The 115939-nt window shown below is 39.4% G+C and overlaps 1 protein-coding gene across 7 annotated transcripts; it reads right to left on the reverse strand.

The window, feature by feature from the left end:
• Positions 1-11652: 11652 nt before the first annotated feature.
• LOC100663010 (caspase-8-like) lies at positions 11653-103848 on the reverse strand. Of its 7 annotated transcripts, XM_023542383.2 has the most exons (11): positions 103535-103847; positions 98289-98496; positions 89248-89368; positions 62705-63033; positions 29471-29576; positions 28581-28719; positions 27956-28000; positions 18912-26704; positions 16113-16224; positions 13579-13771; positions 11653-12531 (listed from the first exon to the last, which is right to left on the reverse strand). In XM_023542383.2, the coding sequence occupies exons 4-8, from the start codon at positions 63007-63009 to the stop codon at positions 26631-26633; spliced, it is 669 nt and encodes a 222-aa protein (XP_023398151.2). In that variant the 5' UTR covers positions 63010-63033; positions 89248-89368; positions 98289-98496; positions 103535-103847; the 3' UTR covers positions 11653-12531; positions 13579-13771; positions 16113-16224; positions 18912-26630. The 7 variants fall into 7 exon arrangements, with proteins under 7 accessions (XP_023398151.2, XP_023398153.2, XP_023398147.2 ...); XM_023542385.2 differs by lacking the exon at positions 89248-89368 and having other exon boundaries at positions 103535-103848; XM_023542379.2 differs by lacking the exons at positions 89248-89368; positions 98289-98496; positions 103535-103847 and adding an exon at positions 88669-88804 and having other exon boundaries at positions 18912-18999; positions 26620-26704.
• Between the last annotated feature and the right edge of the window lie 12091 nt (positions 103849-115939).

The raw sequence follows: 115939 nt of genomic DNA on the forward strand, positions 1-115939 counted from the left end.
AGCTCTTGCCGTTTGTCAGGCATTCACCCTAGGCTCTCCTGGTCTTAGGGCTTTTTACTAATGAAGATGAATAATTACCACTTTTTTTTAACAGGTAAGTCATGAATCTCAAGTTGGTTAAATTCTAATTGTGATTGCAAGGATCATTATTAATTCACTTTATCTAAACCATTTCGTGCCCTCATCTTGAGACATACACCTGTTGAATTATTTACATCGAAATGCATAATGTACATGGTCTTTAGTTCCAGGGACAGGGAAGATCCAGTGGTGTGGCAGGAGCAGCAGTGGCGTGGGGGTTGGCTCCCACCCAATTTAAAGTGAGGACAGCTTGATTTGACTTAACCTCCCAGTGGCTTCCACCCTTCATATTTTCAGCTCCCACCTGAAGACCTGCTCCAGAGACCCATGTCTGCTAATTTGCTTTGAGACCTTTTGATCTATAAATCTCCCTGAGGAAGCCAAGAAGGCCTAAACCTCACCTTAGCTCACTGTAACACCTCCTTCCCGTTCATCTGGATTTGAACTACAGGATACTATTCAAAGATCAACATCAGCAGTGAAACAAAAATCCTCTGATCCTGCATGTTTGTTTGCTTGCTGCTTTCAAATTAAGTGCCTGTAACTAATTCGAGGGCCAGGGTGGCCTGATTTGTGGATTAGATTGGGCCCCCCTACCTACTTTCACTCTCTAGCCATTGGCCTTGTCTGCTGCCAGAGAATGGTGAGGGAAGGGGAGAAAAATTACATTCAAATCAATCTATTTCATTTCCTGTTGGGCCTGTAAAAATGCTTGGAGGGAGAGACCTAAAGAGTGGTCTAAAATAAAGTTTATATCAGCAGTGATTTTAATTTTTTGATTTCTTTTGTTGTGAAATCATCACGCAGTAATGGGCATATAGAAGAGTTTACAATCACTGACCTCAGCCTACATATTCTGCAACGTGTTAATTGCTAAGCCCCGCCCCCTCTACTTCCCAAACGAAACTGCTGCAGATAAGAATTCATACTACTGAGCTAGAAAGGAGGAAATTTAGATAATTGTTCAGCTGTGATGGCAATATTCATGTCACCAGCCTAGGTTTTCCAATCTTTTCTTGAAGGTTGAGCACAGATGAGCTGACGGTCCTCAGTGTTTTTGCTTCATAATATACCCATTTAGTCTAAGAAATGGGGTACTTCAAACCCAAGGGCAAGTGTCAAGAGTCACTTTTAATGATTTTCCCTACTTTGTCTCATTCCAGAGCCCTGGTGGTGCAGTGGTTAAGAGCTCGGATGCTAATCAAAAGTTCTGCTCTGTCCTGTAGGGTTGTTATGGGTTGGAACCGACTCGATGGCAGCGGATTTGGTTTTATCTCATTCTGTCCTGTCTTAGTCTGGATCCTCTAGAGGAGCAAAACCAGAGAAGACTATGTAGAAAGAGAAATTTACTTTAAGGAAATGGCTGACATGATTGTGGGGCTGGCAAGTCCCAAATTTGTGGGTCAGGCAACAGGCTAAAGACCTCTGCTGGCTCACAAGGTTTCAGGGGCTGATGAATCTAAAATCTGCAGGTCAGGCAGCAGGCCAGAGATTTCTGCAGGCTTATGTTCCAAGAACCAAAGTTCAGGTGATGAGAAGAGTTCAGGGCTGAGAAAGAGAGCTTTGTGAGAATATCACTTATATACTGGAGGCAGGACATACTCCCAAGGGAACTCCTCTTTCAACTGATAGGCTGCTCACATCAGACCACAAAATGAAAGGTGATTACATAGTGTCAACCAAACCACTGATAACCATAGCCTAGCCAAGCAGACACATAACATTAACCATCACACATCCTCCATGGTAACTACTTCTTCTAAGGCAGGCAGGGCAGGTGTCATGGAGACATTTAGGAAATCAAAGCTCAGAAAGGCGGAATACTCCCAAACTCATTCTATGAAGCCAGCAAAACCCCGATCCCAAACACAGGCAAAGACACCAAAAAAAAAAAAAAATTTAGAGACCAATATCTCTCATGAATATAGGTGCAAAAATTCTCAACAAAACTCTAGCCAATAGAATTCAGCATCATATCAAATAACTAATACACCACAACCCAAGAGGCATTCATACCAGGTATGCAAGGATGTTCAACATTAGAAAATTAATCAGTGTAATCCGTAACATAGATACAATGAAAGAAAAGAATCACATGATCATCTCAGTCGACACTGAAAAGGCATTTGATAAAGTTCAACACCCATTCCTGACAAAAGCTCTCAATAAAATAGGAATAGAAGGGAAATTCCTCAATATAATAAAGGGCATCTATACAAAACCAACAGCCAACATCATTCTCAACAGAAAGAGGCTGAAAGCATTCCCCCTGAGAATGGGAACAAGATAAGGATGCCCTTTATTATCACCCCTATTTAACATTGTGCTGGAGGTCGTAGCTAGAGCAATAAGGAAGAAAAAGAAATAAAGAACATTCAAATTGGAAAGGAAGAAGTAAAACTATCCCTGTTCCCAGACGATATGATCCTGTCGTTGTTGTTAGGTGCCGTCAAGTCAGTTCTGACTCATAGCGACCCTATGCACAACAGAACGAAACACTGCCTGGTCCTGCATCATCCTTACAATCGTCGTTACCCTTGAGCTCATTGTTGCAGCCACTGTGTCAATCCATCTCGTTGCGGTCTTCCTCTTTTCCGCTGACCCTGTACTCTGCCAAGCATGATGTCCTTCTCCAGGGACTGATCCCTCCTGAAAACATGTCCAAAGTATGTAAGATGCAGTCTCGCCATCCTTGCTTCTAAGGAGCATTCTGGTCATACTTCTTCCAAGACAGATTTGTTCGTTCTTTTGGCAGTCCATGGTATATTCAATATTCTTTGCCAACACCACAGTTCAAAGGCATCAATTCTTCTTCGGTCTTCCTTATTCATTGTCCAGCTTTCACATGCATATGATGCGACTGAAAATACCATGGCTTGGGTCAGGTGCACCTTAGTCTTCAAAGTGACATCTTTGCTTTTCAACACTTTAAAGAGGTCCTTTGCAGCAGATTTACCCAATGCAATGTGTCTCTTGATTTCTTGACTGTTGCTTCCATGGCTATTGATTGTGGATCCAAGTAAAATGAAATCCTTGACAACTTCAATCTTTTCTCTGTTTATCATGTTTTTGCTCATTGGTCCAGTTGTGAGGATTTTTGTTTTCTTTATGTTGAGGTGCAATCCATACTGAAGGTCGTGGTCTTTTATCTTATTAGTAAGTGCTTCAAGTCCTCTTCACTTTCAGCAAGCAAGGTTGTGTCTCTGCATAACGCAGGTTGTTAATTAGTCTTTCTCCAATCCTGATGCCCCGTTCTTCTTCATATAATCCAGCTTCTCGGATTATTTGCTCAGTACATGGATTGAATAGGTATGGTGAAAGAATACAACCCCGATGCACACCTTTCCTGATTTTAAACCAATCAGTATGCCCTGTTCTGTCCAAACAACTGCCTCTTGATCTATGTAAAGGTTCCTCAGGAGCACAATTAAGTGTTCTGGAATTCCCATTCTTCACAATGTTATTCGTAATTTGTTATGATCCACACAGTCGAATACCTTTGTATAGTAAATAAAACACAGGTAAACATCCTTCTAGTATTCTCTGCTTTCAGCCAGGATCCATCTGACATCAGCAATGACATCTCTGGTTCCACGCCCTCTTCTGAAACTGGCCTGAATTTCTGGCAGTTCCCTGTCGATACACTGCTGCAACTGTTTTTGAATGATCTTCAGCAAAATTTTGCTTGCGTGTGATATTAATGATATTGTTCTACAATTTCCACATTGGATCACCTTTCTTGGGAATAGGCATAAATATGGATCTCTTCCAGTCAGTTGGCCAGGAAACTATCTTCCATATTTCTTGGCATAGACGAGTGAGCACCTCCAACGTTGCATTTGTTTGTTGAAACATCTCAATTGATATTCCATCAATTCCTGGAGCCTTGTTTTTTGCCAATGCCTTCAGAGCAGCTTGGACTTCTAACTTCAGTACCATCAGTTCTTGATCATATGCCACCTCTTGAAATGATTGAACATCAACTAATCCTTTTCGGTATAATGACTCTGTGTATTCCTTCCATCTTCTTTTAATGCTTCCTGCGTCGTTTGATGTTTTTCCCACAGAATCCTTCACTATTGCAACTCAAGGCTTGCATTTTTTCTTCAATTCTTTCAGCTTGAGAGCGTGTTCTTCCCTTTGGTTTTCCATCTTCAGCTCTTTGCACAAGTCATTATAATACTTTACTTTGTCTTCTCAAGAAGCCCTTTGAAATCTTCTGTTCAGTTCTTTTACTTCATCAATTCTTCCTTTTGCTTTAGCTGCTCGACGTTCAAGAGCAAGTTTCAGAGTGTCCTCTGACATTCATCTTGGTCTTTTCTTTCTTTCCTGTCTTTTCAATGACCTCTTGCTTTCTTCATAAATGATGTCCTTGATGTCATTCCACAACTCACCTGGTCTTCGGTCACTAGTGTTCAATGCGTCTGGTGAGGTCCGTGTGTATAGTCACCATTTATGTTGGTGAAAGAAGGTATTTGCAATGAAGAAGTCATTGGTCTTGCAAAATTCTATCATTCGATTTCTGGCATTGTTTCTATCACCAAGGCCATATTTTCCAACTACTGGTCCTTCTTCTTTGTTTCCAACTTTCTCATTCCAATTGCCAGTAATTATCGATGTATCTTGATTGCATGTTCGATCAATTTCAGACTGTAGCAGCTGATAAAAATCTTCTATTTCTTCATCTTTGGCCCTAGTGGTTGGTGCGTAAATTTGAATAATAGTCGTATCAACTGGTCTTCCTTGTAGGCGTATGGATATTATCCTATCACTGACAGCATTGTACTTCAGGATAGATCTTGAAACGTTCTTTTTGACAAAGAATGCAACACCATTCCTCTTCAAGTTGTCATTCCCAGCATAGAAGACTATATGATTGTCCAATTCAAAATAGCCAATACCAGTCCATTTTAGCCCACTAATGTCTAGGATTAGACAGCACTGGTTTTTTTGTTTTGTTTTGTTTAATGCCTAGGATACCAATGTTTATGCATTCCATTTCATTTTTGATGATTTCCAATTTTCCTGGATTCATACTTTGTACATTCCATGTTCCGATTATTATGGATGTTTGCAGCTGTTTTTTCTCATTTTGAGTCGTGCCACATCAGCAAATGAAGGTCCCAAAAGCTTTACTCCATCCACGTCATTAAGGTCGACTCTACTTTGGGGAGGCAATCATCCCCAGTCATCTTTTGAGTGCCTTCCAACCTGTCGGGCTCATCTTCCAGCAGTATATCAGGCAATGTTCCACTGCTATTCATAAGGTTTTCAGTGGCTAATGCTTTTGAGAAGTAGACTGCCGGGTCCTTCTTCCTAGTCTGTCTTAGTCTGGAAGCTCAGCTGAAACCTGTCCTCCATGGGTGACTCTGCTGGTATCTGAATACAGGTAGCATAGCTTCCAGCATCACAGCAACATGCAAGCCCCCACAGCATGACACACTGACAGACACGTGGGGGGATATGATCCTATACATAGAAAATCCCAAGGATTTCACAAAAAAGCTGCTGGAACTAATAGAAAGATTCAGCAATGACTCAGGATATAAGATCACCATACAAAAATCAGTTGGATTCCTATATAACAACAAAGAGAACTCCAAAATACCTTTTACGATAGCCCCCCAAAAGATGAGATACTTAGGAATAAATTTAACCAGGGACATGAAAGCCAGTACAAAGAAAATTACAAAACTCTACAACAAGAAACCAAAAAAGACCTATAAAAATGGAAAAACATACCATGCTCATGGATAGGAAGACTCAACATTGCAAAAATGTCAATACTACCCAAAGCAATCTAGAGATATAACAAAATCCCAATCCAAATTCCAACCAAAATTCTTTACTGAGATGGAAAAACTAATCACCAACTTTATGTGGATAGGAAAGAGGCCCTGGATAAGTAAAGCATTATTGAAGAAAAAGAACAAAGTAGGAGGCCTCATACTACCTGATCTCTGAACCTGCTATACAGGTATGGTAGTCAAAACTGCCTGGTACTGGTACAATGACAGACACATAGACCAATGGAACAGAATCAAGAACCCGGGTGTAAATCCACCTACCTATGGTTTTTTTTATGGTAAGCTGATCTTTGACAAAGTACCGAAGTCCATTAAATGGGGAAAAGACAGTCTTTTTAACAAATGGTGCTGGCAAAACTGGATGTCCATCTCTAAAAAAATGAAAGAGGACCCATACCTCACACCATGCACAAAAACTAACTCAAAATGGATCAGACCGAAATACAAAACCTAAAACAATAAACTCCTTCAGTACGGATTCCACCTCAAGATAAAGAAAACAAAAATCTTCACAACTGGACCAATGAGCAACATCACGATAAACGGAGAAAAGGTTGAAGTTGTCAAGGATTTCATTTTACTCAGATCCACCAGCAACAGCCATGGAAGCAACAGTCAAGAAATCAAAAGACACATTGCATTGGGTAAATCTGCTGAAAAGGACCTCTTTAAAGTGTTGAAAAGCAAAGCTATCACTTTGAAGACTAAGGTGCGCCTGACCCAAGCCATGGCATTTTCAGTCACATCATATGCATGTGAAATCTGGACAAAGAATAAGGAAGACCGAAGAAGAATTGATGCCTTTGAATTGTGGTGTTGGCAAAGAATATTGAATATACCATGGACTGCCAAAAGAACGAACAAATCTGTCTTGGAAGAAGTACAACCAGAATGCTCCTTAGAAGCAAGGATGGCGAGACTGCATTTTACATACTTTGGACATGTTTTCAGGAGGGATCAGTCCCTGGAGAAGGACGTTGTGCTTGGCAGAGTACAGGATCAGCGGAAAAGAGGAAGACCCTCAATGAGATGGACTGACACAGTGGCTGCAACAATGAGCTCAAGCATAACAACACTTGTAAGGATGGCTCAGGACCAGGCAGTGTTTCGTTTTGTTGTCCATAGGGTCACTATGAGTCAGAACTAACTCGAAGGCACCTAACAAAAGCAACAACAAAGACAATAAAGATCATCAAAGAAACATAGGGACAATGCTAGGTGCCTTAATACATGGGATAAATACAATACAGACCATAATTAACAATGCACAAACGCCAGAAGATAAACTAGATAATAGGGAGCTCCAAAAAATTAAACGTTTATGCTCATCGAAAGCCTTCACCAGAAGAGTAAAAAGAGAACCTAGACTAGGAAAAATTTTTGACTACCCCTGACATATTCAACAAGAGTCTAATCTCTAAAATCTATAGAATACATCAACACCTCAAGAACAAAAAGACAAATAATTCAATTAAAAAACAGGCAAAAGATATGAACAGACACTTCACCAAAGAAGACATTCAGACAACTAACAGACACATGAGGAAATGCTCATGATCACTATCCATTAGAGAAATGCAAATCAAAACTACAATGAGACACCATCTCACCCCGGCACTAATTAAAAAAAAAAAAAGTAATAGCAAATGTTGGAGGGGTTGCGGGGAGATTGGAATTCTTTTGCACTGATAGTGGGAATGCAAAATGGTACAGCCACTATGGCGCTTCCTTAAAAGGCTAGAAATGGAAATACATGTGATCCAGAAATCCCACTATAAGGAATATATCCTAGAGAATAAGAGCTTTCTTATGAATAGACATATACACACCAATGTTCATTGCAGCAATATTCACAATAGCAAAAAGATGGAAACAACGTAAGTGACCATCAGTAGATGAACGGATAAACAAATTATGGTACATACACACAGTGCAATACTACGCAAGATGAAGAACAATGATGAATTCACGGAACATTTCACAACGTGGATGAATTTGGAGGACATTATGCTGAATGAAATAAACAATCACAAAAGGATAAATATTGTATGAAACCACTATTATAAAAACCAAAGGAAAGGTTTACACACAGAAAAAAAAAACCTTTGATGGTTACGAGGGAGGAGAAAAATGAGGAGGGGAAATTGCTAACTAGATTGTAGACAAGTGTTAACTTTGGTGAAGGGAAAGACAACACACAATATAGGGGAAGTCAGCACAACTTGACCTGGGCAAAGTCAGAGAAGCTTCGTAGACACACCCAAACACCTTGAGGGACCAAGTTTCTGGGGTCGAGGACTGGGATCATGGTCTCAGGAGACATCTAGGTCAATTGGCATAACAGTTCATAAAGAAAATGTTCTACATTCTACTTTGGTAAGTAGTACCTGGAGTCTTAAAAGCTTTCAAGTGGCCATCTAAGATACATCTATCATCCCCATCCCATTCGGAGCAAGGGAATGAAAAAAGCCAAAGACACAAGGAAAATATTAGTCCAAAGGACTAAAAGACCACATGAACAACACCCTCTGCCAGCCTGAGCCCAAAAGAACTAGATGGTGTCCAGCTACCACCACCAACAGCTCTGACAAGGATCACAACAGAGGTCTCTGACAGAATGGGAGAAAAATGTAGAGCAAAATTCAAATTCACAAAAAAAGACCAAATACTGGTCTGACAGAGACTGGAGGAACCCACTAGACTATGGCCCCTGGATACCCTGCTAACTCAGAACTGAAGCCACTCCCCAAGGCCATCTTTCAGCCAACTTTAGGCAGGCCTATAAAACAAACAATAGTACAGGTGAGGGACATGCTTCTTAGTTCAATCAAGTATATGAGACCAAAATGGACAACACCTGCCCAAAAGCACGACAAAGAGCAGGAAGGGACAGGAAAACTAGACAAATGGACATGGGGAACCCAGGCTGTAAAGGGAAAAGGGGAGAGTGTGACACATTTTGGGGATTGCAACCAATGTGATGAAGCAATTTGTATATAAATTTTCGAATGAGAAACTAATTCACACTGTAAACTTTCACCTAAAGCACAATAACATTAAAAAAAGAAAAAACAAAAAAACCCAGAGGTTTGATAATTTACTAGAAGGACTCACAGAACTCACTGAAAGCTGCTATACTGTTTACTGTATGGAAAGGATACAGACTAAAGTCAGCCAAGGAAAGAGACACATAGGGCAGAGTGTGGGGGGTCCAAATGTGGAGCTTCCAGTTGTCCTCTCCCCATGGAGACATGGACAACATTAACTCCTCCTCGTAACAGTATATGACCACACACACAGAGTATTGTCAACTAGAGAAGCTCACCTGAGCCTTGGTGTTCAGAGTATTGTTGGGGCTACATGGTCAACTGCCCTTGTGGCTGACCTCAGTTGACAGCCCCTCCAGTGACTGGGCTGGTACCATATGACTCAAAGCTCCAACCGTAAATCACATTGTTAGACTTTTGGAGTAGCCCAAGGCCCCTGCCCCCCTCCCCCCTACCCCAGGTAAACAAAGACACTCTTATCAGGCAGTACAGTCCAAGGGCATAGAGATTACCTCTCAACAGTGAAGGCCAAAGGCCAAATGTCTTTTGGGGCAAGATCAGATTTTTTTTCTACTCACCTACATAGATTGGGGTGCTTGAAAGAAGGTAAGACTAGCATCTCACTCGCTGGCCACAGACTTGATGAACTGCAGGAGCTCAGAGGACCTTTACGGTGAGACCACTAAAGTGGAATGCTTTGAAAAAGCTCTTAGAAGAGCCTCCTTTGCGCCCCCTGATGTTTGAGGGCCTGTGTGAACATGGAACTGGTGCCTGCACCCCACTTGGAGCATGCAGAAGATTAGAAAGTTGTTGATGTCCCTGCTGCTCAGCAGAGGGAAGACGGGATGAAAACGGGATACAATTTGGGATTTTCTTGTGGGACAAAATGAATACCTGCAGAAGGTTACCTGGCTCAAAACATCTTGATGGGACCCCGCCCAAAAGAGCCTCTTTCTAGGACTTGATGGTGTGGGGGTCACCACTTGGGCTAGGAGCTCAGCTGTGATGGGCAGAATTCTATACTGACTCTCTGGGACTCCTGCTGAGAAGCATTTGAATTACCCTCACATCTGTGCTGTTTGCAAGTACCAGCATTTGGATGGCCACCATGACAGTGGACAGCAATTACCAAAAGGGATCAACAGAAGAGCAGAGAGGTTTTTGTCTGATCACCTTGGCCAACTAGAAGTCTACCGATACAATTCACCTCCACCCACATTGCCAGCTCCAATCTTGTGGTCTTCAGACCTCTCTTCATGTCTTGAATGGTAATTCTTATTTCCCTTCCAGGACAAGCAGGTAAACCACTGGCCTATGTCTTTCACAAATTTTCCTCCTCACCGTTCTGACAGATTCTTCAAGTATAAGCATCGTTTACAGGTTCTCAGACACACCTGGTCTCCTTTCACCTTCTGGTATCACTCAGAATGGAGCCCTGGTGATGCAGTGGCTAAAGCCCTCAGCTGCCAACTGAAATACGGGTGGTTCAAACCCACCAGGAGCTCGGTGGGAGAAAGATATGGAAATCTGCTTCCAAGAAGATTTACCACCTTGGAAACCCTATGGGACAGTTCTATTCTGTCCTATAGAGTTGCTATGAGGCTATGAATCAGAATCCACTCAATGGCAATGGGTTCAATGGGTGGGTGTCACTCAATCTCCTTGATTTGTTTGCTCCAGTTTATTCCCTTTACCACATGATCTCATTTGGTGAGAGGAAACTCTGACAAAATTGTGATTTGGAATTATTTTTTCTCAGACAGGTGGGAGTCTCCCTGCAGGGGAGCTGGGTTCAAACAGGAGATGCCTTGACCCTGGTCCTCCTCACAGACCACAGCTTCTAGCTGGGGCTCCCCTGTGGGGTCTTTCTGGTTGGTGCCTTCCTTTCTTCCCAATATCCCAGCACCTTCACCAAACCTTTCTCATCAAATAGAAGCAGCCATAGAAAAAAAAATTGGAAGGAAATATCAAACAGCAAAATGCTACCAATGGTCACCACAATCAAAAAAAAAAATGTTACCAATGATAACCTCAAGATGATAAGTTTATAGTTAATTACTGTTTTTTTCTGTTTTATTATCTATATTTAATACTAATATTTACCTATATTTTCTAATTTATTCCATACATTTTAATATACTTTTGTTGATAACCTAAATATATTTTACAGTTACTAAACATATCTATATTTTATAGTTTTCTTCAGTTAATAAACTTCTTTTTGTAATAAAATATGTTAATAAGAAGATTTAAAGTAAAGGTGAAAATTTTCATCACCACCTAGTTTTTGGCATCCTTGCTTAAAGAACAAAGTGTCTTATTTAAGGCTATGGGCAAGTCATCATCATGTTTTATTTATGTTCATAGGCCCCTGGAATGACATGAGTTCATTTTGAAACTGTTAGTTTCATATGTGTTGATACTAGCACGTGGACATGGTTTGTGCTGGGACACAAAATCAGGAACCAAAGTCTTCAAACATCTGTGATCTGTACTCACTTGACCTCTGCTGAAGCAACACTGCACAGCATCAATACATTATAGTCACTGGTAGAGAAGATTCAGGAAGATCTCCTTTTCTCACATATCAGATTCCTCGTCACAGTTCCACCCACAAAATTCAAACTGGATCAGTTACCAAATATTAAAATCTGCATCAATATCCCAAGTAACATCCCTCTGATATATCTAACAGAAACTCTAGAAGAGCTTGAGTATTTTTTCCATTCAGTAAATATTTATTGAATATCGAGCATCTACTATTTACTAGACATTCTGCTAAATGCTAAGGACAGAATTGCCGTGAAGTTATAGTCTGATTTCATAAAAATAAACTCAGAAAATATTTATTAACATTAAAATTCGTCTTTGAGTAGAATATGTACTATTAATCAACCAGAAAAAAAAGTCTCCAATAACAGAAAAATTCAGTACTACTACTATAGAAAACAAAAAACAAAACCCAGTGCCATCGAGTCGATTCTGACTCATAGCAACTCTATAGGACAGAGCAGAACTACCCCGTAGAGTTTCTAAGGAGCGCCTGGTGGATTCGAACTGCTGTCCCTTTGGTTAGCAGCCGTAGCACTTAACCATTATGCCACCAGGGTTTCCCTATAGAAAACAGTATCTCCAAATGCCACTTCATAGTGCTTTTCATGGTGTCACAAGGTATACTGGGACCTCAACAGTGGGGCAGAAGGTAAAACAGGTAATGGACTGGGAGATGCCTGGGTGGCTGACCAGGTTGAAAGCCATCATGGCTTCAAACCATCATGTCCAAAAGGGAAAAGCTCAAGTCCAGCTTGGGCAGCATCCAACCCAAGCTCAACATCCATGCCCAGTCCCCAGAAAGAGTCATTTCCTCTTGGTGAAAGATCGTGGATTTGCTCTACATGGGTATGTTGTAGTACAAGGAACCACCACGTCTATCTGGTATGTCCCCAGAATTTTTCCAGTATATCCAAGTGTCAGGATTCAGCAGAGGAAGCAATCCTGGCCCCTGTAGCCCTTCTTGTTGGCTTTTCATATGACTCTGAGCACTTGATTGGCTGTTACATTTCTGTGATGCTCCACTTCAATCCTTGTTATGATTTCTGGGGACAGGAACATAATGGGGGAAATAGATCAGCATTAATCAGAATCAAAAAGACAAACAAAAACAAAGGTTGACAAGAAAGTGGAAACATTGGAGTTTTAATACAATGTTTGTAGAAATGAAAAAATGATATAGCCACTGTTTGAAAAACAGTCTGGCAGTTTCTCAAAACGTTGAATGTAAAGTTACCATATGACCCAGTAATTTCACTCTTAGGAATTTACACAAAAGAAATGCAGAAATATAACCACACAAAAAATTGCATACAAATGTTCATGGGAGAATCGTTCGTAATAACCAAGAAGTGGAAACCACCTATACGTTCATCAGCTGTCATATTGAAAGACAAATTGTGGTACATCCATGCAATGCAAGATTAGTCAACATAAAAAAAAAAAAAAGTACTGATACATGCTACAACATGGATGAACCTCAAAAATATGCTGTTAAAGAAATCATATACAAAACCACATATTGTATGATTTCATTTCTATGAAAGGTCATTAAAAAAATCTACAAAGACCAAATTTTTAATAAAGTTTATTTAGATCTGGGGGTGCGAATAAGAGTAACTACAAGTGGGTATGAGGTTCCTTTTTAGAGTGATGGAAGAGTTCTAAAATTAGATTGTGGAGATGGTTGCACAACTCTACAAATATGCTAAAAATTATTCAATTGTACACTTAAAACAAATGAATTCTAGTGTATGTATCTCAGTAAGGCTGTTTAAAGAAAAATGAATAGAGCCTCAGAAACCTGTGAGACAACAAGAAGTGTAACAACCCATATGTAATGGGAAGGTAGGAAAAAGAGGGCATAAAAATATTTGGAAAATAATGGCTAAAAAATTCCAAGATTTCCTTAAAAAAAAAAAACAACTAACCTACAGATAAAAGAAGCTCAGAAAACTCCAAGTAGAATAAACAAAAAAAGATCCACATCTAAACCTAAAAATTGCAGAAAGCCATAGTGAGGATATGGTAAAAACAGCACAAGAAAAACAACTCATCACATACAGGGTAGTAAAAATATGATTAACACTTACTTCTTAGCTGAAACAATCTGAGCTCACACGAACATGGAATGTTACATTTTTGGTCTGTCAATTCTATATCAAGCCAAACTCTAGAATTCTGGAATTCTATATCCAACCAAACTGTATTTCAAAAATGAAGGTGAAATGAAGACATTCCCAGATAAACCGCTGAAAGGAAATAGAACCAGGTGGTAACCTGAATCTAGAGAAAGAAATGAAGAGCACAAGAAATGTTAATATGTAGGTAAATATAAAAGATTATATAAATATTATTTTTTCTTAATTTCTTTTTTAAAGCATAAGACTGTATAGAGCAGTATTTATAACTATTTTTGGGGGTTTATAATATATACACATAAAATATACATGACAGTAATAGCACAAAGAACGAGAGAGGAAATGAACCTATATTGGAGTAAAGTTGCTATATTTGACTGAGATTAAGTCAGTATTAACTGAAGTGAATTGCGATAATTTAAGATGTGTACTTTAATCACTATCAATCACTAAGAAAGTAACTCAAGAAAATAATTAAAAAATCAATGGATACCACTTTGCACACCCTAGGATGGCTGTTATTAAAAAAAAAAAAAAGGAAAATGAAAATAACAAGTGTTGGCATAGATGTGGAGAAATTGGACCCCTCATACACTGCTAATGGGAACATAAAACAGAGAGCTGCTGTGGTATATATACTTATGCACAATGGAGTATTATTCAACTATAGAGAGAAACGAAGTCCTGATACATGCCACCAAATGGATTAGCCTTGAAAAAACATTATCCTAAGTTAAATAAGCCAGACACAGAAGACAAATGTTGTATGATCCCATTTATATGAAATATCTAGAATGGGCAAATCCATTGAGACAAAGATTAGTGGTTACCAAGGAATGAGAGAAAAGGGAAATAGGGAGTTAAAAAGAAAAGTGTGGGTTGACCTATTTTTCATGCTGTGTCATCTAAACTGAGTACCTTTTGAACATTTATTTATATCCTTAAGAAAAAAGAAAATCATTGGCTAAGGATAGATTGAGCTCTGTATAACAAAAACTTGCAACAGTATCCATTTAATAAATACCCTCAGCCTGAAATGGAGGGAATGAAGTGTTACAATAAAAATAATTGTTCAGCACAAAATAAAATAAAGAAAAAAAGAATAGAGGAAAAAGACATGAGACACATGGAAAATAGCAAAATGTCATGTATAAATCAAACCATATCCATAATTACATTAAATGAGAATAGGCCCAAATTTCCAATCAAAAAGCAAATATTATCAGAAAGGATAAAAAGCAAGATACAACTACACATTTTTTATGAGATGCACTTCAGATTCGAATAGGTTCAAATAATGGAAAAAGATACATCATAGACCAAAACCACAGAGAGATGGAGTTGCTAAATTCATATTTACCAAAACGGAATTTCACGGAATACATATTATAGAGATGACAAGCCTCAAAATACAAACCGAGAGAATTGAAGAGATAAATAGCTAAGTCAACAATAATAGTTGGGAGTTTTGGTAACTCACTCTCAATAATTGATGGAACTAATAGAAAGCCAGTAAGGATAGAGGTGATAGAGACAACATTATTAACCAACTTAACCCAAATGACATTTACAGAACACGCCACTCATCAACAGCAGAATGCTCACTACATAAACTTTTAGACTGGCCAAAGGGAGGGAGGAAGACAGAGAGAGAGAGCACACAAATTACCAAATCAAGAATGAAACATCACTACCAACCGTAGAGAAATAAGATTACCAGAGGTTATAATAAAGAGATACACGTCATCAAATTAGAAAACTTACATGAAATGGCAAATTCCTAAAATGACAAACTACAAAACCATAAATTGCCACAAGTGGCAAATCTGAATAGACCTACAGCAAAGAAATTGAATTATAAATTTAGTCTTTCCACAAAGAGATGCCTTGGTCCAGATAGCTTCACTGATGAATTTTTTTCAAACATTTAAAGAAGAAATAATACCAATTCAATACAAATTCTTACTGCTAATAGAGGAAGAAGAAATAATTCACAACTCATTTTATGAGGCCATTATTAACCTGATACCAAAGTTAGACAAAGCTATCAAAAGAAAATAAAACTACATTCCAACATACCTCATTAACATGGGTGCAAAAATCCTTAACACAAAATAGCAAACTGAATATAGCAACATATATAACAGGTTATCCATCAGGACCAAATGTATTTTATCCCAGGAATTCTAAGTTGGTTTAACATCTGAAAATTAATTAATGTAATACCCTACATTAATAGAATAAGGCACAAAAATCATATGACTATCCCAATGCATGAGAAAAAATCATTTGACAGAATCCAACATCCATTCATGATTTCAAAACAAATCATCAAACTAAGAAGAATTAATGCCTCTGAATTACAGTTTTGGCAAAGAATATTGAATATACCATGGACTGCCAGAAGAAAGAACATGCCTGTCTTGGAAGAAGTATAGCTGGAATGCTCATTAGAAGCAAGGATGATGAGTCTTCGTCTTACATACCTTGGACGTGTTATCAGGAGGCACCAGTCCCTGGAAAAGGACATCATGCTTGGTAAAGTAGAGGGTCAGCGAAAAAGAGGAAGATCCTCAATGAGATGGACTGGCACAGTGGCTGCAACAATGGGCACAAGCATAACAATAATTGTAAGGATGGCGCAGTACAAGGCAGTGTTTTGTTCTGTTGTACATAGGGTCGCTATCATTTGGAACTGACTTGACGGCACCTAACAACAACAACAGTAGAAGGAAACTTTCTCAGCCTAATCAAGAACATCTGTCAATAAAAACTATAGCTAACACTAGATTTAATGGTGAAAGACTTAGTGTTTTACCTCTAAGATTGGGATCAAATTAAAAAATGACCACTCTCAATACTGTTATTCAAAATTGTACTGAAGATTCTAGCCAGTTCAATAAGCCAAGAAAAAAAAAAGACATTAAATTATGTACACTGGAGAGAAAGAAATAAAACTTTCTCTATTGTAGATAACATGATCCCGTATGTTGAAAATTCTAAGGAATCTATTTTTTAATATGGTTCTATAATCATAAACAAGTTTCCAGGATATAAGATTAATATTAAAAAATAAATTCTATTCCACGTACAAGCAACAAAAATCTGAAAATAAAATTTAAAAAATTTTGATGACATATTGAAATTTCAATCCAAATAGCATAAATAGGAATAAAATACTTAGGAATAAATTTAACAAGAGAAGTGCAATTCCTGTAAAAGTAAAACTATAAAACATTCATGAGAGAAATTAAAAATGATCTAAATAAATGGAAAGATACTACATGTTCATTGAGTAGAAGACCCAATATTTATAAAATGGCAAATTTCTCCAAATTGCTCTACAAAGTCAATACAATCCCTATCAAATGATAGCACGTTTCTTTGTAGGAATTGACAAGCTGATCTTAAAATTCTCATGGAATTGCAAAAGACCTAGAAGGGTCAAAACAATTTTGGAAAAGAAGAACAAAGTTGGGGGCTTGCACTACCAGTTTTTAAAATTTTATGTAAAACTACAATAGTAAAGACAGTGTGGTATTGGCATAAGGATAGACACACAAATCAATGGAATAAAACGGAAAGCTCAGAAATAAATGCTTTCATTTATAGTCAATTGATTTTTTGACAAATGTGTTCAGCCAACTCAACGGGACAAAGGATAATTGCTTGTTTTTAACAACTTCTAAGACAAGTGGATATTAACATGCAAAAAAAAAAAAAAAAGACTTTAGACTCTTAATTCACTTTGTACACAAAAATTGACTCAAAATGTATTTACAGACATAAATCTAAGAGCTAAAACTATAAAACTTTTAGAAGAAAATACAGGAGAAAATCTTTGTGATCTATGGTTAAAGAAGAATTTCTTATATATGATACCAAAAGCATGATACATAAAAGAAAATTTTTATATATTGGACTTTAATAAAACCTAAGAATTTCTCCTCTTCCAAAGACATTACTAAGAAAGTGAAAAGACAAGTTGAAGACTGGAATAAAATATTTGCAAATCACATATCTGAAAAGAATTTGTATTTATAATATATAAATTATTCTTACAACTTAGTTATGAAAAATAAACAACTGAATTAAAACATGGGCAAATATTTGAGATATTTCACCAAAGAAAACTTATAAAAAGGCTAATAGCACATGAAAAGATGCTCAATATCATTAGTCATTTGAAAAATATCAGTTAAAACCACAATAAAACACTATGAGTTGGAATCAACTTGACCGCAACGGTTTTTTTTTTTTTTTTTTTTTTACCCACAGCTACTTAGCTGCTGTCGAGTCAAACCCCCCTACTCATGGGCACCCAGTGCACAATGGGATCAGATTGTTATGATCCATAGGGTTTTCATTGGCTGATTTTTTGGAAATAGATCTCCAGGTCTTTCTTCCACGTCTGTCTTAGCTTGGAAGCTCTGCGAAGACCTGTTCAGCATCAGAACAACATGCAACCCTCCACTGACAGACGGGTGATGGCTGCACATAAGGTGTGTTGGCTGGTAATTGAACTTGGGTCTCTCACATGGAAGGCGAAAATTCTACCACTGAAGCACCACTGACCTCACACACTACTAAAATGGCTATAATAAAAAATACTGACAATACCAAGTTCTGGTAAGGATGCAGAGAAACTAGAACACTTGTACATTGCTGGTGAGAATATAAAATGGTACAGACACTTGAGCAAACAGCTTGGCACTTCCTTGAAGAGTTAAACATGTACTTCCCATATGACTCAGTCCACTCCTAGGTATCTACTTCCCTCCCACCCCAAAATGAAAACATAGACTTGTACGTGAGGGCTCATAGCATTATCGTAGCTAATAGTCCCAAACTGGAAATAATCCAAATGTCCAATACCTGATGAATGGATACACAAAATGGAACACTGTTCAGTAATATAAAGGAACAAAGTACTCATACATGTTACAACATAGATGAACTTTAAAAACATGCTCTGTGAAAAAGCCAGTCACTTAAGACTATATATTGTATGATTCCCCTTATTTCAAATTTTTAGAAGAGACAAATCTATAGATAAAGAAAGCAGAATCCCTGGTTGCCTGGTCTGGGGAAAATTACAGTGGGGACTGATTGCAAACAGGAACGAAGGAACTGTTTGGTGTGATGGCGGTGTTCTAAAACAGGATGTGGTTAAGGTTGCACAATTCTATAAATTTGCTAAAAATCAGTGAACCGTATACTTAAAATGGGTGAATTTTATGGTTTGGAAATTATACCTCAGTGAAGCTGTTTTGTTTTACTTTTACCTCTGCTTAATTCTTCTCAGTCTTTGATTTTCTTCAAAAGGCTCTTATTGATTTGGTTTTGTTTTCCCAGGATAATCCTCTTCTCCAACTCCATGAAAATATTTTGCAAGTTACGTGAGGAGGAGAAACAGAATACGAGAAAATTGCATTAGATAACTTTTCTCTGTAGGCAGAAATTTTCACCTCTTCTCATCTATTCCAAGATAATCCCCTTTCAGAAGAAGGCAATAAACATTAGTCAGCAAACTTTTCTGTCAAGGGCACATAGTACATATTTTAGGCTTTGTGACAATATGGTCTCTGTTACAACTGTTCGATTCTGTTGTTGTAGTGGGAAAGCAGTCAGACAACCTGTAAACAAATAGGCATGATTTTGTTGCAATAAAACCTAATTTACAAAAGTAGGTGGCAGGCAGGTCATAATTTGGCTCAGGTCATAATTTGCTGAGGCTACCCACAGGAAACCCTGGTGGCATAGTGGTTAAGTGCTATGGCTGCTAACCTAAATCTGCCAGGTGCTCCTTGGAAACTCTATGGGGCAGTTCTACTCTGTCCTATAATATCACTATGAGTCAGAATTGACTCGACGGCACAGGGTTGGGTTTTTTTGAGGGGAAGGGGGTTACCCATCACAGGCTTGTAAAACCCTCTGCTTCCTAGATTTTTCCTCTCCTAGAAAAAAAAAACCAAAACCAAACCCACTGCAGCTGAGTCGATTCTGACTCATTGTGAGCCTACAGGACAGAGCAGAACTGCCCCATAGAGTTCCCAAGCAGTGCCTAGCGGATTCCAACTGCCGACCTCTTGGCTAGCAGCTGTAGTAGCACTTAACCCCTACGCCACCAGGGTTTCCTCTCTCAGAAAAAGCTATTATAATTTCAAAATTTAACCCAGTTAAACGCTTCAAGGATAATTCTACATTACAAATGAACTATAAGTATTTACACTGATATGTCTGCAAAGATCTTTCTAGCATCCGATTATAGTTTATTTTATAATTATTCAGCTTCACAAAAGAAAGTTTATTTTCTAGCTGTTATTTCTAAGAGTCTTGATTTTATGCACTGGATAAACAAACTGAACTCCACCAGTATTAGAAAATAAAACTTGTACCAACCAGGTCTTTATCTTACCTTTCCCTGTGTCATTATGAAATAATAACTTTTATATATGGAGGCTGTTGTTCATCTCCTCTTATTGGAACTGAGACCTCTAGACCCACAGAGCATAGGGTCGCAGGGATAGGAAGCAAAAATTCTGCTAGTGGGTCATTAGGGGTAACAGTGAGTGGTACCACTTTCTTTTCCACTGCTTGATTCCTGGGCCCATGAATCCTGGCTACGGAAGAAGCAGCACTATATGTTGGGATGCTGGTTTACAGTACGTATAGCCTGCTAGAGAACACTGTCCCAACCATACTAGGTACTGCTACCTGGCTGGTGCTGTACCTGTGTCTTTAGAAGGCATTCCGTCATTTTATCAAGCCATCTGCTTCAGGATGGTGGGGAATGTGGCAAGACCAGTGAATTCCATGAGCATGGGCCTACTGGTGCCCTTCATTTGCTGTGAAGTGAGTTCCTTGATCCAAAGTAATGCTGTGTGGGATACCATGATGGTTGATGAGGCATTCTGTAAGTCCATGAATGGTAGCTTTGGCAGAAGCATTGCATGCAGGGAAGGTAAATCCATATCCAGAGTAAGTATCTATCCCAGTGAGAACAAAACGCAGCCTTTTCCGTGATGGAAGCAGTCCAACATACCAATTTGCCACCTGGTTACTGGCTGATTGCCCAGGGGAATGGTGTCATATTGGGGACCCACTGTTCGTCTCTACTGTTGGCAGATTGGGCACTCAGCAGTGGCTGTAGCCAACTAGACACTTAACATTAACCATCACAGAGTCTTAGAAAATAATAGATTAGGAAACCTCTCCCAGGGAGCAGAACTGGGTCCTAAGCCAGCAATATTTTCTGTCTTTAGAATAGGGGGGATAGGAGACACCTATCCAGCTGAATTTCAGAATTATTACAGATCAGTGAATACTATACGTGTTTTGTTTTTCCTCTTTTTGAAAGGGCATGTCTGGGGACAGACAACTTGTCTCTTTAGGGCACAAGTCTCTGAAATAAGAGAAACATACCTGAGCAACTGCACCCAAGGAACCTCATCTGCATCTAGACTTGATTTACATGATGAGATTCTCAGCTTAAAGCCAAAGTCATAATTCTACAAGACTTTTGATGGAGGAGATGAATACTGTATTTGTATGCAAATAATGTGCACATGTGCACTTTCTACATTTGTTTGCCAATCACGCCTTCCCCCATGAGGTTTTCTTGTAAGTGTGCTACGCTAATTTTTTTCACAGCAACATGTAAGAAAATTAGCATAGGATGCTTACAAAAATACCTCTGGGGGGAGGGCTTTGTTGGCAAACAAACATAGAAGGTGCACATTATTTGCATAAAAATATGGTAGATGTCAACAAAGAAAATCTTATACTATGTCTTAGTCATCTAGTGCTGCTATAACAGAAATACCACAAGTGGATAGCTTTAAAAAAGAGATATTTATTTCCTCACGGTAAAGTAGGCTAAAACTCCAAATTCAGGCTGTCAGCTCCAGGAGAAGGCATTCTCTCTCTGTCGGCCTTCTCTGCACAGGGACTCTGGGTCCAAAGGAAGCACTCTGCTCTGGTCACTGCTCCTTTCTTGGTGGTATGAGATCCTTGTCTCTCAGCTTGCTTCTCTCTTTTATATCTCAAGAGATTGCCTCAAAACATGATCCAATCTCGTAGATTGAGTCCTGTTTCATTAACACAACTGCCGCCCATCCTCCCTCATTAACATCATAGAGGCAGGATTTACAATGTATAGGAAAATCACACAATATAAGGAATCATGGCCCAGCCAAATTGATACATTTCTCGGGGAACAAAATTCAATCAATAACACTCTGTTAATGAAAGAAGAATATTTTTATTGAGGAATAATAACAGCTATAGCTGGGCAACACTAGGTAAAAATACAAAGTGCTCCATTGTTCAAGTAGAAAGATGCGTCTACATACGTAGAGAACAATGGCAAGGTGAGGGAGGTTAATGATTGTTCATAAATAAGATTATAAATAAAATCAGCTTCAGCTTGAAGTCCTCTGAAATGTAAAGGTAGGCCACTTGGTTCAGCCAGTTTAGTCATACTTGATCATAGAATTGTCATCAGCTATTCATGGTTGTCCCCCATGCATCTGTCAGTTTGTCATACTGTGGAGGCTTGTATTTTGCTGTGATACTGGAAGTTATGCCACTGGTATTCAAACATCAGCAGAGTCACTGCTGGTAGGCAGGATTCAGCAGAGCTTCCAGGCTAAGACTAGGAAGAAGGACCTGTTGGTCTACTTCCAAAAAAATTAGCCAGTGGAAACCTTATGAATAGCAGTGGAACATCATCTGATATAATGCCAGAAGATGAGCCCCTCAGATTAGAAAGCACTCGAAAGACCACTGGGGAAGACCACTTCCTCAGAGTAGAGTTGATCTTAATGACGTGGCTGGCATTAAGTTTTCAGGAGCTTCGTTTGCTGATGTGGCATGACTCAAAATGAGAAGAAACAGCTGCAAACATCCATTGGACACGTTATTAGGAGGGACCAGTCCCTGGAGAAGGACATCATGCTTGGTAACGTAGAGCGTCAGCAAAAAAAAGGAGGACCCTCCACAAGATTGATTGACACAGTCGTCGCAACAATGGGCTCAAGCATAACAATGATCGTGAGGATGGCCCAGGACCCAGCAGTGTTTCGTTCTGTTGTACATAGGGTTGCTATGAGTCGGAATCAACTCGACAGCACCTAACAACAACAACAACATTCATGATTGTAGTTGGTTCCAAGAGCCAGTTGTTTACACATTTTTCCCAAATAGTTTACATCCTGACTGGTTGGTTAGTTATGAACACATTATTCCCGAGAACAGTCGTTTGCATCTTGACACACTCTTCCTTAAATGGTTTCCATACTGACCTTTCGTTTCCTGAGAATGAATGTTGGCCCCATCATTCTTAGTCTGACATGAATACCTCCAGTTTGAACCTTTTCCGTTTACATAGGTTTTGCATGTGAAGGGATTTGAATTGGTGGGGCCAGAGTACAGCCTCTCAAATTGCTCTAAAGTTAGCTTCCAAAGATAGCTGCTACAATTCTTCCTGTCATGTGTGTCCCTCTGTAATGTGACTCTCACTCTTCCCATCAAACTGTGGATTTTTTCTCCTTTTAACTTTGGGAAATTGGGAAAAGTCCCTGTGACTTTCTTTGACCAATAACATGCAGTGGAAGTAGCATGCAACTGTAGAGGTTAGGCTTCAAAATATCTTGCAGGTGGATCTTGGCTGAAAGCAGAGAATACCAGAAAGATGTTTACCTGTGTTTTATTGACTAAGCAAAGGCATTTGGCTGTGTGGATCATAACAAATTACGGATAACGTTGCAAAGAATGGGAATTCCAGAGCACTTAATGGCGCTCATGAGGAACTAGTACGTAGACCAAGAGGCAGTCGTTCAACAGAACGAGGGGCTACTGCATGGCTTACAATCAGGAAAGGTGTGTGTCAGGGTTGTATCCTTTCACCATACATGTTCAATCCCTATGCTGAGCAAATAACCCGAGAAGCTGGACTGTGTGAAGAAGAACAAGGCATCAGGATTGGAGGAAGACTCACTAACGACCTGCATTATGCAGATGACACAACCTCACTTGCTGAGTGTGAAGAGGATTTGAAGCACTTACTGACGAAGATTAAAGACTATAGCCTTCAGTATGGATTGCATGTTAACATAAAGAAAACAAAAACCCTCACAACTGGACCAATAACCAACATCATGATAAATGGAGAAAATACTGAAGTTGTCAAGGAATTCATTTTACTTGAATCCACAATCAACACCCATGGAAGCAGTAATCAAGAAATCAAATGATGTATTGTATTGGGCAAATCTGTAGCAAAAGACCTCTTTAAAGTTTCAAACGCAAAGACCACTTTGAGGGCTAAAGTGCACCTGACTCAAGCCATGGTATTTTCAGTCGCCTCCTGTGCATGTGAAAGCTGGAGAAGGAATAAGGAAGACCGAAGAAGAATTGACACTTTTGACTTATGGTCTTGGCAAAGAACATTCAATATACCATGGACTGCCAGAAGGACAAACAAATCTGTCTCGGAAGAAGAACAACCAGAATGCTCCTTAGAAGTGAGGATGGTGAGATGTCACCACACATACTTTGGACATCTTATCAGGAAGGAACAGTTCCTGGAGAAGAACATCATGCTTGGTAAAGTAGAGGGTCAGTGAAAAAGAGGAAGACCCTCAACCAGATGAATTGACACTGTAACAATGGCCTCAAATATAGCAATGATTGTGAGGATGCAGTGTTTTGTTCTGTTGTACATAGTGTTGCTACGAGTTGAAACCGACCCCATGGCACCTAACAACAACCCTGTGACTTTCTTTGACCAATAGAATGCAATGCAAGTAACATACAACTTTAGATGTTAGGCCTCGAAACATCTTATAGATTCCAATTTTTGCTGTCTTGAAGCCTTGAGCCAGCATGTAAAGACCTTTGGTGATCCTTCTAGGGAGACCATGTGGAGAGAAAGAGAGGCCCTGGCAGTTAAAAAACCAAGAGGAGAGAGAGGCCTCAGAGGATAAAAGACCACAAGGAGAAAGTGCTCCATCATTCCTGCTATTCCTGCTGAGGGACAAGACAAATGAGTGATATCATCTTGGTTTCTCCAGTCTATACACTTGAGTGGGCCCAGGCAACAATGAGTGGAGCAGAGACAAATCATCTAAATTGAGCCAGGCCAGCCAGCAATACAATCATGAGCAATAAGTAACATGATCGTTGCTTTACAGCACTATGTTTTGGGTAGTTATTATGCAACAATGGGTGAACCTAGCTGGAAATATGGAAAACAAAGACTTATTACAGGGCTTACATTTAAACAAACAGTTTATGCACATTCAGAGGTTGGGCTCTAAATCTGACTATAAAGCAAGGGAGCTTTGCTACTGTTTCCACCACAATTTAACTTTCCCCTCTTTAGTGGTTCCCTAGAGGAATTTTATGCACCTACACTCCCCACATCAGGATCGCTCAAGATATGTGCCCCAACCCTGAAGGCTCCAGCTGTGCTGTTGTGTTAGGTGCCATCAAGTCAGTTCCATATTCATAGTGACGCTACGTACAACAGGACAAAACCCTGCCCGGTCCTGTGCCATCCTCATAATCATTGTTATGTTTGAGCATAGTTCCAGCTATAGTTAATTACATTCCTATGGGTACTTTGAACTCAGTACTGCTGTTGGTCTTGTTACGCTGCGTTATAATTATTTATTCTTGTATCTGCTTCCCTTATAAGCAATGCACTCTTCAAAGTAGATACTGGACAAGATTTATTAACATGTTCCCACCCTACCCCATCTCTGCCTCTATGCAGCCACCACCACTTATCATCTTTACTCATTCTTTTCTCCTCCTGTGCCATCTTTTGCCAGCCAGTTCCTCCAATGCTGAGTTGGGAGAATGATGAGGGGAGAGAGAGACAGGATGAAAGAGAAGGATGGAAAAGGAAAAGGACACTTGCTTACTAGGTCATTTTAGGGGCTTCCCTATTTATAGAAAATTAAATAATGAGAAAAATGGAGAAATAAAGAAGAGAAAGAAAAAGGAGGAGGAAAGAAAGAAGAGAAAGAGGTTCTTGCCTCCAGAGAAGTTAAGTAGAATTAAATGAATAAAGAACTAAAATAGATAGGAAAGAGAGACCCAAATGCTGTGTGGGTTCTTACTGGAAAGAATCTTGAGGCTAAGTGGTTGTTACTGAGAGGTGAGATTTGAAATACATGATTAGACAGAAAGGGGAACTGTAAGAAATGACCTGTGGTTTATGAATTAGATGGTCTATACTAATCTTCGAGAGACACAAAATGGAATTTCCTCTTAATTATGTTTGTCTTCTGGATGTATCTTAAGGCTACTCAAACTTAATTACTCTTCTACATTTAGCACAAATTGCCCACCTACATCCAATACTGATTAACATATCAATACTTAATAATAATTACTGAATGAATGAAGAGTGGGTAAATTAATCTTCTCGTACTGTTTTTTGGCCACCCCAACTTCAGGGCTCCACAGTCCTGAAATCTCTTGATCTCTTGTTGACCTCAGCAAATCAGTGATGTTTTAGGCTAACAGTTGAGTAGGCACTCTTAGCAAATAGCATTGTTGTCTCAAAGCTTCCTAAAGATTCTCTTTTAGCTTAAGTTTCAGAATTCAGCATGTTGATCGGTGAGAGATGCTTCTTTGTTAGCGGTCCTGGAAACTCTACAGATAACAGTATCTGATTGGGTGACCTGTCTTTGATGTTTGATCTAATCGCACATGAGAATGCTTTTTGAATACCAAGTCAAAAGTTGACTGGAGTAAATTTAAGGCTTGTTTGTAACTTTGGGCAACACTGGGAGGTTTTTCTTTCTGCCTGCTCACCAATTCTAACAGTTTCCCTGCAAAGACGCTCCCCATTTAGGCCATCAGAACCTCTGCAAGGACTGCCCAGCCCCTTGATTTATCTGGTAGCTACCCAAACTAAATCATGATATACATAGATTATGCCATTTAAGGACAGGGAGGAAATTGGAGACTTCAACGCACCTGTGAAACTTTCATTTTTCCTGAAGAGAGGCCATTCTAGTCCTAACAAAAGGACATGCCCGATAGTGGTCGAGAAGTCCCACAACTAAAACCAATGAAAAAAGACATTATTCAGAGTGAGATTTGGTAAGGTTTATGCATTTGTAGGGGCCCTGGTGTCACAGTGGTTAAGCGCTCAGTTGCTAACTGAAATGTCAGCAGTTCGAACCCATCAACTGCTCCACAGAAAAAAGATGTGGCAGTCTGCTTCCATAAAGATTTACAGTCTTGGAAATCCTATGGAGAAATTCTCTTCTATCCCGTATGGTTGCTTTTGGGTTGCTACAAGTCGGAATGATGGCATTGGGTTTTTTTTTTTTTTTTAATATGCATTAGTGAAGAAGCTCTGGTGGTGCAATGGTTAAAGTGCTGCTTAGCCAAAATGTCAACGGTTAGAAACCATCAGTGGCTCCGAGGGAGAAAAGACCAGTCAATCTGCTCCCCTGAGGATCACAACCTAGGAAACCCTATAAAGCAGTTCTACTCTGTCCTATAGGTTTGCTATGAGTCAGAATTGACTCGACAGCACACAACAACATGCATTTGTGAATAAGAAATGACACATTTGGAAAATTGTAACTTACGTCTTCAGAAAGACTCAGTGGACTTGGTGTGTTTTCACTTATTTACTTGTAGACCTATGAAGTCAAAGTCCTTTTTGTCTAGTTTCCAGAGGAATATTATTCCCACAACCCAACACTACTATGCTTTTATTCACGTGGCCAGAGTGTAAGAAATGCCTTAATAAATCCTTTAGCAGGCACTATTTTTTTATCATTATAAATTAGTGATTCAAAAGAAAAAATAATGTTTGTTCCACTCCCACTCTCTCAGAAATTTGGAGTTCAGACAGTCTGGAGATGGAGAGAACACCTTAAAAAGGGTGGAGAGGAAGAGGTTTATGTAAAATAAAGCCAAAGTAGGAAATATACTATGAAGTATATAGTATGATTCCCAAATTGTTTTATACGCGCAACAGTGAGGAAAAGTACAAAAATAATAATATTGCCTGTAGGGTAAAAGGATTACTAGTGGTTTTTATTTTGGTTGTTATACTTTTTTCTATTTTTGTATTTTCTACAGTGAATGTACATTACTTTCTAAAAAAGAAAAAATTTGCTACTGATTAATATTTTGAAAGATTTCTTTCTCCATTCTCTGGCCAAGTTTACTAGGGTAGAAAAATGATAGACAGGACTGAAAACTGTGTCTTATTTGGCTGGAGTGTGAGGATAAGATGCAGGCCAATGGAGGAGATGCTCAAGATCAGGAGAAGAGAGGAGGTGCCTGTACTCACCAAAAAGCCAGGACAATTGCTCACCCATAGTTAAGGGCCTTTGACCTGAAATGCAGAGGAAACTGGTTTTGCTTTGACAAAAAAAGGTCTGAAAAGTACATTGAGCAAGCTGTCTAATGAGTTAACACAAGCAACAATGGGCAGAATAAATGCAGATGAGCCCCAATTTTTCATTTTAACTTCATGTAAATGAAAGTGGAGTTAGCAAATCTCAAGGCCAGGAAGGGAAAATGCTGCCATTGATGCAATTTTCCAACCTGTTTGCTTCAGGTTGCTAGAAGTGTCGATTTTGACATCTATAACGCCCTCCTTCAATAAAGATGATGACTAAAAGTGGCTACTGAGCTTTTATTCTGTTATTAGTATAGCAGGTCCATCAAAGTATGAATGTGGAAGGTCATGAAGGGGAGCAATGAGAATAATAAAAAGTAATAAAATAATAAAGGTTGTTCCATGTATTACATTTAGAATTTTTTCTGAACTTCCTTTAGGGCTCATTCTTTCCTCTATATTGAAAGCAATACAATAGAAACAACAAAAACATTTTAGTTAGAGACATTGTGGCATAAATTAATTTTTCAATTGTGAAAAAAATTCCAAATAACAGACATTGGGATATTCCCACCTCTGTCTTGGTCTTCATAGTCTTTGATTTTCTTCAGTAGGTTCTCATCAATTAATCTGCATACACTTTTCAGGGTTTCTAGGTATTTTTCCCCGAGGATACCTTTCTTCTCCATCTCTATGAATGTATCTAGCAATGACTGAGAGCAGAAAAATATAGTGAGAAGCGTGGATGAAGCCATCTTGATTTGAGAGAGGGATTTTTCATTTTCTTCCACCTTTTCCAATCCAAGAGCCTCTCCTCTTTTCCTAACTTGATGCTCCAAAGACAGAAAAATATGTCCTAGGTGAAGGACAGATCCTTGGGTACCTCTGTGCTTTCTGACTTTGGCTCAGAAAGAACTAAGTAAGTGGATAAGAGAAAACCATCTCAGATTTTACTCCATTCTTTGGGCTGAAGCAGTTCGTGAACTGGCTTTACATGATGACTGAAACTGTCTGAACTGCAAGACTGAGGCCTCAAAAGCCTTGTCATGGTGACAGTGCTGGGTGTGTCTTACACTATTGACATTGCCTCTGGCTCTGGCTACAATGACCTGGGTCCACTCTTGCATTGCCTAACTCGTAGGCAAAAGTGCGGATGTCTGAGACACACAGCTGTGTTCCTTAACTCTGATTGTCTCCACAGTGGTCTGTGCAAAGTCTAAAAACTAGCCTTTATGTTCTTTCTTCTGTCTGTGACTTGTTTATGATAATTTAGAGTGGCACTTGACAGTTTACGAAGGAATTGTACCTCAACTCATGTGATCAATGACAGGCTTCTTTTAAAACCATTAGGTCCTAGCTAAAAATGTGAGAATCCATGTTTCCTCCATTTTTAAATTCCCACCACCCGACCAACTCCCACAAATTACTCTGATTTTTAAAACTTGGTGGAGTAACAGGTCTTACCGAGTCATAATCCATATTACATTTGAGATAATTCTGGCCCAAAATAAACTTGAACGAATTAAAGTCTTTTTTCGTTACATCTTCTGATATCTGAAAAAGCATAAGCCTGTAACGGGAAATAAAACGTTCTTAAAATGCTTTTCAAAATAATCTCTCGGAGGTTGGGGCCAAGATGGCCGACTAGGTAGATGCTACCTCGGATCCCTCTTGCAACAAAGACTCAGAAAAACAAGTGAATCGATCACATACATGACAATCTACGAACCCTGAACAAGAAACACAGATTTAAAGAGTTGACCTGAGTGACAGAGACAGAGAACGAACAACTACGGGGAAGCAGTGACTGTTTTCGGAGCCTGAAGCCAACGTCCCAGTCAGGTAACCTTGGCGCCGGGCTTAGGGCTGGGAGCAGGGGAGCTGAGCACGACATCTGTGACGGCGCAAACACAGGGCACAGCCCTACCCCCCTGAACTGACCCCGGGAGGGGGCCCAGCCGGTCTACGTGGGTGGCATGGCCACGCGGCTGGTGGGAGGAGAAGTCCCCGGGAGGCAGTGACTGGTTTTGGAGCCGGGAGTGCAGCGTCCCAGCCGGGGAACCTTGGCGCCGGGCTTTGGACTGGGCACAGGGGAGCTGAACGTGGCATCCGGCCACGGCACAAACACGGGGCACAGCCCTACCCCCCGAAATGACCCCGGGAGGGGGCCCAGCTGGTCTGCGTAGGCGGTGCGGCGACGCAGCTGGCAGGACGAGAAGTCCCCAGGACACAGCAACTGATTTTGGAGCCGGGAGTGCAGTGTCCCAGCAGGGGAACCTTGACACTGGGCTTTGGACTGGCAGCGGAGGATCTGACCGCAGCTTCAGCGGGCCAGACCCTCAGGGACAATCTCCACACAGCCAGCATACATAGGCTACACGCCCCTCAGGAATCTCAGATAAAATAGTCATCCCAAGCAAGATAAGCAACTTTGGCTATATACCGGGGTGCTACTCTCTGCTGTTTTTCTGAAACCTCCCCTCCCCTTCCCAGGTGGCTTCATTAACATTGGAATATCCTGAGCCAGAGGGAGAACGGCTCCAGCTCCGCAGCTTTGCTTTTCCCTTTTTTTTTTTTTTTTTGGTCTTTTCCTAACCCATTCTTCCAGCCTGAGAGAAGCAACCACAAAAAACCGAGGGACCAAAAATCATTCCCTAATTGGACTAAAAACACAGAACCAGCTCCAGCCAAGTATATATGATCCAAATCTCGGGCTTTCATCCTTACAGGGAACAAGGGGGTTTTTATAATGCAAAGGCAGTTCTGAAAGGGATCTGACTGCATTTTTTCAGTGGATTTACTGGAAAAACAAGTTTCCCAGGTCCGATATCTCTGCTTATTCAACAGAGCCCTAACTGACCCACAACAGGGAACTGAGGGCTGAAGCTCCCCCCAGACCATCTATCCTCTTGCCTTAGGGGTCTAAGGAGGGTGACACCTACCAATCAGTAGAGGTACTTGCATTGGGGGCCTAAGGTACAGCTACAGAGCCCACCCACCAAGATGCTATAGGAATAGAGACACACCTACCTCACTGACACTTGGGGGAAGCCTGTCAGCATCCTGCCTCCCCTGGAGTGTGAACCCCAGCTGCTAATAGAATCTGGTGCACACAACTATCACCACTACTTCTCGAGGTGGATAGGTGTTAGGGTATAGCACACACTTGATGACCCAAAATCAGATTCTACTCAAGAATAGTGAATAGACTCAGGCATATATATCTGGCAACAGCCCAAACTAGCTGGTAATAGGTCGTAAGTAAGTCAAGGGCTACAACAAACAAGACAGCACAATCTAGTAGCCCATCCACATATATTGAAAGAAAACAAATCAAGATAACACTCAGTGAGCAAATATAGAATAAATCACTACTATATCTTTTTTTTGATGGCTCGGAGACAGCAGTCGATATCAAACCACATAAAGAAGCAGACCATGACAGCTTCTACAACCCCCCAAACAAAAGAATCAAAATCTTTCCCAAATGAAGATACAATCCTGGAATTATCAGATACAGACTATAAAAAACTAATTTACAGAATGCTTCAAGACATCAGGGATGACCTCAGAAATGAAATAAGGCAATCTGCAGAAAAAGCCAAGGAACACACTGATAAAACAGTTGAAGAACTCAAAAAGATTATTTAAGAACGTAGTGGAAAAATTAATAAGTTGCAAGAGTCCATAGAGAGACAGCATGCAGAAATCCAAAAGATTAACAATAAAATTACAGAATTAGACAACGCAGTAGGAAGTCAGAGGAGCAGACTTGAGCAATTAGAATGCAGACTGGGACATCTGGAGGACCAGGGAATTAACACCAACATAGCTGAAAAAAAATCAGATAAAAGAATTAAAAAAAAATGAAGAAACCCTAAGAATCATGTGGGACTCTATCAAGAAGGATAACTTGCGTGCGATTGGAGTCCCAGAACAGGGAGGGAGGACAGAAAACACAGAGAGAATAGTTGAAGATCTGCTGACAGAAAACTTCCCTGACATCATGAAAGACGAAAGGATATCTATCCAAGATGCTCATCGAACCCCATTTAAGATTGATCCAAAAAGAAAAACACCAAGACATATTATCATCAAACTTGCCAAAACCAAAGATAAAGAGAAAATTTTAAAAGCAGCCAGGGATAAAAGAAAGGTCTCCTTCAAGGGAGAATCAATAAGAATAAGTTCAGACTACTCAGCAGAAACCATGCAGGCAAGAAGGCAATGGGATGACATACACAGAGCACCGAAGGAGAAAAACTGCCAGCCAAGGATCATATATCCAGCAAAACTCTCTCTGAAATATGAAGGCGAAATTAAGCTACTTACAGATAAACACAAGCTTAGAGAATTTTCAAAAACCAAACCAAAGCTACAAGAAATACTAAAGGATATTGTTTGGTCAGAAAACCAATAATATCAGATACCAGCACAACACAAGGTCACAGAACAGAACATCCTGATATCAACTCAAACAGGGAAATCACAAAAACAAATTAAGATTAATTAAAAAAAAATGCTCAAAACAGGGAATCATTGAAGTCAATATGTAAAAGATCACAATAATCAAAAAGAGGGACTAAATACAGGTGGCATAGAACTGCCATATGGAGAGGGATACAAGGCGATATAGGACAATACAAGTTAGGTTTTTTACTTAGAAAAATAGGGGTAAATATTAAGGTAACCACAAAGAGGTATAACAACTCCATAACTCAAAATAAAAGCCAAGAAAAACATCACGACTCAACAAACATAAAGTCAAATACTATGAAAATGAGGAACACACAATTTACAAAGAAAAACGTCTCAGCACAAAAAAGTAGGTGGAAAAATGAAATTGCCAACAACACACATAAAAAGGCATCAAAATGACAACACTAAACACTTATTTATCTATAATTACGCTGAATGTAAATGGACTAAATGCACCAATAAAGAGACAGACAGTCTCGGACTGGATAAAGAAACACGATCCGTCTATATGCTGCCTACAAGAGACACACCTTAGACTTAGAGACACAAACAAACTAAAACTCAAAGGATGGAAAAAAATATATCAAGCAAACAAAAAGCAAAAAAGAGCAGGAATAGCAATATTAATTTCTGACAAAATAGACTTTAAAGTTAAATCCACCACAAAGGATAAAGAAGGACACTACATAATGATAAAAGGGACAATTGATCAGGAAGATATAACCATATTAAATATTTATGCACCCAATGACAGGGCTTCAAGATACATAAATCAAATTTTAACAGAACTGAAAAGTGAGATAGACGCCTCCACAATTATAGTAGGAGACTTCAACACACCACTTTCGGAGAAAGACAGGACATCCAGTAAGCAGCTCAATAGAGACACGGAAGACCTAATTACAACAATCAACCAACTCGACCTCATTGACTTATACAGAACTCTCCGCCCAACTGCTGCAAAGTATACTTTTTTTTCTAGTGCACATGGAACATTCTCTAGAATAGACCACATATTAGGTCATAAAACAAACCTTTGCAGAATCCAAAACATTGAAATATTACAAAGCATCTTCTCAGACCACAAGGCAATAAAAGTAGAAATCAATAACAGAAAAACTAGGGAAAAGAAATCAAATACTTGGAAACTGAACAATACCCTCCTGAAAAAAGACTGGGTTATAGAAGACATTAAGGAGGGAATAAGGAAATTCATAGAATGCAACGAGAATGAAAATACTTCCTATCAAAACCTCTGGGACACAGCAAAAGCAGTGCTCAGAGGCCAATTTATATCAATAAATGCACACATACGAAAAGAAGAAAGAGCCAAAATCAGAGAACTGTCCCTACAACTTGAACAAATAGAAAGTGAGCAACAAAAGAATCCATCAGGCACCAGAAGAAAACAAATAATAAAAATTAGAGCTGAACTAAATGAATTAGAGAACAGAAAAACAATTGAAAGAATTAACAAAGCCAAAAGCTGGTTCTTTGAAAAAATTAACAAAATTGATAAACCATTGGCCAGACTGACTAAAGAAATACAGGAAAGGAAACAAATAACCCGAATAAGAAACGAGAAGGGCCACATCACAGGAGACCCAACTGAAATTAAAAGAATCATATCAGATTATTACGAAAAACTGTACTCTAACAAATTTGCAAACCTAGAAGAAATGGATGAATTCCTGGAAAAACACTACCTACCTAAACTAACACAATCAGAAGTAGAACAACTAAATAGACCCATAACAAAAAAAGAGATTGAAACAGTAATCAAAAAACTCCCCCCCAAAAAAAGCCCTGGCCCGGATGGCTATACTGCAGAGTTCTACCAAACTTTCAGAGAAGAGATAACACCACTACTACTAAAGGAATTTAAAGCATAGAAAATGACAGAATACTACCCAACTCATTCTATGAAGCCACCATCTCCCTGATACCAAAACCGGGTAAAGACATTACAAAAAAAGAAAATTACAGACCTATATCCTTCATGAACGTAGATGCAAAAATCCTCAGCAAAAGTCTAGCCAATAGAATTCAACAACATATCAAAAAAATAATTCACCACGACCAAGTGGGATTTATACCAGGTACGCAAGGCAGGTTTAATATTAGAAAAACCATTAATGTAATCCACCATATAGATAAAACAAAAGACAAAAACCACATGATCTTATCAATCGATGCAAAAAAGGCATTTGAGGAAGTCCAACACCCATTTATGATAAAAACTCTCACCAAAATACGAATTGAAGGAAAATTCCTCAACATAATAAAGGGCATCTATCCAAAGCCAACAGCCAACATCACTCTAAATGGAGAGAGTCTGAAAGCATTTCCCTTGAGAACGGGAACCAGACAAGGATGCCCTTTATCATCGCTCTTATTCAACATTGTGCTAGAAGCCCTAGCCAGAGCAATTAGGCTAGACAAAGAAATAAAGGGCATCCAGATTGGCAAAGGGGAAGAAAAATTATCTCTATTTGCAGATGACATGATCTTATATGCAGAAAACCCCAAGGAATCCTCCAGAAAACTACTGAAACTAATAGAAGAGTTTGGCAGAGTCTCAGGTTATAAGATAAACATACAAAAATCCCTTGGATTCCTCTACATCAACAAAAAGAACATCGAAGAGGAAATCACCAAACCAATACCATTCACAGTAGCCCCCAAGAAGATAAAATACTTAGGAATAAATCTTACCAAGGATGTAAAAGACCTGTACAAAGAAAACTACAAAGCTCCACTACAAGAAATTAAAAAGGACATACTTAAGTGGAAAAACATACCTTGCTCATGGATAGGAAGACTTAACATAGTAAAAATGTCTATTCTACCAAAAGCCATCTATACATACAATGCACTTCCGATCCAAATTCCAATGTCATTTTTTAAGGTGATAGAGAAACAAATCACCAACTTCATATGAAAGGGAAAGAAGCCTCGGATAAGCAAAGGAGTACTGAAAAAGAAGAAGAAAGTGGGAGGCCTCACTCTACCTGATTTCAGAACCTATTATACAGCCACAGTAGTCAAAACAGCCTGGTACTGGTACAAAAACAGACACATAGACCAGTGGAACAGAATTGAGAACCCAGATACAAATCCATCCACATATGAGCAGCTGATATTTGACAAAGGCCCAGTGTCAGTTAATTGGGGAAAAGATAGTCTTTTTAACAAATGGTGCTGGTATAACTGGATATCCATTTGCAAAAAAATGAAACAGGACCCATACCTCACACCATGCACAAAAACTAACTCCAAGTGGATCAAAGACCTAAACATAAAGACTAAAACGATAAAGATCATAGAAGAAAAAATAGGGACAATGTTAGGAGCCCTAATACAAGGCATAAACAGAATACAAAACATTACCAAAAATGAAGAAGAGAAACCCGATAACTGGGAGCTCCTAAAAATCAAACACCTATGCTCATCTAAAGACTTCACCAAAAGAGTAAAAAGACCACCTACAGACTGGGAAAGAATTTTCAGCTATGACATCTCCGACCAGCACCTGATCTCTAAAATCTATATGATTCTGTCAAAACTCAACCACAAAAAGACAAACAACCCAATCAAGAAGTGGGCAAACGATATGAACACGCACTTCACTAAAGAAGATATTCAGGCAGCTAACAGATACATGAGAGAATGCTCCCGATCATTAGCCATTAGAGAAATGCAAATTAAAACTACGATGAGATTCCATCTCACTCCAACAAGGCTGGCATTAATCCAAAAAACACAAAATAATAAATGGTGGAGAGGCTGTGGAGAGATTGGAACTCTTATACACTGCTGGTGGGAATGTCAAATGGTACAACCACTTTGGAAATCTATCTGGCGTTATCTTAAAAAGTTAGAAATAGAACTACCATATAACCCAGAAATCCCACTCCTCGGAATATACCCTAGAGAAATAAGAGCCTTCACACAAACAGATATATGCACACCCATGTTTATTGCAGCTCTGTTTACAATAGCAAAAAGCTGGAAGCAACCAAGGTGTCCATCAACGGATGAATGGGTAAATAAATTGTGGTATATTCACACAATGGAATACTACGCATCGATAAAGAACAGTGACGAATCTGTGAAACATTTCATAACATGGAGGAACCTGGAAGGCATTATGCTGAGTGAAATTAGTCAGAGGCAAAAGGACAAATATTGTATAAGACCACTATTATAAGTTCTTGAGAAATAGTATAAACTGAGAAGAACACATACTTTTGTGGTTACGAGGGGGGGAGGGAGGGAGGGTGGGAGAGGGTTTTTTACTGATTAGTTAGTAGATAAGAACTGCTTTAGGTGAAGGAAGGACAATACTCAATACATGGAAGGTCAGCTCAACAGGACTGGACCAAAAGCAAAGAAGTTTCCGGGATAAAATGAATGCTTCAAAGGTCAGCGGAGCAATGGCGGGGGTTTGGGGACCATGGTTTAAGGGGACTTCTAAGTCAATTGGCAAAATAATTCTATTATGAAAACATTCTGCATCCCACTTTGAAATGTGGCATCTGGGGTCTTAAATGCTAACAAGCGGCCATCTAAGATGCATCAATTGGTCTCAACCCACCTGGATCAAAGGAGAATGAAGAACACCAAGGTCACACGATAACTAAGAGCCCAAGAGACAGAAAGGGCCACATGAACCAGAGACCTACATCATCCTGAGACCAGAAGAACTAGTTGGTGCCCGGCCACAATCGATGACTGCCCTGATAGGGAGCACAACAGAGAACTCCTGAGGGAACAGGAAATCAGTGGGATGCAGATCCCAAATTCTCATAAAAAGACCAAACTTAATGGTCTGACTGAGACTAGAGGAATCCCGGTGGTCATGGTCCCCAAACCTTCTGTTGGCACAGGACAGGAACCATTCCCGAAGACAACTCATCAGACATGAAAGGGACTGGACAGTGGGTAGAAGAGAGATGCTGATGAAGAGTGAGCTAATTATATCGGGTGGACACTTGAGACTGTGTTGGCATCTCCTGTCTGGAGGGGGGATGGGAGGATAGAGAGAGTTGGAAGCTGGCAAAATTGTTACGAAAGGAGAGACTGGAAGGGCTGACTCATTAGGGGGAGAGCAAGTGGGAGTACGGAGTAAGGTGTATATAAACTTATATGTGACAGTCTGACTTGATTTGTAAACGTTCACTTGAAGCTCAATAAAAGTTAATAAAAAAAATAATAATCTCTTGAGTTGAAGTCTGGGCATCTTTGGAAGCATCACTGAGCTCCTTTCATGTCCTGTTAGTGTTGACAGAGGGATGAAGAAGGAAGCAAGCATTTCATAAAATACAGCTCCTAGGCAAGAAGGTTGATGTGACTCAGTATCATCCTTTTAAGATCATGGAGTGAGGCCATTTTGACTGTGTACTCCAGGAGATTTGGAAACAATCAATGGCCGAGGGATCTAAAAGAAAAAATGTAAACATATAAATTCTAGAAGTAAACATGGATAAATCATTTTATAACCTGAAGTAATCCAAAATCTAGAAGAATGAAAGAAAATACTGATAAATTTTCCTATATAAGATGACAATTTTGTGTGGAAAAAATGCCTTAAGGGAAATTAAAATGCCAGTGAAGAAACTGGAAAAAGTTACTGCAACTTTTTTCACAGACAAGTACCTAATATATAAAGAGCCTCTAAAATCTTAAAGGGAAAAAAAAAAAAAAAGATCAACAACCTATTTAAAAAACGGGCAAAGCTATGAAGAAAACTGAAAATAAGCCTTAAAAACATGAAAAGATGTTTAATATAACATTTCATAAGAAATACAAATTAAAATCTACAGTAGGTCAGAAGTGAAAATGAGGCCCTTACTACAGACCTTACAGAAATAAAAAGAATTAAAAGAGAATACAATGAACCATTGTATGGCAAGAAACTAGATGACCTAAATGGAATGGCCAGATTCCTAGACTCATATAAACTACCTAAATTGACTCAGGAAGAAATGGACAATCTTAGCAGACATGTAACAAGCGAAGATATTAAATCAGTAGTCAAAAAATCCTCAAACACCCCAATCAAAACGGGGAAAACGTGTAATAGAATTTCAAATTCTCATGGAATCCAGAATTATGGAACCACTAAGGTTGGATGAACCCTCAGACTATTGGCCTGAAAAAATCTTTAAGCTTTAAAACAAAATTATCCCCTGAAGTCTTCTTTAAACCAAACAGTGTCGTTACCGTTAGGTGCTGTCGAGTCAGTTCCAACTCACGGCGACTCCATGTACAACAGAACGAAATACTGCGTCATCCTCACAATTGTTGTTATGCTTAGGCTTGTTATTGCAGCCACTGTGTCAATCCATCACATTGAAGATCTTCCTCTTTTTCACTGACCCTCTACTTTACGAAGCATGATGTCCTTCTCCAGGGTCTGATCCCTCCTGATAACATGTATCAGGCAATGTTCTGCTGCTATTCATAAGGTTTTCACAGGTTCTTTTCATAAGTAGACCACTGGGTCTTTCTTCCTTGTCTGCCTTAGCCTGGAAGCTCAGCTGAAACCATTCTGCCATGAGTGACCCTGCTGGTATTTGAATACAGGTGGCATAGCTTCCAGCATCACAGCAACACTCAAGCCCCCACAGTACAACAAGCTGATAGACGCATGGGGGAAACCAAACAGTAGTTTGGCTTAATTAGTAAAGAATGCCTGCTTTGAGCATTGTGCACTTTTAAATAACTATATGGGATCAAATTGACAACAGCAGCTCAAAAGATTAGGAAACTTAGGGGGCAGTGAGTTTATGTCAATGGAGGAGAAACAATTCAGGAAAGGACGGTGAAAATGGTTGTACAACTTGAAGAACGTAATTAATGTCACTGAATTGTGCACATAGAAATTATTGAATTGGTATATGTTCTACTCTATATATTTGTCTTAGTCATCTAGTGCTGCTATAACAGAAATACCACAAGTGGATGGCTTTAACGAAGAAAAATTTATTCTCTCACAGTCTAGTATAGCAGAAGTCCGAATTCAGGGCATCAGCTCCAGGGGAAGGCATTCTCTCTCTGTTGGCTCTGGAGGAAGGTCCTGGTCATCAATCTTCCCCCAGACTAGGAGATTCTCAGCACAGGGACCCCAGGTCCAAAGAATGCGACCCCAGCTCCCAGTGCTCCTTTCTTGGTGGTATGAGGTTGCCATGTCTCCTTGCTTGCTTCTCTCTTTTATATCTCAAAAGAGATTGGCTTAAGACACAACCCAGTCTTGTAGCTTGAGTCCTGTCTCATTGACATAACTGCTGCTAATCCGATCTCATCAACATCATAGAAACGGGATTTACGACACATAGGAAAATCACATCATATAACAAAATGGTGGCAAATCACAAAATACTGGGAATCATGACCTAGCCAAAGTGATACACATATTTTTGGGGGACACAATTCAATCCATGACTTTCCACCCTTTGGCTCCCGAAAATTCATGTGCTTGCCACATGTAAAACACATTCATCCCATCATATCATAGCAAAAGTCTTAAATCAACTCCAAGCCCAAAATCCAAAAATTCTTCTTCATCTGCGAAATCTAGAATACAAGTTATCTGCTTCTAAAGTAAAATGATGGAACAGGCACACACTAGATGTTTACATTACAAATGGAAGAAATTAGAGGGAAAGAAGAGACAACAGGCACCAAACAAGTCAGTAGAACACATTACATTAGCCCTCAAGGCTTTGAAAATAATCCTGTTCTCTGAGACCATTTACTTAATGTCCCTGCCCTACAGACTCTAGGCACTGGCCACACTCTCCTGATTCTGAGTGGAGGCCCCTTGTCCCTAGGCTTCACCTCCACCTTACTGGCTCACTGGGACGGCAACTCTGCTCTTTGGCTTTAGGCGCACCATTTTCCTAAACTATCTGAGTGGTGACTCCACCCTTAGAAACACCAGAGGCCATGATTCCACCCTTTGAAACCCCAGAGGCTATGGCCATACCCTTTGAGACTGAAGCAGCTCAGCTTCCTGTGTTCCTTATCTCTTTAGCTCCTGCTTCCTAGTTTCTTGGCCTCTTGGCCCCTGGAGCCTCTTCACCTGTATCTGCCCTGTTGGAGCAAGTGTTCCAAAGCTCTTTAACTCCACCAATAAGTTCCCAGAGGCACCCCACTCTGCCAGGAAACCACCTGCACAAAGGCACTCAGCTCTCTTGCTCTGTGGGTCACCTCCAGAGTGGCCTAGCACTGGTCTCCTGGTTCTGCTACTACCTATTCTCTGCCGCTTCTGGTCCTCTGCTGCTGCTGGCCGTCTGCTCTTTTTCTCACCATCTGTGCTGTCTCTGGTGTTAACAGTTCTCCTCAGTTCCTTCTGAGTCCTCTATCCATTCACAGTTTCAAAACCATTTCTGTATTTCAGGTATCTGTTAGAGCAGCACCCCACTCCCAGTATCAAATTCTGTCGTAGTCATTTAGTGCTGCTGTAACAGAAACACCACAAGTGGGTGGCTTTAACAAACAGAATTTTATTCTCTCAGAGTTTAGTAAGCTAGAAGTCCAAATTCAGGGCATCAGCTCCAGGGAAATGTTTCTCTGTCTGTCGGCTCTGGGGGAAGGCCCTTCTCATCAATCTTCCCCTGGACCGCACTTCTTCGCATAGGAGCTCTGAGTCTAAATGATCCACTATGCTTCCTGGCACTGCTTTCTTGGTGGTATGAGCTCCCGCTGTCTCTTTGCTCACTTCTCTTTTATATCTCAAAAGAGATTGGCTCAAGACACAATCCAGCCTTGTAGATTGAGTACTGCCTCATTAACATAACTGCCACCTACCCCATTTCATTAACATCATAGAGGTAGAATTTACAATACATAGGAAAATCACATCAGATGCCCAAATGGTGGCCAATCACACAATACTGGGAATCATGGCCTAGACAAAGTGATACACATATTTTTGGGGGACACAACTCAATCCATGACACACAGTGTATAGATTTTTCAGACTGGCTTCTCTTACTAACCAATATGCATTTAAGCCTCTTTCATTTCTTTCATGGCTTGATTGTTCATTTCTTTTTATCATAGAATGAATGTACCAAAATTTGTTCATTCATTCACCTATTTCTTTCAAATTTTTGGCAATTATGAATAAAGTTGCTATAAATATTCATGTGCAAGTTTTCATATGGACATATATTTTCAGTTCATTTGGGTAAATATGCAGGAGCACAACCGGCAAAACTCAAGTTGTCCTTGTTAGTTGCCATCAAGTCAACTCTAACTCACCGTGACCCCCCTGCATGCAGAGTTGAACTGCTCCGTAGGGATTTCAAGGCTGTGGCCTTTCTGAAGCTGATTGTCAGGCCTGTTTTCTGAGGCATCTCTGGGTGGGTTCAAACTACAAACTTGTCAGTAGCCAAGTGCTTAACCATTTGTGCCACCCAGGAACTCCTGGCAAAACCCATAGGACTGTACAATAGAAAAAGTACACCCTAATGTAAACTATGAACATTAGTTAATAATAATATATCAATATTTTGTTCATCCATTGATTCATAAGAAATGTACCACAGGAACGCAAGACGTTAATAATAGAAGAAACTGAGCAGTGAGAAGAGTTATACAGGAACTTAGTACTTTTTGCACGGTCTTTGTTTTTTAATTTTATTTTATATAGTCTTTTTTTTTTTTGTATTGTGTTTTAAGTAAAAGTTTACAGCTCACATTAGTTTCTCATACAAAAATTTATACACACATTGTTATGCAACCGTAGTTGCTCTCCCTGTAATGTGACAGCGCACTCCTTTCCACCTTTTATTTAACCAGCTCCTGTCCCTTCCGGCCTTTTCAGGAGCTGCCCGTTTAGGCTCATGTATCTACTTAAATTAAGAAACACACTCTTCACAAGTATCATTTAATGTATTATAGTCCAGCCTAAGACGTCTTCAGGGTTGTATGCTTTCACTATACCTACTCAATCTGAATGCTGAGCAAATAATCAGAGAAGCTGGACTACATGAAGAAGATTGGCGCATCTGGATTGGAGGAAGACTCATTAATAACCTGCGCTATGCAGATGACACAACCTTGCTTGCTCAAAGTGAAGAGGACTTGAAGCACTTACTGATGAAGATCAAAGACAACACCTTCAGTATGGATTACACCTCAACATATAGAAAACAAAAATCCTCACAACTGGACCAATAAGCCACATCATGATAAACAGAGAAAAGACTGAAGTTGTCAAGGATTTCATTTTACTTGGATCCACAATCAATGCCCATGGAAGCAACAGTCAGGAAATCAAAAGAAGCATTGCACTAGGCAAATCTGCTGCAAAGGACCTCTTCAAAGTGTTGAAAAGCAAAGACGTCACCTTGAAGATTAAGGTGCTCCTGACGTAAGCCATGGTATTTTCAGTTGCATCATATGCATGCAAAAGCTGGACAATGAATAGGGAAGAATTGACACCTTTGAATTCTGGTGTTGGTAAAGAATATTGAATATACCACAGACTGCCAAAAGAATGAATAAATCTGTTTTGAAAGAAGTACAACCAGAATACTCCTTAGAAGCAAGGATGGTGAGATTGCTTCTTACATACTTCGGACATGTTGTCAGGAGGGATCAATCCCTGGAGAAGGACATCATGCTTGGTAATGTAGAGGGTCAGCAGAAAAGAGGAAGACTCTCAACAAGATGGATTGATACAGTGGCTGCAACAACGAGCTCAAGCATAACAACTATCATGAGGATGGCGCAAGATGGGGCAGTATTTCATTCTATGGTGGCTATGAGTCAGAACCGACTCGATAGTACCTAACAACAACAGTCCAGTCTAATCTTTGCCTGAAGAGTTGGTTTTGGGAATGGCTTTAGTTTGGGCTAACAGAGAGTCCAGGGGCCACATCTTCTGGGGTCCCTCCAGTCCCAGTCAGACCATTAAGTCTGGTCTTTTTACTAGAACTTGGGTTCTGCATTCCACTTTTCTCCTGCTCCCTCAGGGACTCTCTGTTGTGTTCCCTGTCAGGGGAGTCATTGGTGGTAGCCAGGCACTATCTAGTTCTTCTGGTCTCAGGCTAATGGAGTCTCTGGTTTATGTGGCCCTTTCTGTCTCTTGGGCTCATATTTTCCTTGTGTCTTTGGTGTTCTTCATTCTCCTTTGCTCCAGGTGGGTTGGGACGAATTGATGCATTTTAGATGGCTGTTTGCTAGCTTTTAAGAACCCAGACACCACTCACCAAAGTGGGATGCTGGCTTCATAGAATGAGTTTGGGAGTATTCCATCCTTTCCTATGCTCTGAAATACCTTTAGTAGTAGTGGTGTTAACCTCTTCTCTGAAAGTTTGGTAGAATTCTCCAGTGAAGCCGTCAGGGGCAGGGCTTTTTTGTTGTTGTTGGAAGTTTTTTAATTACCTTTTCAATCTCTTCTTTTGTTGTGGGTTTATTTAGTTGTTCTACCTCCCTTTGTGTTAGTTTATGTAGGTAGCGTGGTTCTAGAAATTTATCTATTTCCTCTAGGTTTTCAAATTTGTTAGAGTACAGTTTTTCACAGTATTCTGTTACGGTTCTTTTGATTTCAGTTGGGTCTGTTGTAATATCGGCCATCTCATTTCTTATTTGAATTATTTGCCTTCTCTCCTGTTTTTCATTTGTCAGTTTGGCCAATGATTTTGTGATCTTTTCAAAGAACCAGCTTTTGATCTTGTTAACTCTTGATTGTTTTTCTATTCTCTATTTAATTTATTTCTGCTCTAATTTTTATTATTTGCTTTCCTCTGGTGCCTGAGGGCTTCTTTTGCTGCTCTCTTTCTATTTGTTTGAGCTGTAGGGTTACTGCTTTGATTTTGGCCCTTCTTTTTGAATGTGTGTCTTTTTTGCTATAAATTGACCTCTGAACACTGCTTTTGCTGTGTCCCAAGGGTTCTGGTACAATGTGTTTTCATTTTCATTTGATTCTGTGAATTTCTTTATTCTGTCCTTAATTTCTTCTATAACCCAATAGTTTTTGAGCAAGGTGTTGTTCAGTTTTCATGTGTTTGGTTTTTTTTCTTTGCTTTTTCTGTTATTGATTTCTACTTTTATGGCTTTGTGATCAGAAAAGATGCTTTGTAATACTTAGATGTTCTGGATCCTGTTAAGGCTTGCTTTATGGCCTAATACACGGTCTGTTCTGGAGAATGTTTCATGTGCATTGGAAAAGAAAGTATACTTGGCTGCTCTTGGGTGGAGTGTTCTGTATATGTCTATGAGGTCAAAGCTGGTTGATTGTGGCATTTAGATCATCCATGTTTTTACTGAGCTTCTTTCTGGATGTTTTCTCCTTCACCAAAAGTGGTGTGTTGTAGCCTCCTACTATTATTGTGGAGCTGTCTATCTCTGTTTTCAATGCTGTTAGAGTTTTTTTAATGTATTTCGGAGCCCTATCATGGGGTGCATAAATATTTATTATGGTTATATCCTCCCGGTATATTGATGCTTTAATCATTATATAGTGTCCTTCCTTATCCTTTGTGGTCGATTTTACTTTAAAGGCTATGTTGTCAGAAATTAATATTGCCACTCCTGCTCTTTTTTGATTGTATTTTTTTCCATTCTTTGAGTTTTAGTTTGTTCGCGTCTTTAAGTCTAAGTGTGTCTTTTGTAGGCAGCATATAGACAGATGGTGTTTTTTTATCCATTCTGCCACTCTGTCTCTTCATTGGTGCATTTAGTCCATTTACATTCAGCGTAATTATTGGTAAATATGACTTTAGTGCTGTCATTTTGATGTACTTTTTTGTGTGTTGTTGACAGTTGGTTTGTTTCACTGAATTTTCTGTGCTGAGTCATTTTTATGTATTTTCTTTCCATTTTTTCGTTGTTGATTTTGTGTTTGCTGAGTCTTTATGTTTTTTCATTTTGATGTGTAGGATGGTTAGTTTCCTTTGTGGTTACCTTAAATATTTACCCATATTTTCCTAAGTTTAAATCAATCTTTTATTTCTTTATGTTGTCTTGATTTCCTCTCCATATGAAAGATCTATAACTACATTTTCTAGTCCCTCTTTTTTGTTTTAAGATTGTCATCTTTTACATAATGACATCTCTGTTCCCCTGTTTTCAGTGTTTTAGGGTTGATTTCTTTTTGTGACTTCCCCTTCTGGGTTGATATCTGGTTGCTCTGTCCTGTGCTCTAGTCGTGGGTTGTTATCTGATGTTATTGATTTTCCAACTGGAGGATGCCCTTTAGTATTTCTTGTAATTTTGGTTTGGTTTTTGCAAATTCCCTAAACTTCTGTTTATCTGGAAATGCCCTAATTTCACCAACATAATTGAGAAACAATTTTGCTGGATATATAAGTCTTGACTGGCAATTATTTTCCTTCAAAGCTTTATAAATGTCATCCCATTGCCTTCTTGCCTGCATGGTTTCTGCTGAGTAGTCTGAGCTTAGTCTTATTGGCTCTCCTTTGTAGATGACTTTTTGTTTATCCCTAGCCACTCTTAAAATTCTTTCTTCATCTTTGGTTTTGGCAAGTTTGATTATAACATGTCTTGGTAACTTTCTTTTGGTATCTGCCATGTGCAGATTTCGATGAGCGCCTTGGATGGATATCTTCTCATCTTTCAAGATACCAGGGAAGCTTTCTGCCAACAAATTTTAAACAATTCTCTCTGTTTTTTCTGTTATGCTCCCTCCCCCTGCCATTTTGGTACTCCAATCACTCATAGGTTATTTCTCTTAATAGCATTCCACATAATTCTTAGGGTTTCTTCATTTTTTTTAATTCTTTTATCAGATTTTCCTCAAATAAGTTGGTTTCATATGCTTTATCTTCAATATCACTAATTCTGGCTTCCATTGCCTCAATTCTGCTCCTATGACTTTCTATTGAGTTGTCTAATTCTGAAATTTTATTGTTAATCTTACAGATTTCTGTTCACTGTCTCTGTATGGATACTTGCAGCCTGTTAAATTTGTCATTATGCTCTTCTATAATCTTTTAAGTCCTCTATTGCTTTGTCTGTGTGTTGCTTGGCTTGTTCTGCATTTTGCCTGTTCTCCTTCCTGATCTCTTGAAAAGTTCTGCGTATTAATCTTTTGTATTCTACCTCTGGTAATTCCAGGAAATTCTCTTCCTTCGGAAGATTTCTTGATTCTTTATTTTGGGAGCTTGATGAAGCCATCATGTTCTGTCACTTTTTGTGACTTGATATTGACTGTTGTCTCCGAGTCATCAATAAGTTGTTGTATTTATTTATTTTATGTTTGCTTACTTTGTCTTAGTTCTTGTTCTGTTTTGTTTTCATATACCCATATAGGCTGGTCATGTGGGCTGGTTTGATTATTGGTGCTTTTGAAGCTCTAACGTCCTGTCACCTGGTGGTTAGATCTGTTACTATGTATGTGAGCCCAGGAGTCCATTTACTTTTCTTGTATGGATTCAGCTCAGGTGTCCAGGTAGTCAGTCACCAAGTGTGTGGTGCAAGCTCTCACCTAGAGTTCTATATGGGCAGGGGTGATTGGTGTAGGCACAGGTGTATCTGGCTGCAGTAGGAGGTCATGTGCTGAGCAAGGCAAGTGGCTGACAGCAGCCCCTGAGTGTCTGGGGGGAAAGCATGACCCTGTTCCCTAGAGCATGTAGGTGGGTGGGTTTTGCACCCAGACCATAAGCACCCAGTGCTGTTGGTTGTAAGTACTGGGAGGCACCACTTATTCTTGGACTCCTGTCACAGGTGGTGTGGGTGGAACCACCAGTCCTCAGGCCCCTGATGTGAGTAGGTGAGGATTCTGCTTAATAGGCTGAGTGGTATCAAATGTCACGAACTGGCCTCTCTGCCATATAGGTGATACAGTTGAAGTTAGGCTTCAGGTGTATACCCTGGTGTACTGTGCTAATGAGGGCCTATGCTATTGAAATGGACCCACACAGGTCTATGCAGGGGTGAAAGGCATTAAAATCTATGGACCCATTATGCCTGTGCCTAGTCAAAGGAGCTGTGCCTGCCCTGAGCTCCCGGCTTAGTGGAACTGGCAGATTATTTCCTCCCTGTTTGTTAATTTGTTCCCTCTCCAAAGCTCAGGACACACGACAGGTCTTACTTTCGGTCCAGGAAATGTGGCTGGTGCAAAAGTGGGGAGGGGTCAGATAAATGAGAGAGAGGTTTTTCCCAAAGGGGTGTTTTTTTAATCTTCACAGTAGGTTAGATGCAGGTATTTATCTTTTGTTGATTGAGTGCTGCTTTCCACTGGTTCTGGAGGCATGAGTAGACTCCCCATTTCTCGGTCTCTTCTGATGTGGAAAATGCAATCCGAGCACCACTGCTTGCCTCACCGATCTGGCCTGCATCTGGCCTCCTGGATTGTCAAATATAATCTATTCACTTGTTTTTTCAGGTCTTTGCTGTCAGAGGGCCCGCAGGAAGTGTTTTACTACTCTGCCGTCTTGGCCCCACCTCTACACAATTTTTCTTAAACCTAAAACTGCTCTTAAAAAATTATGCATTTTTTAAAAAAGCCGAATCAAAGTTCTTTTTCAAAAGATAATTTTAAGGTGACTCAAAAATTGGCAGTAAATTTCTTGAAGACTGTAATTAACAGAAATCCAAATTCTAGAAAAATTTGCTATTTTGTTCTATTCAATTCAGTGAATTTTGTCTTTGCTTTGCTTATGTCACAAAATCAAATTCTCATAGCATAATACCTTTTTAAACTTTGGAAATATCTAAATTATGTTGTTTAAAATGAAAACATGATCATCGCTGATCATCACTCATTGACTTCATACTGAGCAATATCTTCTCCGCCAGTAACCTTCTACATAAATTTAAAATATATTCGTACCCTGTCTTTAAACAAACTTTAAGACCTGTGTAACATCTTTCTCTTGAATCTCATTTCCCACCATTGTCTATGATCATCACTCTTGTTCCCACCAAAAATCCACCCTCTATGTCCTCACAGACTCAATCCCACCAAAGACTTGTAGTTTTCCAAACACACTACCACACCTTGCCCTCTCCCATCTTGATGTGATTTTTCTTGCCTGCCCCAACCCCCACTCTATTCCCATGTGTATTGGTGGATTCCCCCCACCCACTAAGAATCAGCTGAAGCATTAACTGAATGCCTGAAGATAGGCAACTCTGCTTTGCGTCACTGTGTCACCCTCTGTATACATGTTGTAAAGGTATGTTCTTATGTCTGAAACCACTATTAGAGTGTGAGCTCCTTGAAAGCTGAGTCTATGTTCTTTTCATTTTTGTAACCCAAAAAAGCAGTGAAGAGTGGTCAGGTACATGGAACCCAGACTATCTAGATTTGAATCCTGGCTCCAACACTTAGGAACAGTGTGGTCTTAGGCAATTTACTTATCGTCTTTGAACTTCAGTGTTCTCATCTTTAAAATACGAAGAATAATAATACTTATCTCAAAAGCTTGTTGGAAGAATTATTTTAGTTAATATATATAAAGTGCTTAATATATACCTTGGCACAAAGAAAGTGTTTAATAATACCTATTATTTGTGTTATCTAACTTCATGCCTGCACATAATAGACTTCAAGAGTTGCTTGTTTAGGCAAACTGTTTGTTACATATACATTTACCGTAATAACAAAAAGTGTTGCTTGTTTAAATGAACGAATGATGGTGTATTTAACAGGGCCAAAAAATATTTACTATTTCGTATATATATATATATACACACACACACATATAGCCATAAATATAATTTTTAAAACTTAATACAATGTATAATTACTCTGTTTGGAGTTAAAAATATGCAGACCATTAACGGACTGTGGAACCGGATGTATTGTGATACAGTGTAATAACATGACTGATCAACAGCCCTGCAGGTGGTTTGAAGGTAAACTTGACAGAAAATGAGTCAAATAACACAGGATACCACTGTTCACTAAGCATCAGTTTTTAGAATCATGGACCCATCAGGTGATTCTGGAACTACTGAAAGAAAGGAAGCATGAATTCACCACACATGGGCGAGGAGAAACAAACTGAACTTTAAAAAAGACTTTTTAACAGATATGTGTGCACTGGAGTAGAACAGATTAAAGCCTTGATAAGCTTTAGTCATAGAGTGAGTCCATATCCACCTGCCATATCTTTCCCATGAGGCTTAGAGAATTCCCTCTGAAGTGCATTTGTGATGGTTAAGGTTGTGTATCAACTTGGCTGGGCCATGATTCTCAGTGGTTTGGCAGTTATGTAATAATGTAGTTATACACCATTTTGTGATATAATCACCTCCATAATGTGAATTGATGTGATCAGCCAATCAGTTGTAAGGGGAGTTTCCTTGGGGGTGTGGCCTGCATATAATATATATGGACATTTTGGCAAAGCTTGCTGGCTTTTGCTCTCTCTGTATCCTGCATATGGCTCATCATCACCTGACCTCCAATTTTTGAGACTTGAGCCTGCTGTATTGCCTGCTAACATGGGGATTCATCAGCCTCTGCATATATACATAGGCTTCACGAGTTTTGCTTCTCTAGAGAACCAAGCCTTAGATATTTGGTACCAAGAGTGGCTCAAGACAAACAAAATTGTTAAGAATAAGTTTTCTAAATTGGTTCTCAAGTCTGGTTAGTCTTGAAGATGTTGATGACTCTGCCTCCAGTAGTAAAGAGGGTACTGCAAATCTATGGTGTGTGGTGGCAATAGAGTTATGCAAAATATCACCTCCAATAGATCATGTATTGGTGAGAGGTGAGACTCTGGGTGATCACATGTTTGATACTTTTCTACAATTTTGTCAGAATGAGAAGTATAAGGAAGCTGGTTGGTTGGTCCTACTTTTGCTGGACAAAGTGGTGAAAGAGATAAACTCAGGACTTCAGAGTCACAGCTCAAGTGCTACATAAAATACCTCAATGTTCCCACTTGTGCCCTGAAAGAAAGCCTTATTTCTTGCAGTAACAAAGCTGATACTGCCAAAAACCAAGTCCAGAATCTTATCTTAAGAGTGACTGAGTTACAATGCCAACTGAATTCCCAACATTGAATGGCGTCTGAAGTTAAAGGGTGGATATTGATTGGGAAGAAATGGGATCCTGAAACTTGGGATGGCAACATATGGGCAGATAATCAGGAAGCTGGGGATGCTGAACCCCTAAATTTTACTGAATCACTCCTAACAACCGAACCAGCCCTCTCACTACCATCTGAATAGATTACTCCATCTTTGAGTGCAAAGCCGTCCTCCCCAGTAAAGCCATCAGCTCCTCCACTCCACATTAACCCCGCTGTTTCTGAAGAGCCTTTGTCTGAAATATCACCTGGGGCAGTATCTGAGTCATTGCCTGGGGCATTGCCTGAGGCAAATGCCTTTCAGACACTGTGTTCTCAAAATACATCCCCATCACCCATTTTTGCTTCTAGATCTACAAAAAAATTCCCAGCGAGGTCCAAAAGGTGAAGTACAAAGTGTGACCCAGGAGGTGGTATGCTATACTCCAAAAGAACTGCTTGAATTTTCTAATATGCACAAACAGAAACCTGGGAAATATGTGTGGGAATGTCTGTTAAGGCTGTGGAATAATGGTGCAAGGAACATAAAGCCAAATCAGTCTGAGTTTATTGATATGGGCCCACTAAGTACAGATTCTTCATTCAGTGTTTCAGATCTAGAGGTCAGGAAAGGATCTGATAGTTTATTTGTTTGGTTAGCTGAAGCATGGATTATGTGGTAGCCTACACCAAATCAAGTTGAAGTACCCGACTCCCTTGGTGTACTATAGAAGAAGGTATCCAAAGGCATAGGGAAATCAGCAGGTCAGAGTGGATTTATCCAGTTATACCCACAGACCCAAATATTGAGTGTCCAGAGAACACAGCTTTTACCACAACTGTAAGGAACAAATTTGTAAGGGAGCCCCAGCATCCTTGAAGACTGTAGTAATTGCTATCTCATGTAAATCATATTTGACAGTGGGAACTGCACTAAATGAATTAAGACACCTAACTACAATGGGCCTGATTGAATCTTGTGGTGGTGGGGGCCAAGTGGTGGCACTCAATTGACAAAGACAAAGTGGGGGCGGTTACTGCAATGGACAGCAGAGTAAAAGCAGTAATCAGAATAGTCTGACTCATGTGGATTGATGGTGTTGGCTAGTTAGTCATGGTGTCCCTAGGAGTGAAATAGATAGGAAATCTATTAAATATTTTCTTGATCTGTACAAGCAGAAGAATTCTAAGTCAAATGAATGGCAGGCTAATTTGAATCACAGAACAGAGAGCCCCTCAATCAATTCCTACATTTGAGCCAGTTTACAGAACCACAACCCCTTGAATGAAGGGGATGCTGGGTCCCCTTGGGGAGGGACCTCAGTACACTGACAAAAATTTATACCATTAACCTTTCTCCCAAGCTTTCCCAAAAGGATCTACAGCCTTTTACAAGAGTGATGGTTCACTGGGGAAAAGGAAATAATTAGACTTTTTGAGGATTACTGGATAATGTCTCTAAACTGGCACTAATTCCAGGAGACCCAAAACATCACTGTGGCCCACCAGAGTGGGAGTGCATGAAGGCCAGGTTATTAATGGAGTCTTAGCTCAAGTTCATCTCACAGTGAGTCCAATGGGTCCCCAAACCCATTCTGAAGTGATTTCTTTCCAGTTCCATAATGAATAAATGAAATAGATATACTCAGCAACTGGAAGAAGCCCGCATTGGATTCCTGACAACTACAGTAAGGGCTATTATGGTAGGAAAAGCCAAGTGGATGCCATAAGAACTCCCCCACCTAGGAAAATAGTAAACCAAAAGCAATACCACATTCCTGGAGGGATTGCAGAGATTACTGCCACCATCAAGGGCTTGAAAGATGCAGGAGTGGTGATTGCCACCATGGCCCTTTTCAACTTGCCTATATGGCCTGTGCAATAAAGAGATGGATCTTGGAGAATGACACTGATTATCATAAACTTAACCAGGTGGTGACTCCAATTACAGCTGCTTTTCCAGATGTGACTTCATTGCTTGAACAAATTAATACATCTCCTGGTACCTGGCATGCAGCTATTGATCTGGCCAATTCCTTTTACTTGATTCAACTTTCGAAGGAACAACAGAAGCAGTTTGCTTTCAGCTGACAAGGCCAGCAATACACCTTCACTTTCCTACCTCAGAGGTATATCAACTTTCCAGCTCTATAATTTAGTCCACAGGAATTTTGACCACCTTCCCATTCCACAAGACATCATACTGGTCTATTACATTGATGACATTATGTTGATTGGACCTGGTAAGTAAGAAGTGTCAAAGACTCCAAAATTATTGATAAAATATTTGAGTGCTAGAGGGTCGGACAAAAATTCAGGTGCCTTCCACCTCAGTGAATTTTCTAGGGATCTGGTGGTGCAGAGCATATTGAGATATTCCTTCTAAATTAAAGGATAAGTTATCGCATCTGACTCCTCCTACAACTAAAAAGGAGGCACAACACCTGGTGGACCTCTCTGGATTTTGAAGGCAAGATATCCCTCATTTGGGAGTACTATTATGGCCTATTTATCAAGTGACTCGAAAAGCTCCTAGTTTTAAGTGGGGTCCAGAACAAGAGAAGGCTCTGCAACAGATTCAGGCTGTTGTGCAAGCTGCTCTGCCAATTGGGCCATATGATATGGCTGATCCAATGGTGCTTAAAGTGTCAGTTGTAGATAGAGATGCTGTTTGGAGTCTTTGGAAGGATCTTATTGGTGAATCACAGTGCATACCTTTAGGATTTTGGAGTAAAGCTTTGCCACCCTACACAGATAACTACTCTCCTTTTGAGAAACAGTTTTTCGTTTGTTACTAGGCCTTAGTAGGGACTGAACACTAGCCACCAAGTCGCTATATAGCCTGAGCTACCCATCATGAATTGCTTGTTGTCTGACCCACAGAGCCATAAAGTCAGACATGCATAGCAGCACTCCATCATTAAAGGAAGTGGTATATACGAGATCATGCCCAAGCAGCACCTGAAGGCAATAGTAGGTTGCATGATAAAGTGGCCTAAATGCCCATGGTCACCACTCTTGTCACATTACCATCTGTCATGGATTGAATTATGCCCCCCCAAAGACGTGTGTATCAATATGGGTGGGCCATTTTTCCTAGTATTGTGTGGCTGTCTTCCATTTTGTGACTGTAATTTTATGTTAAAGAGGATTAGGGTGGGATTGTAACACCCTTACTAAGGTCATATCCTTGATCCAATGTAAAGGGAGTTTGCCTGAAGTGTGACCTGTACAACCTTTTATCCTACAAGTGATATAAGGAAAGGGAAGCAAGAAGAGAGTGGGGATCTCATAACACCAAGAAAGCAGCACCAGGAGCAGAGCACGTCCTTTGGACTTTGGGTCACTGCACTTGAGGAGCTCCTCGACCAGAGGAAGATTGATGACAAGGAATCTTCCTGCAGAGCCAACAGAGACAGAAAGCTGTCCCCTGGAGCTTACACCCTGAATTTTGACTTGTAACCTTCTAGACTGTGAGAAAATAAATTCCTCTTTGTTAAAGCCATCCACGTGTGGTATTTCTGTTATAGCAGCACTAGATGACTAAGACAGAATTTGTACTAAGAGAGTGGGGTGCTGCTCTAACAGATACCTAAAATGTGGAAGCGGTTTTAAAACTCTGAAAGGATAGAGGAGCAGCATTGGAAGAGGACCAGCAACAGCAGAAAACCTGCAGTGACAGAGAAGTGGCAGCAACATAAAGCCAGCAGCAGCAGAACCAGAAGAGCAGGGCCAGACACTGTTGGAACTGACCCACAGAGCGAGAGAGTTGAGTGCCTGTGTGCAGGAGGCTTCCTGGCGGAGTAGGGTGCCTCCAGGCACTTACCAGTGGAGCTACAGAGCTTTGGAACACTTGCCCCAGCAGGGCAGGTGTGGGCGTGAGGCCCGAGGAGCTGAGGGGCCAAGAAACCAGGAAGCAGAAGCTGAAGGGACAAGAACTCAAGAAGCCGAGCTGCCTCAGTCTCAAAAGGTATGGCCAGGACCTCTGGGATTTCAAACAGTGGAGCCATGCCCTCTGGTGTTTCTAAGGGTGGAGCTTTCACTCAGATGCTCTAGAAGAATGGTGTGCCTAAAGCTGACAGAGCAGAGTTGCTCCCCAGTGGGCTTAGAAGGCCCCTGGCCTTGTTCTGACTCATGATATTGAGCTCTTTCCATTGTCTCTTTCCACAGATGTAGTTGATTTGATTCCTGTGTATTCCATCTGGTGAGGTCCATGTGTATAGTCACTGTTTATGTTGGTAAAAAAAAAAAAAAAAGTATTTGTAATGGAGAACTTATTGGTCTTGCAAAATTCAATCATGCAATCTCCAGCATCATTTCTATCGCCAAGGCCATATTTTCCAACTACTAGTCTTTTTTCTATGTTTCCAACTTTTGCACTCCAATCATCAGTAATGATCAGTGCATCCTGATTGCATGTTCGATTAATTTCAGACTGCAGAAGTTGGTAAAAATCTTCAATTTCTTCCTCTTTGGCCTTAGTTGTTGGTATGTAAATTTGAATAATAGTAGTATTAACTGGTCTTCCTTGTAGGCATATGGATATTATCCTATCACTGACAGTGTTGTACTTCAGGATAGATCTTGAAATGTTCTTTTTTGACAATGAATACAATGCCATTCCTCTTCAAGTTGTCATTCCCAGCATAGCAGACATATGATTGTCTGATTCAAAATAACCGAAACCAGTCTATTTCAGCTCACTAATGCCTAGGATATTGATCTTTATGCATTCCATTTCATTTTTGACGATTTCCAATTTTCCTAGATTCATAATTCATACATTCCTGCTTCCAATTATTAAAGGATGTTTGCAGCTGTCTCTTCTCATTTTTAGGTGTGCCACATTAGCAGATGAAGGTCCCAAAAGCTTGACTGCATCCACATCATTAAGGTCAACCCTCCTTTGAGGAGGCAGCTCTTCCCCAGTGCCTTCTGAGTCTTCAGTCTTCTGAGTGCCTTCCAACCTGAGGGGCTCATCTTCTGGCACTATATCAGACAATGTTCAGCTGTTATTCATAAGATTTTCACTGGCTAATTCTTTTCAGAAGTAGACCACCATGTCCTTCTCCCCAGTCTGTCTTAGTCTGGAAGATCAGCTGAAACCTGTCTGCCATGGGTGACCCTGCTATGTGACCCTTCACTGGTTTTGCCTCTCTAGAGAGCCCAGCCTAAGACAGCATTGAACCTTTACCATGAGCAAGTAACATCTGCTGAAGGCTCAGGGCCAGATATGTGAGCTAAGGGAGATCCTCCCAAGATACATGGGCCCTCTCCAAGTATAAGTGGCCCCCAAAGTGTAGGGAAAGGGCAGGAGATCTGAAAAAGCTACCTCTGAGGCACAATAAACCTTCACTAAGTGTACTACCTCCACGTGTCTGTTTGTCATACTGTCGTGGCTTGCATGTTGCTGTGATGCTGGAAGCTATGCCACCGGTATTCAGATACCAGCAGGGTCACCCATGGAAGTCACCCCAGGATGGATGGCACTCAAAAGATAACTGGGGAAGAGCTGCCTCCTTGAAGTAGAGTTGACCTTAATGACATGGATGGAGTAAAGCTGTCAGGGGCCTTCATTTGCTGATGTGGCACAACTCAAAATGAGAAGAAACAGCTGCAAACATCCATTAATAATCGGAACCTGGAATGTACGAGGTATGAATCCAGGAAAACTGGAAATCGTCAAAAGTGAAATGGAATGCATAAACATCGATATCCTAGGCAATAGTGAGCTGAAATGGACTGGTATTGGCTATTTTGAATCAGACAATCATACAGTCTACTATGCTGTGAACAACAACTTGAAGAGGAATGGTGGTGCATTCATCCTCAAAAAGAACATTTCAAGATCTATCCTGAAGTACAACACTGTCAGTGATAGGATAATATCCATATGCCTACAAGAAAGACCAGTAAATACGACTATTATGTAAATTTATGCACCAACCACTAGGGCCAAAGATGAAGAAATAGAAGATTTTTATCAGCTGCTACAGTCTGAAATTGATCAAACATGCAATCAAGATGCATTGATAATTACTGGCGATTGGAATGTGAAAGTTGGAAACAAAGAAGAAGGATCAGTAGTTGGAAAATATGGCCTTGGTGATAGAAAAAATGCTAGAGATCGAATGACAGAATTTTGCAGGACCAATGACTTCTTCATTGCAAATACCTTCTTTCACCATTTTTTTTTTTATACATATGGACATCGTCAGACGAAACACACAGAAATCAAATTGGCTACGTCTGTGGAAAGAGACAATGGAAAAGCTCAATATCATCAGTCGGAACAAGGCCAGAGGCTGACTGTGGAACAGACCATCAATTGCTCATATGTGAGTTCAAGCTGAAACTGAAGAAAATCAGAGCAAGTCCATGAGAGCCAAAATAGGACATTGAGTATATCCCACCTGAATTTAGAGACCGTCTCAAGAATAGATTTGACGCACTGAACACTAGTGACCGAAGACCAGATGAGTTGTGGAATGACATCAAGGACATTATCCACGAAGAAAGCAAGAGGTCATAGGAAAGAAAGGAAAGACCAAGATCGATGTCAGAGGACACTCTGAAACTTGCTCTCAAACGTCAAGCAGCTAAAGCAAGAGGAAGAATTGATGAAGTAAAAGAACTAAACAGAAGATTTCAAAGGGCATCTTGAGAAGACAAAGTAAGGTATTATAATGACATGTGCAAACAGGTGGAGATGGAAAACCAAAAGGGAAGAACACGCTTGGTGTTTCTCAAGCTGAAAGAACTGAAGAAAAAATTCATGCCTCGAGTTGCAGTGGTGAAGGAGTCTATGGGGAAAATATTAAACAATGCAGGAAGCATCAAAAGAAGATGGAAGGAGTACACAGAGTCATTATACCAGAAAGAATTAGTTGATGTTCAACCATTTCAAGAGGTGGCGTATGATCAGGAACCGATGGTACTGAAGGAAGATGTCCAAGCTGCTCTGAAGGCATTGGCAAAAAACAAGGCTCCAGGAATTGATGGAATATCAATTGAGATGTTTCAACAAACAGATGCAGTGCTGGAGGTGCTCACTCGTCTATGCCAAGAAATCTGGAAGACAGCTTCCTGGCCAGTGGACTGAAAGAGATCCATATTTATGCCTATTCCCAAGAAAGGTGATCCAACTGAATGTGGAAATTGTAGAACAATATCATTAATATCACACACAAGCAAAATTTTGCTGGAGATCGTTCAAAAATGGCTACAGCAGCGTATGGACAGGGAACTGCCAGAAACTCAGGCCGGTTTCAGAAGAGGACGTGGAACCACGGATATCATTGCTGATGTCAGATGGATCCTGGCTGAAAGCAGAGACTACCAGAAGGATGTTTATCTGTGTTTTATTGACTACGCAAAGGCATTCAACTGTGTGGATCATAACGAATTATGGATAACATTGAGAAGAATGGGAATTCCACAACATTTAATTGTGCTCATGAGGAACTGTTACATAGGTCAAGGGGCAGTTGTTCGGACAGAACAAGGGGATATTGATTGGTTTAAAGTCAGGAAAGATGTGCGTCAGGGTTGTATTCTTTCACCATACCTATTCAATCTGTATGCTGAGCAAATAATCCGAGAAGCTGGGCTATATGAAGAAGAATGGGGCATCAGCATTGGAGGGAGACTCATTAACAACCTGCGTTATGCAGATGACACAACCTTGCTTGCTGAAAGTGAAGAGGACTTGAAGCAATTACTAATGAAGATCAAAGACCACAGCCTTCAGTATGGATTGCACCTCAACATAAAGAAAACAAAAATCCTCACAACTGGAGCAACAAGCAACATCATGATAAACAGAGGAAAGATTGAAATTGTCAAGGATTTCATTTTACTTCGATCCACAATCAACAGCCATGGAAGCAGCAGTCAAGAAATCAAAAGACACATTGCATTGGGTAAATCTGCCACACAGGGCCTCTTTAAAGTGTTGAAGAGCAAAGATATCACCTTGAAGACTAAGGTGTGCCTGACACAAGCCATGGTATTTTCAATTGCATCGTATGCATGTGAAAGCTGGACAATGAGTAAGGAAGACAGAAGAAGAAGTGATGCCTTTGAATTGTGGTGTTGGCGAAGAATATTGAATATACCACAGACTGCCAAAAGAACAAACAGATCTTTCTTGGAAGAAGTACAACCAGAATGCTCCTTAGAAGCAAAGATGGTGAGACTGCATCTTACATACTTCGGACATGTTGTCAGGAGGGATCAGTCCCTGGAGAAGGACATTATGCTTGGCAGAGTACAGGGTCAGTGGAAAAGAGGAAGACCTCAACAAGGTGGATTGACACAGTGGCTGCAACAATGAGCTCAAGCATAACAACGATTGTAAGGATGGCTCATGACCGGGCAATGTTTTGTTCCGTTGTGTGTAGGGTCGCTATGAGTCAGAACTGACTCAACGGCACCTAAGAACAACAACAAGTGTACTACAGTGGCACACTGGAACCTGGAGGAAGGGCATCAAGGATGAATAATGTCTTGTAAGGCACGGAGAGCTGGGTCTGGGACTAGAAAATAAATAAATTTTCCTGGGGCCTCAAAAAGCTTGTGGCTTGGGTATAAAGCACAGAGAGAGCTCCCATGGCTTGGAAAGTTGGTGGTCAGGCTGTAAAGTACAAAGAAATCTCCAAAGTCTTGACAGCATTCAGATTCCAAGCCCAGCTGAAGGGAAAGTCCTGAATGTACCCTAAATACATTTGAAGCTAGGAGAAAACTGAAATTAACTAAAGCTGTAACAAAGCACATACCCAGCTCAACTATGTATTAAATGGACTTAGCCCACATTTTAGTGGCCTGATACAAAAGAGGCTTGTAATTTCTTAGGTAAATATTGCTTCTTTCAATCTCCATTGTTCCCTTATGGATGATGATTGTAATGAAATAAAGTAATATAGAGACAGGCAAAGAAGTAGGAAAATGTGACCCACAAACAACAGAAAAATGCCCATAGAAGCAATTTCACAGATGGTTCAGATGTTGGAATTAGCAGGAAAGATTTTTACATTATTTATGATAGTATATTAAAGGAGGAAACGCTGGTGGTGTAGTGGTTAAGTGCTATGGCTGCTAACCAAAAAGTCAGCAGTTTGAATCTGCCAGGTGCTCCTTGGAAACTCTACAGGGCAGTCCTAATCTGCCCTATAAGATTGCTCTGAGTCGGAATCGACTCAATGTCACTGGGTTTGGTTTTGGTTTTTTTATATTAAAGGAAGAAAATGTGTTGAATATTGGGGAAACTATAGCAGAGAATAGAAAGAATTTTGAAAATTTTAATGCTAGAAATAGAAAATACAAAATCAGAAATGAAGAATTTAATTCAATGGATTAACAATGGACACAATACAGAAGAAGAATAGATCTATGAACTTAGTATTGCTTAGCAAATCCCAAACAGGACAAATACAAAGAAAAGCACAGCTAGACATTTCCTGATAAAAATGCTAAAAATTAAAGTGAAAAATAATATCTTACAAGTAGTCAGAGAAAAATGACTCAGTGCATATAGGGAAACACAATAAAAATTATGGCAGACTTCTCACCAGAAACAATGGGACCCAGAAAACAATGGAATGACATCTATAAAGTGCTGAAAGAAAATAAGTCAACATAGAATTCTGTATTCTGCGCAAATATTCTTAAAAAATAAACATAAAAAAAGACATTTTCAGACAGACGAAAACTGAGAAAATTTGTCTTCGGCCAACTTGCACTACAAGAATCGCTAAAGGAAATGCTAAAGAGAAATTATACCAGATGATATTCTGGATCTGTGGGAAGGAAAAAGAGCACCAAAAAAAAAAAAAGAAAAAAATGAAGATAAACAAAATTTTTTTTATATTTGTTATCTATCTATCTAAATTTCTTTAAAAGATTCTTATCTGTTTAAAACACAAAAAATAAGAAATTCTTCTGGGATATATAACACATGTGGAAGTAAAATACGTAACAAGAACACAAAGAGTGGAAGGAAATTGAATTACACTCTGGTAGTGTTTTTATATTGTTCGAGAAGAATACTACTTAAAGATTTTAGTGATAAGTTGAAAATGCATATTATAATCTCTTGAACAACCACTAAATGTAACACGAAGCATTATAGCTAAGAAACTGATTAGAGTAAATACAATGAAATACAAAAAACACTGGATTAACACAACAGAAAGCCAGAGAAAAGAAACAAGGAAACAATGGACAGATTCAATAAATCGCAAACAAATACAAAGATGGCGTAATTAAACAACAACCATATCAATAATTAGTTTAAATGAAAATAGACTAAACATTTTACATAAAAGGCAGAGATTATCTGATTTGGTAAAAATATAAGACCCAAATCTATGATGCTTACAAAAAAACAACTGTGTCATGCTGAAAATAAAAAGTTGGAAAAGACATATCATGAAACAGTAAGTTATTGATTCACATAAAAACATGGATGAATCTCACAGACATTATTCTGAGAGAAATCAGCCAGAAACAAAATAATATATACTATTAATATACATATGTTAATATCCATAGAAGGCAGTCCCCAGGTTACAAACGTACAACTTAAGGACAACTTGTACTTGTCCTTCAATGTTATGTAAATTTGCCCTCACTTTGAAACAACTGAACCACTCACAACAAATTCTTCATTACAATCACCTTCACCTCCTGCACATACAGCTTTTAAATCATTGAAAAGGCTTTGTCATGGATTGAATTATGTCCCCCCCAAAATGTGTGTATCAACTTGGTTAGGTCATGATTTCCAGTATTCTGTGGTTGACCTCCATTTTGTGATTGTAATTTTATGTTGAGAGGATTAGGGTGGGGTTGTAACACCACCCTTACTCAGGTCACCTCCCTGATCCAGTGTAAAGGGAGTTTTCCAGGGATGTGGCCTGCACCACTTTTATCTCACAAGAGATAAAAGTAAAGAGAAGCATGTCGGGGGGAGTTGGGGGACCTCATACCACCAAGTAAGTAGCACCAGAAGCAGAGCACATCCTTTGGACATGGGGTCCCTGCACCTGAGAAGCTCCTCGACCAGTGGAAGATTGAGGACAAGGACCTTCCTCCAGAGCCGACAGAGACAGAAAGCCTTCTCCTGGAGCCAACACACTGAATTTGGACTTGTAAACTACCAGACTATGAGGAAATAAATTTCTCTTCGTTAAAGCCATCCACTTGTGGTATTTCTGTTATGGCAGCACTAGATAACTAAGACAGGCTTTGAGCCTTTTCTTGCACTAAAAAAAAAAAATTTTTTTTTTTTTTTTTAGTAAGGCTAAGTAAATACGTACCTGTTCTGATTTACCTACAAATTCTTAAAGACACACTCAGGAATGGATCTCAGTTGTAGCCTGTGGACAGCCTGTAATAATTTATCTAACTAACTATTCTATCTAGCATAATACAATTAATTGATTGTATATAAATCAGAAAGTGCTTGCCTCTTGGGGTAAGGGTGGGGTTGACTAGAAAGTAATATGAGAGAACTTTCTGGGGTGATTAAAATGTTCTGTATCTTATTTTGGGTACAATTATACAGTGTATACAATTATCAAAGCTCATGAACTAAACATTTAAGTTTTGTGAATTTTATTATATGTAAATTTTACTTCAATAGAAAGCATGTGCATAAAATATAGAGGAGCTTTTAAAAATGTCTTAGGTCTCTGCAAGCAGGTGGGAGTGTTTTTTTAGGCTGTGGAATGATGTTATCCAATAAACAAACCAAGCACATGTCATGACAAAAGTAAGGCCTAGTCACCAACATAGATGAACACACATTAAAAACTCAATAAAGTATATGTGTATACATCTATATTTATACCTATATTTATATCATCTATACCTGTATCTATGTATATATTTACATAAGGAGAGAAAGGGAGGGGGAGACAAAGAAAGAATGAGAATCAAAAATCCTCGAAACTATTAGCATATTTGCATGTAAGTAGATTATAAAACATGTTGAAAATAAGTTTTTCTTTCCCAGTTCAGTAATGTTTGTATTCCAGATTATATAATCTTCTCAGTGTTTATTGCTTCTATGTCTTTAAGCCTTTTTTCTGGACCCAATGGGACATCTTTCCAGAGCCTGTGACCTCACACAGACAACTAGTTCACGTAATAAACACCAAACTGTGTCTACTTAACACACTTCTCCAAGCCCCAACACTGTGGAGGTACTACTCACCTGTAGGCAGAAATCTGGGCCCTGCCTGGTGTCTGAAGGTCCCTCTCCATTTCCTCTCTGCTGACCCTCAGGTAATCAATCAGCAGATCCAGTCTTTGAATTCGGAAAAGCAGCTCCTTCAGGAAGAACTGGTTATTCTCCCTCAACATTCCATTTTTTTTCAGTTCACCAAAGAATGTTAATACATCCCTGATGCCTTCCTGCTTGCTTTTGGGGATGTAGTCCAGGCTCAGGAACTTGAGTGAGGCCAGCTCCTTGCTATTCAGATGCTGTGCAATTTTCCAGAGAAGTATTCTGAAGTCCATGATTGTTAAAAATGTACATCCAACCTAGGTAAACAGAAATATTATGTCAAGAAGATAGACAAAGACTTAACTGCCCATTTACCATTCATCAAAATTTATTGACCATCTATTATTTCCTATATTACATGCTTAAAATACTGAAAGTTGAACAGGACCAGTTCCTGCTGTCAAATTGTTTGCTCGTGGGGAAAACATGTAAGATAAGCAACCACTGTGATTTTGTGAGAGAAATACAGTGTGGAGAAGTGTGAGGAGGGCGTTGTAAGGATATAGAGGCCTGGACACTGCCCTGAAGGGTTGGCAGTAATGATGGGTGGGAGGAGCTCTTGAGAGCAGGACCCTGTCCAGGTGTTTAGAACAAAACTTTGTATTTGGTTGTACACAGGAACAAGACTCTGACACAATATCACACAGGCTACAGTGTCTGACTTATAGCAACCCTATTGGACAGAGTAGAACGGCCCCTTACGGTTTCGTAGGGTGTAATCTTTATGGAAGATCTCCAGTTCTTTTCTCCCATGGAACCACTGGTGGGTTTGAACTGCTGACCTTTAGGTTAACAGCCGAGCACTTAACCATTGTGCAACCAGGGCTCTTTCATAAGTACATAAAGAAGTAAATACAGAACTATTGACTGCACCATTATTGCAGTAGCAAATGACTAAAATCAACCTAAATGTTTATCAAATTGAGTAGTTTTCACACAATAGAATACTCTGGCCATTAAAAAAAATTGCAGATCAAAATATTTGGATATAGAGCAATTTCCAAGATGTTTTGATACATGAGAAAGGGTCGTACAGAACACTGTGAATAAGATATTTATATAATGTATATGTGTATGCTATTTACACTGTTATAATTTATATGTATATCCTACCTACATAGTATAAATATTTAGCTAGCATATACACGAAGTTATACATAAATGCAGGGCCACCATTAGACTTGAGGTGCCAGTGTGAAATTACAAAATGGCATTTCTTCTACATCCCAGTTCCTTCAAAGTTATGTATCTCTTGAAACTGAAAACCTTCAAAAATATTTCCTAAGAAAAAAACCTGAATCTTGTTACAAGGTGAGTATTGACAGGGAGTGGCACTTAGCCTAAAAAAGAAAACTGAAGACTTGACTGCTCCCTTTAACCACTAATTGTGCTTCGTGAGATCTCACAAGTCACAGTGTCCTGGTAGAAACTCAGTTTTCACACAAACACCATACACATCAGAGCTCCCTCACCAGAGGCCTATCATACAACCCAGGAGATGTTTTTAAACCTTAATAAAACTCCTAACTAATCCCACATTTTTCAAACCTTAATAAAACAGGCGACTAACAACATAATTGCTCAATTTCTAGGAGAAAAGTAATTAAAATTGCTATAAACATTTGACTAGTCAAGCATAGTTCTCTAGGAATTGGTTGGCCTATGTTTCCTGTTTATATTGCTCTGAATAGTTTTATATATATATATATATATAAAGCCCTGGTGGCACAGTGGTTCAGAGCTCAGCTGGTAACCAAATGTTGGCAGTTTGAATCCACCAGCTACTCTTTGAAAACACCATGGAGCAGTTCTACTCTATCCTATAAGGTCGTTATGAGTCAGAATTGAATTGAATATATACATATATATTAGTTTCTCAAAAAGTGAGAAAGAATGAAAAATTACCATTACTAAGCAAGGGTGTGGCCACAAGCCATTCTGACCTGAAAATCGAGGTGAGGGTAGCTCAAATTTTGGCTCTTGTTAATAAGTTACTACCAGGAAACAGGGTGAGGCTTATGCCCAAATAGAAATCTCGAGAAGAAATTAACATCCCTTAGTGTGATGTAAGGCTGAGGCGGAAGTACAGAGCTTCTCGAAGGAACATGAATATGTAACCATTGCAAGGCTTCCATCCCTGAGGCACTATGAGAGGATGTGAACTGGGAAAGCTCCCAGTGGTTCACACATGACACAAAATTAAAAAAATAGATCTTCATGGTACCTCCCCAAGACCCAGAAAAATCTTACCAGAGGGCAAATCCTGCTGCTCCTTCACAGGATGAACGCTAAACAGTGTTTTCAGAGTTGACTGGAAAGTCTGACTGAGTGGATAGAGGCCTGGACTTGGATTTGGGCAGCTGAGTTTTCAGTCTAACTGTTTGTCTCTGGATAGGTTATTTCAGTTCTCTGGGCTCTAGTTTCCACATTTCTAAATGAGGGGTTGAATGAGATAATCTCTAAGGATTCTTCACATCAAACATTTGATTATACTATGACTGTATCTCCTTTTCACATTTTCAGGATTTCAATTTTTTTAAATATGATCAAAGGTCAGACTTCTACACATTATGTTTTCAACAAACGTTTATTACACACACTCACTGTTCTAGGTGCTAGTGAAGTACAGTGAATGAAACAGATAAAAGTCCCTATCTCAGATTGTAATTCAGGTTGATTGTTTTCTTATATTGAACGGAAAAACATCTATAGAAGAATCCTGATCAAGAAGAGGAAAATTCTAAAGAGAATTTCAAATTCTCATGAGATCCAGACTTTCTAGAGCCATGGAGGCTGGATGAACCCCTGAAACTATTACTCTGAGATAATCTTTAAATCTTAAACCAAAAATAGCCCCTGTAGTCTGCTTTAAACCAAACTATGTTTAGCTTAATTAGTAAAGAATGTCTGCCTTAAGAATTTTTCTCTTTAAAAAAACTATCTAGGCAAAGCCAAGATGCTATAGACAGAAATACCACACCATCCCTCCACAGCAAAGACCCTAAAGACTAAGTAAAAGAGACAAACATCAATCCTGGAACCTTAAGTGTCAAATGAAGAGATAAAGAACTCAATCAAGCACCATATGCAATAAGAAACTGACAGAGAACGGAGAGCAAGGAGAAGTATGAGCGGAGGTCCGATATCAGCAAACACAGCACTGATTCGCCATATTGGACTCCTGTCAGTTATCAGCAGGCGGGGAGTACAGGAAAGCAGCTTCCTGGAGCTCCCAGCAGGAGACAGAGCACCCAGTAACCAGTGATATATGCTTTTCCACCCCCACCCTTCTTCCCCCTGCTTGGCCTCCACCGCTTCCCAGCAGGCCCAGTGACTGAGGGCCTAGTGACTGCGGTCCAGGAGGAGCCGGCTCTATGCTGCACAGATTCGCTCCGCCCACACTGGCCAGCTCCTTCAGTGTCATTTCAGCCTTGCTTATATTGCCTTTTTTTTGGCTTCTTTTGGTTTTTTCCCTGCATCTCACCTCCTCCCCCTCCTTTCTCTCAAACACCTGGCTCTGTGCCATCTTTGCTGCTTCTTGACAGGCTGTGAAGCACTGCTCAGCTGGGGAACTGCTTCCCCAGTCCATGCTGCCACACTGGTGGGATCCCCAGGAACTTTTTTGTTTCGTTTTGTTTGCTTGTTTTCTTTTTTTCTCAGCTTGGGAGCCCCTTCTTGCTGGGCTGTACTGTGTGGCTTGGGAGCCACTACCCAGGTCTGCACAACGACGTTGGTGGGACCCCTGGAGGAATTTTTTTTTCCTTTTTCTGTTTTATCTTTCTTCATTTCTCAGTTTCTTGTCTCTCTCTACTTACCTTCTTTTCCTGTCTCCTGAATACCTGGTGCTGTGTGCCATCTCTGCCCCTTCTAGCCAGGCTGTACTGTGCAGCTTGTGAGCCACTTCCTCAGGCTGCACAGCCCCCCTGGAGGGATCCCTGGGGGATTTTCTTTCTTTTTTTTCCTTTGTGTCTTTCTTCATTTCTGTTTCTTGTCTCTCTCTACTTATTCTTTTTCCCTGTCCCCTGAATATCTGGCACTGCGTGCCATCTCTGCCCCTTTTACCCAGGCTATGCTATGTGGTTTGGGACCCACTTTCCCAGTCTGTGCAGCCGCGCCAGTGGGATCACTGCGGGTCTTTTTTTTTTTTTTTTATCTTCCCGTTTTTCCTTTTTGTTTTTCTTCATTTCTCAGTTTCTCATCTCTCTGCTTTCCTTCTTTTCCTGTCTCCTAAATACCTGGTACTGTGTGCCACCTCCACCTCTCCTAGATGTGCTGTGCCTCAAGGCCTGGGAGCCACTTCACTGATTGCCAGTGGGAACCCTGGGAGCATTTCGTTTTTAAATTATTTATTTATTCATTCATTCATTTCTCTTTTTCTTTTTGTTTTCTTCATTTCTTGGTTTCTTGTCTCTCCACTCCAATGGCAACCTCCCTCAGCACTTTTTTTTTTTTTGGGCCCCTGTTTCTCTCTCCTCTCTCACTTCTTTCCCATACCCATCTCAGCTTCATGCATCGCAACCTCCCATTTCTCTCCTGCCTCCCTGCACCGTGTGCTGAACATCACACTTCCGAGCAGCACAGGCATGGCCTACTAGAACCTGCCCAGCACTGACCCCCGACCTACCCATCCAAACAACCCATCCCAACTCCTCCCCGTAGCTGAGTGACTGGCCCTGCCATTGGGCAATGAGGTGAAAATATCATTCCCACAGATGAGCAAACAACAAAACACACAGCCTGCCTGCTCAGACGTAACCAAATAAAACAAAAAAGCAGGATGAAACAAATATACAATCAATAAACAAAAAACAAACAAAAAAACTACTGAATGTCCTAAAGACAGCAGACAATATCGAAACATAAATAAAAAAAGACAGGATGGTTCCAATAGGTGTCCAAAATAAAACACCAGATGACTTACCAGTAGAAGAAAAGGCACTAGAACTACCTGATAAACAAATAGGGAATTCAAATGTCTAATATTCAGAACTATCCAAGAATTGAAGCAAAAAGCAGACAAAAATGAGTAAAAATAGACAAATTCATGGAAAATGCAGATAAATTCATGAAAAATACAGTCAAAAAATGGAAGAATTCAGGAAAATAATACAGGAACAAAATGTCAAAAATAAATTCTCAACTAGAAATCATACAAAAATGACAATTAAAAATACAAAAGATAACAAGATTTCAGAAATGGTCAGTGTCACAGAAGATCTGAGAAGCAGGTTTGAAACAATGTAAGACAGGATTAGTGAAATCACAGACAAATTCTTGGGTACAACTCTGAGGAAAAATCAGAAAGAAGAATGAAGAAACCCTGAGAATTATGTGGGATACAATCAAAAGCAAAAATTTGTGAGTGATTGGAGTTCCAGAACAGGGGGAGAAAATGGAAAACACAGACAGGATCATTGAAGACTTGCTGACAGAAAACTTCCCTAATATCATGAATGATGAAAACCTGACCATCCAAGAAGCTCAACAAGCCCCATATAGGATAGACTCCAAAAGAAAATCACCAAGGCATATCATAATCTCACAACAAAGACTCTAAAAAACAAGTGAATTAATTGTATATATGACAAGTTGAGAGCCCTGAACATCAAAGACAAAGTTAAGAAATCAGACTCAGCAGAAGGGAGAGGGAGAGATGGTTTGGAAGCAGAGAGGGATTGACAGACCTGACTTGGCAGGAACTGGTGCCCTGCAGGCCTGATCTCCTGGTGTGACCGCGGCATGGCTGGCAGTAGCATTTGGGATATGTTTTCCACAGGGGGTGAAGATGAGCACCACAGAGTCTACTCATGCCTCTGGAATCAGCGCAGAACAGAGCTCTTGGCAAAAGATAAGTACTTTCATCTAATTTACCATGTGAGCCAAAAAGCACCCCTTTTGAAAGAACTCTCTCCCATTTATCTGATCGCTCCTCCTTCTGCTCCAGCCCTCTGAGCAGGCTTCAGTGGCCGTTGCTTTCCCTGGGCCTGAGATAGGTTCTGCTGTGCATCCTGAGCCATTCTCCCAGCCTTGGAGAAGGAACAAATTAACAAACGGGGAAAAAATAATCAGCCGACTTTGCTAAGCTGCGAGTTCAGGGCAGAAGCAGCTCCTTTGTCTGGGCACAGGCACAAGAGGTCCACAGACATTGAATGCCTTTCACCCCTGCATGAACTTGTGTGGGCCCATTTCAATAGCTTAGGCCCTCCTTGGCACAGTGCATGGTGTATGTGCCTGAGGTCTGACTTCAGCTGTTTCAACTGTGTGGAGGAGAAGCAGATTTTTGATGTTTGACACCACTCTGTCTATTAAGCAATGACAGAGGACACATCAGGGGTCTGAGGACTGGTGGCTTCAACCACACCACCTAGCCACTTGAAACAGGGGTCCAAGGATAATGGTTGCCTCCCAGTTCTTACAGCCAAAAGAATTGGGTGCTCATGGTCTGGCTGCAGAGCCCACCCACCTGTGTGCTGTAGGGAACAAGGATGCACTTTCCTCACAGACACTCAAGGGGCGCTTACCAGCCCTATACCTTGCTCAGAGCATGACCCCACTTTGTGGCTAGATACCTGTGCCTACACCAATCACCGCTGCTCCTCTAAGACTGTAGGTGAAAGCCTGCATCACACACTAGGTGACCGACTACCTAGACACCTGAGCTGAATCCATACAAGAAAAGTGAACGGACTCCTAGGCTCATATACCTCATAACAGCTCTAGCCATCTGCTGACAGAGTGTTAGAACCTCAAAGGCACCAATGATAAAGCTAGCTCACTCAAGCAGACTATTTGGCCATATCAAAACAAAAAAAACAAGAAGCTAGGACACAGTAAGCAAACATAAAATAATACAATAACTTATAGATGGCTTGGAGACAACAGTCAATATCAAATCACATAAAGAAGCAGACTATCCAAAAGAAAGAATCAAGGAATCTTCCAGAAGAAGATATATTCCTGGAATTACCAGATGTAGAATACAAAAGATTAATATACAGAATTCTTCAAGAGATTGGGAAGGAGATCAGGAAAACACAGAACAAGCCAACGAACATAGAGATAAAGCAGTGGAGGAAATCAAGAAAACCTTCAAGAGCATAATGAAAATTTAATAGGATGCAAGAATCCAAAGAGAGGCATCAAATAGAAATTCAGAAGTTTAACAATAAAATTTCAAAATTAGACAACTCAATAGAAAGACACAGGAGCAGAATTGAGGATATGGACATCAGAATTAATGAGATTGACGATAAAACAGCTCATTTGAGGAAAAATCACATAAAAGAATTAAAAAAAAATGAAGAAACCCTAAGAATCATGTAGAGCTCTATCAAGAAAAATAACATATGAGTGATTGGAGTACCAAAACAGGGAGGGACAAGAGAAAATACAGAGAGAATTGTTGAATATTTGTTGCCAGAAAACTTCCCTAATATTATGAAAAACGAGAAGATATCTATCCAAGGTGCTCATCGAACCCTACAGAAGGTAGATCCCAAAAGAAAGTCACCAAGACATACTAATCAAACTTGCCAAAACCAAAAATAAAGAGAATTTTAAGAGCTGCTAGGGATAAACAAAAAATCACCTACAAAGTAGAGTCAATAAGAATAAACTTAGACTACTCAGCAGAAACCATGCAGGCAAGAAGGCAATGGGATGACATATATAAAGCCTTGAAGGAAAAAAATTTCCAACTAAGAATCATATTTCAAGCAAAACTGTCTCTCAAATATGAAGGTGAAATTAGGACATTTCCAGATAGACAGAAATTTGGGGAATTTGTAAAAACCAAACCAAAACTACAAGAAATCCTAAAGGGATTCATCTCATTAGAAAATCAAAAATATCAGATAAGAGCCCAAGACTAGAACACAGGACAGAGCAACCAGATATCAACCCAGAAAGGGAAATCACAAAAATAAATCAAGATAAAAAATGCTCAAAACAGGGAAACAGAGATGTCATTATATAAAAGATGAAACCATTAAATAGATAAAGGACTGAAAACATAGTCACAGATCTTTCAAATGAAGAGGAAGTCAACACCATATAAGAAATAAAAGTTTGGTTTAAACTTAGAAAAATAGGGGTAATCATTAAGGTAACCAAAAGGAGACTAACAATCCTACACATCAAAATAAAATGCAAGAAAAACATAAAGGCTCAGCAAAAACAAAATCAACAATAAAAAAGAAAAAAAGACAATATATAAAGAAAAACTACTCAGCACAAAAAATTAAGTGGAAAAAAGAAACTGCCAACAGCACACACAAAAAGACATGAAAATGATAGCACTAAACTCATACCTAGCCATAATTACACTGAATATAAATGGACTAAATGCACCAATGAAGAGACAGAGAGTCTCAGACTGATAAAAACAACACGATCTGTCTATATGCTGCCTACAAGAGACACATCTTAGACTTAAAGACACAAACTAAAACTAAAAGGATGGAAAAAATAAGCAAACAACAATCAAAAAAGAGCAGGAGTGGCAATATTAATTTCTGACAAAATAGACTTTAAAGTTAAATCCACCACAAAGGATAAGGAAGGACACTATATAATGATTAAAGCATCAATATACCAGGAAGATATAAACAATAAATATTTACCCACCCAATGACAGGGCTTCAAGAGACATAAAACAAACTCTAAAAACCTTGAAAAGTGAAATAGACAGTGCCACAATAACAGCAGGAGACTCCAACACACCACTTTCGGTGAAGGACAAAACACCTAGAAAGAAGCTCAGTAAAGCCACGGAAGATCTAAATGCCACAATCAACCAACCTGACCGCACAGACATATACAGAACAGTCCACCCAACAGCAGCCAAGTATACTTTCTTTTCAAATACACATGGAACACTCTCTAGAATAAACCACATATTAGGTCATAAAGCAAGCCTTAACAGAATCCAAAACATAAAAATGTTACAAAACATCTTCTCTGACCATAAAGCCATAAAAGTAGAAATCAATAACAGAAAAAGCAGGGAAAAGAAATGAAACATATGGAAACTGAACAAAACCTTGCTCAAAAACTACTGGGTTATAGAAGAAATTAGACATGGAATAAAGAAATTCATACACTCCAATGAGAATGAAAACACTTCCTACCAGAACCTTTGGGACACAGCTAAAGCAGCGCTCAGAGGTCAATTTATAGCAATAAATACACACATCCAAAAAAAAAAAAAAAAAAGAAAGGGCTGAAATCAAAGAACTATCCTTACAACTTGAACGAATAGAAAGAGAGCAACAAAAGGAACCCTTGGGTACCAGAAGAAAGCAAATAATAAAAATTAGAGCAGAATTAAATGAAACAGAGAACAGAAAAACAATTCGAAGAGTTAACAAGACCAAAATCTTGTTCTTTGTAAAGATCAACAAAATCAATAAACCACTGGCCAAACTGACAAAAGAAAAACAGGAGAGGAAGCAAATAACCCAAATAAGAAATGAGATGGGCAATATCACAACAGACCCAACTGAAATTAAAAAAATCCTATAAGATTAAAAAAATGAAAAAATGTATTCTAACAAATTTGAAAACCTAGAGGAAATGGACAAATTTCTAGAAACACTCTACCTACCTAAACTAACACAAACAAAGGTAGAACAGCTAAAAAAAAACCCATAACAAAAGAAGAGATTGAAAAGGTATTTAAAAAACTCCCAACAACAACAACAAAAAACCCTGGCCCTGACAGCTTCGCTGGAGAATTCTACCAAGCTTTCAGAGAAGAGTTAACATCAGCACTACTAAAGTTATTTCAGGGCATAGAAAATGACGGAATACTTCCAAACTCATCCTATGAAGCCAACATATCCCTGATACCTAAACCAGGTAAAGACACCACACACACAAAAAAAAAATTACAGACCTATGTCTCTAATGAACTTAGACTCAAAAATCCTCCACAAAATTCTAGCCAATAGAATTCAACAGCGTATCAAAAAAATAATTCACAATGACCGATTGGCATTCATACCAGGTAAGCAGTGATGGTTTATTTCATGGATTGATTTATGTTCTCCCAAAAATGTGTGTATCAATTGGGCTGGGCCATGATTCCCAATATTGTGTGATTTTCCTATGTGTTGTAAATCCTGCCTCTATGATGTTAATGAGGGAGGATGAGTGGCAGTTGTGTTAGTGAGGCAGGACTCAACCTATAGGATTGGATTGTGTCTTGAGGCAATCTCTTGATTTATAAAAGGGGGAGGCAAGCAGAGAGGTGGGGGACCTCATATCATGAAGAAAGCAGTGCCGGGAGCAGGCTCGGGGCCCTTGCACAGAGACCCTAGTCTAGGGGAAAACTGAAAAGAAGGCTGACAGAGAAAGAAAACTTTCCCCTGGAACTGACACGCTGAATTTGGATTTTAGCCTACTGGACTGTGAAAGAATAAACTTCTCTTTGTTAAAGCCATCCACTTGTGGTATTTCTGTTATAGTAGCACTGTGTGTTTAAGGCAGCTTAACATTAGAAAAACAATCAATGTAATCCACCATATAAATAAAACAAAAGACAAGAACCTTATGATCTTATCGACTGATGCAGAAAAGGCATTTGACAAAGTACAACACCCATTTATGATAAAAACTCTCAGCAAAGTAGGAATAGAAGAGAAATTCCTCAACATAATAAAGGGCACTTATACAAAGCCAATAGCCAACATTATCCTAAGTGGAGAGAGTCTAAAAGCATTCCCCTTGAGAACGGGGACCCAGACAAGAATGCTCTTCATCACCACTTTTGTTCAATATTGTGCTGGAAGTCCTAGCCAGAGCAATTAGGCTAGATAAAGAAATAAAGGGCATCCAGATTGGTAAGGAAGAAGGAAAAGTATCTCTATTTGCAAACTGCATGATTTCATATACAGAAAACCCTAAAGAATTCACAAGAAAACTACTGGAACCAGTAGGAGATTTCAGCAAAGTATCAAGATACAAGATAAACATACAAAAATTAGTTGGATTCCTCTACACTAACAAAGAGAACTTTGAAGAGGAAATCACCAAATCAATACCACTTATAATAGCCCCTAAGAAGATAAAATACTTAGGAATAAATCTGACCAGGGACGTATACAAAGACCTATACAGAGAAAACTACAAGACACAACTCCAAGAAACCAAAAAACACCTACATAAGTGGAAAAACTTACCTTGCTCATGGATAGGAAGACTAAATATTGTGAAAATGTCTATTCTAGCCAAAGTGATCTATAGATACAAGGCAATGCCAATCCAAATTCCAATGACATTTTTTAATGAGGTGGAGAAACAAATCACTGACTTCATATGGAAGGTAAAGAGGCCCCGGATAAGTAAAGCATTACTGAAAAAGAAGAACAAAGTGGAAGGCCTCACACTATCTGATTTTACAACCTATTATACCACCATGGTAGTCAAAACAGCCTGGTACTGGTATGACAATAGATACATAGACCAATGGAACAGAATTGAGAATCCAGGCATAAATCCATTCACATATGAGCAGCTGATATTTGACAAAGGCCCAAAGTCTGTTAGGTGGGGAAAAGACAGTCTCTTTAAGAAATGGTGCTGGCATAACTGGATATCTATCCACAAAAAAAATGAAACAAGACCCATACTTCACACCATGCATAAAAACTAACTCAAAATGGATCAAAGATCTAAATATAAAATCTAAAATGATAAAGATCATGGAAGAAAAAATAGTCACAATGCTAGGAGCCCTAATACATGGCATAAACGTATACAAAACATTACCAACAATGCACAAACACCAGAAGAGAAACTAGATAACTGGGAGCTCCTAAAAATCAAACACTTATGCTCACCCAAAGACTTCACCAGAAGAGTAAAAAGATCACCTAGAGACTGGGAAAAAGTTTTTGGCTATGGCAAATCCGATCTCTATCTGATCTCCAAAATCTACATGATACTGCAAAAACTCAACAACAAAAAGACAAATAATCCAATTAAAAAATGGGCAAAGGATATGAACAGGCACTTCACCAAAGAAGACATTCAGGCAGCTAACAAATACATGAGGAAATGCTCATGATCATTAGCCATTAGAGAAATGCAAATCAAAACTACATAAGACATCATCTCACACCAACAAGGCTGGCATTAATCCAAAAAACACAAAATAATAAATGTTGGAGAGATCGTGGAGAGACTGGAACACTTATACACTGCTGGTGTATAACCACTTTGGAAATCAATTTGGCACGACCTTAAAAAGCTAAAAATAGAACTAACATAGGATCCAGCAATCCTACTCCTCGGAATGTATCCTAGAGAAATAAAAGCCCTCACACAAACAGATATGTGCACACCCATGTTCATTACAGCACTGTTTACAATAGCAAAAAGATGGAAGCAAGCAAGGTACCCATCAATGGACAAATGAATAAAAAAATTATGGTATATTCACACAATGGAATACTATGCAAAGATCAAGAACAATGATGAATCCATAAAACATAACATGGATGAATCTGTAAGGCATTATGCTGAGTGAGATTAGTCAGTTGCAAAAAGACAAATATTGTATAAGACCACTATTATAAGAACTCAAGAAAAAGTTTAGACACAGAAGAAAATATTCTTTGATGGTTACCAGGGTGGGGAGGGAGGGAGAGAGGCATTCACTAATTAGATAGCAGACAAGAACTATTTTAGATGAAGGGAAAGACAACACACAATTCAGGGGAGGTCAGCACAACTGGACTAAACAAAAAGTTAAGAAGTTTCATGAATACAACAAAATGCTTCGAAGGGCAGAGTAGCGGGGACGGAGGTCTGAGGATCATGGTTTCAGGGGACATCTAGGTTAATTGGCATAACAAAATGTATTAAGAAAACGTTCTGCATCCTACTTTGGTGAGTGGCATATGGGGTCTTAAACGCTAGCAAGGAGCCATCTAAGATGCACCAATTGGTCTCAACCCACCTGGAGCAAAGGAGAATAAAGAACACCAAAACACAAGGTAAATATGAGCCCAAGAGACAGAAAGGGCCACATAAACCAGAAACTCCATCAGCCTGAGACTGGAAGAACTAGATGGTGCCTGACTACCACCAGTGACTGCCCTGACAGGGAACACAACAGAGAATCCCTGATGGGGCAGGAGAACAGTGGGATGCAGACCTCAAATTCTTATAAAAAGAGCAGACTTAATGGTCTGACTGAGACTGGAGGCCCCCAAACCCTCTGTTAGCCCAAGACGGGAACTCTTCCCAAAGCTAACTCTTCAGACGAGGATTGGACTGGACTATAAGACAGAAAGTGATACTGGTAAAGAGTGAGCTTCTTGGCTCAAGTAGACACATGAGATTATGTAGGCAGCTCCTGTCTGGAGGTGAGATGAGAAGGCAGAGGGTACAGAAGCTTGTTGAATGGACATGGGGAATACAGGGTGAAGAGTAGTAGTGTGCTGTCACATTAGGGGAAGAGCAGCTAGGGTTACATAAAAAAACAAGGTGTGTATAATTTTTTATATGAGAGACTGACTTGAATTGTAAACTTTTGCTTAAAACACAATACAAAAATTTTTAAAAACTTACGAGAATTATTAAAGGGAGCCCTTCGAATTGAGAACAAATTACATCAACCACAGCCTGAATCTAGGATCCAAGATCATACCAGCCAGATATCAACCTAGGAAATGAACTCTCGAGAACTATTCAGAACCAAAAGATTTACAACAGGGAACCAGAGAGGTTAATCTGTAAATGAGAACAACGCTAGAACAATAAAAGAAGGAATAAACAGTGTAGGTATGGAACTTTCTAATAGAGCTGAAGGCAAGGCAATGCCAAGTAAGAATAGACTGATTCAAACCTAGGGAGATAAGGGTAAATGTCAAGGTAACCACAAAGAAAGTTAACAAACCTACTCATCAAAATAAAGAAGAAAAACATAAAGTTTCAGTAAAAACAAAAGAAATGAAAAAAAAAGTCCACAAACAAAAGGAATTCAGCAATGGAGATTAAGAGGAACAAAGAAAACATTAGCACCACAAAAAAAAAAAAAAGCACTACAAAATGACAGCAATAAACTCACACTTATCAATAATTACATTAAACATAAATAGCCTAAATGCACCCATAAAGAGACATAGAGTGAAAGAATGGATTAAAAAAAACAGGATCCATCAATATGCTCATTACAAGAGACTCACCTTAGAAACAAAGGTATAAATTTATTAAGAATCAAAGAATGGAAAAAAGTACATCAAGCAGCTACCAAAAAAGAGCAGGAGTGGCAATACTAATCTTGATAAAATAGACTTTAAAACAAAATCCACCACAAAAGACTAAGAAGGGCACTACAAAATGATTAAAGGGATGATCCATCATGAAGACATAATTATAATAAATATCTACACACCCAGGGCTCCAAAATACATAAAACAAACTAACAGCACTGAGAAGAGAAATTGACAGTTCCACAATAATAGTAGGAGACTTCAACACACCTCTCTCAGTAATGGACAGAACATCTAGAAAGAAAATCAACAAACATACAGAAGATCTAAAGGACACAACCAGGCAACCTGACCTCATAGACATATAGAACACTTCACTCAACAGCTGCAAAGTACACATTCTTTTCCAACACACATGGAACGTACTCCAGAATAGAGCACATCTTAGGCCACAGAGCAACCCTCAACAAAATCTGAAGCACTGAGATAATACAAAGTATCTTCTCTGACCACAACACCATCAAGGTAGAAATTAACAACAGGAAGAGCAAGGAGAAAAAAAATCAATTTCATGGAAACTGAATAACACCCTGCTTAAAAACCAGTGGGTAATAGAAGAAATCAGAGCTGGAATAAAAAAAATCCCCAAAACCTTTGGGATACAGCAAAGGTAGCTCTCAGAGGTCAATTTATAGCAATAGATGCACACATCAAAAATTAGCTACACTCACCTAGCATCTTAAAAACCTGTGAGCAGCTATCTAAGATACTCCATTGGTCTCACCCCTTCGGTAGCAAGGGAAAATGAAGAAAAGTAATGATACAAGGGAAAGATTAGTCCAAAGGACTAATGGACCACACCTACCATGGCCTCCACCAGACTGAGTCCAGTATAACCAGATGGTGCCAGCTACCACCACTGACTGCTCTGACAGGGATCACAATAGAGGGTTCCAGACACAGCTGGAGAAAAATGTAGAACAAAATTCTAACTCACAAAAAAAACACCAGACTTACTGGCCTGACAGAGACTGGAGAAAACCCAAGAGTACGGCCCCGAGACACCCTTTTAGCTCAGTAATGAAGTCACTCCCGAGGTTCACCCTTCAGCCAAAGATTAGATGGGTCCATAAAACAAAACAAGTCTATAGGGGCACACCAGTGCAGGGACAAGGACTAGAAGGCAGGAGGGAGCAGGAAAGCCAGTAATAGGGAACCCAAGTTCGAGAAGGGAGAGTGTTGACATGTCTTGGTGTTGATAGCCAATGTCATAAAACAATATGTGTACTAATCGTTTAATGAGAAACTAGTTTGTTCTGTAAACCTTCATCTAAAGTACAATTAAAAAGAAAAAAAATTAGCTACACAACTTGAACAAATAGAAAGAGAACACCAAAAGAAGCCCACAGCCACTAGAAGAAAGGAAATAACAAAGATCAGAGCAGAAATGAATGAAATAGAGAATAGAAAAACAATAGAAAGAATAAAGAAAACAAAAGTTGGATCTTTGAAAGAATTGACAAAATTGACAAACCACTGGCCAAATTGGCAAAAGAAAAACAGGAGAGTATGTAAATAACCCAAATAAGAAATGAAATGTGGAACATTACAACAGACCCAGCTGAAATAAAAAGGATCTTAACATAGTAGTATGAAAAACTATACTCTAACAAATTTGAAAACCTAGAGGAAATGGACAAATTTCTGGAACCTCATTACCTACTCAAACTAACACAAAATGATGTTGAAAATCTGAAGACCCGTAAAAAGAGAAGAGATTGAAAAGGTAATAATAAAAAAAAAAAATCCCAAAGAAAAAAAGCCCTGGCTCAGATGGCTTCACTGGAAAATTCTACCATTCAGAGAAGAGCTTACGCCAGTACTACTCAAACTATTTCTGAACATAGAAAAGGAAGGGATACTTCCAAATTCATTCTATGAGGCCAGCATAACCCTGATACCAAAACCAGGCAAAGACACCACAAAAAAAGAAAATTACAGACCAACACCTCTCACGAATACGGATGCAAAAATTCTCAACAAAATTGTAGTGACTAGAATTCAGCATTTTATCAAAAAAAATAATAATAATAATAATATACCACAACCAAGTAGGATTCATACCAGGTATGCAAGGATGTTTCAACATTGGAAAATCAATCAATGCAATCCACCAAGATCCAAAAGAGTCACGTGATCATCTCTACCAACAGAGAAAACACATTCAACAAAGTTCAACACTAATTCCTGATTAAAAAAAAAAAAAAAACTCTCAATAAAATAGGTATAAAAGGGAAATTCCTCAACATAATACAGGGCATCTATAGAAAACCAACAGCCAACATTGAAAGACATTGTAGGGGACTAATATCCTGGGAATTGTAGCATTGTTTCTACATGGCTTGCATAGTTAGCTTTTGCATACCCTGGTGATTTTGTTATTTGTGGTTTGTTTCCTCCCTTCCTGTTCCCTTTTTCCAAGGTTTTAAGAAGTTTAAAATTAACCTATGCTCCTCTCGAAGAAGCAGAACAGCAATTAATAAGATCTGAGACGAGACAACTAGGCAATGGGGTCCATCTTGTAACCGAAACCAGGATGGCATCAGAGGATCTCTAAGAATACCCACAGAAGGTCAACATGCCCCCTCAAAGGGGAACTGCCATTCTTCAGATTCTTCAAGCCTAAGCCCTAACCCTATAAAACTCTCTGATCTGTCTCCATCAGACAGACTGACTTTGGAGGAGCCCAATTACCTCTATCTTTTGTATATCAGTATACAATAAAACCCTCTTGCTGTTTACCTCACCCCTGTCTCAGTACTGGTTTTGCAGCGGGGGGCTTGAATCCATGTTTTTTGGTAACAACATAGAGAGAGGCTTAAAACATTCCCCTTGAGAACAGGAACAAGACAAGGATGCCCTTTATCACCACTCCTATTTAACATTGTCCTGGAAGTCCTAGCTAGAGCAATAAGGCAAGAAAAATAAATAAAGGGCATCCAAGTTTGTAACAAAGAAGTTAAACTGTCCCCCAAAAGACTCCACCAGAAAACTACTGGAACTAATAGAAAGATTCAGCAGAGTAGCAAGATACATGATACAGGATAAACCTACAAAAATCAGTTGGATTCCTATAAACCAATAAAGAGAACAATGAAAATGAAACAATGCCATTTATAATAGCTCCTAAAAAAAATAAAATACTTAGGAATAAATCTAACCAGGGATGTAAAAGACCCATACAAAGAAAACTACAAAACACTACCGCAAGAAACCAAAAGAGAACTACATAAATGGAAAAACATACCATGCTGATGGATAGGTAGACTCAACATTGTGAAAATGACAATTCTACCCAAAGCAATTTACAAATACAATGCAATTCCAATCCAAATACCAACAACATTCTTTAAAGAGATGGAAAAACTAATCATTAACATTATATGGGAAGGGAAGAAGCCCCAGGTAATTAAAGCACTATAGAAGATGGATGCAGTAGGAGGACTCACACTACCTGACCTAATATACAGATATGGTAGTCAAGAGAGCTTGGTACTGGTACAATGACAAATAACATTGATCAATGGAACAGAACTAAGAACCCAGATGTAAATCCATCCAGCTATGGTCACCTGATCTTTGACAAGGGCCCAAAGTCCATGAGGTGGGGAAAAGAGAGTCTCTTTAACAAACTGTCCTGGCAAAACTGGATGTTCATCTGCAAAAACCTGAAACAGGACCCAAAACTCACAGCATACACAGCAAATTGAAAATGGATCAAAGACCTAAATATAAAGCCAAAAACTATTAAAAAATATATATATATATATATATATAGAATCAGCGCTAGAGACCCTAATACACAGCATTATTTTGGTTTTGGTTTCTGTTGTTAGATGCCATCGAGTCAGTTCCGATTCGTAGCGCCCCTATGTACCACAGAACGAAACACTGCCCAGTCCTGCGCCATCCTTACAATCGTTGTTATGCTTGAGCCCGCTGTTGCAGCCACCGTGTCAATCCATCTCGTTGAGCGGATTCCTCTCTTCCACTGATGCTGTACGTTACCAAACGTGATGTCCTTCTCCAGGGACTGATCCCTCCTGATAACATGTCCATCCACGATTCTAAGAAAAATTCTGGGTGTACTTATTACAAGACAGATTCATTCATTCTTTTGGCAGTCCATGGTATATATATTCAATATTCTTCACCAACACTGCAATTCAAAGGTGTCAACTCCTCCTCGGTCTTCCTTATTCATTGTCCAGCTTGCACGTGCATATGATGCAATTGAAAATACTGTGGGTTGGGTCAGGTGCACCTTAGTCTTCAAGGTGACATCTTTGCTTTTCAACACTTTAAAGGGGTCTTTCACAGCAGATTTGCCCAATATGTCTTTTGATTTCTTGACTGCTACTTCCACGGGTGTTGATTGCCGAGCCAAGTAAAATGAAATCCTTGATAACTTCAGTCTTTTCTCCATTTATCATGATGTTGCTTATTAGTCCAGTTGTAAGGATTTTTGTTTTCTTTATGTTGAGGTGTAATCCATACTGAAGGCTGTGGTCTTTGATCTTCATCAGCAAGTGCTTCAAGTCCTCTTCAACTTCCAGCAAGCAGAGTTGTGTCATCTGCATACTACCAGTTGTTAATGAGTCTTCCCCTAATCCTAATGCCCCGTTCTTCTTCATATAGTCCAGCTTCTCAGATTATTTGCTTAGCATAGAGATTGAATAGGTATTGTGAAAGGATACAACAATGATGCACACCTTTCCTGACTTTAAACCAATCAGTATCCCCTTGTTCTGTCTAAATAACTGCCTCTTGATCTATGTACAGGCTCCTCACGAGCACCATTAAGTGTTCTGGAATTCCCATTCTTCGCAATGTTCTCCGTAATTTGTTATGATCCACACAGTCAAATGCCTTTGCATAGTCAATAAAACACGGGTAAACATCCTTCTGGTATTCTTTGCTTTCAGCCAGGATCCATCTGACACAGCAATGATATCCCTGGTTCCACGTACCCTTCTGAAACCGACCTGAATTTCTGGTAGTTCCCTGTCAATATACTGCTGCAGCCGTTTTTGAATGATCTTCAGCAAAATTTTGCTTGTGTGTAATATTAATGATATTGTTCAATAATTTCTGCATTTGGTTGGATCACCTTTCTTGGGAATAGGCATAAATATAGGTCTCTTCTAGTCGGTTGGCCAGGTAGCCGTCTTCCAAATTTCTTGTCATAGACAAGTGAGCATTTCCAGTGCTGCATCCATTTGTTGGAACATCTCAGTTGATATTCCATCAATTCCTAGAGCCTTGTTTTTTGCCAATGCCTTCAGTGTAGCCTGGACTTCTTCCTTCAATACCATCGATTCCTGATCATATGCTACCTCTTGAAATGGTTGAACACTGACTAATTCTTTTTGGTATAATGACTCTGTGTATTCCTTCCACCTTCTTTTGATGCTTCCTGTGTCTTTTAATATTTTGCCCATAGAATCTTTCACTATTGTAACTCGAGGCTTGGATTTTTTCTTCAGTTCTTTCAGCTTGAGAAACACAGAGTGTATTCTTCCCTTTTGGTTTTCTAGCTCCAGCTCTTTGCACAGGTCATTATAAGACTTTACTTTATCTTCTCGAGTTGCCCTTTGAAATCTTCTGTTCAGTTCTTTTACTTCATCATTTCTTCCTTTTGCTTTAGCTGCTCAACATTCGAGAGCAAGTTTCAGAGTCTCCTCTGCCATCCATCTTGGTCTTTTCTTTCTTTCCTGTTTTTTCAATGACCTCTTGCTTTCTTCATACGTGATGTCCTCGATGTCATTCCACAACTTGTCTGATCTTCAGTCATTAGCATTCAATGTGTCAAATCTATTCTTGAGATTGTCTCTAAATTCAGGTGGGATATACTCAATGTCCTATTTTGGCTCTCATGGACTAGCTCTGATTTTCTTCAGTTTCAGCTTGAACTTGCATACAAGCAATCGATGGTCTGTTCCACAGTTAGTCTCTGTCCTTGTTCTGATTTTGAGCTTTTCCATCATCTCTCTCCAGAGATGTAGTCAATTTGATTCCTGTGTATTCCAGCTGGTGAGGTCCATGTGTATAGTCATAGTTTGTCATAGTTTATGTTGCTTTAAAAAGGTATTTGCAATGAAATTGTTGGTCTTGCAAAATTCTACCATTGGATCTGCACGATTGTTTCTGTCACCAAGGCCATATTTTCCAATTACTGATCCTTCTTTTTTGTTTGCAAGTTTTGCTTTCCAATCACCAGTAATTACCGATGCATCCTGATCGCGTGTTTGATCAATTTGAGACTTTAGAAAGTGATAAAAATCTTCTATCTCTTTGTCTTTGGCCTTAGTGGCTGGTGCGTAGATTTGAATAATAGTTGTATTAACTGGTCTTCCTTGTAGGCGTAGGTATATTACCCTATCACTGATAGCATTGTACTTTAGGATAGATCTTGAAATGCTTTTTTTTTATGATGAACGCAACGCCATTCCTGTTCAAGTTGTCATTCCCAGCATAGTAGACTATATGATTGTCTGAATCAAAATGGCCGATACCAGTCCATTTCAGCTCACCAGTGCCTAGGATATAGATGTTAATGCATTCCATTTCATTTTTGGTGATTTCTAATTTTCTTAGATTAATACTTTGTACATTCCATTTTCCAATTATTAATGGATGTTTGCAGCTGTTTCTTTTCATTTTGAGTCATGCCACATCAGCAAATGAAGGTCCCGAAATCTTGACTCCATTCATGTCATTAAGGTCAACTATACTTTTGGCACTAGTTTTTTTTTTTTATATATATATACTTTGAGGAGGCAGCTCTTCCCCAGTCATTTTTTGAGTGCCTTCCAACCTGGGGGGCTCATCTCCTGGCACTATATCTGACAATGTTCTGCTGCTATTCATAAGGTTTTCACTGGCTAATTCTTTTCAGAAGTAGACTGCCAGGTCCTACATAGCATTAACAGGATACGAACCATAACTAACAACACAGAAACTCCAGAAGATAAGCTAGATGTCTTAGTTATCTAGTGCTGCTATAACAGAAATACCACAAGTGGTTGGCTCTAACAAAGAAAAATTTATTCTCTCACAGTCGAGTAGGCTACATGTCCAAATTCAGGGCATCAGCTCCCGGGGAAGGCTTTCTCTCTGTGTCAGCTCTGGAGGAAGGTCCTTGTCATCGATCTTCCCCTAGTCGAGGGGCTTCTCTGTGCAGGAACCTCAGGTTCAAAGGATGCTGCTTTCTTGGTGGTATGAGATCCCCATATCTCTTTGCTCACTTCTCTCTTTTATATTTCAAATGAGATTGGCTTAAGATGCTATCTACTCTTGTAGGTCTCATCTACATAATTGCCACTAATCCATCTCATTACATCATAGTTATAGGATTTACAACACATAGGAAAATCACGTCAGATGACAAAATGGTAGACAATCATACAATTCTGGGAATCATGACCTAGCCAAGTTGACATACATTTTGGGAGAACATGATTCAATCCATGGTACCTACGGACTGGGAAAAATATTTTGGCTATTTCAAATCAGACAAAGGCCTAATCTCTAAAATGTACAGGAAAACCCAACACCTCTACAACAAAAATACAAGTAATCCAATTAAAAAATGGGCAAAGGAAATGAACAGACACTTCACCAGACATTCGAGCAGCTAACAGACACACGAGGAGGAAATGTTTGGGATCACAAGACATTAGAGAAATGCAAATCGAAACCACAATGAGATACCGTCTCACCCCAGCATTACTGGCACTAATCAAAAAAACAGGAAATAAATGTTGGAGAGGAAGTGGGGAGACTGGAACTCTTATGCACTGCTAGTGGGAATGCAAAGTGATACACCCATTTTGGAAAACAATATAGTGCTTCCTTAGAAAGGTAGAAATAAAAATACCATATGATCCAGCAATCCCAATCCTAGGAATATACCCTAGAGAAATGAGTTGTCACATGAATAGACATATACACACCCATGTTCACTGCAGCATTGTTCACAATAGCAAAGAATAGAAACAACCTAGATGTCCATCGACAGATGAATGGATAAACAAACTATGGTACATACACACAATGGAGTACTATGCAATAATAAAGAACAATGATGAATCTGTGAAGCATCTCACAACATAAATGAATCTGGAGAGCATCCGTGCTGAGTGAAATAAGTCACTCACAAAAGGACTAATATTGTATGAGACTGTACTGTATTGTATGTACTGTACTGAAAAGGCTTACACGCAAAAAGAAACATTCTTTGATGGTTACAGGGGCGGGAAGGGGTGGGGATGGAAAAACATTAAATAGACAATAAAACCTGAAAACCCATTGCTGTTGAGTCCGTTCCGACTCATAGTAACCCTATAAGACAGAGTAGAACTGCCCCATAGGGTTTCCAAGGACTGCCTGGTGGATTTCAACTGCCGACCTTTTGGTTAGCAGCCAAACTCTTAACCACTATGCCACCAGGGTTTCCAAATAGACAATAGACAAGTGGTAACTTTAGTGAAGGGTAAGACAGTACACGATACTGGGGAAGACAAAACAACTTGTACAAAGTAAAGTCAAGTCATGAAAGCCCTATAGACACATCCAAACTCCCTGAGGGACTGAACTGCTGGGCTGAGAGCTGTGGGGACCATGGTCTTGGGGAACATCTAGCTCAGTTGGCATAACATAGTTTATAAAGAAGATGTTCTACACTCTACTTTGGTGAGTAGCATCTGGGGTCTTAAAAGCCTATGAGTGCCCATCTAAGATACTCCACTGGTCTTACCCCTTCAGGAGCAATGGAGAATGAAGAAAACTAAGGACACAAGGGAAAGATTAGTCCAAATGACTAATGGACCACAACTACCACAGCCTCCACCAGACTGAATCCAGTACAACTAGATGTACCTGGCTACCACTACTGACTACCCTGACAGGGATCAAAATAGAGGGTCCCAGACAGAGCTGGAGAATAATGTGGAACAAAATCCTAACTCACAAAAAAAACACCGGACTTACTGGCCTGACAGAGACTGGAGAAACCCCAAGAGTATGGCCCCCAGACATCCTTTGAAACTCAATAATGAAATCACTCCTGAGGTTCACCCCTCATCCAAAGATTAGGCAGGCCTACAAAACAAAATGAGACTAAAAGGGCACAACAGCCCAGGGACAAGGATGAGAAGGCTGAGGACTAGAGGGGACAGGAAAACTGGTAATAGGGAACCCAAGGTCAAGAAGGGAGAGTGCTGACACGTCGTGGGGTTGTTAACCAATGGCATAAAACACTATGTGTACTAAATGCTTAATGAGAAGCTAGTTTGTTCTGTAAACCTTCATCTAAAGTATAATAGATAAATAACAACAACAACAAAACTATATGGGATCAAATTGGCAAAAACAACTGGAAAGATTAGATAGGAAACTTAGGAGGCAGCGAGTTTATGTTAACGGAGGAGGAATAATTCAGAAAAGAAGGATGACAATGGTTGCACAACTTGAGAAATAGAATCAAAGTCATGGAATTGTACATGTAGAAATTGTTGAACTGTTGTAGGTTCTGCTGTGTATATTCTCAACAATTACAAAAATAAATAATTAAAAATTTAAAAAGCTAAAACAATCATTGTACTTACCTACGGATTTGTAAAAAGCTACTATAGGTTAACTTTTACTTGTACTTCACCTCCAGAAAGTGTTCCCTAACTTCCCTATCCTGGTTAGCTCCTTTGACATCCTGGGATGCCCCTATTCCAACACCTATTCTGCTGTTTTGTGATTCGTCTGGCTTTGGCCTAGCCTATGAGCTTCATGTGGGCAGAGATTGTATCTTTCATGTCTGTTTCCCAATACATGCTAAATAGTTTTAAAAAGTGGGAGGAAGGTGGCACAAATATCTAGACAATTGAATGTTCTGCCGAAAACCAGTAACAACAACAAAACAAAATCAAAAGTAAAAAAACTCTTAGCAAAAGACATAAAAACATAACCAAATCATCAGAAGGGAAAACTCATATTGCTAAAAGTATACAAAGAAATGCTCAAACTAATAAGCAGCAGAAAAATGCAAATTAAGACAAAAATAAGATTTTCCTTTAACTTTTCACATTAGGAAGTGTAGAAAAATGGAAAGTAATGGGACTGTAGGGAAAAGAGCAGTCCGATGTACTCTGTAGAGCTTACACCGGTATAGCCCTTCTGGAAAGCAAGATGACAGGGCTTGTCAACTCAAGTTGGCACATAAATTTTGACACAGGTTTCCACTCCTGGGTATATCTCCAAGGTAAATTCTTACATGAGTCCGCAGGGCACAGATATCTGAGGATGTTCACCGCATTGTTATTTATGGTAACAAGGAGGTGAAGGCATCCAGGTGTCCTTTCCTGGGAATAAATGGACATACTCTCTGGCTACAAAGCAATTAAATTAGAAATTAACAACGAAAAATGATCAAATCAAAACACTACAAAAAGAACTATCTACATTTAGGTGGCTTTTTCAACCCATGGTGTTAGAACGACTTCTGGAAAAAAACTGAAATAGATCCTGACTATCTGTTTCAAAATAAATTGCAGCTGAATCAAAGACTTAAACCATAAAATTAAAGCACTGACGAAAAAATGGGGAGAATTTTTAAAAATAATTTTTCAGTTGTGAAAATATTTCTAAGTATAACACAAAATCTGGAAGCCATTAAAGAAAAGATTGATAAATTTTCATAAATAATTACTAAAATATTTGGTTAAAAACTGCCCTAAACAAACTAAAGGAATAAATACCCTGCACACTGGGGGAAAAAGGCAATATATATGAGAGAAAGGGGGCTGATTTTCTTAAAATAGAGATCCTATAAGTTAATTTAAAAAAAAAAAGCTGTGAGGAGGCTTTTATTTTATGGGTCCTAGAGTCACTGCATTGGCACTAGTTTTTTTTTTTTTTTTTTAGAGTCACTGCATGAGCTCATGGGCTAGAAACTTTGTCAGGTTAATATTTTCAAAAGAACATTTACAGTTGTATTTTTCTAATCATAAAAAATAGTAAAGTTAACAGTCCTTAGAGAAAGCACAGGGAAGTTTGAAGAAGAAAATAAAAACTACTTACAAACTTACCCTTCATAAGTAATTCCTTTGATCACATTTTAAGGGTTTTCTTTCCCATCTTATTAACATATAATTTTATATGTACATATATTCATATTTAAACATACACAAACTTAAATATTTTGCCATATAATGCATATATATTATATATCTGTTAAGTGATAAATCTGTATAAATATATTTATATTATAAAATATATGTTTTAGAATACTTATATTTCATATATTTATATCCAAAAGTATTTATATATAAATATATATTTACATGATACGTAAACATTTATAACATATATCCATATAATTATATCATCATATAAACATAAAAATATTTTTTTCTTGTATCATTTTACTGCAAGTCTATGAAGAAATTGTTAGTATCACCTCCATTTTACAACTGATTCCCTACAGATAACTCCCATGATTTCCTCGTACCCACTCAAACGGATCACCTCCATGGCCCCAAGACCACCAGATTCCACCCTCGGCAGCCTAGAAAACTCTAGAATCAAAGGCCTTCCTCCCAAAAAGCCCAGCGATCTTACCAAAGAGGCAAATCCTGGGGCCCTCACTGTGGCAGAGGCTTCTTCAGGACTCTCTTCAGTAGGCCGTGTGTTGAAAACAAGAGTAAAACTCAAACTGAAGACCTGAAGGAAGGCACAGCCCAGCTACATTTCCTGGTTGATAAAACCTCCTGAGTCACAGAGACTACGCCAGCAGGGCTGGCCCCTGAGCAGGCTTCTAGACCTGCAAGAGAGGCTGAGTGTGTAGTGGAGAAAGCACTGGGCAGGGAGCCTCGTTGTCTGAGCTGTGGCTCTAGCTCTGTGCTTTTGGATGGGCCATTTTGCCTTTGGGCCCTCATTTCCACATCCCAAAATGAGAGAGTTGGGCTGGATGGTAACTAAGAACACTTTCTTTCCATGTTCAAGGAATTTACAGATTTTTATGTCTTCATCATGAAAACTTTATTCTTTCAATAAATATTTATTGAGCACCTTTGATCTGGGCCCTGGGGCTCTGACCCTGGTGAACAAAACACAGAAACCCTCTGCCCTTATGTCACAACTCAGATGAAATGTTTTCTTTGATGTTAAAATTAGAAGGAGGAAAAAAAAAAAACTCACTTTTTGAAACCGCCTGTTGTCTTTCTCAAAACAGAATGTAAGCTTTCAGAGGGCAGGGACACATCTTATAGTTGCAAGGATAAAATGAGGTGTCTAAAAGTGCCTCTTCACCTGTAGAGGGCTAAATATAGAAAAAAAAAAAAAGATATAGACTACATTGTAATATCGATGCCCTCAGCTAGCACTTGATTTTTTCCAGTAAACTCTAAGTGAAAACATAGCAATACCATGAAAACCTGCTAGTTAGTGGCTAACTCCAAACCCCAGGAATTATATCCTGATTTTTCCTGATGCTGCCCCAGCATCCTGAGCAGCCTCCATCTAGGAGAGAGACATGAAACAGCTTCTCTCTCAGAGCCATCAGAAGGAATCAACACAGTTGATACCCTGATTTGGACTTTTAGCCTCCAGAACTGTGAGACAATAGATTTCTGTTCTTATAAGTCACCCAGTTTGTGGTACTTTGTAACAGCAGCCCTAGGAAACTAACACAGAGTTTGATACCAGGAAGTGGGGTGGTGCTGCTACAAATACTAAAATGTGGAAATGGCTTTGAAATTAGGTAATATGTAGAAGCCGGAAGAGCCTTGAAGTACTTAATAGCAAAAGACTAGATTGCCTTGAAGAGACTGTTGGTAGAATTAGGAACATTAAAGGTGATTCCGGTGAGAGCTCAGAAAAAATTGGGGAGAGCTGTAGAGACATCCTCTATCATCTCCTTGCTGTTGTTGTTGGTTGCCATCAAGTTGATTCCAACTCATAGTGATACCACGTGTGCAGAGTAGAACTGATCTGTAGGGTTTTCAAGGCTGTGACCTTTCAGAAACAGATCACCGGGCCTGTTTTCTGAGGCGTCGCTGGGTGGCTTTTATCTGCCAACTTTTCAGCTAGTAGTCAAAAACTTAAGCATTTGCATCACCCAGGGACTCCCCCTATCATCTTAGTGAATACAAATATCATCATGAACAGAATGTTACTAGAAATGTGGATATTAAATGTGTTTCTGATGAGGGCTTAAAAGGAAATGATGAACATGTTATTGGATGCCGGAGGAAAGGCAATCCTTATTCTAAAGTGGCAAACTACTTGACTGAATTGTATTCAAATGTTTTGTGGAAAGCAGAGCTCAGAAGTGATGAGCTTGGATATTTAGCTGAGAAGATTCCTAAGCAAAATTTTGACAGCATGGCCTGGTTTCTTCTTCCTGTTTATAGTAAAATGAAAGTGAAAGAGATAAATCAAGGATTGAACTATACAAAAAGGAACAAAAACTTGAAGAGCTGGAAAATTCTCAGCCTGTCCATATTGTAAAAATTGAGAGAATGTGCTCTGGAGAGAAGAAGAGTATGGCTGGACAACTGTTTGCTAAAGACATTAGGAATGTCACTTAATATTAGGATCCAGGGAGGTGGCCCAAGATGGCAGAATACTCAAGAAGGTTCCTGTGGTCTCTCTTACAATAAAGGCTTGGAAAAAGCAAGTGAATTGATTATATATGACAATCTAGGAGCCCTGATCATCAAAGACAAAGTTGAGGAATCAAACTGAGCGGCAGGGGGGAGAGAGAGAGACCGTTCAGAAGTAGCAAAGTGGCAGTAGTGAGGTAGCTGGCACCCTACAGGCCTGTTGGCCAGAGCACTTGAGCTGATGCTAGCAGCACTCTGGACGCATTTCCCCATGTCGGGAGAGACCAGGCAGTGACAGTCAGTACAAGCCTCCAGAGCCAGAGGGAAATGACGCTGGACCTGCAAAAGTGCAGCATCAACCTACCCAGAGGGAACAAAATAACCTCTTCCCCTCCAGGATTTTCACAGCAGAGAACTGCTATTTTCCTCTCACCCAGCCCCCTCTCCGCTCTGCTCAGACACCAGTCTAGCAGTATTTAACAAATGCCATGCCCCCTGAGCTGGAACTAAGGCCTCCCAAAGCCAAAATCAGTCTTCCGGCTTTAGGAAAAAAAAAAAATTATATATATATATATATATATTAGGATTCAATCAGCCTTCTCAATAGAAATGTCACCGGCTTAGACTGAAGGGGCTAAAGACAGGATGAAAAGAAGTAAAACTGTCCAACTCCTGGAATGCTACAGGCAGGAAATGGGCTGATGGTGCTGCTTGGCTGCAAACATTTGTTGCCCTTCAAGAAAAGGAAAAGATGATCCCCAGAGCAATTCAGAGGCCAGCAGAGCTGCCAGCAAGGTTTGGAGGGCTGGGCTGCCACCTTCCTGGTTACAGAGGGCAGAGCCGCCTGTTCAGTTCCAGGGAGATGGGCATCAGAGCAGAAAGACTTTTGCCTCATTACTGCTCCAATTCAGAACCAAAGCCACTGAATGAACGGTGGGTGAAAGACCAAGAATGAAGCAGGCAGTCATGAAAGGGTTATCAAGGGTTATTAACCATCCCGTAGTAGTTATTTTTCAGAAAAGTCTACTGTTGCTACATTTTTGTTACAACTTTTACAGCACTTCACCATGATTGGTTTAATCCCCAGGTTTCTTGTCTTCTCCTGGCAGGAGGCCTAGGCACAGGTGCACTGACTCTGAATCTATCCACTATTTGACCTTCCTGGGTGACAGCAGTGAGCCATCGCCATTTTTTTAGGGCCGTGTGCAGTATTTTTAGAGCCCTGCACAAAAACCCATTCACTAAAATTATGCGTACTGTGAATGCATCGAAAGACTGAAGATCCTCCCCTCACTGTTCATGTATGTATGTATGTTACTCCCTATAAAAGGAGCAAATCTGCCCTGGTTCAGGGAGCTGGCAGCCTTAGGTCACGAGACCCTGCTTGTCTCCCAGTTTGCAAACTGTGAATAAACCTTTCTATTCTTCCAACCCTGTGTCTGGCTGACTTCAATTCACTAGTTGGCCTGACAAGAACCTATTACATGACGGCTTCAAGAAGAGGAAGCAATCCCTTTCAACTGGAAGCCCTCTAATTATGAGTCATCCCTAGCTTCAGGTGACATGAAAGTTTTATATCTGGACTAGATTTTTAATAACTGAATATGAGCCACAACTATCTAAATAATATCTTTCTTACAACCAAAAGAGAGTCTAAAGCTATAGGATCTACCCTATGTCTAACCAGGGCCATCACTGAAGACTTGTACCATTACTGAAGATAGGGATGGGAGAAAAATGAAAGCCCTTCCTGTTTGTGGCTGGGTGAGTTCAGCCCAATCAATAAGTACTAGCTGTTTTTTTAATTTTTGTTTTTGCACCTCTTAGTCCACCACCTTGGTCTACTGGAATCCTGCCCCACACCATTCCAATCTCCACCCACATTCCCAGGCTCTGAGCTGCACTCCAATCTCATGGTCTTCAGACCTCTCCTCAAGTCTTTATCTCTAATTCTTACTTCCCCTCCAGATAAACTAACTTTCCTTCTTGTCCCTCTGACATATCCCTCAAGTATAAGTGTCATTTACAGATTCTCTAACGCACATGGTCTCCTCTAATGTCTCCTTTGATTTGTTTTCTCCAATTCATTCCCTTTATCCACGTGATCTCATTTGGTGAGTGGAACCCCTACAAAATTATGGTTTGGAGTTGTTTTTCTCAGGCAAGTGGGAGTCTCCCTGCAGGAGGGCTGTGTTCAAACAGGAGATGCCTTGACCCTGGTTCTCCTCACAGACCGCAGCTTCCACCTGGAGCTCCCCTGTGGGGTCTGCCTGGTTGGTGCCCCTCCTTTCTCTCTAATACCCCAGTACCTTCACAAAGCCTTCCCTACCAAATAGAGGCAGTCACAGAAAAAAACTGGGAGGACGTACCTAACAGCAAAATGCTAACAATGATAATCTTTAGATGGTTGGTTTATAGTCAACTTTTTTAAATTATCTATATGTTAATATTTAACATCCTGCATTTATGTTCTAATGTATCCCAGATAGCTTGAAATCTAAATGTATTTGTGATCTGCAATCTAAATATATTTGTTTGCTAAACATATCTGTAATTGACATTTTCTTATCTATATTTTCTAATTTTTTTCAGTTACCATATATTCTTTTTGTAATAAAAAGTTTTAATTTAAAAGCATTTTATGTAAATATAGATTTTCATCACCCAGTTTCTGGTACCCTCTCTAAAGCCTATAGGCAGGTGGTCTTCATATTTTATTTCATGAGCCCCCCCTAGATTTTTTGTTTGTTCACGGCATGATGGTTAATTTTGAAATCATGAAATTTTGAGGATATTCTTAATATACAGCACCCAAACCAGCATATATGATGCTTGTACTCTTTGACACAAAATCAGAAACCAAAGTCTTCAAACGTTTCTTCATTTTTGATTTGTAATCTGTCCCCTGCTGAAACAACACTTCACAGTTTCAATACAGTATGGTCTGTAGGGGACAGAAGATTCAAGATCCTCTTTTCTCACAGATGAGATTTCCTATCTCAGTCCCACCTGAAAATTCAGACTGGTCAGCTACCAAACATTAAGGTATGGGTCTGCATTTCAAGTAAAATACCTATGATATTTCTAGCAGAAACTCTAGAATAGTGTGTGAACCCAACCGCAGCATCCTTGGCCAGTCCCTGGAAGCAGCCATTTTCTTAATGAAAGAGCATAGGTTTGCCCTACATAGATATGTTATAGCCATTAAACAAGAGACCAGCATGTCTGTCTGGTCTGTCCCCAGAATTTTTTTCTGCATGTCTACGTGTCAGGATTCACCCGTGGTCCTTCCTGCTGACTTCTTACATGACTCTGAACAGTGGATTGACTTCTACAATTTCCACGATGCTCCCCTTGACCCTTATCATGGCCTCTGGGGACAGGAATGCTAGAAGGAAAATTAATCAATACCAAAGGGAAAGAACGAATGAGACAGTCCAGATTTTCACCAGCTCTTATTATTTTCCCTGTGTGCTAAAATCTTTGATAAGCAACAGCAGAAAGTGTGATAAGTGCAACAATTAGGACTCCAGGGATAAGTGCTGGCAATGACATAATGAAAAGTAATGGGTGTAAGATCTTGTTTTACATTTTTAAGGCCACCTTTTAACAAAAACATGTTTTGTATAATAATTAAAAATGGATGAATTTGGTACTGGTATGGTAAAAATGTGGACAAGAACCTTAAAGTAATCCACATGTGCAATTTTTCCTAGGAATGTGTCAAGGGTCACTTTCTAAATTGTCACCCAAATCGAAGTTCCTTATGATGTAAAATACCTATGTTGAATCTCTCTGTTTATGGAAATAACTGGCTCTACTCATTTAGAAAACAGATTTGCCCTTTTATTTTTCCCTCTGCAACTTAGTCATTGTTCATCGTTGTATTAAGTGCCATAGCTGGAGTTTACATTCTACTCTTATACTTGCCACAGGTTCCTTGACCAGGATCCGTGGTTAATGCTGTTGGCTGTTTTTAGCTTCTTCTCATAGCCCGCAGTGTGATATGTCATTAGCCTGAATTTACGGGTGAATTGCTGGTGTTCTATCTGGAGGTGTAACCCGTAGCTGTACTTGGTTTTAGTGTCTCCTATGACCAGTTCATTCCCTCATTCAATGTGGGCTTATTTGGTGTCTGCTAGAAGATAGTGTGTAGGCACTGGGATAAAGCAGCAAACACAACATGGTCCCCGCTCTCGTGGAGTAACATTAAAGTACAGAGAGACAAGAAATAAACAACATGTCAGTTGTTGATAATTGTTATGAAGAAAATTATAGCAGGTTAAGATAAAGAAGGCATTAGAGTTGGTGGTATCTTATTTTAGAAAGAGACATCAAGGAACATCTCTGTGATCAGAAGACGTTTCAGTAGCTATTTGAATAGTGTGATTGAGTAAGCTGGGGGGAAGAACATTTCACACAGGAGCAACAGTAATTACAAAAGTCTTGAGATGGGAACATGTTTGACATGGCAGGAAGAGCAGAATTCCAGTGGCTGGAGAAGAGTGAGGGGTAGAGGAGAAACAGATAAGGTCAGAGGGTGTTATCAAGAGGCCAGAGCTCTGGGTCTAATTTTTAGTAAGATGGGATGCGGTCAGAGAGTTTTAATTAGATAAGTGACACTGTTTGGCTTGGAGGTAGACAATAGATCCTAATGAGTACAGTGAAAACAGGAAAGATCAGTTAAGAGGTAATTGCAAAGACTTATATCAGTTACTCAGTTGTGGTCAAATTGAGGTTATATTTGTGAGACAGAGGACACAGAGTGAGGGTGTGTAGGAGATGTCAAGGTTAACACCATAATTTTTGGCTGAGCTCCTTGGTAAACAGTGGTACCATTTACTAAATTGGGGATTAGAAATGGAGAGGCAGAAATTCAAGAAAACAATTTGGGCCATGCTATGTGTAAGATGCTTGTAAAAAACCTAAATAAAGATGTCACAGGTAGACAACCAAATATATAAGTCATGGTTATAGGAGAGAAACCAATATTGGAGATACGAGTTTGGGACATCTCAGGGTAAAGATGGTTTCAAAAGCCATAGGAATAGATGAACTAGCCCATGGAGTGAATGTACAGAGAGAAGAGGTCCGAGGATAGAGCCCTGGGGATACTGCAACATTTAGATATCATTTTCCCCCACTTGTCGCCATATTTTCCTTTGTCATGTCCTTGAGCTAAGGTCTTGAAGTCAGTCCTCCAATCCTGAATTGTCATAACAATCTTTTCAGCCTCAACAAACAATAACCTAGCCTCTGTTGCCTTAGCGTCATAATCTTGGACAAGCACATGGGAGATGGTCAGGGGAGTTCCTTTGGTCACCACTTCTACTTTCTGCTCCTAGTATTTGTGAGGAGCAAATGAGCCGGTGTATATGAGTGCTCTTTGTGGAAGTCATTAACTGTGTAAATGAAAATTATCTATGCTTGACCACTGAGAAGAGCAGAAGACAGGGAAGGAATATTGATCTTGGAGTTAGAAGTGAGTCTTTTTTGTTAATTTTCATGAATTCCAATTTATCTGGTACTTTCTTTTGTTGCTTGTATCCTAGCTAAGAAATCATTGCCTAATACAAGGTCATGAGGATTTATTCCAATGTTTTCTTCTAAGAATTACAGAGTTTTAGCTCTTCCCACTGAGTATTAAAAAATCAGAACTATTCCAGGACATTGGTCAGGGGGTGGGGGTTTCCCAGATGGTGACTTTTTAACCAAGGCCTGATGACCTGAAAAGGAGGACTTGGTTGATCATGAGCTGCATAGGTACCGGTACTTTGTAAACTGCCAAGTGCTGCTTATGTAAATTTCACGAGCAAGACAGAATCAAAAGCACAGCTGATACTTTGAGCACAATTCAGTGCGGGAACCAGGAGAGTGAGGAAAGACATTCATTGGCCTCAGCCCCTTTTTCCATTTCTGTAGTCCCTGAGGGGCCCTAATGGTGCAGTGTTTAAGAGCTCAGTAGCTAACAAAAGTTCAGCAGTCCAAATCTACCAGCTGCTCCTTGAAGCAAGCTAGGGCTCGGCAGGGGCAGGATGCATCCAGGCCTGCGTGGTGGAACTGCTACCAGAAGCAATATTGGGGGTGTGAAGCAGTAACCAGGCTTTTACCATGGCAATCAGGCTGTTATGGTTTCAGGCACATACCTCTGCCCATTTCAGTCATGCACAGCCAGCCCAAAAGCCATTTCTGCACAGAGACTTAGGACTGGGTAACATCTAAGATGGCTCCGCCTGTATACACTTCAATCTTTCTGAGGCACGACAAGGCCGTAAAGACATAGAACCACCCATGGAGGTTGAGTTAGTCCAGTGGCTTTACAAGACCAGCAGGTCGAGCCAGGAAAATCTACTTGGGAAATGAAGAGAAGTCCTAGAGTTGGAGAAAGAAGAGAAAAAGAAGAAAATGAAAAACAAAAATCTGTGTCCAAAAGCAGGCATGGCTGAATTCAGTCTTCTGGATTTCCTGCTCACAGAACTCTCTAAACATTTTCATTGAGTCAACCTGGGGGAAAGAAACTTGAATATCCTGAAAAGAATCCATGACCATGTTGATATGAGTATAATAATGAAAATCAAAGACTACAAAGAACTAAGTGGACGTAGAAATAACCTGACAGCTATTATTTAGCTGTATTTATTTTTCAATCAAAAAACTACCCTGTTATAAAAGATTGTAACTACATGGTGCTTTATGTTTGCCTTTTCTTTTTCCCCAGAGAAAAGATTGAACCATGAACGATGTTCAGGTGAAATTACAAATGGTAAAAATTCAGGATTTATTCATTTTATTCATCCTTATCCTTCCCATGTCCCCTTTCCACTGCCTTTCAAATCCATACTTGGATGAAAACATCCTACCACGAACTTCATAGGTTAAGAAGTAACTGCCTAAAACAGGCCTATAAACTTGGGAATTGTCATGGATTGAATTGTGTCTCCAAAATATACATGTCAACTTGGCCAGGCGGTGATTCTCAGTATTGCATGATTGTCCACCATTGTGTCATCTGCTGTAATTTTCCTATGCGTTGTAAATCCCACCTGTATGATGTTAATGAGATGGGATTAGCAGCAGTTATGTTAATGAGGTAAGACTTAATGTACAAGATTAGGTTGTGTCTTAAATCAATTTCTTTTTGAGATATAAAAGAGAGAAGCAAGCAGAGAGACCTGGGGACCTCATACCACCAAGTAAAAAGAGCCAGGAAAACAGCACACCCTTTTGATCCAGGGTCCCTGTGCTGAGAAGCTCCTTGACGGGGGAAGATTGATGACAAGGACCTTCCCCCAGAGCCGACAGAGAGAGAAAGCCTTCCCCTGGAGCTGGGATCCTGAATGCAGACTTCTAGCCTCCTAGACTATGAGAGAATACATTTCTATTTGTTGAAGTCATCCACTTGTAATATTTCTGTTATAGCAGCACTAGATGACTAAGACAGGAACCAAAAGGAAATAATGTTTAAAGTATAATGAAGAATTATCAATTTAAAATACACCACAAATATTCTTATATGGTACTTCCTTATTTACCAAAGCATCTTTACTGCCTTTGGCAGGCTCCTTCCTGAGACATGGGATTCCTCTGAGGAACGATTTTGACTGAGGGACTGCTCAACAGCTTTGCCAAACTTACCTTAGAACTGCACTGATGTCTAAGACACTTCTATCCACCCTTCCTTCCTTCCCTCTGTCCTTCACACATTCAGCGTCAGACCTGCATCATGGTCAGGTGGCTCTTGCAGGCTCTCCTGGCTCTCTCTCAGAGGCATTTCCCCTAGATTCTTGCACGTTGAATCCTGTCTTGTCATCTGCTTCTTGGAGGACCCGGATTAACACACAATCTAATTGAAATACAGACATCAACATTAATATATTTGTAGAGGAGAAAAACCTTCTAAAACTGACTTCAATTTTATTTCAGATTTATGAGTTCCTTAGAAATAAGAAATACATTTATTTATATTTACATTTCTTATGGTTGGTTTTTACTATATTTGGCCCATCATCTCTCTCATCCTTAAAGGTGTATATGTTTACAGATCCTGCTCTTTCTAATCTTATTCTTCTGGGTCACAGAAGAGACACCATCTAGTTGCAGTGTGTTTCTGCTGAGCCACAGCTCACCAGGTTCTGGTGCTGGGAGGGGGTCCTCAAGGCCCCCTCAAGGTATTTTCTATGAGTACAGAATATTTATGTTAAAGTTTAGAAAGATATTTGAAAGAATATACATAAAAGTCAATGTTGTTGCTATTGGGGAAAGGAGGAGGGAACTATGACTAGAGGTTGATACACAAGGACAAAGGATTTAACTTTATCTGTAATTTTTTAATTATTTCGACAAAGCTGCCCAGTTGTTGGAACACTTATTGAACAACTCACCCAATAGTGAATAGGATTTTCCGTTTTTCATTTTTGTTTTCTCTTCTTGTTAGTTTCTAATTTGATACCATGTGGTCAGAGAATAAAGCTTACATTATTTGTAATTACAAGTTAAAGTTTAAAAGCCGTTTGGGTTATTTTGGGGTTTGAGGAAGTGAAAGAAGAGAGTGAAGGAGGCAAAAAATGAGACTGTACGTAGTCATGGACCCTAACGGACATTTTAAGAAAATCAGATTTTATACTCATTTCAACAGCAATTCTTAGGAAGGTTTCCAGTAGTGGGGTAACATGTGGGGTGACATGAATTATTAAGATTAAAAAAATGTGGAATAATGTTAAGATCTTGATAAACTTTAAAGCACTTCCACCAGGCAGTATAAGATCAAGTAGACAAAATACAAATAAAGATATAGAGGATCAGAGCAATGGACTTGATCTAACAGATCTTAGATCAACACAGAATACATAGTATATTTCAACACACATAAAATATTCACAAAAATTGTCCAGAACAAATTCCAAAAAGCAAAAGTAATGTAAGATTTTGTTCTTTGACCACATACCATAAAATTAGAAATTAACGAGAAGAAAAATAGAATCTTCTTTCAGGTAAATTGTTCAATAAGCGTTTAAGAACTGGACAGCCTTCCAGGGTGGAGGAAAGAAAAATCCCTATATCACTCTTAAAACCAAATAAATCATAGATTGATTGAATTTTAAACTAAAAAACAGGAACAGAAGCCAAAAAAAAAATCATGGGAGATTTTTGTTTTAAACCTGGAAAAAGGAATGCCTTTATAAGCATAAGCCCAAACATAGAAACCAAGTAGAAGAGATAGATTTGCTTACATTAAAAAATTATAATTTTTCTAAAGGATACCTTAAAGCCAAAAGAAAACCATACAAAGGGAAAAATGTTTGCAACACGTATACAAAGGGTTAACTTTCTTAATATAGAACTTCTATAAATCAATAAGAAAAAGTCCCGTAATCAAATAAATAAAAAACCTCCAAGGAACTGTGAGTGGGCAGTGCCCAGAAATATAGTATAAAACAAATGTAGCTGTTTTCAAACATGTGAAACCAATTCTCATTTTCTTTTGATAAGAGATAAATCAAAACCTGCATGAGATCAGTTTTTCATCATACTGGCAGAGCTCAAACGTGTGAAAATATACAGTATTATGACGGTGAAGGAAAAGAAGCATATTAAAAAATTGTTGGTAAAGTGAAATCTTATACAACATTTTAGAAGGAACCTTGATGATATCTTTTAAAACAGAAAATTCATATAGATGAACACCAAACACATATGTAAAAAGCTATTTGTCATAGTGTTTGCAGTAGCAACAGACTAAAAACCACTGAAAAGTCTATCGACTCTATGGTACATGTATACAAAGGAATTCACAAAGCAAAGAAATATAATGGTGGGAAAAAATTGGAAATGTATAAGAGTGATGGTTGGATAACATGAACAGCATAATTAATGTCACTGAACTGTACATGGGAAGATTGCTGAAATAGCAAATGTTTTGTTATATATATTTTTTTACCACAATTTAAAAAATGGTAGAGACTTGCATGGCCTGATATGGCTTGATCTCCAGGAGTTATTCTCCACTTTCACCCCACTTGTAAAAAGGGAAGGAACAGAACAGTGTGAATAGTTTTTATCTGCATTTGTATGTGTCAAACATATGAGCATATTGTTTATTACAATGCATCAACTATCTCTAAGAGGCTACACAAGAAGCTACTATTAGAAGTTACCTCTGGGAAGGAGAACTGCTGGGGTCTGGGAACAACGGTGGGAGGAGACTTTTGTTCATTCTGTTGTTGTTAGATGCCCTCAAGTCAGTTTCAATTCATAGCGACCCTAAGTACAACTGAAAGAAACACTCACCAGTCCTGCACCATTCTCACAATTGTTTCTATGCTTGAGCCCATTGTTGCAGCCACTGTGTTAATCCATCTCATTGAGGATCTTCCTCTTTTTCAGTGACCCCATACTTTACCAAGCATGATGTCCTTCTCCAGGGACTGATCTCTCCTGACAACAGTCCAAAGTATGTGAGACAAAGTCTAGCCATTCTTGCTTCTAGGAAACATTCTGGCTGTTTTCTTCCAAGACAGATTTGCTCATTCTTTTGGGAGTCCATGGTGTATTCAATATTCTTCACCAACACCATAATTCGAAATCGTCAATTCTTCTTTGGCCTTCCTTATCATTGTCCACCTTTTGCATGTATATGAGGCAATTGAAAACACCATGGCTTGAGTCAGGTGCACCTTAGTTTTCAAGGTGACATCTTTGCTTTTTAACACTTTAAAGAGGTTTTTTGCAGCAGGTTTGCCCCGTGCAATGCGTTGTTTGATTTCTTTCTTTGTTCATTCCAGAATCTTTTAAATTGAGTATTTACCCTGTGCATGTGTGTACTAAAGAATTTAACCTTGCCCAAATACAGGTCTGGCCTTTGCCCTCATCTCCTTGGAGGTTATCTCTAAACCCTTGGAATGTCCTGCCTGAGGAGGGTGTCTTTGTTTACCTGGGGGTTTTGGGCTACATCATATAATCTAACAATGTGGCTTATGGTGGGATCTTTGGATTGGGCAGTACTACACAGCATCAGCTTAACTTTCAGAGAAGCTGGAAACTGAGGTTAACTGGTCACCTGAGCAGACAATCGTATATATGTGACACAGCCCCAATAAAAACTGAACAACAAGACTCTGGTGAACTTTCCTGGTTTCCGGGAAGAGTTAACACTGTCCATAACTCCACAGGGAGAGGACAACTGGGAACTTCATGCTTGGAACTCTCCTGGACTCCACCCCATGTGTCTCTTCCCTTGGCTGATTTTAATCTGTATCCTTTAGCTGTAATAAACCATAACCATGAGTATAATAGCTTTCATTTAGTTCTGTGAGTCCTTCTAAAAAATTATGCAACCTGAGGGTGGTTTTTGGGACCCCTAAACTCTCTGGTTGGTCTTCTGAACTATTACCTAACTTTACAGCATGTATTAACTATTTATAGCCTTCTAAAAGAACTATTCCTTCTTTATATTCTGGGAAATGGACAAAGAAACAATCTAAGCTAGATATAGTTATGTAAATATCCATTAGCTTGACTCTGTCCATGATATTTGAAGTCTGCTTCAGCAACTGCTACCACCTTATTCTACATAAGCTCAAGTAAGAAAGTAAATGAAATTACCACTTAGGGGAAATTTTTTCTTCCTAATTTTACTGTTTTTGAAAATAGTTATGCATGATTATTGCAGAAAGTTTGGAAAATACACTCGAGTATTGGGGAAAAATTAATCTCATTCATAATTCTACTATGGAGAGATAGATACTAACAACCATTGATGGGAAACTTACCAAAATTTATTCTAGGCCATATACATTTTGCCCTATTATATGTCATAGTGTTAGATGATTTTTCACTTGGAAATATATTAACTTTTCTCTATGCCATTAATTTTTTCTACAAAATTGTTTTCAATATTTAAAATCAAATGCTATAAAATCTCTGTCAAGTATTTTGGTTGATCTTAATATACAGATTTTTGTGAACATTTTTGAGGTTTTTGTTTTTAAAAAAACTCCAGGAAGCAGTATTGGGGACAAAAGTACTGAGGGTTTTTAATATTCAAAAGGATATCCTGACAGTATACAACCAATAACATAAAATATTTTTAAATGACATAATTGACACTTAGAATGAGAATTCCTTTGGGTCACATCTTCAAGAATACCTTTATTAAGATATTCAGCCTATTATTATTACATTAAAGTCACACATATCTCTAATCAAAGTGCCGGGAACCTGCAATCTGCACAGAATGAACAGCCCTCAGGATCTCACCTGTCACAGAACCATGTAGTGGGAATGTTTTGTGGTCTCCGGATCAGCCAACCAAGCTCTAAGGCCAGAAACTTTGTTATATTAATATTTTTTATTAATTAGTATTTTTTAAACCTCTTTTATTCTAAAGGTATTAATTGATCCTTTTACAAAATTCAGAATACAGAAGAAAATCAAAATCACTTATAATTTCCTTGGCCAGGGATAACCCATTGTTAACAATTTGCTGACATTCCTTTTTGTCTTATATTTAAAGCTATGTAATATGAACATAAAATTATGTACTTTATTGTACATATTAATAACAAACGTTGCTCATACATATAAACACGTGAACATTTTTATACGCTATATTGGTGCAGTGGTTAAGAGTTTGGCTGCAAACCAAAGGGTCGGCAGTTCAAATCTACCAACTGCTCCTTGGAAACCCTATGGGGCAGTTCTACTCTGTCCTATAGGGTCGCTATGAGTTGGAATCGACTCAATGGCAACAGGTTTGGTATATGAATATAAGTGATACATTTAAACATTTTATCTGATTTTACAGCAACCATGTGAGCTAAATACTACAATAATCATATAACAAATAGGAGAAAAACATCTTAAAGAAAGATTAAGTAACTTACCCAAGTTGACAAAGTTATTAAATCTTGGCATTGAGATTATAACCTTCGCCATGTCACGCAAAACCTCATTTCTTATCCATTGAACCAATTGCAATCATCCAGCTGCAAATACATCCCCTTGACTTATCATGAGGATCCTTAACAGGACCTCACCACTGTATAGTTGGCAGGAATATAACCCTCAGCAGACACTGATTAGTGTGTACTTAGAACAGTATGAATAGTTTTTATATAGATATGTACGTGTCAAACATATGACAAAAATTTGACTAACATATGACTCATAAAAATTTGCCTTAACTCTTCCCATGTCCAGATTTAACTACCCTCAGGAGTGTGCTCAACTCACCCTGGAAGTGTACAGCTAACCCTGCTAAGCACAGTGGCTAAGTGCAGCCGGCCAGCCTACACTCATGGTTTAGTGATCACCCAGAAGCCTTTATGTCTGCGTTGAGATACGAGCACGGGCAGATCTGCATCTGCTGATGCAAGCAGATTTCGGTTTTCTCTTGAGCTTCTCTAAAGAAAGACAACATTCTGCAGAAAGAAACGAGAACATATTAGACAATTTTTGTAACTTTATTATCACTTTCTAAGTAAAGAGTAAAGTCTTAAATAAGTATCACTGGAAATAAATACCAAACCCATATACAAGTGTTGCTGTTACTATTTTCATTTTGTTAATGATTAAATCTTCTTTTTAGAGAAGAAATATAAATTTTTCGTTCCGGTTGACTGCAAGCTCAAACTTTCCTATGACTCTGTTCTTTGAGGTATAAAACCATTTAGACATGTGTCAACCCCTGGGAATTTAAAAATAAATTGAGTCACAGAAATGCAAAAAACAAATGAGCTGAAGATAGTCTCTATAGCCCTACCTTTCAGTTCCTCTTCTCTTTCCAGTGCATCCTGATAAGGAGCAGGGGTGACAGACTCAGGCAGCCCCACCCCCCTAGTCAGAGCCTACTGACAACTCTGTCTTCGGTGAAGGAATGGCACCTACATGGAGTGGAAGTTTGGAATGGGCGATGTATCCCTTTCAACATTCTATGAGTCTTTGAGACTGGGAATAAGTGGCTTGCTATTGACAACAAACTCAAAAATTTCCCCCAGGTTTTCATCCATCTATTTATTCAATTAATTTAATTTACAAGCTGAAATGTGCCAAGCCCTGTGCATTCATCCATCACCATGTGGAAAAGGTAAATAAGAGAGTGGGCTGTATTGTGTCCAGAAGGTAGAAATAAATTGCATGAGAACCTAGCTCAGACTCCTATAAGACCTTCTCCTGCTATATTGTGCCTTCTCCCTCATTTAACAACTATGGCCTCATGGGGAGTTTCTCATGACCAGCTGATAAAGGAGGAAAATACAGAAACTTGGCTTACAGGTGATTCTGCACCATATGATAGCACCAATGAGCTAATCAGGAATGTCTCTGAAAGACAGTGGTGGAAGTGTGCAATGTATCAACTAGCATATTTGGTTGTTCATCTCAGCAAAGTTATCCAGCAGTAAAAATTAACACTGCTACCCTACTATACATGGCTAACAGGTTGCTGGTTGGTCAAAGACTTGAAAAAACCAGGCCTGAAAGTTTGGTGACAAAGATGTCTGGGGTAAGAGGTTTTTGGATATTCTGCCAGGAATGGGCAGAATGAAGGTACTTTTGTCCCATATATGCTCACAAAGAGACATCTACTATAAAGGAGGCTCTAACCAGATGGACAAGATTATACATTCTATGAGCGTCAGTGTCTTTCTCCAGTCACCCCATCTGTATTCTTAGGTATCTGTATTGTCATCTCATCATCTATGGTTTTGGGAATGCCTTATTCATTGTCATACACACACACACTCCCATTGCCGTAGAGTCGATTCCAACTCATAGCAACCCAATAGGACAGAGTAGAACTGCCCCCTAGGGTTTCCAAGGAGCACCTAGTGGTTTCAAACTGCCAACCTTTTGATTAGCAATTCATTGTCATAGTGTCCCATATAATATTACTTCTACAAAGAAATTCATTTTGCAACAAAATAAATGGAGCAATAGACTATGATTGTGGAATTCACTTGTCTTAACATGGACTCTGCATTCAGAGGGCTGAGGGAGTGGTGGAATGGCCTCCAGAAGACTAATTACTATGCCAATTGGAGACAATACACTGAAAAGTTGCTATTCTACTCTAACATATACATTATATGCTTCAAAATGGCAACCAATTTATGGTACTGTTTCTCCCACAGTCAGAATTCTTAGGTCCCAGATCCAAGAGGTAGAAGTGGGAATGAATCCTAACACTATTACATGTAAAAACTCATTTGTAGAATTTTTGCTTCCTATCCTTACTGCTTTGAGCTCTTCTGGTTTAGACATCTATGTTCTAAGGGAATAATACTACCACTAGTAGACCAACTACTAAATCTGATTTGCATTGGAAGTTGTAAACTGCCACCTGGCCATTTGGGACTCTGTACCAAAAGGAAAGAAGGGGTTATTGAACTAACTGGGGTAATTGATCCTGCTTACCAAAGGGAAAGAGGGTGTCTGATATATAATGGGGTCACAAAGGACCACACCTGGAACCCCACTGGACTTGGAGGGCGTGGGACCAGGCATTGGTTTGTTCTGTTGTACATAGGGTCACTATGAGTCAGAAGTGACTCAACAGCACCTAACAACAACAACAACTGGATTTGCTATGGTGACATTTAGTATTTCCACATCCACAATTGAAATTTAATAGATAACTATAGCAAACAAAGAAATTCAAATTCACTAAAGACTTGGCCCCTTTAGGAATGAGTTTTTACCACCAGGTTAAAATAACTAACCAAGAAAAAAAATCCAGACCAACTAATACGTTGGCTGAGGACAGTGGGAACATAGAATAAGAAGCAGAAAAAAGAAATAAATATCAGCTATGGCTATGTTCAAAGCCATGTAGCAGTACCATGGAAGAAAAGGCCTGGTGATCTGCTTCCATTAAGATTATAGCCAAGAAAACCCTATGGGGCAGTTCTACTCTGTAACACATGGGGTCGCCATGAGGCAACTAACAACAACAACAACATGGCCATGTTACCAGTCGCAGAGATGAGAACCATATGCATGTTTTCTTCCTTGCTTTTTATGGATTTATATTGTATGTATTCTTTCGTTTCCTCCTCCTTTCCCCTTATCATTTTATAAAAGGAAATTTGGTAGTAATTAACCATAAAATTTGGTAGATTATAGAATATGTAGGTTCATTTGTGACTGATTTAAAACAGAAATTATTTAGAGCTAGATATGGTGACTTTTATGACTTTGTGTACCTATTCTTAAGAGAGAAAGTAAGAGTGCATTTGTTCATATGAAGGTTAGTTAAATCTTGTTATTCTGAAACATTGGTTTATTATGTTGCTGTATGGAAGTTCAAATATATGTAGAAAGCTGTATTTGGATTCTGAGTACCCAAAGGAATAGTGAGTAATGATCATTTACTATTGTTTTCCAGCTTGAAATCCATATTTCTATATCCTAATGATGCTGGGGTCAGAACTCTATAGACTACAGTTCCTAGATTCCTTGCTAACTAGCTTCCTATTAGGTACTGCCATTACCTAAAAACCAAACCCATGCCGCAGAGTCAATTCCAGCTCACAGCGACCCTACCGGAGAGAGTAGAACTGTCCCATAGGGCTTCCAAGGATTGCCTGGTGGGTTTGAACTGCCGGCCTTTTGGTTAGCAGCTGTAGCTCTTGACTACTGCACCACCAGGGTTTCCAGTCCTGCCATTAGGAGGCTCTAAAGGGAGGTTGTAAGGAGGAGGAGCAGAGAAGGTACCTTCTTCTTGATTTCCCCTGTCCTCAGTGTTGCTTCAGCAGCAACAACTGCATCGAGCCACCATTGTCTTTCGGCACGTCCAAAATCAGTGCCCCATGCCCCCTCAGGTATACAGCAGTAGCTTGATGGTGCCCCCTCCTCAGAAGTCCGAGCACTACATCCATGGGAACACTTCTCTATGCTCCTAAATTATTGGGGAGACAATGATATCCCAGAGGTTCGCTTCTTTTCTTTTTTCGACAAACCTCTTTTGGTGTCTGCAAAACAAAAACCTAGGCCAGGATCTCGCCCTGAAGATCAGTTACTGGGGATTTGAATAGACAACTCTGCACAGTAAAAGGACAGGTTGGCTCTGAGCCTGATTGGGAAGCAAGTAAACTTTGCCTCTGCCCCACAGCAACTTGACTTTCTTTTGTTCCGTTGCCACAGAGAACATTCCTGCCCTTACTCTCCTCCACCCTATGGGATCCCAATCACCTGACTCACTTCTTCTGTGTCTAACTAAAGCTTCCCTGGACTTCGTAAACATTTTGCTTATGATATTATGATAGTTCTTATCATATTGCTTTTTAATCATTTTTTTCAGCTGTTTCTCGACGATGGCACTGGGTCCTCTAAGCGTAGGACTCCTCAGGACAGATATGATCTGGACCATAAACTGGGTCTTTAAACTTGTATGCATCTTTAGATGTCCCCACTTTTGCTTCCTCCCCACTGCCGCCACCACCACCAGTGAGTAGAATTGTGTCCACCCCCCTACAAAAGATATGCTGAAGTCCTGGCCCCTGGTATCTAATGTGAATGTGACCTAATTGGGAAATTGGGTCTTTGCAGATATAATCAAGATAAGCTTATACTGGGTTAGGGTGGGCCCTAAATCCAAACACAGGTGTGAAAGATTTGTGAGCATTAGTGAGAGATCTGGAGACAGACATACACACACAGAGGGAATGTTACCATGAGAAGACAGAGGTAGAAATTGCAGTAATCTCGACGGCACTGGGTTTTACTGGGTAGCTACAAGCCAAGGAACGCCAAGGATTGCTGGCAACCCCCAGAAGCTAAGAAAAGGCAAGGAAGGATTCTTCCTTCAGAAGAAGAGGATAGAGAGCCTTCAGAGTGAGCAGACTCTGCCAATATCTTGATTTTGGACTTCTAGCCTCTAGAACTGTGAGAGAATAAATTTCTGTTGTTTTAAGCCATCCAGTTTGTTGTACTCTATTATGGCAGCCCTAGGAAACTCATAAAACTGTTATCATCCACATTTATGTGACAAAGAGTAATTTGTCTTTACCAATGTGTTACTTACCCTCCCCCACTCTTTTGCCCACCCATTTTCACTACTGAATCTTTTGATGCAGAATTGGGATGAAGAGGAGAAGAGAAGGACCAGACTTTCTATCTAAAACTATGGGGAAAATGGGAGGCTTTACTTTCTGCCTGTTCACCAATCCTGCTAAAGTATAAATCCTTCCCTCGAATGGCTCTCCACATTTAGATCAGTGTGGCCTCTGAAAGTTTTAGGTAGGAGGCATCACTCGCCCTACCTAAGCCCTCTTCATCGTACCTATTCTGACTTTATTTTTAGAGTCATAATTTAGAGAGAGCAGAAATAGAGTTTTGACATGTGTATAAACCCATGAAATATAAAGTTATTTCTCACATAAAGATAGGCAAGATACAGCCTTCATCTGTCTCATAGATGAGGAAATTGAGAATCAGAGAGACACTGGTTCAAGCTCACAGATCTGAGACTAATACCAGCATCCTTCAATTCCTGGTCTAGTATTCTTTCCATTGAACTCTGAAAGCTCAAACAAATTGAATGTTTTTATTTTTTCTATATAACAATCTGGATTATATGTGCCCTACTTAAACATTGGCTCAAATTTGTTTTGACAAAGAGCTAATCTCAGTGATTTGGTCAGAAAACAATTATAGGAAAGAGTTAGGAAAGGCCACTTATCCCCTGGCTGGCTGTGTTGCCATACCACTCACAGGTTATTCTAAATGATTTTGGAAGCCACCTTCCTCAAGATTTAAGAATTTTTGAAGGGGTGGCTAGTGGCTGAGAGGATTAATTCTTACAGAAATTCTTTTTAAGTGAAAGTTTTCATGAAAAGCCAAAGAAAAAAATTTAGAAGTTGCAATAGACTACATTTGCTTTTTAATACCTACCATCTGTCCGAGGTTATTCAGGGACTAGAGGAGTGGGTTAGTGTTTATTTTCACAGATGATATGAATAACAACACTGCTATTGCTTATTTCTTTTAGCTAGGTGATAACATTCTGGGTTGTGTTAAAGTGTTAGGAAAAACATAAAGTCATCACTCATTGTTAATGGAGACAGTTCACTAATAGGTCTTTGATTCATGTCCATAATACTTTAGTCTGTGAGTTTTGGGAGCATAAATTGTTTTACAACTAGAGACAAAGGTTTTTGCTATTAAGGATTTTGATATAAATGTTTCTAGATCGTCTGTTTCTCTATTTGATTTTTTTCAGGTTTTGCTTAATGACTTATAAATCCAAAATTGAGTTTCAAAATAAGAGTCCAGTGACATTTTTTCATATTTTTTCTACTGTATCTCTGCCCTTTTATACAGCAAACATGAACTCCTTCCCACTCTTCTTTCCCTCTCTCAATGGTAGACATACAAGTAGACCCTTACCTACAGGGGAAGGAAGGAGTGGGCACTGGGCTAGAGCTGTTATATATGTGGTGGTATAATACTTTAAAGTGCTAATTTCCCAGTATAACTGCCAATTTTCCATAATTTGGTGGCTAAAATGAGAGCAACATGGCCACAGGGACCATTTATAGTAGGGAGCAAAGTTCATTAACTTTTAAGTTCAAAGAGCAACATCTTGGTATGAGACAGAACATAGGGTGATAAAAAAATACCCACTATCTTTTATAAAAGACTAATAGCCTCAAAATATAAGTACCGTTTAGAGTGGATTTTAAAGGAAACTTATTTTAGAAGACAAGTAAATTGGAAGTGCTCTTGACATTGTTATATTGCATAAATCATTTAAATCAAACAATTTTTGCAAAGTTGAGCCAACTGTTTTGATAGAGTCAGATCTTTCCTTTTTAAAAGCAAGGGTCAGGCAAATCCAAAGTCAGTCTACAAGGAAAGTAAGTAAAAAGAATGACAATTACTGCATTTTTGCAACTTAATAAGAGTCTTTGTGTCATTTCATTCTTTAGAAAAGTAACCATCTTTTATATTCTATGTTGTTGTTGTTAGGTGCCATCAAGTCAATTCTGACTCATAGTGACCCTATGTACAATGGAACAAAACACTGCCCAGTCCTGAGCCATCCTCACAACTGTTGCTATGTTTGAGGCTATGTTGCAGCCACTATGTCAATCCATCTTGTTGAGGGTTGTGATGGTTAAGGTTGTGTGTCAACTTGTCTGGGCCATGATTCTCAGTAGTTTGGCAGTTATGTAATGATGTAATTTGGCAGTTGTGCAATGATGTATTTGTCCTCCATGATATGATCTGATGTGAGCAGCTAATCACTTGTAAGGGAAGTTTCCTCGGGTGTGGCCTGCCTGCACTATATATATGGACATTCTGACAAAGCTCGCTTGCTCACTCTGGATCTTGCATCTGGGTCATCATCATCTGACCTCCAGTTTGTGGGACTTGTGCCAACTGCCTACCATATTGTCAGCCAATCTTGGATTCATCAGCCCCTGCAGCTACATGAGTCAGGAGAAGCCTCCAGCCTGACACCTACCCATGGACTTGGGCCTTGACAGCCTCTACAACTGCATGAGCCATTTTATTCAGATAAATCTCTCTCTCTCTCTCTCTCTATATATACATATACATGTATATGCTTCACTGTTTTTTCTTCTCTAGAGAACTCAGCCTAAGACAAGACATTTGGTACCATAGTGGTTCTAGAGAAACAAAATCGTAAGGATGAGTTTTCTAAATTGGTTCTCAAGTCTGACTAGTCTGAAAGGCACTGGTGACTTTGCCTCCAGTAGTAAAGAGGGTACTGTAATCTATGGGATGAGATGGCAATGTTAATATGCAAAATATCCCCACCAATAGATCCAGTATTGGTGAAAAGCAAGGCTCTGGGTGATAGCATATTTGATACTTTCCTACAATTTTCTCAGAATGAGAAGTATAGGGAAGCTGGTTGTTTCATCTCAGTTTCACTAAACAAAGTAGTAAAAGAAAGAGAGGAATTCAGGGCTTCAGAGTCACAGCTCAAGTGCCACATAAAAGACCACAAAGTTGCCATTTGTGCCCTGAAAGAAAGCCTATTTCTTGTAGTAACAGAGATGATATTGTCAAAAATCAAACGCAGAGCCTTATCATAAGAGTGGCTGAAATACAACACCAACTGAATTGCCAGCCTCAAATGGTGTCTGAGGTTAAAGAGAGGGCATTGATTGGGAAGAAATGGGATCCTGAACCTTGGGATGGGGATATATGGGCAGATAGTCAGGAAGGTGAAGATACTGAGCCCCTGAATTCCATTGAATCACTCCTGCCAACAGAACCAGCCCTCTTACTCCCAGATTACTTCATGTTTGTCTGCTAAACCACCCTCTCTAGTAAAACCATTTGTCCATCCAGCCCCATCTAACGAGATTAGCTGTGTCTAAAGAGCCTGTCTTAGGTTGGGTTCTCTAGAGAAGCAAAACCAGCAAATTGTATAAATACATATATAGAGAGATTTATATCAAGGATACAGCTCACTCAATTGTAGAGGCTGAAACATCCCAAGTCTGTGTATCAAGATAGAGGCTTCTCTCAATTCATGTTGCTGGGGGGGCTACCCGAGATTGGCAGGTTGGAGAGCGGGGCTCTCAGGCTGTGAAGATCGACCAATTCCAAGGTCTGCAGATAAGCTTATAGCTCAGGTCCCAAGAGCTGGACGTCAGATGAACAGGAGGCAGTGCAATATTCAGAGTGAGCAAAAAGCCAAAATATCTGCTTATATTTGGATGCAGGCCGCACTCCCAAGAAAACTCCCTTTCAACTGATTGCCTACTCACAGCAGATTCAATCATGGGCATGGTCATACATAAACACTGAGAATCATGGCCCAGCCAACTCAACACACAAACTTAGCCATCACAGAGCCCTTGTCTGAATCATTGTCTGGGGCATTGCCTGAGCCAGATGCTTAACAAGACAATGCTGATTGTTCTCAAAACACATCCCCTCCACTAATTTTGGGTTCTAGACCTATAACTAGACTTAAAGCTCCAGTGAGCCCCAAAAGGTGAAGTAAAAATTGTGACCCAAGAGGAGGGACACTACACTCCAAAAGAACTGCTTGACTTTTCTAATATGTATAAACAGAAACCTGGGGAATATGTGTGGGAATCGCTATTAAGGTTGTGGCATAATGGTGCAAGGAAAAAAATCTTCAACTACTCTCTCCGTGTTTTCCGTTATTTCCCCCTGCTCTGGTAGTCTGATTACTCTTAGGTTTTTCCTCTGGATAGTATCCCACATAATTATTAGGCTTTCTTCATTCTTTTTTCTGATTTTTCCCCTATCAAGCTGGTGTCAAGGGATTTATCTTCAATCTCACTAATTCTAACTCCTATTGTCTCAACACTGCTCTTACGACCTTTTATTGAATTGTTTAATTCTGAAATTTTACTGTTAATCTTTTGGATTTCCAGTTGCTGTTTTTGTGTGGTTTCTAGCAGTCTGTTCATTCTGTCATTTTTGTCCTTGAATTGTTTTCCTAAATCCTTCTATTGCTTTGTCTATGTGTTCCTTGATTTGGTCTGTGTTTTGCCTGATCTCCCTCTTGATCTCTTGGAGAGCTCTATACATTAGTCTTTTGAATTCTTTATCAGGTAGTTTCATTGCTTTATCTTCCACTGGAAGATTTTCTGGTTCTTTATTTTAGTCATTTGTTGGAGTCATTTTGTCCTGCTTGTTTAGGTGATTTGATATTGACTATTGTCTCTGAAGCATCAATAAGTTACTATACTTATTTATTTATTGTATTTTTGTTTACTACAAATTTATTGAAGTTTTGTTTTATTTTGTTCTGATATGTCCAAGTAGGCCAGGCATGTGTGCGACTATGGTCATTGGTGTCGAAGCTCTCACCTCCTGTCTCCAGGTGGCAGGAGCAGCTACTAGGAGTGTGAGCCTGAGAGTCCATTCACTGTTCTTGTGGGGTGCTGAAGATGTAGAAGTTTTTGATGGAGTGATGATTCTGTCCTGCTAGTCATGGGTTCAGGGGGGTTCTCCCTGGTTGTTGGGTTGCGTGTTGTGTGCATGCTCTGCTGCTTACCGGTGGGTCATTGCTCAGGTGCCCAGGTCATCGGTCATTGAGTGCGTGGTACAAAGATTCTCCCCTACGGTGCACCTCTGGCAGCACTGCATGGGGGTGTTCAGAGCAGGCACAGTTCTCTAGTTGCAGTGGGGGATGATTTAGGAGGGCAAGGCAGGGAACCCCCCAGGTGTCTGTCAGTTTGTCATGCTGTAGGGGCCTGCGTGTTGCTGTGATGCTAGAAGCTATGCCACCGGTATTTAGATACCAGCAGGGTCACCCATGAAGGAGAGATTTCAGCTGAGCTTCCAGACTAAGATAGCCTAGGAAGAAGGACCTGGTAGTCTACTTCTGAAAAGCATTAGGAAGTGAAAACCTTATGAGTAGCAGCGGAACATTGTCTGATATAGTACTGGAAGATGAGCCCCCCAGGTTGAAAGGCACTCAAAAGATGACTGGGGAAGAGCTGCCTCCTCAAAGTAGAGTCGACCTTGATGACATGGATAGAGTCAAGCTTTCAGGACCTTCATTTGCTGATGTGGCACGACTCAAAATGAGAAGAAACAAATGCAAACTTTCATTAATAATCGGGACCTGGAATGTACAAAGTATGAATTTGGGAAAATTGTAGAAGCTGATAGGGTTTTCAGATTGCTGCTGATACAGAATTACATAGAACCAAAATTAGCCACTCAGGACTGGGTAATCTAAAAGAAGTACATAAGGGTTTTTATAAGAATATTGCTGAAGTTCTAATTTCTAGATATAGAAAACCATTTTTATTTTCCTTTCCTTCTTTTAATATAAGAATAAGCTATTTCAATAACTAATAACATTATGTTAGCTACAGAATATCTTGTAGATTGGAAAATGTTATGGAACATGTTGAAGTTCTAAGTACATTTAGAATGTTTTAAATGATTCCACCTGTGGGCTCCAAAAAGTGAATCTGAGACGTGGGGTCAAGATGGCAGAATAGTCAGATGCTTTGTGTCATCCCTTTTACAACAAAGACCCAAAAACCAAGTAATCGGATATATATGACAACCTAGAATCCCTAATAACCGAAGACAAAGGTGAAGAATCAGACTGAATGAGAGGTGCAAGGAGAGACAATTCAAAAATAGCAGAAACGGTGGATTATGGATCACAGGATCACTGTTGTCCTGTCAGCTGAACCTGCACAGCACACACAGGTTGAGGCAAGAGGCAACATCCCAAGATGAAGTCCACCCCATCTGGTGCAGCCAAGCAGCAGCGAATCTGCATGCACCTCCCAAACCCAACAGGTGCCACACCAGATCTGTGAAACTTAGTGTAAGCTCCCAAGGCACCGTGTGCACAATAACCCTTCTCCCACCAAAGCTCCATGGCAATTAAAATGATAAAATTATAACAGAATATTTTGTGCTTGTTGTCCAGTGCCAGGCACATTATGGACATATAAATATTAACTCAAAGAAAATTTGGCATTTCTCTTGACTTGACAATATGTTTCATATATTAAATAAGCTTTTTTTTTTAAAAGTACTTTTTATAAAACAGAAACAAATGTTTTGTGACTTTTTATGAAGTTTTAAAATTGTCAAGAGTTTATCTTAGGTAATTGAGAAACAATACTTGAGTTATATAACCAAATATTTTGAAGATAAAACCTTAGCTTTTTCCAAAGTCATGTGACTTGGCTTTCTATTCAGGACTTTATTTTGTTGAACCTTTGCCTTCAAAACAGATTGGTTAAATAATTAACTTTTTAAACCCTGTAATTAAGGGATATTTTGTTATCCTAACAATGAGAAATCCAACTCTTTGTTTTATATGCTATTTGACATTAAAGGGTTTAAAAATTCTCATGAATTAATCCATTAAACTTTCAGTTGCAATAAACAAGAACCATGATTATATTAAGCAAAAATCTCTTTTAAAACTTTCCAAATTTCTTGTGTTTGTTATATATTTCTCATAGCATGATTCTTCAAGTAGCAAATACATTCATTATTAAACTTAAATATGTATACACATATCTTTTCTCTGTAGTATAAGTTTAGCTTTCCTTCTTTAGTATCTTTAACTTTCTATTTAATTTTCTTATCTTGGAACAACCAGTCTCTAGTTTTAGGACTAAGTTAGTATTTTTTTTTTCTTTTAATAAAATACATTCCATACATTTAACTTAGTTTAAACCAAAAAACCCAGTGCCCTCTAAGTTACTTAAAAAGATCTTGGAAATTGCTTTTAAATTGACATACTATAAAACATAAAGACTTTACCAGAACAAATTTACCCCATAATTCAAAGA

Source organism: Loxodonta africana, chromosome 6 (assembly GCF_030014295.1).
Source record: "Loxodonta africana isolate mLoxAfr1 chromosome 6, mLoxAfr1.hap2, whole genome shotgun sequence".
In the NCBI taxonomy this organism is placed as follows: domain Eukaryota; kingdom Metazoa; phylum Chordata; class Mammalia; order Proboscidea; family Elephantidae; genus Loxodonta; species Loxodonta africana.

Bases quoted from the DNA above. Each gene is read 5' to 3' on its own strand.
- LOC100663010 (XM_023542385.2), bottom strand. From the start codon at position 63,009: ATGGACTTCAGAATACTTCTCTGGAAAATTGCACAGCATCTGAATAGC. The intron at 28,720-29,470 runs GTAAGACCTGTT...TTCTGCTCTCAG, and splicing joins GTAATATGGATTATGACTCG to TCATTGCTAGATACATTCAT. The intron at 28,001-28,580 runs GTGGGAATATCC...TCTGCATTTCAG, and splicing joins CTATGAAGACCAAGACAGAG to GTCAAAGGCCCTTAACTATG.